This window comes from Parasteatoda tepidariorum, chromosome 10, assembly GCF_982258835.1.
Source record: "Parasteatoda tepidariorum strain Cologne lab strain chromosome 10, Ptep-v5.0, whole genome shotgun sequence".
Lineage (NCBI taxonomy): Eukaryota > Metazoa > Arthropoda > Arachnida > Araneae > Theridiidae > Parasteatoda > Parasteatoda tepidariorum.
This window is the reverse complement of record NC_141764.1, coordinates 84,492,254-84,609,124: the sequence shown is the minus strand read 5'-3', so window position 1 is coordinate 84,609,124 and position 116,871 is coordinate 84,492,254. Positions and strand designations below refer to the sequence as shown.

The 116,871-nt window shown below is 27.8% G+C and overlaps 3 protein-coding genes across 4 annotated transcripts; 1 reads left to right on the top strand and 2 right to left on the bottom strand.

Annotated features, from left to right (window-relative positions):
• Positions 1-9,233: 9,233 nt before the first annotated feature.
• Positions 9,234-27,026, bottom strand: LOC107456243 (sodium-coupled monocarboxylate transporter 1). Its single transcript, XM_087153245.1, has 11 exons — positions 26,645-27,026; positions 24,344-24,409; positions 24,143-24,262; positions 21,750-21,901; positions 20,105-20,245; positions 19,844-19,982; positions 17,465-17,672; positions 16,377-16,531; positions 14,752-14,963; positions 12,053-12,150; positions 9,234-9,571 (listed from the first exon to the last, which is right to left on the bottom strand). The coding sequence occupies exons 1-11, from the start codon at positions 26,984-26,986 to the stop codon at positions 9,387-9,389; spliced, it is 1,818 nt and encodes a 605-aa protein (XP_087009371.1). The 5' UTR covers positions 26,987-27,026; the 3' UTR covers positions 9,234-9,386.
• A 1,883-nt stretch (positions 27,027-28,909) lies between these two features.
• Positions 28,910-62,529, top strand: LOC107437136 (membrane metallo-endopeptidase-like 1). The gene is made up of 22 exons (XM_087153244.1): positions 28,910-28,995; positions 30,998-31,108; positions 31,860-31,901; positions 34,733-34,786; positions 35,605-35,757; positions 37,615-37,695; positions 40,456-40,649; positions 43,035-43,196; positions 43,485-43,556; positions 45,154-45,290; positions 46,845-47,076; positions 48,360-48,458; positions 50,283-50,360; positions 52,382-52,494; positions 53,617-53,657; positions 54,233-54,284; positions 56,113-56,183; positions 57,839-57,942; positions 58,765-58,830; positions 61,470-61,556; positions 61,679-61,755; positions 62,393-62,529. Exons 2-22 carry the CDS (start codon positions 31,021-31,023, stop codon positions 62,493-62,495), a joined length of 2,106 nt encoding a protein of 701 aa, XP_087009370.1. The 5' UTR covers positions 28,910-28,995; positions 30,998-31,020; the 3' UTR covers positions 62,496-62,529.
• A 4,715-nt stretch (positions 62,530-67,244) lies between these two features.
• Positions 67,245-115,874, bottom strand: LOC107456242 (uncharacterized). Of its 2 annotated transcripts, none has more exons than XM_021146370.4 (3): positions 115,715-115,874; positions 72,240-72,636; positions 67,245-69,062 (listed from the first exon to the last, which is right to left on the bottom strand). In XM_021146370.4, the coding sequence occupies exons 2-3, from the start codon at positions 72,609-72,611 to the stop codon at positions 68,865-68,867; spliced, it is 570 nt and encodes a 189-aa protein (XP_021002029.2). In that variant the 5' UTR covers positions 72,612-72,636; positions 115,715-115,874; the 3' UTR covers positions 67,245-68,864. The 2 variants fall into 2 exon arrangements, with proteins under 2 accessions (XP_021002029.2, XP_042909102.1); XM_043053168.3 differs by lacking the exon at positions 115,715-115,874 and adding an exon at positions 93,337-93,495.
• Between the last annotated feature and the right edge of the window lie 997 nt (positions 115,875-116,871).

Below are 116,871 nucleotides of genomic sequence, written 5' to 3'. Positions count from 1 at the left end.
TAGCGCTATTTGAAAAAACGAAAGAGTTAATTGCATGAGCCTAATCATTTAGTAGGTGCAATGAACTCCTTTTATGGGTTAAACAGAGCCATAAGCTTACAAATATCATTGATGTTATCATTTAATTATTTTCCATTAGATATTACAGATCAATTCAATGAACAACAATAACGTGGAGCGCGTAGACCACGTCACAAAATTAGTATTTCTGAAGTTATTGGATACCTCGTGTTAATTTTGTTTATAGTATTTTTTTAAAACGTGTTTCTATGTAATTAAATACTTTAAAATCAAAGGTAATGAAAACGAAAAAAAACTAGTTGTGTGTTCAAAGGCAAAACTAATTGACAAGTGGTACTAATTTGTTGTTGTTGTTGTTGTTTCTAATGCTACTTGCCACACGGGCAAGCCTACTTGGTGAAACCGAGCAAATTTAAGGCAGAGTGTGCGTTTCTTGTTTTTCAGTGGCACCATCCTATGGTCAAGAATTCTTCTTCAGCCATACAAACGTCTCAGCCCGTTTTTATACGGCGGACTCATTCACACATCCATTCATTCATCCACAGATTGTAATTTTGATCTGAATCAGAGAACGATCGATCTCCAGTGCAGTACCCCCAGAGGTATTAATTTGTTATGGGAACATGAAGGACTTTGAGACTCGACAGATTTAACGTGCATCAGTCACCATTTACTACACAGAGAGTCTTCGACCGGCGGGGTTTGAACCCACAAGCTCTCGGACATGGGCCCAGCGCCCTACCGACCAGGCTATCCCGGCAGATATTAATTTGCTTAGAAGAAGTGCAAAAACTCGTCATACTATTATTGATGTCCATGATGCTTAATTAATTTAAGTAATATATGCATATTGAAATGAACAAAATATGTAGGGATCGCACCGGTAGGGCGATATGTCATTCAAATTTTATTCAAATGCCGCTAAAACTATAGGCATGGCTGACAAAAATGTCACTTTGAAATGCATTCGGAAGTTAACGAAAAGTAGATTTTTTGCATCGAATTTCACGCATTTAAAAAAATTGTTCAACTAATAACATTTCCCTATGCATGGGTTAGGTTTCAGTTTTGAAATTTTTCAAATGGAATAATTGAAAGTGTTTGGTACAATTATTTTTACATTTAAATGATATTCCGAATTTACATGTTGTACTGTGCTTCGTATTCATGTACTGACAGTATAAATGTTCATCAATAGAACATTGTTTTTCTAGTTCAAAATTGATACAAAGAGGGAGAGAGAGAGATTGTATATTGTAGCTTGAAGTAATTTTTCACAGAAAAAATTGTGAAAGAACTCTGCTTTAATATATTTCATATTTCTATTTGTTATTAAATTAATTTAAGTTATATTTTCTTACAGTTACAAGTTAAAACTCAGGTGAGAAACGCAAAATAATAAACATAAAACATAACGCAAACATAACATAAAAACACCTATATCTCATTTATTTTTACTTATTTCATTATCTTTAATTTTGTCTTTTTTTTAGTTTCATTACAATTTCAAAAATAAAAGATTTAAAGCTTTAATTTTCTTTAAGCTAAAAAAATTCAAGAAGATTTGATATTTTCACTTTTTATACAAAATCTTTATGATTTTTCTGGACAATAATGGTTACATAAAAATGGTAGAACTTATAGACATAATATTTAGTATTGTAACTTATACACAGAGAAAAAGAAATCTGGTAAAATGACCGTACTGAATGGCAATGAAGTTTCTGGGAAATAAAAAATTAAAATTATCTTGGTCAATAAAACCAAATCAAAATTATTGTTCTTATTACCTCACATTTAACTAAAAATACAAATCAGAAAAGAAACTTTAACCAAATAAATGGTTTTTAAGCCATACTGTACGGTATCATACCGGATTTACCAAATTTCATCACATATTATACGATCATATTTAATTTTCAATTTTACAAAAATGATTTCCAAAATGTTTCGGTAAAAATTACTGATCTTTTTGAAGTTCGCATAAAGCCAAAAACATTGTTTTGCTTTAAATCATCATCACAATTGAATTCAACATGTTTTAGCTATTGATTTTTGTTTCGCATAATACAAAATTTGTTCTAAAAATCTTTTGCATCACTGAATTCAGTTCATTGGCTTAAAAGATTTTTAAAACAAAAAATATCGTCTCTTTTTTTCAAAAATATACATAATTTTATAATTCAAATTTTTCTATAATAATATATCACATTCAAAAATAAAAAGTTTCAAATTTAGACGAAGGATATTCTAATGAATATCATTTACCAACATTTACTTAACAGCAGTGTAATAGAAAAACCTCTTTAGGAAGAAAAATTTACTCACCTAGAATTCAAATAAATTTGAATGTACTATTCAAATAATTGAGTAATTTGAATGTACTACTCAATTAATGAGTATTTTGAGTGTACTATTCGAATAATTTGAATGTATTATTCAAGTAAATGATAAATTAGAGTGTACTATTGAAGTAATTAAGGAATATGAGTGCACTATTCAAGGAATTGAGTACTTTTGTACTTTTCAATTAATTGAGTAATTTGAGTGTACTCCCCAGCAATGATATGCCTTTTAGCTACATGTTTTCCGACAAACTGTCCTGTAATTTCCTGTTGAAACTAAAAGTAATTAACGAACTGCAACGTAATCAGTAATTCCCAGGTATTGTTTTTTATGGACTGTTTCAGCATGTAACCATGAACAATATTCAATTTTTCTACTCTGTACTTAATATATAAAGAAATGATAAGCTGACCATTTTTTAAGATTGAGTTAGTAATTTTATATTTATTGTAAAACAGTCACTTTATGAATGAAAATAAATCTCAATATGAAGGACAAAAGCGAATATTGTATAATTCCAATTCGTGAGAAAATACGACGAATTAATAAGCCTTTTTCTTTTCTTAGATGTTTTATTGGGTTGTTTTTTCCTTCTTTTGGTTGTTTTTATTTTTGATTAATACAAACGGAGAAAGTGAACGTATTGACAATTTGCATTTTGTAGGTGATGCCAACGTTTGGGCTTAATTCTCTGACCAACAAAATGAATTTACAATAAATCTATGATGCAATTTTTATTTTCACATTTATATTGTTTTCACATTTATTTTGTATTTATTTTCTTAAGGATGATTGAATTAAAAGGCAAAAACATAACATTAATTAAATTTCAATAACCAAAATTAATATTTTGTGAAAAACGTTAAAAAAAAAATCTTTAACATCATTTAATACAGAACAGTACATTTAATAATGAAGAAAAGCTGAAAAAAAAATACAAAAATTTTAGAGAATTTGTATACATGAAAATTAAATTTAAATAAGGAAAGGAAAAGGAAAAAATTGCAGATCTTGAAACTTCCTGATGGTCATTCATACTATTTATCAAGCGGTTATGTTTATTATTATTATAAATGTTATTACTTTATTAATGTTATTATTATTGTTATTATTATTGTTATTTTTAATGTTATTACATTATTGTTTGTAAATTGCAGAATTGTTCATATTATCCAGAATTTCTGACATATTTAAAATTGAAATAAATATTTTTCCATTGAAAGAGTAAATAATATTATTCGATTCGTCTATCAAATAAATTCAAAATTATAAAAGAATCTATTTCTGAAAAAAAAACGTATTTCTAACGTACAATACTTATTACGTATTATAATATAAATATACGTATAATTGTATTCTAATAAAACTTTATAACTTCTTACTTTCTAACTCTATTACTGTTTATTATCCTCTTTCCTATATGTAATAATGTATGTCTAATTGAACGAATTTCTTCTCACGTTTTTTTTCTTTACTTTAAGCAATATTTATTGATCCATTGTTGTAGGAAACCTTATTTATCTCTATTGAGATCTACATTCTATAAATTAATGCTTGGACCTAACAAAAATAGAGAGAGAGAAAGAGTAAATATTGACAGATTTAAATCTCGATATTTCTATTGGAATTTTAAAAGTATGAATAACATTAATTTATATCGTTAAAAAGTAAAATTACTTCTTATTGCTTGATACATTATGTACTTCTATGCTTAATTTCTTTGATTACTTGTGTGATTAACTTTTAGTACAAATCATTATTTTTCAAATGCAGGAAATCATTCATTTTATTACGATTCTTAAAAATAAAAAAATGCATTACATAAAATTATAAAATTTAGATACAATTTACTATCAAAATTACCTTTTTTATGAAAAATATCAACTTTTACGATAAAAAGAACAAACAGACATAGACATAAATTATTTGATATAAAGAAAGTAATATTAACAAATAAAAATAATATAAAATTTTGTAACAACACCACATACTTCTCAACAGTTTCAACTATAACACTACACATCTTTGAACGGAAATGCGTTGGGTTTCGTTATAGCAACGTGAAATGCAGCATAAAGTGTAAGCTGTGTTGTAATTGGTTATATCCTCTCTTATCAACTAAAACTAGAGAACGCAAAAAATATTTAAAATTTAACACCAAAAAGTTGAATCAGAAGTCATTGGAAAATTTAATTCTATATACCTGGTCCAGGTTTCAACATCAGCAGCCATCCTTCCAAATTATTAGATTAAAGATGGTGCTTCATAAATAAATATAAATGCCCGGTACGGTTTAGTTATTGTGGACATAGTGTCAATCTCAAAAGATAAATACAAATCTAAAATTTATATCATATCAAGAAGTGATTGATGAAATTAATAGGAAAATTATTGCAAATAAGTTTAGCTTTAAAATTTTCATCTTCCACGTAAAGTTGGCTTCTTCGTTACAAATTCTTTATATCTGATAATTTGAGAAGTAATAATGCCTCTGAGCACTTTGACACTAATGCAAATGAAGTAAATTCGTAGACTTAGTACCTCAAGTATGAAGTCATTGCTTTTATCATAGCCCAACGTTATTACATGTAAATCTAAAAAGCTAACTGCAATATCATGAGCATTAGTTTTAACAATTTGGATAAATTGAATGATGTAATAATTTAAATTCATGAATGATGATGCAAAAATTCTCATACATATTTACAACATAAAAAATTGTGATTAATCTCGTTATGTAATTGTTTTTCGTAGTAGATAAAAAAATAGTTTTACTTAAATTGGCTCACCTGAAAATACCATTAATTTGCATCAGTAAAAAGTAGCCATTATTAATGTAGTTGTTAAAAAACATTTTTAAGGTGATAGAGAAATTTAATTTGTGTAGAAGCAAATTGAACTAAATTTGAAAATGATGGGAATAAATGTTCGAGAGGTAAGGTTGTAAAAAGATTCACAAAATCGAAATTGCAGTTGATAGCTCTTTTATAGTTGATAGTGCTGGATTCCACCAGTAACAACATGGCCAACAGTTTTGCTGTTCGCCACGCTGCGATAACGAAACTCAAAGCATCTTTGTTCAAAAGTATGTGGTGCTGTTGGCTGCTAATGAGTTGTAACATTTTTATTTATTTGTATTATTTACACTCTATACAGGGTGTCCCAAAACGACCGCATAAACTCTGCACAGCTAGATTCCTCGTAGGGAGTACATAAAAACAGCCCAAAGAAGCGTTCCTGAACGATCCATAGCTTACGAGAAAAATACGAAAAACAAAGTATGACGTCACTGTCGGTGCAAGAGAAAACACTTTATTGAACATATCAACAGCAGTGTACTATGCACAATTTAAAGCAGAATATGCACGGCGAACGTTTTAAACATTATCGTCTTGAAAGATTTGCAAATACTGTTGTTGATATGTCCAATAAGGCGTTTTTTTCTTGCATCGGCAGTAACGTCATACTTTGTTTTTCGTTTTTTTCTCGTAAGCTATGGATCGTACAGGAACGCTTCTTTGGGCAGTTTTTACGTACTCCCTACGAGGAATCTAGCTGTGCAGAGTTTATGCGGTCATTTTGGGACACCCTGTATATCACATAATATATTTGCTCTAAATTTCATCGGCAACTTTTAGTTTTTATGCTACGTTTCTAAATTATCAATTATAATTACCAAATTTTATTAGTTTTTCCAAATTTTATCACATTTACCAAATTTTTTGAGCATTTTAAATTCCCCTCTTATTGCTAATTTTACCAAATTCCTTACTAAAGTGCTTTTGTGAAAAGCTTTTTGATGTTTCCATAGAGCCAGAAACACAGTAAATTTTATCATGTTCTGCTAGCTTTTAATAAATCCTTTTTATCAGTGAAATGTGCTACCATAATCAAGTGGAAAAAATTCTTCTGTCATAAACATTCAGTTTGCATTGCAAAACCATGGTTATGAGTAGACACATATGCTTGTAGTACAATAAGGTTAAGGTTTAATGTGACGCGACCCAGACCACTGAGTCCCTTACGCCACAAATTTATCTTCTGAAGATCCGCAATGACGTCAGCAAATTTACAGCAGACACAAAAGATCAAATAACTCGGACACTCAGGTACAAGGCCTCGAGTCACGCACATGAGAGCAACGCAACACAGCGTTGATAGAATGGGGAGGAAGAACAATATAATATATGTAGTGCAATATAATATAATCACTGAATAAAAAGCAGATCTTTATTTTTATTATTTAGTATTATTCGGAATGTAAAATAACTGATTACTAATAAATCGCAATCAAAATGGTTTAGAAGGTAAGCCTAAAAAAGGTTGATCTAAAAAAAACAATGCAAAAAAAAAAAAAGAATCGTATAGAAAAAAGCAAGTCGAAAGACGTAAAAACTAAAGCTTAAATTGCACTTTCCTTGCACAAAGAAAATTATGCAAACATTAGCCACAGTTCTGTTACAAGCCTGTTATCTTATTAAGATTGCATGGAAGAATGAACTTAAATATGCCATTAATTAGTTTAAAAAATCGGAAGGCTAGGCTACGATTTAACTTCTTAAACTGAAATTTCAAAAATTGCAAAAAGTATTGTAATTGTAAAAGTATTGTAAGCTTAAAAATTGTACAATGTTTTTTTCCTCGAGAACTTGTAAGGGGTAAAAGATCAGACACTGAGATTTATGAGCACTTTAATTTATTCGGAGTAGTTAAAAATTATGAAGAAAAAAACAATAAAGCTAAATATAGTATTGAATAGGTTATATGTGATAAAAATATAAAATTCTTAATCTTATTCTTAAGTAATTCCAACTAAATGCTGTGTTTTATTCTAAACCAAGCAAAAAAAATATAAGCAAATATTTTTATTTAACAAAAGCAATTTTTAGTCATTTATATCACAAGAATTTAGTCTGCAAATGCACTGTTTGATGTAAAAACAAAAATTGTACCTTTCGCAGACTTTACAATACGTTTTATACTTTCGATATTAGATTACGAAAATGTCCAAATTATGAAATTTTATACAAAATCATGGGATAATTATCAAGCTCTGGATACATTATTGAAAATTCAACCTACTGTATTTTATTCAATAATAAAACACTTTAAAATAATCTATTTTGTTTTATTACAATATAAAAACACTGACACCAAAAAATCACTTTTTATTTTGATAGAAATAAATAATACGAAGCAACATCATACAAGACATTCAAAAAACATATTCATGAAAATATTACTTGACAAATCCCTCAAAACTTTCTATACATTATATTCAACTAGCAAAAAAATATTTACAATTTAATTAATATAAAAGGATGTATACTAAATTTTGCATATAATTATATAATATATGCTGCATGTTAAGTTATGTATTTTATTTTTTGTCAGGAAATATATCAGTATCTTCAACTGTAATGTTTTGACATTACTCAGAATAATTAGATGAAAGTTGATCCACAATAACACGCAAATTTGTTGTAACCGTATTAAAGTATTAAATTGAAGGATATTTCAAAGAAGTTGAACCTTAGCAATGTGTAGCCATATTTAAGAAGTACAGTTACATACACTATGCAAAATTTGAAATAAATTGCCGCAAAATGCAACCGACATTAAGATGTAAGGTAAGTTTTATGGATTAAGGAATATAATGACCTCATTTAAACGGTTCGTTAATTTTTATTTAGAAATTAATTATTTTAATAGTTTTTAATCGATATTTCTTCTTGCTTTTTTAATAACTCAAATGTTTCCTCTTTTGTACTATGAATACTTTTATAACATTATTTTTTCTGTCTCTAAAATATTTAAATAATAATTTCATTCTTAGCTCTAAAACACTTTACCTATTAAACTTTGAATGGTCTCCCATTATACTTTAAATTCTCCTCGATTTCAGTGACATAAAATTTTTCTCAAAACTAATTATTTTGTTTCATTTTAAATAATCTTCTATTAATTTCTTTCTCTTTACTTTTTTTGTTTCATAAATACTCTTCCATTTTATTTTTTTCTACATCTAAAATACTTTTTTCTATTGTACTCTAAATGCTTTTTTTCAACACTTAGTATGCTTCTATAACAAACCTAATAAAATTGCTTAAACAAACAAAATCACTCACACAAATAAACAAACATCCAGGTTTCAGAAAATAATTGTAAAATACCGAAAAAAATATCTGATTTCATGCCTCTCTCCATCACGCAGTTTAGAAAAAGAAAACAACTATTTTCTTCAACAGTGTATCTAAACTACTATTTTCTTCAACAGTGTGAAAGGCTAAATACACCGAAGAGCTATTACATTATGACCACCCTCCATCTGTAACAATGGGCTCGCCCAGGTTTTCATGGTTTCTCGCCCAGGAACAATGTTTTCAAGGGGCACATTGGGACCCATATAGAACAATCCCTGACGTCTGTAAGCTACTTGAACATAGTTGCAGACCAGGTTCACCCATTCATGACAACTGTTTTTCCTGCGGGGGATGGTGTTTACCAACAGGATAATGCACCATGTCATAAGAGTCGAATCGTCATGGATTGGTTCGAGGAACATTCCAGTGACTTTCAAGTCATATCTTGGCCCCCAAATTCACCTGACCTTAATCCAATAGAGCATTTGTGGTCCTACTTGGAAAACCGAATTCGTGCTGTCACGCTGCCTCATCCCAATGTGAGGGAATTGCAGGACCAGTTGGTGAGCGCTTGGTACCAGATACCTCAGACTACCTATCAGCACCTTGTGGAATCAATGCCACGGGTTTGAGGGCTAAAAGTAGTCCTACATGTTATTAGCAGGGAGGTCATAATGTAATGGCTCTTCGGTGTATATTGGTAGTCTAATAATAAATAAGTTATTTATAGCCAAACGCACAAGTAAAGTTTATTTTGTGTAATATTGCAAATCGTTTTCATGAAACACAATAAGTGTTACTTTCTTTCATAACACTGTTTAATACGTCACGTTTAGTAAGTTACCACAAAGAGCCTCTTTCAAAACAGAAAAGTCATCAATTGAATAAATTTGCGTTGAATTGATCAAACCCTGAGTGCATCGATAACGATATAGCACTATCGTTTAAGTCATATTTGTATTTGAAATAGCCTGACTCTGGCACTTTTGGAGGTTTTATCCAAAATCGCGCAACTGGACTTAGGCACTTGGAATCAACTGGAATAATATTTCTTTGCCATCCTACAAAAATATAAAAAAAATTTTAAGACAACTGTAAAGATATTTAAAGAATGCAAAAGTGTTAAACGGAGCAAAAATGATTTTAAAAAAATCCTTAAAAGAAATTCAGAAGAATATAAAAGAATAGATGGATAATATTTTTTTTTATTTTCAATGAGCTGCGCAATCGGTCTTGCCGATCAGCAGACCTAGTGCGTTCTCTAAAGGTGGTATCCACTCTTTCAGAACCACCACAATGGGTGAGATACCGTTGGTTATGTTAATTTGAACGTCTAGTTTCTGCCACACTAGATGACAGCACCGAGACTCTATTTGGATGCTAAAGTGCACTAGGAATTTAATTTTAATGCCAAGAGCCAATAAGGCACTCCAGGGATCTTTTGCATGCCGCAGAATCATACGACATGGCCGCTGAGGATTTTCTGCATCCCGTAAATCCGGTGCCTGGGCCGGGGATCGAACCAGCAGACTTGCGCTCAGAAGGCCGACGACAAACCAACTACGCCACCCAGCCACCAGATGGATAATATAAAAGAAAATATAAAAGAATAGATAGAAATTCTTAAAAGTTATTAAATTATATAAAGAATATAAAAGTGCTATTTTAGTTTGATGGATATGAAAATTTAAATTTGTAGTAATGCATATTATATTTAGGATAATATAACAACAACATCATAAATCTTTAAAATAAAATAGTTTCTTCTTTGAAAAGCAATTTTTCTCTTTTTTTATGAATAATTAAAGTAAATTAATTCTATTAAAAAAATATTACTGTGCTAATGGAACTATTGATTATCTTCTAACAAAGTTGATGCAAGTTTTAAAAATTATAAGCTTACCGCAAGTACACAAAGAAAAAAATTGACATAATTTGATGATAAATGACATTTCTAGTAAAAAAATGAATATAATTTTGGTTAATAAAACTTAAATATATGGTATTTAAACTATTCATTTGGTAATTTTTCCGTTGAAAAGTGGTAACGGCTTACTGAAAATTCCGGATTTTAACATTTTAATTCTTATTACCACATATTTAGTAAACAATTGAAAATTGAAAAGTAAATTTAACTGAATAAACGAATTTTATGTCATGCTCTGAGGTATCAAAATAAAATAACCAAATTTTACTACATTTACTAAATTTTTGCACTTATTGTAAAATAATATTTTATTAGTTTTACAAAAATATTTCAAGTATTTTCCAAAGAAGATAAACATAAAGAATGTTAGATAATAGACATATAGCAGGTTAGATGGTAGACAGATAAAATTTGGCATACTGAAAGGACTATGCTTATAAATGTAATCTAGAGTACTTTTTTTTTAAAAAAATTTAAATTTAATAAATAAAAAAAAATATTGCAAATTTAGGTCCTTTTTTGCAATTTTTTCTAAATTATTTTTGCTTAACGTTACATTTTGCTTTGCTGCGCAAAATTTGCAAAGCTAAAAACTTGAAATTACAAAAGTGTGCAAGAAAAATGAACAAAGAGTTCGATGTCATAAAAAAATACGATTTGATTATTATTTCGTTACTTATTAATTGGTTAACTTGTAGTAAAAAAAGCCATTTTGGCTGATCTACTCCCCGCTGAAATACAACTACAGAGTTGACATTTGACGTGATGATAACCATTTTAAATTACGACTTGAGCTAGAATTTTTTTTCTGAAATTCAAAAGCTATTGCAATTGTAAGTGCTTTTTTTTTATTCCTTTCTTTAAATAATAATTATTTATCCATTGTTATCGAGGAATTTATCTCACTCGCAATTTTCATTTTATAAGCACGCGCGTCACTTGATGTCAAAATTAACAAAAAAGTGAATAAATAAGAAAGTTGTTAGATGTTGCCGGTACAACAAATACGTCAAAGTAAGTTGCTTAGTTGTTGAGATCTTACGGGTTTCATATCTCGAAGGGAACCTTCTTCCTTATCATTTAAGATCTTCAATTACAAACCAATGGAAACTAGGGTTAAAGGTAGGCCTAAGATCAGATGGCTGGACTGTGTGGAAGAGAATTTCAAAATCCTCAGAATTAGTAACCTTGGAAAATCGTAAAGAAAAGAGCAGAATGGAGGAAAGTTCTAGAGGAGGCTCTGACCCACAGAGAGCTGTCATACCAATAGAAGAAGTTAGATACTGTCAGATATATTTTAAAGCATTAATATCCACATTTTTAAAAATGTAAAAACTGAAGAGAGAGGCAAATTGTTAGGTGATATGACATAAGATTATCGCTATATATAAGTAAAGTTACTTCTCATTATTTAAAGTTTATTGTGTCGCACATTCTGAATTCCTAAGTTTAATTTTCTCAAATACAATTAAACGTTTCCTTTTTTGTTTCATTAACCAGAATTATGGCCTTTTTTTTCGCTTCATAAATGTCATTATAGCACCAATAAAAAATTAAAACAAGTAATACATATTATTTACTAACCTATTAATCTATTGTTAATCTATTTACTTACCTGTAAATAGAACAGCAATTAAAGTAAATATCAAAGTCAGTAATAATCCAATTACATTGTGCCATAAAAAAGAGATTTTGTATAAATAAAATGTCTCACTGAAAGAGAAAAATATCTTTTTTAAATATTACATTTATATCACCGTAATTTAAATCAGCAATAATTAAAACAAAAACTACGAAAACAAACGACAATTGAAAACATCACGTTAACCATCGTAAAAGGAGGAAAAATAAGACCACACTTACATGCAAATATAGTTCCGGTTCTATAACCTACTGAATAAACTTCTTCAATGCCACAAAATGAAAGAACCTCAGATACGCAAAAGAAAATTAGAAACAAGGTAGATCAGGGATTAGCCTAAACGCACGTTTCTTATCTATCCTCTTTTGTCTTATAGCCTTTCTTAAAGTTTCTCCTAACTGTTAGTCAATCCTATTTCTTTTCCTTGATTACAACAAGCGAATTGCAAATTGATTGCAATTTTATAGTGAATCTCTAAGATCCTGTATTTCGTTTTGTAACTTGACAATTAATAACGTTTTTCTCGTAAAACGAACGTATCTGTATATGCGAAGTTATTTGTGCTATTTTACATTGTTTAACTTAATTCATATGCAGGGTCATTCCTTATCATACTTTTATGTACTTTTATAATCCTTATCAAAAATTAAACCAAATAAGTATACACAAAGGGTTGATTTACATAAACGATTTCAAAATGGAACAATCTTTGATGTAGATAGAGCCGGAGAAATAAATAACAAGACAATTTGATTACAGAAAGAAACAGACATGGTTTGAAAGACAATTATTAGAAAGCTCTATAGTAGTTTCATCCTCAAATTAAAACTTTTTTGAGGTTTTATGCATCTGCTCTCTGCTACATTTTACCTTTGTCGTATTACGATGACGTCTTAATATTAATTTGAAATCCTTAATGCCTGGACTTTTTATTTTTGATAAGGATAATAAAATTACTTATTAAAGGTAGTCATTGCGTAACATAGCGTAAACATTTCTTCGCTTTGATTCAATTGAAAGAAAAATGTAAATATAAGCCAATTATTTTTTCAAACTCCACCACAACCCTTAGATAAAATAAAATAACGTACTGTTAAATGCTACCATTTAAAGTTTTTTCTTATGATCTTTTCACATTTTTGCATCAAACTCACATTTTTGTTTCCTAACTTTTAGCTACAAATATATTACATCACCTGCAAAAGATGTTATGTTTTTTACTAAGGAAAGCTATTCTGAAGATTTTCAATGCGTACCTCATCGTTATAATGCCCTGAGACCAGAATAAGCTTAAATTTCTTTTTCTTTTTCGTCATTGGCTCGTCATCGGTCATCGTCAGAATAAGCTACATTTCTTTTTCGTCATATTTTTTCTTTGAGACATTTTTTCAAAAAATTACTGTGTAAAACCCTACTATTTTTGCAAATAAACCTCCTCATATTTATTTAATCATGACTAAAAATATTTTTTTTGCAAATATTAAGAGAAAAAATTTAAATGTTAAAAAACTATAAAAAAAATTAAAATTAGAAAGTTTTTGTTTAAAATAAATGTTAAACAAAATGTTTTTACTAACATATACGCAGTTGATTAATTTTGCAACGCTTGTAAAGTATCCAATTACATAAATTCCAGGTTTTATACAAGTGTAGTTAACGGCCATTTAAATCAGATCGAAAACATTTTTTTCTGAGATTGAAATATTATCTAATATTTTAAGAAAGTGATTTAATTTTTAAACCATGGTAATTTAAATATTCCAGTGAGTTTTTTCTTATACTAACAATGGAAAAGAAACTTTCACTGCAACATAACTTAAAAGATATAAGCAACTTTTAGTTTTGACTATTATCATACAACACAAAATTAAATCACTAGTTTAGAATCCATAACAGTATGGCAAAGTTTAAAAATTCTGTATTAAGGTTGTTTTTCAAAAACTTCGTCTTCTCATGAAATAATGCTTTTTTTGCAAATAATATGCTATTTTCATAATTGCTGTGAGTCAGCAACAATTAGTTACTCGTAACTGTTAGAACAAGTTTAACATATATAAAGCTAGCGCTATCTATGCTTATTATGAAAATGGCACGAAACTTCAATATGGAGAAGAGCTACAGTTTTGTGAAATGTATGGCTTTTTTTGGTCTAACATTGTAATGTTTTAAAACTTACTCCTATGCTGCATTACCTAACCTTATAAAAATTTGCAAAAACAGTGATTTTGATAATTCTCTTCTGATTAGTTAAATGTTGCCAAATAGGGGATAGGGAACAGCTCTTGCATCAGAAAGGCTATGGGTTCGAATCCCTGGCAAGGCATGGATGTTCTTTCCTTCTCTGTATTATCTGTCCTTACTGTGGGAGCAACGTTGGCCCACCTAATATGGTGCCCCTGAAGGAGTGGCCAACAAATCTGCCCTTCAGATGCCTGTATGACATAAGTCATTCTCCAGGTGGGCATTGGAGAAAAAAAATTACGAGAACAAATTGTTCTAATCAAACGTTTTGATTATAATCTTTCAAAATATGCCATTAGTTTTAAGATCTAAAAAAACAGCTTCAGCGTGAAGAAATTTATTGCTTCTTTAAATTAATACACCAGCGTTAACGTTATTTTTCTCCATTCCCTGTAAATTAAAAAATAGAACATAATATAATTAATACTTACGCGTGTGGTAACTCAGTAGATAAAGATGAGAAAGATGTTTCTTCTAGGTTAAAAGTAGATGATATATTCAGATAATCATAATTTGTTGCATTTGGATTATTGCACATGTTGATACTCAAAGGCAGAGGAGGTTCTTTATAATGAGAAAACAAAGATCCAAATGCTATCCAAGAAGTTATTACATTTCCCGCAATGAAAGCAAATGAAACACACTAAGTATAAACAAAATCAACATTTTATTACAAATTAAACTTTTAAAAACGAAAAATACGGATTTTAGGTAAATAGATTAAGGCAACTTTTGAAATAAATTACTTAAATAACAATTTAGCTAAGTTTCGGTCTCTTGATAGTATTATATTATTCTAATGATCATGGAGTTTAAATATTTAAATTAGTGATAGTTAAAAACAATTTCAATAATAAAATATTTCTATTGAAGCTCTCTACATTATTAGAAGTATTGAACTGTGTAAAACTTTGGTATCTGCAATCTTAATAACTGCGTAAACCAAGTTTTCTGCAATCTTAATAAGGCTTCAGGGTCCAATTTAACAATTCATTAAGATCTCAGGAATTAGAGTTCAAAGTTGAATCAATTTTTGAGAATAGGTTTTGAATACACTTTAATTTATATCAGTCAATATTTATGCTAGTCAATTTGATATTGGTAATTGGTACTAATTGGTACTGGTATTATTTGATACTAAGCAAAATCAAAATAAATTATTTCGGTGTTTGAACCACTTTCACTCAAAAAGAATTTGAAATTTTTATAAAAAATCAATTCATAACTTTTGCAAATTTATTTTTTATTACTTTATAATGAGTTCTTATTACTTTATTATTATCATTTTTTTACGCATCTAATTTTTATTTTTATCAAAATTAGTCTCCGAAACCGAGACTATTTTTCGATTTTCAGTAATAATTGTTAGAGATATTTAATTCATCTACCCAAATAGTTTTCTTGTATAAATAAAACTATATACGATTCTATCATTTTTGTATAGCTCTGCAAAAATACAATTTAACTTACAGATTATTTACTTCGACGCGGTAGAGGGTGTAATTATAAAAATAAATCTTTATTTATGCGAAGCTCTTTCTCCCTCCAACCAGAAACTCTTATCTATAGTTTGTCTAAAGTAAGAACTTCCCTAGCCATTCTTCTAGACTCGTGGCGGTGACTATGGTAACGAGGTAAAACTATTTCAAGTAGGGGTGTGGGGTCATTATTTAGGACAGATTTTGGCTCGTGTTGGTGAGAGAAAGAAAATATTTTTCTTAGGTCTATTGTATTAGCCCTAAAGTGAAGAGAAGCTACCCCCCTGAAATGCACTATTCTTGTTTCCATAGAAGCAGACGGCCTCAGACTTCGTGATAGGAGTAGTTATCATAGACAAACTATATGTATCCTCTATTTTAATTAATGAACTAGTACCATATTTTGGGCTTCAATAGTTTCTTTGCAATGGAAAAACTAAACTACCTTGTGCAAGTCGACGCACGATCGACAATTGATATAATTATGGTAAAATAACTTTAATAATCAGAAATTATTAAGTTCTACTATTTTTAAAGATATAAAATTTGATATTTAAAAAAAATATTTTTTTACGTACCTTATCAGAAGCTTTCCTGCTCAAAACTCCTACCAAAAACACTGCCAGGATCGGTCCTTGAGTCACTCTAATCAAGGCAGTGGCAAGTTGTAGAGGTATTTTCAAACACGAGAAGCTAAAACTCAAACAAATGCAAACTGCTCCATAGAATATAGCTTTAAAAAAAGTTGTATAATAAGAATGATATAATGAATTCATAATTGGCTTAAAAATAACTTTTGACTGTTTTCTTTTATACTGTGTTAAGTTTGATTACTTAATAAAAGCAAATAAACTGAATAAAAGTAAATACATAATTAGTGATAGTACATTGAGTAAGACTTTAATTATAAAGTTTAATTGAGCTTTAAAATGCAGAAATATCTTCTAGTTAGCTGTACTTATTCTGTCAAATCTACTCTTAAGTTATGAGTTAAGAAGGGGTTAGAATTTAATATGGGTGAAAGAAAAGAAAATCGTAGGATTTTTATTATTGCCCTAAATGTGGCTTGGACAATTAAACGTTTTATAAAATTCTGTTTTATTAATATAAAAGACTATTTCTACAAATTGTTTTTTATGACTAAAAATAAATAAAAATCAACTTCAAACTTAACTTCAAACATTAAAAAAAATATTATTCAGTTTCCAGTATCCTTTGTTATATTCCATCCGACAATGTTCTTTGACTTAAACTGTACATGAAAATTATGGTTACACTAATGAAAGCGAAATTACAGAAAGTACGAAATGATTTTGATTTCAATTCAAGGCGGGAAATCGTACTGCGAAAATAGTATAGAATGTGGGACTTGTTGTGCCATCTCTTAACAATATTCAGAAATACAAAAATAATCACGGGATTTAAAGAGACGTGAAATTAACGATGAATTCCATTTCAATAATGTAATTTTTCTCTTCATCGCATGCGACACTGACCATGTGAGCACAAAAAAGGCAAACTTATGAGAGGTGACGCCAATAAAGAAGTGGTTAATTGAAATAATTGTTCTTCAAAATATATATTAAATAGGATGACTGCGCACACATGTATAATTTGGAACTGCAATAACCTTAACATTAAAAGTAAACTAGATGATAAGTCTTACACATTACTTTGGCCAACCAGTACATTTTGATATCTGACAAGTCTCCATTTTTGTAGAGCGGCTTGATAAAGTCATATACAGTTATAGTAGAAGCAGAGTTTAGTGCTGATGACATTGTGCCTAATGAAGCGCTGAAAATCCCAGCTATGTAGAGCCCTGTCATTCCAGAGATGCAGCTATATTTGCTCAATATAAATGCTGGAACCAACTAGGAACGAAAAAGATTTCTAAATCATTAGGTAAAAACGTAAAATTATTTTAATTTGCAATGGTTTCAGCAAAAATTGTTGAGAGTAATTTTAATTGGCTGTGCAATTCGCAAAAAAATTAACGAAACACCCTGAATACCATTGATTTTTTACTGATCGGATTTTCACGAACTAGGAATCAATATTTGTGGTTCAAGGGAATTACCTCGAGTATGCTATTTAGTTAGTGCAGGTTTTAAGTTACAAAATCAGACACGAAACCCTAGGCTCTCTGCATAAACATGCATTTTTTTCGACGGATTATGATATCTGTCTCCCAAAGTATAGGGGGTAGCCACAACCTGAGAAATATGGTCCCAATAGTTTAATTAAGAGAACGATCCAAAGTTTGAATGAAATAATTTGCTATTCGAATTCAATAATTTGTTTTTGAAATTTTCGCCAGATCTCGAAAACTTTTTAAAAAAATTGAAAATTTTATTTGCATTCATCAATAAAATTCATTATTCAAAAATAATTACTTGAAAAAATAATTTTAATAATTATTTATTATTTTAGCTAATAATGATCGAAAAAATTTTGAAGTGTAAGGCATACAAACATTTACATCACGTTAAAAATTGTAATTTTATGTGGAAAGACATTAAACTAGAACGAAATCGGTTGTATAGTTTTTGTGAATTATGAAACATCTAACTTTTTAAGAATTCTATTTCTCACTAACATATTGCAAATACGCAAAAAGTAAAATTAACAGTAAGTAAAATTAACTTTCAACAGCATTCTTGACAAATCTAAAGGGACAATATTACCCAGATTTCGGCTACCCCTTATATTTTGGAGATCAGGAATCTTAATCCATCGAAAAAGAGGTATGTTTTTTTTTCTAATGGCAGGCACTGAATTTGAATCTTTTGCCTATACTATGCCAGAATTGTTGCTCATTTCGCGTTACCCAGTGGGCACCTGTGAACCAAAGTCACGGAGGCGAGCAACATTGCCCACGCCACACTGCCACAAACCCGTTTATAGGGTGGGCCACATTCACACATCATACACACACAACAGAGGACAGCACAAAGAGAGAGAGAGAAACATCCATGCCCAGAGCGGGATTCGAACCCGCAGCCTATGGCTTCGCAGTCAGGCACGCTAACCGCTCGGCCGCCAGGCAGGCAAAGAGGTATGTTTATTGAGAGTTAAAAATTGCTTGCATTAATTAATTAATATATTTGAGGTCACTCCCGCTTTAACAAGTAAGACTGAGTCTTAGGACGGGAAAATCTTGATCATTCGATCGAAAGTTATGGAGGATGTTTCGCTTTTTTATTCATTCATTCATTTATTTATTAATTTATTTATTTATTGCACACTATGCATTAAGATATAAACGTGATTCACTTGATCATAAATAAACTCTTTCTCAATTTTTTAATTTTTAATAATAGCATAAAGATAAAAGAATTGTTTAAAAAAAAATTTATACGTCACGTAAAATTCCTTATCTTATAACAATGCACTTTTAGTACTACTGTCAATTTTGTCGGTTTTAATTGTTAATCATCTGCATGAAAACATTCCTATTTATTACATTAACATGACCTGCTACAAATATTACAATGTTTTCTTGTAAAAAAATATATTCATTTTATGCGTCATTTGTCTCAAATCGAAGGAATGAAGTATTTTAAGTTTTTGATGCTTCGAAAACATCAATATATGAAAGAAATTACTATGAATTATTATAAAAACAAATACGTTTTGCTTTCCTTTTAGTATTACATATGAACTTTCACTTTATATATTATAAATTATTAGTAAGAAATGGCAAAACCTTAAAAAACCTATATCATGAAAGAAAATCTATATCATAAAAAAAATCTATAACATATTATAAAAAATCATAAAAAAATCTGTAACATATCATGAAAAATCATAAAAAAATCTATAACATATTATAAAAAATCATAAAAAAATCTGTAACATATCATGAAAAATCATAAAAAAATCTATAACATATCATAAATAATGATAATCTATAACATAACATAAAAAATAATAAAAAAATCTATAACATATAAAAAAGCATAAAAATCTTCAACATATCATAAAAAATTATAAACAATCTATAATATATCATAAAAAAATCTATAGCATAAGTTAGAATTACTTGATTATATCTGGTAATTCCAGTTTGCTCTTCATTTAAAATTGGATCACAATCGTAGTAAATAGAATATAAAATAATTCCAATCATAGCACATCCAACATACGTCAATGATACTGGTAAAATAGACCACTGAAGTGAACTGTGGACAAATCAAATTTTTATACTTCAAAACACTTTAATTTCAAATTAGTATTTTAATTACAATATTTCCTTTTATTTTAAAATGTAAAGTCTATTTAAGAAATACTTAAAAGCTCTTACGATTTTGCTTTGTTTGCATTACTCAAGCTGAGAACTTTCTGTACTTGAATTTGGTTTGTTCCATGAAAACATAATCCGTAAACTAAGCCTGAGATTATGCATGCCAAGAAACTATATCTTCTACTGAGATCCATTTCAAAACTAAAAATTTTTTAAAGATATTATTTTCATGAAGAAATAAAAAATAAATCTCGACGCACTGAGAGAGCTATAAAAAAAAATTATAAATGTTAGTTTCAATGATTAGATCTCAAAGAAATTTTTTGGGGTAAATTTTTAATGTTTTCATTTAATATTATCATCATAAGATATTTATAAAAATGTAGTTACATTTTAAATTAATTTACGGAGATATATGTGTAAATAATTTCATTTTATGCATTTTTTATTAACATGTAGCCCTTAGAATACAGTTTATTGTATTTCTTTCCTCTCTTAATTATTGCACCGAGAAAAAAAATGTGGCAAAAACTACCAGAATATGGTAAAAGTACCGTGTTTCTGGCTCTAGGAGAACACCAATAAGCTCGGTAATTTTTACCGAAGTGCTTTGGCAATGATTTTGGTAAAATTAACAATAAAATATGATTTCGTAATGAGTGATAAAATGTGGTAATTGTGCTAAAATTTGGTAATTTTATCATGGAACTTTAGAGAATGGTATAAAAAGGATTATTTTCAGTTACATTAAATTTTCAGTGATGTGTTTTTTACCAAACGTGTGGTAATAAGAGCTGTAATTTTGAAAACCAGAATTTCCGGAAAAACTTTACAATATGAATGGAAAAATTACAAAATAAATGGTGTAAATACCGTATATTTTTACCATCCAATACGGTAATTTTACCAGAATTTTTTTCTCCGTGTGAAATAACTCTACTCTTGTTCATTCTTTCAAATTCTTCTTATTTAGAATTCCAGTTATAAGCTGGCGTGTACTAAATTTTAAAAAAAGATAGAAATAACTTGTATACAAGGGAATGTGAGTCCAGTTTTATACTTTAATTAGTGGAGCTGAGCCTGTATATTCAAATAAAGTCTTCATATTCATTGTCATTCACCTATATTTTGTGTTTCTCAATATTTATTATTAAAATACAGTTTTAAGTATGATACACAAAATTAACATAATCAGCGAGAAGTTAAACATAAGCCCAAATAAAGATATGAAGGAACATGAATTAACATACTCAACCCGGTAGTAACATAAGCCACTAAGTAATTCCTATAAATTGCAACATTGACGCTATAACATGTAAATAGCTTAACCAATCTGACATAAGCCTTAAGAATAATTATTATGAAATGCAACATAGACATCATAGCATTGTAATAGTAAGCTGACAAAAATTACAAAACAATTATTTTAAATTACTGGAAAAATGTCACATCATATAAATAACTTTGTAAATTAACATATGTCGAAAGAAAAATAATTTTATATTGTTTTATAAATGACATCATATAAATTGCATCACACATGAATGTTTTCTTAATAACATGTATAGTAACTTGCAAAATAAGCATAAATTAGCATGAATCCGTAATCAATTTAAAATAAATCGTTCTAATAAAATCCAAGTTTAAAAAACTAATTCCGAATTTAAAACTTTGAAAAAATTAATATCTAAGAAAAATACTTTACTTAATATTCAACCTTTGCCCCAAGTTTGCTTTTTCAAATATTTCATAAAAGCTACCTTCATCTCCAACACAAGCTGCATACATTGATAAGATGCATACTATCATTAACATAGTCTGAAAAGTTTCAGTCCAAATTACAGCTTTCAATCCACCCTACACCAAATTAAAAACAAATTAAGTTACAAGAAAAATTAAATTAATGACAAAAAGAATTCGTGACTTGGTTCTTAAAAATACAGAGGTTCTCAAAATTAAAAAAAATCTACTAATCTGTTTCTCGGAGAGCACCACAAATCTCGGTAATTTTCATTAAAACGCAAAAAGGTAATGAATTTGCTAAAATTAACAATAAAATATTATTTTATAATCATGTTATAAAAATTGGTAACTGTGGTAAAGTTTGGTAGTTTTATCATGGTACCTTTGAGCATGACCATTTAATCGGTTTAATTTACATTACAATTTTACATTTTCAGTAAGTGTGTAGCAATAAGAAAAATATTTTAATGTAATTTATAAAACCAAAATTTCCGGTAAACAGTTACCATATGAATCGAAAAATTATTAAATTTAAAGTTTAAATACCGTGTATTCTGGCTTTATTAACAAGAATTGTGTTGGTGTTTTTTACCAGAAATGTCATTACTATACAGTACGGTAATTTTACGAGAATTTCTTTCCGTGCTTGAAGATCTAATTTCAATTTTCCCGATTATACTTTGCCATATTTTATGTTCAATTGAGACATAAAAAGTACGTTAAGTAAATAAAGTTATCTTTTTTTAGGCTGATATGAATATTTGTTTATTATGCATTTTATAAATAATATTATATAATATTGTGATGCCCACTATAGGCAAAACATATTTTCTAGCTTTTGAAATTCGTTTAATTTCTTAAACTTATTTTTTAATCATTTTTAACCGAATTTTAATTGAATTAAACCACTTACTTATTTTTTATTACATTTTATAAAAAGTTAATATTAAATATTTTATTATTTTCTTAACAATCAATGTAACGGCTAACTTTTTATTCCAATAATAATGTGAGATCCATTAATTCACTGTCGTGACTAAATCGAAAACAAAAATCTATTTGTAACTCTTTATTTATTTTCACAAAAATATTTCTGTTACATGGTTATACTAAATCTCGCAGTCTTTTTAGCTATTCAATTTCGCCAAATTATTTTTCAAATTTAATATTGATTATGGGAGGTTGGCTTTATTTTTGGCTACGTTTGAATAATTTGTCAACCTTGGATCTGTTCCCATGTTCCGATGGGAATAACTCAATCTCTGTTTAATTTGGCTTTTGATAAGACTGGTCAAGGGGGATTTATCTCCCATGGCCTGTCCTTATTAATATTATCATGAAAAATTTATTTAACTTGGAAAATCTTATAATAGATAAAATATAATTTTCTATCTCGAGCTTTGAAATTACTAACTAAGAGTTTTTTAATAATTATGATCCAGTTTTAATCTTCAACTGTCATTTTCATTATCCAGTTTTAATCTTCAACTGCCATTTTCATTATCCAGTTTTAATCTTCAACTGTCATTTTCATTATCCAGTTTTAATCTTCAACTGTCATTTTCATTATCCAGTTTTAATCTTCAACTGTCATTTTCATTATCCAGTTTTAATCTTCAACTGTCATTATCATTATCCAGTTTTAATCTTCAACTGTCATTTTCATTATCCAGTTTTCATCACAATCTTTAATTAGTCAATTATATCAAGCAACTCCAACCGCATCTAATTTAGCCATTATAAATATTATATAAATAATAAATTTATATATAATATAAATAATAGAGATAGTTTAATCAGAAAAAAACGACCTTAATTTTCTACCCTTTAATTTCGTTTCATCTTTTTTAATAAAATAAACGGATTTTTGAGCACAACTGCAAAACTTATTTATCTGAAAATAATTTAATGAAAACTAAATTTTTAAGCTTTTTCTTTGTTATTTAAATTAAAAATCAAACAATTTTAAATATATATGTAACATTTTATCTCATTTTAAATTAATAAATTTCAAACAAAATAAAATACGATATTTTTTTCATATTTGAAATTGGTTTAATAGTAACTGACTAAAAAAAATTTTTAAATTTAAGAAGTGTTTAATAAGTTTCCATTTTTCAAGGATGTTTCTATTCTATTCTTTCATATTTTATTCAAATTTTCAAATTTAGCTTTTAAAATCACACGTTTAAAAGGATGAAAAAAATTTGCGTGCCTTACATATCAAACTTCTTACAAACATAGATAAATTAAAAACAAAAAATTATATTGTTTTGTCATTATTCATTTTGTGTTTATTCGCTTTGTACTTATTCATTTTGTGAAGAACAATTCAACAAAGTATGCAATACTCACCACGGAACAATATAAAACACAAATTACTCCCAAAGATACGAAGAACATTTCAATAGACAAATCCGTTATCGAATTAAAAGATAAAACAGCTTCTGATAGAGCCATCGACATATAAAACACCTAAAAATGGAATCATATCATGTTATAATAGACCTAAATAAACGATAAAATATTAAAATAAATTCAATTTTTAATCTTTACCATTTGTAATAGAAGAACAATAGAAATTATGCACCTTATTGTTTTTCCAAATCGATACTCTAAAAACTGAAAATAAAGAAATTTTATAAGAATTTGAAATGCAATTTTACGAAATGGAAATTAACTACACTGGGAAACAAAGTCATTTTTGTTTTATATTATATGAGATTTATTAATAAATCATGGTAATTTTCACGTATTGATTTCAAATCTGAAATCAATTTCTCTCTCAAAGCTGCAGTTTTTTTTTTTAAATAAAATATTTTATTTTGTCGAAATGTACTAGTTGAAAAACACGTTATACATTACAGGGGGTCACATAAATATTGCAATAAATTTCTAGGGCAGTTAGGGCTCATCATCAGGATTAAAATTGAATAATAATCAGTTTCCGGAAAACTAGTCATACGCTACTAGTGGTGCTTCTCTATTGTGAACTCTTCTTCCTGTGCTTCCGAACTAGTCATAATATGGAAGCCCCTCTACCTGCTTACAACGACATTTCCAGGCATGGGTTCCTAATGATGCATGATGTACCCTCACACCCCTTAAAATTTGTCGCAATATTTACGTGACCCCTGTCATACATAGCGTCTTTAAACACGTACATTTCGAACAAAATAACAAAATAAGCTAAAAATGTCATTTAAAAAAACTGCAGCTTGGTTTTTATGGTTTCTTATGCCATGCTTTAAGGTATCATGACAAAATTGCCAACTTTTACCACATTTACCAACTTTTTTTCACATATTATAAAACCATTTAGTTAACTTTTCCAAAATCATTTCCAAAGACCTTCGGTAAAAATTAATGGGCATATTCTTATAGTTATGACCATATTTTTTTTCTCAGAAGGAAAGTAACTGCGAAATCAGTTCAATGAATTGGTGAGTGCAGTGAAAAGATGTTACGACTAATTTATCGATATTACTGTAACAAATTATTTAACGTTTGAAAAGGAATATGATTTGAGTCTGAATTGAATTCTACAAATCGAAATTGAAATTTGACTGTATTTAATGATACAAGATTAGACCTTTTGTAATTGAAATTGAAGAATAATTTTCAAACTCAAATAATTGTTCACTAAAAAAAATGAAGTTTCACTCATAAATTTTGTTTAATAAACTCAACAAGCAATATTTCCTTACTTTTTTTTATTTTAAAATTCAAAAAAAAACTATATATTTCACAACAGATGCTCCTTTTTGAATTCATATAGAATAAAAGAGTGATAGCTATTAGATCTGAAATTTTTTAATTTAAAGATAATTAAGAGGAGAATATTTTGGCTATTAAAAAAATCTTTTTAATACCATTTCAGAACACACCGTAAAAACATCGGTAAATTTGGGGAAACAAATTGTCAGCTACTGTGGTAGTATAAAATTATTTATTTAATAGAATAATTTATTTCATAGAATAAAAAATTAGTTGCTTATAAAAGGACACCTGTTTTTTTAACCTGATAAGTACTGTTATTTAAACGAGAGAAAAATTTAACAAACAAATTCTGTTACTTTAACAAAAAAAACACTATAAAATAACAATATCAGCATCATGGTCGATGAGAGCCGAAAGCAGACTTCACACGACCAATCAACGTTGGGATTCGAACTTGTGTCACCAATTTCGAAGAATAGTCCTGTGTTACCGATGCTCTAATTTTCCCCATGAAAAAAAAATCTTTAATTGTGTTTATCTTAAAAGTCCTATTGAAATCATAATTAATTGTAAAAACATTTGAAATTATTGTGATCCACACTTTTGAAATTGTCTGGCAACTTAACCTAACAGAATATTTAAAGAAACTTAATAATCATGTAGAGTATCCCTTTTCACAATTAAGTAGATTCGCAATTTTATTTATTCGATTTTAAAAATAAGAAAAAGCTGACAAAAATGAAGAGAAAATAGGGAAAATAATAATGAAATGATTTAAAAAAAGATAAAGTTATCATACGGTAAGCAAAACTGCGGGGCAAAAACTAGAATTTGAACTATGTGTTGCAATCCGTTTATGAAATATGGAAAAAGCCATTTCGTCATTAAAGCAGATTTAACCAATCAAATATACAGAGAAAATTCATAAAAAAAAGGAAATATTTTACATCTTGCTGGTAATGGTTGAAAACAGAAAAAATCTGTATTTTCCTTTAAATAGTTTTTTTTTTCTATGGAATTCACAGTAATTTTAAACCCTCCACAGGTATGACAGATATTAGCATTTCAACAACACAAAGTGATTTTATTATTTTAATTACTAAAATAATTTAAAATATTAAAAAAAAATTTATTTACCTCATTAACCGTATAAACGTTAGTTTGAAAGTACACAGGAACAAATATCCATGATGCTAAAAATATTCCTACAGAAAGTGTTATAATATAGGTCAATAATGTAATGCCATATTTATAAATTTCCACTGGCGTCGATAGAAAAGTTGATGGCGATATAACAGTGACTACAAGGGATAAAATGGCTGGTACTTTTGACATTTTCTTACCGGCTACTATAAATAATTTAATTGTATTTTGATTCTCGCCAAAATACCTAGAGGCTATACCGATACCTGCTGAAATCAAAAGGGAGGCTCCAATTATTACGTAATCCGTTATACCTAAATAATATTTCAAAGTCATTTTTAAAAGGCTAATATTTATCTTTCGTTAAATCGAATTTGTCTCAAACATTCCAAAGCTGAAATAAGAGTCAGATGTCCTAACAAAATAAGCTGTCGGATAAAATTTGTTCATAGAGAAGCATCAGTCCAATAATTACCAATAAATCTTTATCGTTAATCAGGATGTTTTTTGTACGTCACAAAGTTTATCAAAGAGAAAAATATCTAAGCAACTTTCTTATCCAATGAGTAAAATTAACTGAAAGTCTTCTTAAGAGCTGGAAATATTCCCATTCTATTTTCAAATGGTCAGGGAAACACTTTCACTATTTTTTTTCATTGAATTCTAAATTCAAAGTTACATAAAACTGTAGTTTCTAATTTTTGATACAACTAAAAATAAAATTATTTGTAGATTTTAAGTTTATTATATTTTTTAAAAAGAAAAATCGTCACACGTTATTTTTTTCAGCATTCTTAGTTTAAAAATATTTAAAAACTTTATATTTTAAAATAGCATACTGTCACTTTATGGAAAATATATTTAATTAAAATATCTAAAAAGTTTATGCTCCAAATTTCATGAGACTATTCTTTTTTCTTTCAAAGAAATTGAAAAAATTGACTTTTTTCAAAGAAATTGAAAAAATTGACTCATGTGAAAAACGCATTTACGACTTTTGCATCACTTAAAATTCTAAGAGGCAAAAATCTCGCTTTCTGATCCCAACTAAGCATAATCAATTCCCCATTTAAAAATAATAACAACATTATTTTGTAAATTAATAGAACAAATTCATAAATTTTCTATATATTTGTTTCAAAAACGTTGCAAGCGCATTTTTATATCTAACATTTCCTTTATTTTCCTTATTTTTAAATACTGTAATAATTTAAAATATAATAAAAGAGAATCATATCAGTTCAAGGAAAAAATTTGCTAAAAAATAAATAAATAAATAAAATAAGATGAAGTTGGTTGATATCTTGCAAATAAAAATGTTTTTACTAATTTTAGTCCTCCACATGATCTGTACATTTTATGTTTGAAGAAAATTGCTCAAGCCGATGGTTAAAAAACCTTGGAAGCAAGTTCCAATGAATTTCTAAAAATTATAGAATTAAAATAAAGCAAATAACTACACAATTACAGTGAACTTCATAAATTCAATTAAAGAAAATAAAGGAAAACCATAAACGCGTGTAACTAAGTAGTAGTTAAGCTTTCTACCGTAGCGTGGCGCTGAAATCTTGTGATGGAGTGTGTTGCCATTTTACTGTGCTTCGAAAATAAAACGCGTCTCTTAAGCATTAAAATGAGAAGTCTTTATATACATATTTTGCATTTACAACAATGACTTATACTAAACGGATGATAAAAATCATTTGTAATCGTTCTTCCCAAAAGATATAATTGAAATTTTTGAATGAATTTTAGGATAAGTTACTAAAGGAACTATACCCTTGCAGTCTGCCCAAAATTTCCAAGAGTTAGCACAAATGCCTCTAGAGTTGAGCTTTCTCTCTGAAATTTAATGAAGAGTTCTGAAATTTTATGAAATGAAGAGTTTTTGAGTATGACTCTCTACAAAAAAGACTCAGACACACAAACAACTCCCTTGTTTTATTACAGATGAAAAACACTGTTTTCAGAATTTTATCAATTTACCTCACAATTATTGCAAAACTGATTTATATGATGTTGTATTGCATTGTTTCAAAAACAAAACTTTCAAAACTGAGATTTTCACCATTTTTAGGATATGTTCTTTCCTTGTATCTTTGTACCATTATAACAATTTGGTGTATGTATCAGGAAAAAGTCACTGACTTTAAACTGTCACTTATTTCTACAGCTGTAAAATTTCACTTTTAGTTCTCATATTGCTTTATCTGCCATACGCCATCCCATATTCTATTTCTTTAATGGGAAAAAAGATCATTTGTTGTGATTATTTTTTATTGACATTGAACAGAGTCTCTGGTCGCTCTATGGACTAGAGAAAACTATTAAGCGAAAAACTACAGGTAAAAAAATCTGATTAACAACTTCAATTTATTTATTCGTTTATTTATTTTTGATGACTATGGTTTAAAATCGAAATAGCTCAGACTCAAAATTTGCTAACTTTAAAGTCAACGTAATGAGATTTTTCTTCCATAATGGTTTTCAAATTTTTATTATTTTTTTATATAAAAGAAATATTATGCTTCGGAAATTCAGGGTTTAAGAGCCTGTCATAGACAAATATAAATGAACATTAATTTATTCTAATTCATTTTTAAATTAGAATATTTTTAAAGCTTAAAGATATTGTGTATACAGCTTCATGACGTTATTACTAATTCTAATGCAGATTTTTGTTCGTTATTTATTACAAGAATACATTTAGATTTTAATTTTATGATTATTGTGTTAATTTGTCATATAGTGGTCATGGAGGTTAAGGTATCTCGTATGGTATGATATCATGGCATATGGTATGATAGTAGAAGCTTGTTTAGCATTACGCACCGACCTCCTTTACTTCCCAAACAAGCTGGTGGCAGTTGTTCTGAAGCAAAGTTGCTGCTGGAAAAGAAATACCAAAACTTTATAATGACAGATCTGTGCCTTAACCACTCTGTGTTATTGTTATATTGTAATACGTCAATTATTATGCTTGAATGTCATATTATATATATATATATATATACGTCAGTCAATTTATGAGTTCGTTTTAGCATAGTTGCTAACATTTTAAAGATATTTTTTTTAATTACTAAAATATATATTTAAATGTTTTACCATTGAACTCTTAACTTGTTACTTTAGGGACTTAATACACTGCTAAAATTTTCATTCTAAAATTACTGTAAAATAACTGGCACCAGTCTGTCTATCAATTTAACGGCGAAATTTACGGTTAGGATCATTTTTGACCATTATGGTTTTAAAACGGTTAGCAACTGGTATAGTTAAAAAAACATTAATACAAAACTATACGGTTATGCAACCACTTACTATTAGCATTGTTACAAAACTCTAAAAATGAAATTTAACAGGAGATTAGAGTTAGCTTATGGTAATGGACACTAGAATCAAGATGAGATGTGTTTTGTCAAATGAATTGTAGAACATTACTTAATTAGTCTACCCTGTGTTGCCATCTATCGTGAAAGATAGGAAACAGCTATGTGTTTTGAGTTAAGCAACTCTGACATCACAAAACAATGGGATGCGAACCACCGTTTAGCTGGTTATGAGATTGACAAATATACCATTTCGGCTATAGTATATACCAGCTACAAGGAACTAATTGGCTTTATAAATTGGGTCTGTTTGCATGGATAAAATTTTAGTTGTCTAGCCGCATTAGGTAAAAACATTAAATAGACTATTTTTTTCGCAGTTAACAGTTTGAAACCGTATTTTTATAGTTATTTGACTTTTTAGCTTAAATATGGGCGAATAACTATAAATTGTTATTTAACCATTTTCCCCAGAAATTTCTATACATATAATATTTAAGTTGGGATAGTGAAAGCTTACAGTTGAACAATACATCTTACTTGGGATGATTTAGAGACAATCAGTGAGTCCCATAATTTAGGTTTTAAATCGAATCATTTAAAATGCAGTTAACAGTTTGAAACCGTATTTTTATAGTTATTTGGCTTTTTAGTTTAAATATGGGAAAATAACTATAAATCGTTATTTAACCATTTTCCCCAGAAATTTCTAAGCATCTAATATTTAACTTGGGATAGTGAAAGCTTACAGTTGAATAATACATCTTACTTGGTATGATTTAGAGACAATCAGTGAGTCCCATAATTTAGATTTTAAATCGAATCATTTAAAATAAGTTTTATGTAACCTAATTATTATATACTATCGCTGCAAATTAGATAATAAATTTAAATTTCTTGTTAAAAATAATATAATCAAATAAAGTCAAAACAGCGTTAAAAAATTTTTCCGACTCTTTCTAAATATTGTGAAAAAAAATGTTTGCTGATCATAAAAAGCTTGCATTTGCTTTTTCAGAGAATGAAAAGTAATCCTAAACTATGATAAGTCGATTCTTTTGGAAGTGTGGAGTTTATTGGACGGTTTCTGTCAGTGTAGCAATTTTATACTTAGCCTTCATTCACAAAAGTAAGTATTTATTGAATTTAATAAAAAAAAATTTCAACCTTCTTAAATAGAAATTTAAGTAATCTAAAAAATAACAGTTTTTATACTTATTAATAAATTATTACTTAACTTTCTTATTCCCCGTAAAAACAGTTAAGAAGAATTTTTAAAATGCTCCTAACTTTATTTTAAATTTTAATTTTCCTTCTCTTTTTTTCAAATTATTTCAAATTACTGGATGAAATATTATTTGAGACATGTGATTGATTTTATGCACACAAAAATACAAAAGTTAAGTTAAATTATATTGCAGACATTATACTATGATTTAAAGTCGATATTAAATGAATAATTGTTTTGTTTTCTTAAATTTTCTTGAACAACTTCGCAAATAACATAAACTTGCTTCAAAAAAAAGAAAAAAAAACATTAGAAAGGATATGTTTTTACAGTTTATTAATATTAAAAAACAAACTAGAAACATATATTACTATGTTACAGGTAGTTATATATTATAATTTGAAATATGAATAATATCTAAAATAAATCTGCATCACGAATCTAAATTTCCAATTTTAAATTCGCAGGGTTGAATAATAACGTGTTTTGTCAAAAGCGTATTAACTATTTATAAATATAAAATAAACTATATCTGAAAAATTAAATATAGAATAAAAATAAATCCTTTTTTTGGATAATGTCCAAAAATATTTTCTAAAACCAAACAAGTGATGAGCTTAATAAAACATAATTTTGATTATTTTCTTCACAGAAAATATCAACTTGTTGAAAGAAAATGATGTGTCAAAATCAGGTAAGTCAACACTTAATAATTAAATACATTTTCACTGAATATATAACAATGATCAACGAATAACAACGTATAAAACATACAACTTCCATGGTTAATAATTAAGAGTATTCTTTTAAAGAATAGTTTGTAAAGCATTTTAATTTTGGGATTTCGGATCATCTTTAAAAACTCATTAGAGATATAAAATGAAGCAAGATATCTAATATTATTTCGTTTGTACTTTCTGTCTTTTGGGAAATTATTTTGCTTATTTACACGCGATTTTATGTTATGTTTCTTGTAATAAGTCATTAAGTAACTCCTAAACAGCTGACATTGAATGTTTCAGAGTGTTTCATGTTCTTCTTAGCAGAATTGAAACTTCTTATAGTACTATACCATGAACATGCATCTTAATTCCAGATAACAATTTTTTTACTTATATAACTGCCATTAAATCCAATTTTTAGTTTACAACCCATCACTGCTCAACTCATAATGTTGAACCCAACCCAAAAGACAAGCGAACTTCTACATTAAGCAGTGGAGCAAACTTGAGAAACTAGCTTTAGTGGAGAAAACTTATTTATAAAATTAAACCGCATTATCCAGAAGACAAGGAAACTTTTGTATTCAGAGGGACAAACTAGTTTCCTTGGTGGACATTTCCATGGAAATTACTCTCATTTGCACTAAATGGTGAGGAAAATGACAGGAATATCTCACTGTTAGCCTGACGGTAAGAAGACTCTAACCCATGATCCGGCTACAGCTAGTGATATTTTACGTCAGCACTGTGATCGTTGCGAGATGGGTGCAGAATTCATATCGACCAGCATCCGGGGAGATTCAAACATAGATCATCTCATAGAGAAATAAGTTCTCTATCCCCTGAGCCACCACGATACCCCCCATAACAATTTTAAAAAATTAAGGCATGCAGAAATATACATATTAAACAATATTTTAACAATAACAGCTATAAGAAATTAAACAGCAAAATTATTTTACTTCTATTACAAGTAACGTTTAACGTCTTTCACACGTTTAATGCACATTTGGGTTTTTCTTCATGTTAGCATATTATCTTGTTTTTAATGTGTTGCTAATATCTTACTACATCATTTTACCTAAAATTGAAGAAGTTTTTTTTTACGAAAAAGTAAACAAATACCTTAAGTTCTAAATCTTTTTAAAATAAAATCCATTTTTTTTTCGAAAAAAGACGAAGTTTTTAATCAAATAATTATTTATTTACATAATTTTATAGACAATTTTAAATTTATAGTAAATACTTAGCAACATTTTATATTTAAAACTGTTAGCTGGCAACTTTCTTAATTCAAACTAGTTAGTAAAGAGAAAATTTTTTCATTCATATTGTTAATTGGTAACTTTTTGCAATGTATTCATCATTGTTATGAAGATATTTATGCATCCATTCTGAGGATTTAAAATTCTCTCGAATGTTTGATATATTATTTGTATCTGTTTTTAAATAAATTATCCTAATGAACTTTTCTACCCTTATGTGGAAAAATTCCTACTTTAAAACATGATAATAAGTTTTTTTTTTCATGTTATAACCGTGGAATTAAAAAATGAAAGGGATATCGTTAAACTTCTAATCGTTTGATTTGTCAAATCAATATCCTGAAAAATATGGTTACGAATCAATTTCATTCTATCTTACAACGCTTCTAAAGATAGTTGAACTTACACTGAGAAAAGAAATATGGTGAAAGCTTCCAGAATATGGTAAAATTTGCCATGTTTCTGGTACCATGGGAAAATTAAAAAGCACGGTATATTTAACCAAAACGCTTTCGTAATGACTTTGGTATAATTAAAAATAAAATATTGTTTAAAAATATGGTTTAATATTTGGTAAAAGTGGTAAAAGTTCAGTAATTTTATCCTTATATCATGAAAAGCATGATAGAAAAACTTCCTATTCGGTTAAACTTACATTTTTTGAATTTCATATTTTTACTAAATGTGCAGTAAGAAGAACAACTAATTTTGAAAACCAGAATTTCTGGGAAACCATTAATATATGAATGGTTTGAATAGCGTATATTTTTGTTTTATTACCAGAATTATATTTTTTTTTATCATAAATCTCTTAATAATACAATACAATAACCATACAGTACATTTTTTTTTGTGTAAGTGATAAAGCTACTTGAATTTCTGGGTCAATATCTCTTAAAAATATGATATTTTTACTATCAAAAATTAATTTTCTTTATTACAATATTTAGAAAGATAAAAAGCAGTTGTTTACATGAAACATTACCACTCGATTTTGCAAAATCATTACCATAAGAATAAATACTAAGTTCTCTTATTATGGTTGTGATACCGCCCTGTCTGAATACCAATAAGTCTTAGGAGTCCTAGACTCCTACAAAAATGGATGTCTTGTCTTCTCCAAGGCTAATTACGTACTTCGTGCGGTAGTAAACAATCCACATGTATACTTGTACACTACGTCACCATGACGTTGGTGGCATGATAATGGTCTTCTAGTTTTATTAACTATTATATGATTTTCAGATTGGTATTAGACTTGAAAATTTAACGTTTTAACAGAAAAACAAAATCTTAATAGGAATTTTTTTTTTGTTTTGTTTTCCTAAAATTCCCTGATACTTAGACTCCTGTTGGAATACAAATCCTTTTACTGTTGCCTAATGTCACTTAGTGTATTGCATTTCCTAAAAATTTAATTAAAGTAACAGCAATTTAGTGATAATATAAATTAGTGATAGTGTAATTTAATGTAATTTTCAAGTGTAGCAGAAATATGATATTCAAAGAATTTGTACTATTTATTTTTTATTTTACAGAAAAACTTATGTCTTGCAAGGATGTATGCTTAACAAAAGAATGTATTCAAGCAGGTAAAGTTTTTGCTAAAAACTATCTGTAACTCCTTTAACAAAATAGAACGGAAAAATAGCAGCAACAAAAATTAAAGCCACTTATTGCCTCTTATTCTCCAGCAGATTAATTTCAATCCTCATTACTTATATTTCAAAACTAATAACGTTATGTTGAGTTGTTATGGACGCATAGTACGCAAAATAAAAAATGGAAACCCTTCATAACTTTTGATCCAATTATCGGATTTCATTTTACCAAAATGTACCCTTTACTGATTTAAGGAACTAACCGTAAATATGCAAATTTATTTGATCTGATGATGATTCAAGTTACAAAATTAGGTGCGAAAATGTTTTTTCTCTGGCAAAAATACCTTTCATTCCATGGAACTTTTACTTTAAAATTATAGGAGAGAGCCACAAATCTGGAAAGCTTAGTCACTATAAGTTCTTGAAATATAGATATACAAAAAAAAATTCTGCATAATTCTGTAACTATTGATATAATGACGAATCCAGTTTCATGAGTAATCGGAATTTTGGATATATGTCATAGACAGAGGGGTTCTACGATCATGAGACAAACTTATAGGCGAGGGGTGTGACCGTACTGAAAAAGGTATCTATACACAGGTAACTTTTTCAAACTTTGATTAACTCCGTTGTTTCAATTCGGCCAAAATGTACTTTTGTTTCGCCGCTGGAGTAGCCTAACCAACTGCATTGCACTTCGTAAATTAAAAAAATTAATAAATATGATAATGTTCAATTTTATAAAATTCTTTACATAATGTTTGCTTTTTTTCTAAATGTTTCATAATACTGTTTCTTCGAAGCAAGTAGCTTGTTAGAAAGCATTGATGAAAATAAAAGTCCGTGTGAGGACTTTTATTCCTTTGCCTGTGGAAAATGGATGGCGAAGTTTACGGAAAATGAAAACCATACAATGATTGAAGCGATGAAAGAAAACCTCAAAGCTGCTGTGAAAGGTAAACTCAAAATTTATAAATTAAAGATAAGGTTTAAAAACTCGGTTTATGTTTAAATAAAGGTAATGTTAAGAAAATCGGTTTCTTTTGCCTTCTCTAATCGTTAGTCATCAAATTTATATAATTGAGAATCCTTCCCCCCACCGACCACACTCAACCGTCAAAAAGACATGTTGTTGTTGTTTTAAATGCCACCTGCCAATACCAGAAAGCCTGCTTTGGGAAACCAAGCCAATTTAAGGCAGGAAGTGATTTTTTTGTTTTTCAGTGGTGCCATCTATTGGCAAGAATAAATAAGATTTCAGCCACACACACGTCACAACCCGTTTTACAGGCCCATTTATTCATCCACAGATCGTACTTTTGACCATAACGAAAGAGCAATCAATCTGCAATTCAGTACCCCCAGAGGTATTGATTTGTCAAGCGAACTTGGAGGACTTTGTTACCCCAACAGATGTAGAGTGCGCCAGTCATCATTTATACACGTGGTTTCTTCGGCCGGCTTCGGATTCAAATTCAGGTTTTCACGAACGTCCGAACGTCCTACCAGCCAGGCTATCCCGCCAGCCAAAAAAAGTAAAAAAAATATGACATAGACCTGTGTTCGCCAAACCAGCGATCGCTCCGGTTAACTGACCTTGATTCCTCCACAGAGCTTATAATAGATGTTTCGGTCATTGGCCTACAGTATGATCTCAAAACGGTACGGAAGTTTAAAAGCTTCGTAATTTTGACGACCACTGGCATAGACTGATAGGAATTTTCGAAATGTGCTTTTAATCTTCAAATTTATAAATATCGGTTATTTACTCAAATTGACAATTTCTTTAGAAACATGCAAAGTACAAGGCCGTCAACCACTTAGAATGGAAGAAATACAGCTGTAGAATATGGAACTTTAACAAATCTTTATTCAATACAATTATGAATATAGAATTCAGAATTTATTCAATACAATTCTGAATATTCAATAAATTTAATGCATTAATGAAAACAGCATAATTTGAATGGTAGTTTAGATTATACAGCTATCCCATTATTCATTTATAAGTAGTATAATACATATATTTTAAATACTATATATTTGTCTGTTTCTAGTTTCTTGAAGATATCTTTATTTTGCGTGTTCTACGATAATCGAATTTTTTTAAATTATCAAAAGTAGTTTTAATAAGTTTTAATTATCATAAAAGCAATTTTTCTTTAAAAATCTAAAAAGAAAGCAGATATCTAATATTAGGAAATTTTAAAAATTATTTGACCAAAATTACTAATTCTCCTGCTTTTATTGATTTAAATTGTAGGAAAAAATTTAAAAGCTTCTAATAGTTTTCAGGCTAAATTTATCCAACGACAACGAGATTTATCCAACGAATATAATAAAGGAACGTCAGAATTTTTCTCTTTTTTAAATGTGTAGAGCCTTCGAAGAATATATTCTGTCATCAAAGGTTCATTGAAATAAGCAGAGAAAACGAATACAGTCTACTTTTTTACAATGATAAAAAAGTTTAATTTAAATTAATTAGAGAAAAAATCAGCATATTCAGTAATTACTTCTAATCATTCTGGCAGATATAAAGAACACGAATATTTATGTTTATGTTTATGCTTGTATCCTTGATAAAGTCACGAAGAAATTTATTTTGTATACGTATAAATATTAGTAAATATAAATTAGTAAATACGTACAATAAAGTACGAAATACATATCTTCATGCTCTTATTTGTAATTTTTCACATTCATAATGAAAAAATACAAGAAAATAAGCATTAGAAGTAGAAGTCATATTTTAATATTAATGGCAAATAAAGGAAAAGAGAATTATATGTAAATATTTTTTAATCTTTCAGAAGTTATTAATGAAATTGAAGATTCCTCAGAAAGTTCAGCTGGAAAACTAAAAACCTTGTACGAAACCTGTGTCAATTATAGTAAGTTTTTGAGTAGTAAGTTTGATAGTAAGACTCTCTCTCTCTCTCTCGTTACACTCATTCATTAACCAGAGTTTATTTCTAGATTATTGCTAAAGATAATTAATCCTCAGTCACAACAGTTTATCACTATTAGACTAGCTATACTGCTCAAACGTTAACAGGAGCTCTGCGCTGGATGACAATACGAGTTTCAATTGTTTCCTAGGCACTAAAAACAGAATTTATGGTTGCATTATTGATAACAAAATTTATCGAATAAAATTACCTCTTTCTGATTAGCAGGAGTGCTCATAAATTTTCTGCAACTCCCTGCTTGCTAACAATGCAGGTTTCATTGTTGCAGGGGCAAGCAAAATTTATATCAGTAGTTAAAAAAAATAGAATATATCGACTGTCCATATTTTGACGAATCTCCGACAATCTAGATTGCTCAAACATCAATTAGAGCTCTATGACTAATATAAGTACAATTAAAAATTCATTTTTAAATTTTATCTCAAAACTTGTCACGATTTTTCATACATTTCGAGCACTTTTCAATCTAAACAAACACAAATCTGAAAAGAAAAACAATATTAAAATAGAAGTTTCATAAAATGCTTTTCCAAGTAGACAAAAAAAAGAGGAAAATTTTTTTATTTCTGTTGACCTAAAACAAAAAACGTATGTCACAATCATTTCGTGATAAATTTTTTTCACCCCCGAAAGTAATTCCATTCATGTCCTTCGGAAGTTAGGCGCTCTACAACTCTCGATGATCAAAATAAAACAATTTTCTTCCTTTTAGTACACCTAAGAAAAGGTAGTTTATAATTTTTCATTTTATTGTATTATTTCATTATTCTTTCAAAGAAACAACAGATGCATTTTAACGCATAAGTAGAAATTAAGATGTAATTTTATCTTTTTTTCTCAAATGCGGAAGATTTTATTTGATTTGTGCTTTGCGGAAGTTCTTCAATAAGAGTGTTTATAGCTGACACTGATTGACAAAGGACTTCCGCACTTCTAACTAATTAAAGTTCTTTTATTGATCATGATGGTAGTTATCTAGAAAATATTTGAATAAATGTATCTTAAACATTACAAACAATACAAAATTACAAAGTTTTGTAGAATTTCTATTAAGTTTATTTACAGAGTTTTGAAAGGAAATATGTCAAATGATAGTAAAGAAGAAAAACCTACCTTAAAAATCAAAAATGTAAGGTATTTAATTTCTTCCGGCCTGGTGGCCGAGTGGTTAACGTGCCTGACTGCGGAGCCACTGGTCGCGGGTTCGAATCCTGCTCAGGGCATGGATGTTTCTTTCTCTCTGTGTTCTATGTCCTTTCTCCTTTGTGTGTGATTGTGACCAGCTTTATAAACGGGTTTGTGGTTGTGTGACGTGGAGGACGCTGCTCCACCGCCGTAGCTTCACCACAGGTGGCCACTGGGTAACGAGAAGAGAGTAGCAGTTCTGGCATTTCTGTGGCCAACGGGACAACCCCAAAGTACCCGCCATTAAAATATATAAATATATATATATATATATATATATATATATATATATATATATATATATATATATATATATATATATATATATATATATATATATATATATATATATATATATATATATATATATATATATATATATATATATATATATATATATATATATATATATATATATATATATATATATATATATATATATATATATATTTCATTTTGAATTCAGCCTTTTTTAATATCAGCACAAAGTTTTTATTCCTCTTAGTGAAGTGTGCTACTTTTTTTTTAAAAAAAGTAATGTAATGAGCTGTAATAATACAAAAAAAATGTAGTTTGTGACGACCTGGGAACTACTTTTAACGTTAATTAAGGGAAGAAATAACGTTAAGACGTAACTAATTTTTGTTTGTAAAATCGTAATATGATTGATAAAAATCTTCACGGACGCAATAAGAATTCCCCTGTGGCCAAGCGCTAATAAGAATTGCGTATTGCTTACATTTAAATTAGCTATTATAAATACTAGCCAATTTATCTGTTTGGTCACACCTTCAAAAGCAAATATACATTATGACATTAATGTTAAAGCAAATAAAAAAGATTTAAGCATATTTACAAAATTGAATGTATTTAATAATCTCTTGGCATTTCCTAAATAACCCTTTAGTGAAAGGCATAAAAAATTTAATGTTAGCCAATTCTCAAAAAAATCTCTAAGAATGGCAAAATGGCTCATAAAAACATGAATAAATATTTCGTAACAATTCCTTTTGTTCAAATATGTCAATTTTTTTATTTAAAACCGTTTGAACATGTTCAAAAGGAACAGTTTGTTTAGAAACGGTTTGTTCGAAACCCAGCTAACTTCATTTCTTGCTGCACTTAAGAAAAAAGCCGTTGTAGCTAACTACAAAAATAATGTAGTTTTTCCGACCACAGACTTTCCTCAATAGCGATTCGTCAGATTTTCATAACATTTTTGCTTTTTCCTTATTTTGATATTAATGCACAGCCTTAATAGATATGGAAATCTGACTTCATTTTTTACAAGGATTTTTAAAATATATAGTTATAATAATGATTAATGAACAACTTGCATATTTATTGCTTTCAAGATATTTTTTTCCTACTATTCCAGAATTATACCCTATCCTATTTTTACTATGGAGGCAAAAATGAGCTCTTATCAGCGATAAAAAATCATTGGAAGTCTGAGATTTAAAATTTCTTTTTTTGCTTTTTATTTCTAATTTTTAGGTTCTTCTGAACAGAATGCAATACCATCAGCTTTATTATTTCTTGAACGTCTTGGTTTTGAAGGATGGCCAAACTTAGCACTTGATTTTGAATTCACAAATTCTACACTTGAAGAAGTTCTGGCCATGTTAATTAGCCACAATGAATTTGCTTTCATGTATTTCCATAACTCACAAGACTTAATGAAATTTTCCGTAAGTTTCAGATTATAATAAATTAAAACAAATTTTAAAAAATGGCCCACAATGTTTATAAAAAAAACATACTTCGCATCAATGAATTACAAAGTTGTTATTTAATAACCTGTTTTTCACAGAAACTAAACTTTAACATCCAAATACTATTTAATTACTTGAAATACTAGGGGAAAATATACTAGAGGGTGCCCCTTGGCGAAATTGGCGACTTATGTATGGCGCTATTCCTGTTTGCGCGGAACACCGAGGTAACAGGAATGGTGGCCAAAACATAATGATATTTCAATTAAACATTGGAAAATTTAAATAAAATATCCGCCAAAACTTGCAATAAACCCAATATAAGCAAAATTAATAAACCCAGTAAAAGGATTTTGAATCGAAGCAAAACTCAATGGAGTAGGCGCAGAAGGAAAAGGAAAAAAAACGACTCACTTCTTCATTAAGCTTGGATATTCTCAGATTTAGGTGCACAGAATTATCAAATAGCAGTTAGATACTGTCTAAATTTATCATGAATAGAATCTGTGTACATCCATCGCCACATAAATTTGACGAAATACGGATCGAAAATGGCATCTGTAATACCGGACTAGCGGTGACATTTTTTTCTTAAATCCCTTTTTATGACTGTCCATATACCTTCGATCTTATTGCCCAGATACAAAAGTAACCTTACCAGCCGGTATCCAACGTAGAACTAACGGACTTCTGAAATTACATATACCGTTGAACATTTAAAAATAACGCTAAAATCTAAACCAATCAGAATCACGATTGGGCTTCAACATCGCCCAGCTTGGCTATCAACCACGATCACAACTTGGCGAGAATCAAGGGGCACCCTCAAATATAGTCTACCCAAATACTAACTATACTTGTTAAATAAATAATCCCAAGAATCTGAAGAAGTAATACAGACATGATTAAAAACTTAGTTTTCTTCAAAAAGTTTCTAGGTGATAATAAGGTCGACGTGTTTTACGCTCTAAAAAGTAGGCACCCATTTTCAAGACTTCACAGGTGTGAATGAGGAAAAAAAAGAATGATTTAAAAAAATATAAAACGTAAAGTTGCCAACGGAAAGGGGAAAAATACAGGCGAAAAACAAAACTAGAAAAACTGTGGTAGTCGAAAATAAACACAAAAATGTAATAAAGATAAAAGGCCAAAAATAAAACAAAAAACTGTGACCGAGACAGGCAATCAGAGAGAGCCTTGATATGACTCTCTTTTATATATTTATTTCTTCATTTTAATCCTGGGCTACCGCAATTTTTCTAGTTTCGATTTTCACCTTCATTTTCCTTTTTTTTTAATTGACACCTTAACGTTCTTTCTTTCAAATCACTTTTTTCCCCTCTCATTCACGTCTGGCAAATCTCGAAACTTGGCGCCTATTTTTGAGAGCTTGATACACATCAACATCTATTGCCCTCTTCATATTTTTTACGCCAACGAAGTTTTTATTCAAGTTTACTAATTGCTCTTAATTACACTATTTTATTGTTTGATTACTCTATTTTATTATTCCTATCACAGTATGAGGTGTTATATACACGGTGAAAAAATGTTGGTTTAATTTCCTTACTTCTTGGTAAAGACAATTCTGAAAAAAATAAGCCGTCATTTTGGCTGATAAAACCAAAATATACGGTATTTAAACCATTCATTTGGTAATTTTTTCGTTCAGATTGTAACGATTAACAGGAAATTCTGACTTTATATATTGTAATTGTTATTACCACGCATTAAATTATAAATACAAAAGTGAAATATAAACTCAACCCAATAAATGGTTTTTATGCATTGCTCTGAAGTATCATGATAAAATTACCGAACTTTGTAAAACAAAACCAAAAATCATTACCATTACCAAAGCGCTTCGGAAAGATTGCCGTGGTTTTAAGAACGTTGTGTATATATATATATATATATATATATATATATATATATATATATATATATATATATATATATATATATATATATATATATATATATATATATATATATATATATATATATATAAATAAATTTTATTGGACAACTTTTGTCGGAAGCAGTCACAAAACAAGTATGATTTTTCTCAACAAAACACGACAATTTTGCTTTACTTTGCTTTGCTTAACATATCCTATTATCTTCCTCTTTGTATTAATTTTTTAGGGTATTTAGAATAAAATATTTATGATTTCTTAGTTTTAGTAGCTTATAAATTACAAAAAATATCTTTCTCTTTTGCTATTATATTGCTACAAGAATTTGAAAATATGTTTTAAATCGACTTTTCGAGAGATTTATTTTGTGACAAAAATAGTTATATACTTTCAGTCAACAATCTATTTTCTTTGAGGATTTTTCTTTTATTTATTTTTTTAGATAATAGCTGATCGATCTCTTCTTAACCATTTATCTCAGTTGAGCTTTTATAAATCTCGAGTTCGACAGACGTTGAGTTACTTTGGAATCCCTAATGAAGCTTTTGATACTATATGGGCTGAATTTCGAAATATTGATCAACAAATAAAAGATCTTATACAGGTAAGATTATCTAACGTGAAAAATATTTATAATAATATAATTATAATATTATAATTATAATAATATAATTATAATATTATAATTTTAATAATATAACTATAATATTATAGTTACAATAATATGGTTATAATAATATAATTATAGTAATATAATTATAAATATTTATAAAAATATAATTAAATTTGTTTGTTTTTTTCGATTATCGATTAAATAATTAAGCCAATGACAAATATAATTGTTTACTAATAAGCATCAATTACTAAATATAAATTTATATTTTATTTTCAGGATAAATACAATAGATGTGAAGAAGATTGTATCCTTCCACTGGACTGTACAAGGAAAAATAACGAATCATTGGTAATTTTCTTATTAATTGACACATTTTTGACATATGTGGTTCAGAAGTATTTGCCTTTAAATATAAATCAGAAGTTATAAAATCAATCAATCCAAAAGTATTTTACTGTCAATCTATTTATTTGACTGAAATCAAAATTAACGCATATTATTAATAATTATTTTATATTATTAATAATTTTTAAATATTATTAATAATTTTTAAATATTATTAATAATGTTTAAATATTATTAATAATTGTAATTGCAAATTTTAATAATAATTATTAATTATCAAAAAACAACCAGAGATGTTATTAATAATTTTTGGTTATTATTAAGAATTATAACTTTTTGAATTAAGAATTATAATGACCAGTTAATATAATAAACTTGCATAAGTTATCCCAATAATCCAAAAACTAAGTTAAATGCTGTAATTGCTCTTTACTTTTAATAAGTGCCATGTATTATTAACAATTATAGTTTATTATTAATAATTACCGTTTATTATTTACTATTGCCGCTAAATATTACTAATTACCAAAACTTATAGATTAAATATTATGATATCAGTTAATGTACTGACACAGAAGTACACTATTTATCACATTTATCAAAGAGCAAGTTTATTATTAATATTTACCTGTTTATTTCGTTATTTTATAAGCTCGTGTTCGAGTAGATGTCATTCAAAAGTAACAAAAAAGGGAGAGAGATTACAAGAATTGCAAGATATAAATCATAGCATTTATGATTAAATTTTTAAAAATAAAAACAATTATGAAGAGTGATAAGAGCCATTCCCATTCGAATTGTTACAACACTCTTCAACTAGTAAATTTATTTATATTATATTTCTTCTTATTTAATCACATAATCAGAATTTATCAGGTTTAAAAAAAAATTTCAAGTGCGTTTGATTATTTTTAAAGTCCAGGTAATCATCCGTTTCGCTTTGATTAACATACCAGTAAAGTTTTCGTACATGAAGATGCAATAATAATACATTTTGAAAGCAAAATATTCTGTGATTTTGTGAAAAATATTGACGTTTAAAGGGGGAAAAAACAATCATAAATGAGAAGCAATTATGGAGGTTGGCAAGAGAAGCCTCCCAGCAATTTTAAGAAATCATAACTGTCTTATGTACCATTTTAGAGGTTTTTTGCATTAAGGTAGGAAGGTACTTTGTTTACGTCTCACTGGAGCTGCACAGGGACGATCCCTGAGGACGATCCGAAAACATGCCATTGTAATTTTGATCTTCAGCAAAGGGAACGGCTCCTCTGCTTTGGAAGGTTGATGACCTGCGCCCAAAGTCGAGCATTTTACGATAGAATAGTTTAACGAGGATCGAAACCATACACCCTCGGTCCCTACGCAGGCTGGTCAAAGTGGTCACCCACCCGCTCACTGATCGCAGCCAGTGATGATTGACTTCGGTGTTCTACTGGGAACCGTGTCCTTACAATCAGTCCACCGGGGGACATTTTTGTATTAAGAGAAATGTATTATTTTGAGTGTGTTGTCTAAATAGCAGTTTAATTAAAAAAGAAAACCTTTTGAATATAGTTTTTATTACCTTACCATCAACTAATTTCCAATTTCCTTTCAGAACTTTATCTGCCAATTACTAAAGAATGTCGTAGTGTATAACTCTTTTGAGAAAAATTATACGATAAATCATGCCTATCTTATTGATCAGTTTTCAGTGATGGGACTGGTGACAATGTTCTCCCAGGTTACGGACAGGTATTCGAAACTTTTCATTGTTATCATTGCTAGTTAAACGCAGTGTTTTACAATTTGACAAGTCAATCGAGAAAAATCGGTACTCCTCGAGAGTTATTACACGGTAAAGATCGGCCGTGCTAGGAAAAACGGTTCAGTGTGTCTTGAAATTTGTTTTTTTTTCCTCTAAAAATCAGATTTTATGGACATAAACAGTTTTTCCTCTTGATCTCAATATATTTTTTGAAATTTTGAACAAAATGAAATTGAAGTACATATTTGAAATTAGAAATTGATATTTAGAAAAATAAATCTTTCAAACTTCGACAAATCCCTATTGAAGGTGAGCTGAGCAAATGAGGAAATAAACTCTTCCAAAAACTAGTTTGTTTGAGCATAAAACCGGAAATTGATTCGTTACAAAAATAAAAGGTGCCACAAAGTTCACACAAGACTTATTTATTGCTATTTACGTAATAAAATGTCTTGGAGTAAATAAATGAGACAACGATAGAGCTTACTGTTCTAAGTGATAAAAATGGCGTACTACGCGTAAGAACAAAGTGTTTTACTTGTTGAGCAATATTTTGAGCAATGCCATGGTCATGTAATTTATGTTTTTTTTATAATATCTGAATTAGTCATCCAGATCATAGTATTCAAAAACCGCAGGTTTTATTTTTTCTATAAATATTCATGCTAGCAAATCACAATCACCTTCGCCTTAAAGAATAAAATTTCACGATTTAATAAAATTAAACCTCGTTTATACAAAATTGTCATTGAGTATTTCAACAAAAAGTGTAAATAAGCCATTTACCTAACATGCAATTGTTTATTTCAGCATTTAAAGCAAATTAATAAAACCGTTATAGAAAATAAAAAAAAATCGATTAAAACCCCATTTGTATGAGTTGCATGTCTAGATCTGAAATGGAAGTTTTTTTTAATCTAATAAAACGAATTTTTAATTCAATTTATCGTTATAAATGATTCAATATTTTTATCTGATGACCGAAAAGTGATCAATGATTTGAAAAAATAATACTAAAAATACTGAAAAAGATAGAAATGAACGGCCTACTGCGTTCTTTTTAGTAAACCGAAGAATTTATTAACAACAAGTTTCAAAATTAATTTCAAATTTTATCAATATATAGCGCTACTGAATGAAAATTCTATACGACAATGTTTTCTACTGCGACAGCCTCAAATGACAATGTCAGACTGCTGCATTGTCAGGCTAACTAAAAATATTTGTCAATGTTAAATTTTTCTTCAGACAGGCAACGCCATCTATTGACGAACTTTGTATCTAGTTTTGAAAATTGGTTAGCATGAATGACTGGTTTCCTTAGAATTTTAACTACTCATTTCTGTCAACTCTCGTTTTCCTTTCAGTGGTTTTTTCAAATCGTTTGAAACTCGGTTTATAAAATCATTAAAATTGCAATAGAAATTTAAAATCTAGTTTCCAGATATCTTTTTTTCTTGATTTTCAAATGTATCCGCTAGCTGGAGTCATTAGGTATTTTCTTAAAATCATTCCATTTCGAAATGTGTCTTTATTTTCAGGTCTTTAGCAAACTATTTGGCTTTAAGATTTTTCCTAAACCATCTTGATGACTTGAATCTTTATTTTCGACTTATATCCTTAAGAAGTGGGAGTACTCGGCCTACTTTATTTGGGTATGAAACAGAACAACTTCGATGGAAGCAATGCGCTGGTTGGTTAATGAGCAATTTATTCTTTCCTCTGGGACAAGTATATGCTTTAAAAAGGATTTCACCAAAGCAAATGAGGGGCGTAAGTACACAAATAATTTCCTTTCAATTACCTATTAAGTTTGCTATTAAAATTTATCTGCATATTATATATTTAAAAACTTTATAGAAATGCGATTTTATACATTTGTAGAACAATCAAGACAAATGTTTAAGTAATATGCACTTATTACGCCTCCTATATATAACTCCATATTTCACACCTTAACCATGCTTGGAAAAAAAATGGAGCACGTGTCTAGATCAGTTTAAAAATTTTATTGTGTTGTTTCTAATGCCACTTGTCAATAGCAGCTAGTCTGCTGGAGGAAACCAAGCGACTTGACCTGAACCTCGTAATTTTGACCTAAACCAAATAATGATCAATCTCCAATCCAGTACCCCCAGAGGTGTGGGTTGTTATGGGTGCATGGGGGACTTTGTGACCAGACAGATTTAACGTGCACCAGTCACCATTTACTACACGGGGAGTCTTCGCCCGGCTGGGATTAAACTCTGGACATGTGCCCAACTCCCTACCAAGCAGGCTATCCCGGCATCAGTTTAAAAATTCATATCGTATCACATACGTCTATCATCTGATCCCGTTTCTTTCCTTCTTTTTTTTGTTTACTTTCTTCTTCCAAGTTTTCAAAACTGTATTTTTTTTTTCTTTATGCAAGACGTACGTCTGACTAAGCCAGGATCAAAAATATTTCATATGTCCCCCCCCCCCTCACACCGAAAAAAAAGTGCTGGGAAATTGCTTATAAGAAAAAATTGTGACAAAAAATCTACATACTTCCATAAGGAATATAATTTTAAACAAATATTATATATTTAAAGTTAAGCGGCGAAATTTATTTGGATTGTATGTTATCAAAAATAAAACTTCTAAAAAAAGTGCTTTTGATAAGTTTTATAAACGGAATCCGAATATTAAGATACTGCATGTAAACATTTGATTTATCATATGGCACCTTATTAAGGTATAAAATCACCTTTTGAGCGAAATAAAAATATCTTGCGATTATCCTAGACAGATCAATCCTAGACAGAATATCCTAGCGATCTTGCGATTATCCTAGACTGATCTGTGTAGGATAATCGCAAGATATTTTTATTTCGCTATTATTATATTTTTATTCTAATTATCCGAGACATATCCGAACAACTTACAGGGTGAGCAATGTACTTAGTAGACTTAGTAGAACGTCATTTGAACTAAAATCCAATACATGCACATATAAAACAAAGTGACAGGTGGTTACACGTGAATAAATATTTTTTTTATAGATTCTAGATAAATTCTATTTTTTTTTCTAGATACGTTATATCTTCAGAACTCTTATTTTAACATCAGCTAAATCAGCAATGAAACAAAACTGGATGCCAGAAAGAACACGGATACAGTTAAACTCTTCTGTATGATAACAAAGTATAATTTCTTATTTATATGGTTGTGACAATTTATGAAATATAATAATAAATCATATTAATTAAGATGTAATTTATTTATTAATCTAATTCTTCTCTTCTATATGATAACAAAATACGAATTCTGATTTACGTCATTGAGAAATTTTATGAAATAAAATAATAAATCATAATTAATAAGTAATTCATTTATTAAACAAATTATTCTCTTATGTATGATAACAAAGTAAAAATTATGATTTATATAATTGGGAAATTATATGAAATTTAATAATAAATCAGACTAAATCATAATAATTCATTTATTAAATTAACTCTTCTCTTCTGTATGATAACAAAGTACAAATTAAGATTTATTAAATGAGAAATTTTATGAAATATAATATTAAATCATAATAATTAATTTATAATTCATTTACTAAACTAACTTTTCTCTTTTGTATAAGAATAAATTACAAATTTTGATTTACATAATTGTGAAATTTTATGAAATATAATAATAAATCATAGCAATTAATAAGTAATTCATTTATTAAACTAATTCTTCTCTTCCGTATGATAACAAAGTACAAATTCTGATTTATATAATTGGGAAATTTTATGAAATAAAAAAAATTAATCGCGATGATTAATATGCAATATTTTCTTAAATCTTCTAAAATTAAAATAACTCTATTCATCGATAAATTTTGAAATTTTATGATACATAATAATTTCTCTCTTCTGCAGGATACAGCACAAAATCTGATTTATATAAATGCGAAGTTTTATGAAATATAAAAATTAATTTGTAATTTATTTATCAGTTTTAATACAAATTGTTATTATATATTTTTTTTATCTTGTTTATTATAGTTGTATGAATTGTTTTAGGAGTTTTCAAGCAGCGATTTGCCTTTAAAAAAACACAAGCGATTTTGTGTATCAAATTGTATTCAAATTTTAAGTTTAATTTTTTAAGAACTTGAATTAAGTTTTACATTTTTTAACCATGTGATTGCATAACAATATTATCTGACAAAACATTGATATATAATATCCACGATTTGTCATTAATGTGATTGATCGTAATAAAATATTACATGACATCGTGAAAAATCATGTTGAATCATCCTAATTAATATGACTTGAATTATACAGCAAATTTTAATTAATTCAATAATATTATTTTTTTCTTAGTTTCAAAATCTCTTAAAAACTACTTTGAAAACCGGTAAAACAGATTCGATTTTTATTCAGTTTACAAGTAGAACCATTAAAAATGTAACGATTTAAACTGATGTGCGTTCTTAAAGTCATATCAAACTCGGGCGTTGAAAATATATAAAAGCTCTCTTCCATGAAATCAATTTTACAAATGGATCCTTCAAAATCTAAACAAATCTCTTAAAATCGAGTTCGCAATATAAATACATGTTCGCCCTTTGAGTCTGATTTAACTCAGATGTTGAATACATTGCACGCATCCATGAAATCAATTTTACAAACGGATTCCTCAGAGCATAAACATATTCATTTAAATCACTTTATTAGTTTAAGTTCATATGCGCTCTTGAAGTCTCATTAAACTTTGATATTGAAAGATTCCATCAAATCAATTTCACAAACGGATCCTTCAGAATATATATCTTAAATATATCCTTAAAAGATATTTATCTTAATACAAAATGACTAATCACTTCAAAACATTATTTAAATAGGAGAGGAGATTCAAAAATTTTGAGCACAATGTAGAGCATCATTGAGTAAAATAAACTATTTTTAAATGTTATTGAAACTGATTTTTACTTCAAAATTCTGATAACTTCACAGTTGAGGAAAATAAAGAATCTGATAGAGCAGTACATGTCAGAACTTACTGATACAAGATTCGACTTCATCATGAAAAAAGTGAGTATTTATTTTTTCGAAAAATGTCTGATTGAAAAATACTTCGAGCTGTTCATAATGCCATTCAAAAGTAAATTTTAAATACGAGATAAAAAGGAATCATATAAGATTGGTAATAGTATTAAGCAAATCAAAGCATAATTTTACCAACTCTTGCAATTTGCAAAACACCACACAAAGCGGTAACGATATGCATTTAACAACAGGAGAAAAGAGTGACAGCAACATCAAAAAGTAAAAAAATATATATATAAAAGAAGTAATAAAAGTTATTAATCATTAAAAAGTTAATATTAAGAAATTTGATGCGAAAAGTCGTGGGAAAATTAAAAGCAAAAGCAAATAAAGCAAAATAATAGTGGAAAATTAAAATTATACCTTTAATCTAAAGAAAGGAATTTTAACTTCCATCTCTCATTTATTCCCACTCGTTAAAAACTAGCAGAATCCCGATAATCAGACACCCCATCAAACGACATTTCGGTTAACCAACTCCCTCTACAACGAACGCTTCATCATGATTACAACTGGTGTTACCAAATTACTCCTATAACGACGGATCCAAACTATGGCTGTTTAAAAGAGAACAATTAAACAGAAAACAAAAATGTATCAAGAATTTTTTTTCAAGATATTTTATTTTTAATTATGAGAGAGAAATAAAACACAAATACTTTATTTAACATCCCTTTATAACAACTCTTTTTTTTTTTTTTTTGAGTAATTTTGCTCACAGTTACCTGTTTGTACGTTAAGAGGACGCCATAGCAAGAGAGAAACGTTTCGTCATAAATTCTCTTTCACTACAATGACTAATTTAAAATTTAAGACTGGGTATTAAAAGTTACCACAGGCACGTCTAGAGTAAGCTATGAAGTTTCAATTATTTAAAAAAAAACTTCTCCACAAATTATCTTCAAATAATTTATTTTTATTTTGATATTTAAAAATTTCTTTGCAGTACTTGAAACTTCGTGGCTTATTCTAGGTTTGTCTGAATTCACTTTTTCTATACTTTAAAATTTAAATTGGTTATAGAGGTGAAAGCAAATTTGCGGCGAAAAGTTTCTCCCGTGATATGGCGCCCTTTTAAGACATCGACTTGACTATCCATGACTAATTGATACACGTTATCCCTAGTAAAATCAAACTATAAATACTTAATATCCCCATTCCTACAACAAAAGCTTAACAAAAGCTTCTTAAAATAAAAAATTGGTTGAAAAGAATGAAATGTATCATTATAAATCCCACCCTTACCAGTGCAATTTTTAACGGATTCTTCCACCCCTTTACCTGAGATAGTTATTTGAAAATTTCATGAAAGGAGGAGCTCTAAAATGTTGCTCTTATAAAAGTAGCATTTTTCGGAGTTTCAATGATAAATCCATAAAATAGTTTTGATTAAGACTGCAATCTATTTTTTATTTCTCTTGCACATCGACATCGAAAATTCTCTTTTTTTTTTTTCGCGTTGGCAGTAAAGAATTGAAATATCAACCAAGTGAGCTGTCATAAGTATGAAAGTGTAAACGTATATGTCAACAAATTTCAGAATAAAAATTCTTTTCTCGCGTGCACTTTAAAAAATTTCGAATTTATTTACAGTATGAAGTAAAGGCACTTTCGGTGCATTATCCGTAACATCCATTATACCGTAATATCCAATTTTACCATTATATACATTTTTACCGTGAAATATTATACCTTAATTTTTATAGTAATATTTATTTAACTAGATTGTAATTCAGTGATTTTACTTTAATTAGAACTATAAAAATTACGGTATATCAGGCTTTTGGCTCCAAAGGTTGCGAAGTAAGGTTTTGAATGCAACCTAAACCATATAAGATTGCTAAGTAATCTATGGGGGTTGGGGAGTGGCATCGAAAAGGGTCAGATTAAATATATAATTTTCATAATAATAAATATTTTTATCATTTTCTTTCGTCTTTCAAATTCTGCTTAGTTTCAAGCTTCTCATCTTTCCAAATATTTAACGGGGTGAATTTTTTTTTCAGTTCGAGCCAGTAAGAGACAGTTTTTTCCTAAATGTAATGAAACACCAAAGAAATGTTTTTTACATCCACTTATTAGAATCAAACGCAATAGCAGATATAGAATACCCTATCGAGTATGTATTAGTTATTCTTATATATCTTGTAAACAATCAATCAAACTATAAGCGCATTTTCCTTTAGGTGCATGTGTTTAAAATACTTGCATGATTAAATTTTTATCAAATTTTAAACTTCTTTTATTGTAATGTAAATAAAACTACAAAAAAAGAAAAAAAAATCATACATGAATATATATTTATAAATAAAAAATAGTTACTTGTATAAAAGGTGATATTAATTAAGTTTTATCCATATACAAATAAAATATAACCAAATAATTACTTACAGGGAGACAGACTTTTTTAAAATTCGAAATTGAAGTCGAAAAAATAGCGACGCCACAAGTTGTATTTAAGCCAAAAACATTCTTAAATTTGCAGACCTATTGGAAAAATTCTATGCTGCATCCTACCTTCAAATAAGTACCATCATACCAGTTCTCAAAATGTAATGTGCTTCGACAATTTTTAAAAAATGAATTATTTTTCCCATAAGTCAGCTTTTTCAGGAAGGTTGTTGTTGTAGTTCATTTACGTCGCACTAGAGCAGAACAATGGGCTATTGGCGACGGTCAGAGAAATTCTCTGACGATGATCCGAAGACATACCATCACAATTTTGATCCTAAGTTACTTTCTCTTATACTTTTATTTTTTGAGGGGCCGTAATAAGAAACAGCACACCCTTCCTCGTGTGATACAAATTAATACTGAGGCAGGCTTTTTACATCGTCTTCATCTTTCTTTCACATGATCACCATCAAATCCCTGAAAGTATCTTTATTTTTCAATATTTTACCACTGAATAATAAAAAGAAAAAGGGTTGCTCAGTGCAAGAAAATGACTCCCTGTTTGAAAAGTGGTTGAATTTTAACTTCCATTCATGCAAGCCTTTGATAAAATAAAATAAATAAATAAATAAATAAAAAACTTGCCTATTTTTTATTATTATTATTCATATAGGAAAATTTATGAAATCAGTCAATGAATTTTTAAATATATAAACTTACTCAAACGCTTGCCAATTATACAAATGACATATAAGTACTTTGTTTTAACGAAAAGGTATCTTCATACATATCGTATAAAATTTCATAAATATTTCGTAAAACTAACTAATCTATATTTAATTTTCAGTGTCTTCGATACTAATGCCAAGCATGTATCTGGCTCTATTGGTGAGTTCACTACATTTTAGATTGTTAAAATAACTGACAAAGTTTAGAGGAGTAAAAGCTGATTACTCTTCATATCGGGTGTCCCTTAATTGACCGATAATTTGAAAAATCAATAAAAGAAAAAAAGGAGAAGAAGAAAGAAATGACAGTTTTGTGTTTCGGAAAACAAAGATTTATTCTGAACAAATTTCGTGATACGTTACGAAGAGTGTCAACGAACGCAACTTCTAACTTCAAAATATAAAATTCTAACGAAAAACTATTAAATTAAAAATTTCAAATAACCATCATTTACAACTACGCGATGCTGTCTGAGAACATAATTTACAGATGCCTAAATAAATTTCTCTGTTGATATGACATGCAGCAGTGTCATCTGTTGACAAAATGTGTTACTAATTTTCAAATTTCGCGAGAATAAATGATCTGGTATGTGAAATAGAATGCAGCAAAATGTACATTTTTATTTGTTTTTGTTGTTCGTATTGCTTTTTTAAATTGACAATTATTTAGGGACATCCGGTAAGTAATGTTTAGAGATTTAAGTAATAAGCTAATCAAAATAACTCTTTTAGGTCTTAAGTTTGGTCTTTTATTGCCTCCAGTTTATCAGCTAGGCAGATCAAGGTACTATATTTCAAATTTTATTTGACTTTTTTTCGAAGACAAATAGTCTTTCGGTTAGTTAGTTTTACGGTTCGGGATTAAATGATGAAAAATGAATAATGCTTCTTTTAGCTAAAATGGCACATTTTCGAACAAAAAAGAAATCTTTAAAAATTATTTTTAATTTATTCTAAATTTTACATTTATGAATAATAGTGCTTAGTGACCTCATCTTAAAAATATGCTAAATGTAATATGTATCACAATTTTAAGCATATAGCTTAGTTTAGCTTAAAATATATTTTTTTTTAAATATTAAAAAATGGGTTTTAAAACAGGATAAAAGTTTTTTTTAAAAACCTTTAAACATAATAATGAAAAAAAAAAACCACTTAATCTTGAAAATGAAAAATCAAATAATATAATCAACAGGATAATTAAAAATAATATTGATATCAAGTCAGTCATGACTGACATGAAATGACTAAATTTATGGGGAAAAAGCTTAGATATCATTTTAAGTAAAAAAATAAATAAAAAAACATTTCTAAATTATTTTTTAAACGACGAAATAGCAAGCAGTTCTAAAACTAAGTAATAAAAACTAAGGAAACTAAGTTTTTTAAATAAAAAAAAACAGTTGTAAAATGGTTAATAAAACCAATACTTATATAATGTAGGCCGGTATAGCCTGGCCGATAGGGTGCTGGGCCCATGTCCGAGAGTTCGTGGGTTCGAACTCCGCCGGCCGAAGACTCCTCGTGTAGTAAATGGTGACTGATGCACGTTAAGTCCCCCATGTTCCCATAACAAATCAATAACTCTGGGGGTACTTGATTGGAGATCGATAATTCTCTGATTCAGATCAAAAATTACGATCGGTGGATGAATGAATGGATGTATGAATGGGTCCGCACTATAAACGGGTGTGACGTGTGTCGAATGAAGTCGAATTCTCGGCCATAGATGGAGTCACTGAAGAACAAGAAACGCACACTCTGCCTTAAATTTGCTCGGTTTCACCAAGCAAGCTTGCTAGTGTGGCAAGTGGCATTAGAAACAACAACAACTTATATAATAGTAGTTCTCTCGAGAATAGTATTTCTCTTCTTGTTGCTGTTGGTTCGTTTAAATTCGTCAATCTTTCAGGGAAAATGTGCTTATGGATATCTTGAACTTAAAATTTTAAGTAAGAACTAATTTCAACGTCTCCCTCGAGCATTTTATTACCATAATTAGCTACGAAATGCTCTAGTCCTTCGTTGCTGCAATTTTTTTTTTAATGTGAATGTTTTTTTACTTGCAAATCATTATAAAAGTTCGGAAAAGTTGCACTCGAATGATCTTTTAATCTTCATATATTTGATTGTATATATTTGTAGAAAGCAAATTGTTGCTAATGTTAGTTGTTATTTAAATGAAGAATGAACATTTGTTAAATTTTTTAAGCTAATTGAAAGCTCAGGGATATTTCCGTATCGTGATCTGTTGCGTCAACTACAACCGCCAAGGCACCAAATGGGTTTTAAATTAACTTGCAAATATTTTTTTAAAGCAAAAATATGGCTGTTCACCCAGGGGTGGCTACGAGTTATACCCTTCTAGTTAGTCCTTTTCTATCATTTTTTTTTCTTGAGATAGCTAAAATGAGTTTTCTACGGGCCATTGCCCGGAAGTTGCGAAGACTTGGCGATTATTTTATCGCAGATCATAGTACGGAAATCTTCCTCAAAGCACATAATCATCAAAGTTACGAATTTGAAAAATTTTACAGACATCATGCCTTCAAATTTTTATAGATATTTACGTCTTGAATGAACTAATATTTCTCCCTTCTATTTTTCAATAGTTTGTTGAATCTTGTCACGCTAGGTCACACAATAGGTCACGAAATTGGTCATGAAATCGAAGCATTTTTTCGTAAGTAGTATAACACACTCTTTACAACCATTTTCATTGTTGCATATTTCTTAGAAAGACATGTTTTTAGAAGTTCAACTCATCTATACAAAGATAAACTATATTCAGTGTCATTCAGTTTAATGCTATTGACTGAGGTCAACTCCTGATTGTCAAAAATCAGTATAACCAAAAACTTTTCACCTGTACTTTCAGTGGGCCATAAAAATCTATTTTCCCTGAGCCAACAGTAGGTATCTTAGTACTAATATTAGTATATTAAGCTTCAAATAGCAATTAACACAATTAATTATTAAGAGCTGTGGTGGCTCAGGGGGTAAAACGTTTGCCAATGAGGTGAACCGGGTTCGAATCCCAGCAACGGCTGGTTGACATGAATTCCGCATCCAACTCGTACCAACCACAGTGCTGACGTAAAACATCTTCAGTGGTAGACAGATCATGGGTTAGGTAGTGGTAGGCAGATCATGGGAGCCATCAGGCTAACGGTGGGATGTTTTTGTGGTTTTCCTCTTAACGCAAATGCGGTTTAGTTCCATCAAAAAAGTCCTCCATGAAGGCAAATTCCTATCAAAACTGGATACAGGAGTTCCCTCATCCACTGGATTGGGTTCAAAATTGCAAGGCTACGGAGTTGAACATCAATTGTCGCAAGCCCAAAATTGGGTCGACTGTTCAACGACGATTATAAAATATAAAATACATTAGTCCCTGTGTCACTCATAATTTCGTAAATAACGGTCCAATCACTTTGAAACTCAAAGTTTCCAGAACTATCATTTTGTTGCTAAAATGGTCGTTAAGCATTGCCTAATCGCTAAAACTGACGACAAACCCAAGCCTTCCATTAGGAAATACTTTATTTTCTCTCAAAATTAAGTTAGAATTATTCGATTTTTCTAGCAATTTTTCTTACAAAAATGCGTCTGTGAATATTCACAAAATTATACAAATATTTGCACATTTTTAACAACGTGTTTAATTTTTTCCAAAAAAAAAATTAAAAAGAAAGAAATAACGAAAAAAAAGTTTTAAAAAATATTAAAAATACATACACTAAACTTAAAATAAATTGCGTGGTTCATTTCTTCAGTAGAATAATTAATAAATAAATCGATCGATACAGTGAAGGTTAAATATTAAGAAATATTTAAAAGTTGAGATTAAAGTAAATTTAATAGTAACTTAAGAGTTACAAATCAGAATGGCCTGTATTGAAACAATGCTGTGTATGCGTAATCAATGCAAACAGCCCTATAAATGATCTAATTACCATTCATAAATTCAAAAGTAGAGTTGTTTCTAATTAGCGAATTTATGAATCATTGTTCTTTCGTTTGTTTAGAAAAAAACAAGAAATTTCTTTCGAAAAAATTTTAAAAAATGGTCAAAATTTATGTGTTATTTAACTTAAGAATCTCGAATATGGTAACAAGCATCACAGTTAAATATTTTTGCTAAATTATCTTTGTTATGTTACTAACTATACACTAGTAGTTCAAGTAAAAGTTGAGTGTTCTGACGATTAAAATCATCAAACAAAAACTGTTTAATTTTTACGTTGGAACTGGTATTTTAAATATATAACTGTATTCATAAATTTAGCAATGAGCGAAGAGAATATTCCGTGGTAATTCGTTATGTTTACATTTCAGACGGAGAAGACTTGGATAATGAAACAATTCAAACTTTTATCTCAAGGAAAAAATGTCTACAAGAACAGTACTCGGATTTTAAATTAGAAAAAATAGAGATGAAAGTAAGCTTTTTAAATAGAAATTTCCTTTTCTATGACAATTATAAAAATTTCTTATTTAAATTTGAAAAATATAAGATGAAATTTATTGAAGTTATTAAATAATATAGATTATCTGAGCCCATACTGTGCAAAGCACCGGAATTACGAGTCGGTTAAAAAAGTAGTGTTACAAAAGTTTGGTGTTAAGAAGTGTTAAAAAAATTGCTTTTCTGATATGTTTGAAATATTTCTAAAATGTTTATGGTATGTCACGAATAAAGTTTTAGAAATATTTAAAATACAGCACTTCGAAAAAAAAGTTTCGTGTAAACAGAAATAAAGTCAAAAAGCCTAAACATTAAACCACAAATGTTATCAAAGTCTAACGAACCATTTATGAGGAAAGCGGGACTGAAAACTTTTTAAACCCGTTGATTGCCGGAGGAAGGAATTGGCAGTTGATTATTAAAGTTAATTAATTAAAATAATCGAATCAGATTTAATGATTTTTTTTCGCCATTATCACTAGTGATGCAACCTAGGATTTTAAGAAAAAGTTCCTATTTCTTTTTTCCTCGTTTCTTTTTTTTTTTTTTTTTCGTTCATGGGCAAGCAATAATGTGTATTTTTTTTCATTAAATTTTTTTTGTCAAGGATTCTAAAAATATTCATTAAGGGAGAGCTTTAAGGAACACCCTGCACATTTCATTGTCAATCACCAACAAATTAATTAAAATTAATTTTTTTTAAAATAACAAATATTTAATTATTATTTAATGTTTTTATTTTTAACCAATTCTTCATATTTCTCATTTTTAATTGTTTTTTATTCAATACTTACAGGTAAATGGATACAGAACTTTCTCAGAAAATTTCGCAGATTTAATAGCCACACAACTCGTAGAAAGGGTGAGTATATTGAAAAAAAAAAAACAATAATGATAGATAATTTAAAATGCAGAACTATCTTATAACGTGTCCTATGATTGTGTAGTAAGCGTTAAATTGAAAAATTCATAAAATATTAAATATAAGAAATTTCATTTATTTAGTGGAGAGAAAGGTCTTTTTTTCCGCAAATTAAAAAATGGAAATTTTGATGTGATCCCAGACAGAAATAATGGTTTTTAAAAGAATTTTTTTTTTCTTTTCAGTTTATTGCATCCTTAAAAATTTCCGTCAATTTTATTACTCTAGTTCAGGGATGGCGAACCAATGGCACGCGTGCCATTTATGGCACCTGACGCAATACTTTGGGCACGCTACCGATCACATTTGTTATTACAGTATGAATTGTTATTACACAAATGCTGTTACACTATGAAGCATGTGTAACAATTAAATTAAAACACACAAAATAATAAACAATTATTAATAAAAAATGTACAATTAATGCTAAAAAAAACAATTAATAACCATAAAAAACAAGCTAACAATAAATAACTAGCAAAAAAAACCAACAGTTCTGCTTAAACTAACATCTTACAACCTAATATAAGTTATTGGTCATCTAATCTGCAACAACAGAAGTCACACTGATGCTACTTTAAGTTGAATTACGCGTATAACTGAGACATTGCAAAATGTTTTTTTTTTTTCAATGTAAATAAGGAGTTTTGAGTTGATAGTATTTAGTATTATTATTTCCCCAATAATTACGAAGTCAAAATTATTTGACGGCACGTCTATGACCTCATAAAAAAAAATTTCAGAAAAAATGGCACGTTGGTGTATAAAGGTTCGCCTCCCCTGCTCTAGTTTATTAAAATTGAAGAAGATCATTTATTAAGGAATGCTAGTATTATCACGTATATGCATAAACGTGATGTTTTGTCATTAACGTAACTTATCCCAAAAAACATATTTAAGCAGTTTAAATTTTTGTTTTTTTTACTATATTTATTTTGTTTAAAACTATTTATTTTATTATGTTGGATAGCTCATTTTATTAATTTAAACAAATAGTAATGGGAAAAAGCTTCTTTTTTTTTTTTTTTTTTTTTTTTGTCGCAATTTAAACAACATCGAACTTTAAGAGAACTCAAAAAGATAATTTCGAAAAAATTGGATCAACCTGGTTTTAAAACCAAAAATTTCTCATGGTTGCTCTATTTGTTTCGAACTTTTTTTTTCATATATTTAAGGGTAAATGAACTTTTTGAATCAGTTTTTCTTTCTACTATAACTCAGAAGATGGCAGCACCATAATTTTTAAGGATGGGTTGTGTTTAAAATTATTTTTTCTTAAGTATGACAATACATTAAAAAAAAAAAAAGTTTTTACTGTACAGTTGTGCAATTTTAAACTTCTTAAGTTTACTTTCATTAAAGGCTACTAATTTACGAAATTTGAATGGCTTTTGTATAATTACAGCCAGCGCTCATCCAAATCTAAAAATCCATTTTATACTAAAGTATTATTTTAGGAATATAGATGGCAGCAGCACACACAATTTTTATAATTTTTTTATATTGCTAATAAGATTAAAAAAATTATTTTCTCATCGAGTTATGAATTTTATTATCTCATCGAATTTTTTAAACAATGTAAATTCACTCAGCTTTCATGGATGTTAGGAAAACATCTTCTCAAACCCTCAATAATTAGAAATCGGTAAATGTTCCCCTCAATCTTCTAGACAAATAGAGAGAACTCTCATAAATCAGCATTTATTTAAATTAAGAAAGTAACAAAACGAAAAACAAAAAGTTCATCTTTTTGTAAATATTTAACAGATTAAATTTTTTTTCTAAGTATAGATAATGATTTTAACTCAATAATTTAATTTCGTTCCCTCCCTACGAAATAAGTGAGCTTGATCCCGTGGCCTTGTTCCCTTGTGTTTATTTATTTTATTCTAAAAGAATTTATTATATTTCCCAAACACTAACATTTTTGCATAATTTAAATAACTATTTCCTGTCAAAAAGTGAAAGATTTCAATTGCTTTTGACTGATTAAAAATTCGTGCTTTTTAAAAAAAAATTTAAGTATAGTAAAATTCTGAAAAATTTATTGAATAAAACTCTTAAAAATATACAGGTGAAGAATGAAACTAAATATTAAAAATTTGAGACGTAATTTGTTTAAAATTTCTCAATTTTTTTTTATATTATTTTTAAATTGCAATGGTGAATACTATTTTTCTTGGTATTATTAAATAGTATATCCGGTATATTGATGAGAAATATTACAGAAAAATAATTAAAAAATTACTGAATTAATACCGAATAGTCCAAAAATTACGGATTTAATGCAGAATAATGAAAAAATTTCTGAATTAATACAGAATAGTACCAAAATTACTGTATTAATACAGAAGAGAACAAAAATTATTGCATTTATAAGGAATAGTTCAAAAATTACTGTGTTTAATTAAAATAGAACAAAAATTACTGAACTATTACAGAATAGTGTAAAAATTACCATACAGAAACTTAAGTTTGGAAGTAAATATATTTCAAAACTGACAATTACAGCCATGATATTTTAGGCAATTGCAAAATATTTATTTTTCTGTAACGCAAATTCTCTAATATTTTAATAGGTAATTGATGAAATTCAAAATTTCGATTTTGAACTACCCGCTTTGAACTTCACGGCTAAGCAGTTGACGTATATCTTAATAACCCAAGTAAGAACATTTTGATAATAACTCTCTTAAATAAAAATAAAAACTTTTTAACTTTATTTCAGAATGTTAAAGCTTTTTAATATTATTTTATTCCAAATTATCTCTATAAACATTTTCCCAAGATGTGGTGTTCAGCTAGCAGTAAGGAAATGGAGCAATTCGAATATGATAACGATGCCCATGCTGCCGCATATGTAAGGTAAGATATAAGTTGGTTAAAAAAATATTTTAGAAAATATGAACACCTAATTTTTTAAGAAATATTCGACATTATCAAACTAGCTTTTGCCTTAAACGAATGCGTTAAACATTTTTTTTTAATATATTCATAAACAGAGTTGAATAACTTCTTTGAGAAAAATAAAAATGGTAACGAAGATCTACAAGTAAGAACAAACAATTTTACTTCTTCTTCTGCTGCTGCCTCACAGACTGTTGCAGGTTTAGGATGTCTCCAAAAGTTTCTCCACAGTTCTCCAACTATTAACCAATTAGAGTTACAGTTTAAATTTACAACATATTTACATATTTTATATTATTTTCATGATTTAATGCGACGCCGCTTTGGAAATGTAAGAAGCATACTATGAGTTTAATATTCATTTATATGTAATGGTAATAATTTAATAATATAAATGTAATGGTTAAATGCAAAACTTATGCATTAATGTAAAAATATCATTAGCGTTCTTATTTTTTCTGGTAGTGTTTTTAAAGTATTTTTGATAAGTAGCCCAAAAGTTACAATTTAAGTTAATTTGCTGTTATTAAATCGGCTAATTAGTTTAGTGATGGAATTTGATGAATTAAAAAGGAACCCTTACTTTTTATTTCAGGATCAATGGAATCATGAAAAATGCGAAAGGTTTTTCTGAAGCTTTCAACTGCTCGAATGGAAGTCTTATGAATCCAAGGAAAAAATGTTTCTTTTTTGATTAATTCCAAAAAATGTAAATAAAAAATATACATATTTTATGAAAGTTTTGTTTGTCTTTCTTATGGAAAAATGCAAGAATTTTAATCACTTTCCTCTAAATTGTGTAATTAATTATTTGTTTATTTATTTTTTTGACCCAATTATAAAATTCATTTATCAAGGATAATTCCATGCAAAAATTCTTTTTAATAAATGTTTATTAGTTTTTATTAATTTATTTAATAATGGTCGAAATAATGTTGAATTGTACGATATACAAACTTTTGTAAAATTTTAAAGCATTTAATTTTACATGGCAAAATGCAAAATTTGAGCACATTCGGTCGAATGGTTCCTGAGAAATCGAAGCTTAAATATCTGGTCAGAAATCCGAATCCGTCAAAACGTATGTTTATTTAGAGAAAGTACGTTTTTGTATCTGATTTCGTAATCTAAAATATCGTCTGCCCTATTAATTGGCATATTTGTGGTCATCTCCTTGAGCGAGTCCTACAACGCGAAGATCCGATGATTAGATCAAAAGTTATAAAGAAATGTCGTTTTTTTTTCTTTTTTAAAATTCTATTTCAAAGTACAGTGCTAAAAAAAAGAATTACATAATTGCATCCTTCAGTACTTTTGCCAAAAGAGGAATGCATGCCTGCATGTTAATCAAAAGTATCTTTAGTATATTTTACCTTCTGGAACAGGTGGAAATGAAATCTTAAATTTTTCAGTCAAACTATTGACCAATAAATTAAAACCAAATTAGTACATAAATTTCAAGTCACATAAGTAGATATTTTCTGCTTAATTTTTAAAAAATTTTAATTTTCAAGTTTGAAATCTGTGTGGTTAGTCCATCCATCAAATTTAGATTGTCTTGCACTCCAAATTGGATCAGCTGTCCAACACCGGTTGTAAAACGAAACTTATTATTCATAAATGCAAATTAGTCCAACTTTATGAATACACCGTATTTTAAATTTGACACATCTTGTTTTATATCTATAAGCACTGATATCTGAAAATTCAAATTTCACTTATTAAAAGTATGCAATGTTCTAATAAATATAATTCCAATTCAAGCATTACTTAATATAAATATTTCAAGCTGCAATTTAGCAATTCCTCTAACATTTCCAGTATAATTCATTTTCTTCCAATATAAATCCAGTATTTTAGACAACCTAATAACGCTTATTTTATCATCCGATCTACCTATCTAAATGTCACAAATTTCATTTTTTGGCACTTTGCCTGAAACCTACTGACATGTTTACATATATTCTTCAGTGAATATATCACAGCCACGCCCAGGGCTTTGATTTAATTCTTAATCACGTGAAGTCTAAGTTTTGGAAACACCTACACAAATGTGAAAACTACAGTTATGGCACTTGTTCGCTTTCATCCAAAATAAATCTGAGTTTCTGTAGTCCCGTTTTCAAAACATTGCATATTTATTTTTAAGGGGACTGGCATGAACATTTGCGAAAATAAACTTTGAGATAAGGCGCATGAATAGAGGACAGTGTTAATTATCTGGTAAGCGGTTTGAAGATAAACACTTTTTACAACAATTTACCCCAAAGTTCTAAAAATAATAGCGGAGTTTGAACGGTACATTTGATGTTTTCGCTAATAAAGCTGGTTTGAACTTTTATTAAGGTTTGAAAGCCTTCAGTTGATAGCGAGTGTAAAAAGTTAGCTAAATTTAACTCGATGGACACAAATATATAATATATATATATATATATATATATATATATATATATATATATATATATATATATATATATATATATATATATATATATATATATATATATATATATATAAAATCAAAAAAGTTTAGTGTCCAAAAACTAATTTAATAGCGTCGATTCCGATATTTAATAGCGTCGAAAATTATTGAGAAATTGTTCTTCAAATGTTGGGCACGTTCTTTTTCAAAATGATTTACCTATGTTCTGGTTCGTTTCTCCAAGTTCTTCTGCTTTTTCGTTTGGGAAATTCGATCGCGAATCACAATTTTCTTTGATAAAATGTAGTTTTGTCTTCATTGACAAACGATGTCCTTAACGAATTAACATCTAGCATTTTAGAACTCAACCAAAAAAATGACCAAACGATTATGAAGAACTTTATATACTCAACTAAGAATAATAAAAGAAACGACAATTGCGTAGATTCACCAATTTAACTGACAGTTAAGCATTTTGCCATAGCAACACAGTTTTGAAGCCATTTGGGCCAGACAGATGCCATTTTGGCACGCATCAGAAAAATAAAATGCATCGTCCTTATATATACTCTAGCATTAGAGTATAATCTTTTTATATATTTCTCTGTGAGTACATTCTGAGCAATAACAGATTCGTATTTCAAATAAATGTTTTAAATCAATTTATTGGGAATGAGTATCTGATTTTAAAAATTACTTGTCGTTTGCGCAAAAGCTAAGTTAGAAACTTATGCGTTCAAAACAATTAAAAAATCAGACGATTTTTTTTATTATTATCTTTTAATTTTAAATTAGCAAACTATTTCAGAAAATTTTTTTTACTAAAATGAGGTAAAGAAAGTTCTTGGTGGCTTAATAAAGCAAGTTCTTACACATAAATAAAAGTTGAGGAATAAAATATAAGATGTTTTAAAATAAGTAAGTCTTTAAATATTTTTGTAATTATTATTATAAAACACTGCATGCATTTGCTTTATTTAATTTCTTTTAACTGATCTTTCAGAAGGATGAGAAGTTAATCATAATTATCCTTCACAAAATTCCTTGCCTCTATACATACAGTAGATTTATTCTGAAGTTGTAATATAAATCCTTCTATAAAGAGGCAAAACAATATACTATATCTACTAGTTCTTTTGTTTGATTTAAAAGTATATCTTTTAGAAATGTTTTTTGTTTTAGAGCATATAGGAAATTTAATTTTCAGTAGAAGAAAATGTCATATAAATTTATTATGGTATGAGTGTATCAAAAAAAATCTAAGCTAATTTATATACAAACGTCACCATTTAATAAATTTCTATTACAATTAAAATTTAGTATAAAATTGATTCAAGATAATTTTTTGTAAAATTTTTAAATAAATTTCAAAAAAAAATATTTGTACCACTTTAAAAGAAACTTAATTAACTAAATCTGATTAATATGATCTGGTTCAGTAATTAAGATAGTCATCAGATATAATGAGTATTCTTTTTAATATTTTGACATAAAATCGGTTACACATTTTAACTAAATATTGGAGAGAAAAAAATTATTTTCATAATAAATATTTTAATACAAAAAATTTGAATTATATTTGAGAAATTATACATTGTTTATCTATCACTTGAACGAAATAATCTAAATATTTAAGAGGTGTGAAAAACTTTTTAAAAATGTAAATATAAATAAAGCAAGAGCATAAAATATTTTTAATTGTCTATAATGTCTAACTCATTTGCTAAAATTATTAAACAGTAATTATGAAATAAGTTTTATTTGCCTAAAACTGTTTGTAACATTTTTAGGGCAATTAAATTCATTTTACAGTATAAATTAGGAAGAAATTACCATGAAAAGTAATATTAGCAAATTACCAAGTAAAAATAGGGAATATATATAGTATATAGATATAGATTATTTTTGTAGTTAATTATTTTCCGTAGTGAATAATTATTCATATATAAGTCAATGGCAAAAAAGTTTCAAAAATACTGAAGAAGCTAATAATTTCGCAAAAATCTATTTTTGTTTAAAAAAATAAACGAAAATATAATGAAAATTCATTTTTCCAACCAACTTACCTACATACGGCCATGCAATTGAAAAACCAACACAAGATTTTTCATGATAGATTTCGAGTAAAGTCGCTTGAAAACTATTTTTTTTTCCATTGCTAATCCTATGGACGTTTCAACTGAATTTTATGAAAAAAAGACAAAATTTATTTCTGGAAAAAAAAATATTTGCAATAATTTGTTTACCTTACAAAAATGTGAATTTTTTGTTGCTTATACTGTTTTTTTTTCTTCCATTACACGGCGGAATTGGCCTGTAATGTAAGATCTGTTTTATTTCATTCTTAGCCAAAGATAACTTGTTTTTATCTATTTCTGATAACTTAAATCCTCATTTTTAAAATTCAACAATTTTTAACATTTCTTCAAGGAAAATTTACAAAATTTAACTGTTCCAATTTACTTTTTATACCAAATTAGAAAATCTATAAAGTTTTTTGCGTTTTAGTGTACTATTCCAATAAAAAATGTGTATAAAATAAAATATGAAGTTATTTAATTTTATATTGTTGAGAAGCACGTTTTTTTTTATTTGCTTGATCTTATGTTAAAATTTAAGTTAAAAATTCATAATGAAATCAATTTCCTTATTCAGAATGAAAATTAAACTTAAATTTTATAACTTAAATGGATACAAAAGCAGAGCAAACAAATTAATTTATCTCCAACTTTGTGCTTTATGTGCTGCCACGTAACTTTCACGTTTTTCAGATTACTGCAGATTTCTTATTTATTATTGCTCCTCAAGTTTTTTTTTGTTTTTTTTTTGTTTTTTTAATTTATTGTATTATGTTAGCTTCTTCCTGAATGAATATAACTCTATACTTTTTCGTACACGTGACGTACATACAATAGCCCTATCATATTCCTTTTTAGTGTCGACATTGCTGAATAATTCTTTATTAGATATTCTATGAGAATCTGAAAAACAAATTTGAAAAATAAATAAATAAAAAACAGAATACTATGATTTACATAGAAATTTATTTCCTCGTTCGTCAAATATATTTCTTCAAATTTACAATCATCAATTAAGTATATGATACATCAAAATTCGCCCTGTTGCAGGCTTGTCTTATAAACTAGCATTAAGCTCAGCGCAACATTTAATACCCACGAATTGCCACAATAATAATAATAATAGGAAGCAAACGGAGCTTCTCGGAGGAATGTTGGCAAAACAGAAGACCTAAATTACATCTACAACAATGATATATAATTCTATACAACGGATGAATATCGTAGAATATGAAAATTTTATCTCAGTGAAAAAAAAAAGAAGACCGGTTCATTATTCGTCACATTCCATTTAATTTTGCCACCCAAGCACGATAAAAAAATTCTTTTCAATTTGGCATATACATAGTAACTTTATTTTAAAGGCTGTAAGTTTTCTTTCAGGTAAACCAAAAGGAAGTTCTTAACCACCTAATTGGCAAAATTATGTGCAACACGAAAAAATAATGACCCGGTACTAAAAATAAATTATCAAATGACAAGAGATCAGGACTGTGGGAAAATAGAATTTACAAAAAACATTTTAAAATGAATTTAATTTCTGGGTTTAAATAATTAAGTTTAAATTACGTAAGTCACACCCGTATAATGGAACCCGAAGAAATGCTTCAGTGTAATTGTACACTCTGCGACAAATTTTAATAATGTATAAAAATCAAAAATAAAAGCTAATTTACTTCCTTAAATACTACAATTCAAATAAAAATGGGTACACATTTCAGAAATTTGAGTAATAACTGTAAGAATATTAAAAAAATAAAAGAATTTTATAGGCATAAAAAAATATCTATATTGTCTAATATAAAAATCATTGAAAAGAAGCAAAATAACGCAAAATAGTAGATTTCTTACTATTCATAATTTAACAGCAAAAATACAAAATTCTATTCAAAGTTTAAAAATTTATCCACCTTCTTCCATGACTAATTGCTTAAGTGGAATCGAAACACTATGCTTTTTACTTGAGATTGTAGGTAACTAACAGCAAAATTAATCATATACTTATTGCAAAAAACTTATGATTAATTGATCATGATTGTAAAAAATTATTGCAAAAACTTATGATTAATTAACATTTTGATCAAAATAAAAAGAAACTGAATCTAATGCTTTTACGTCTAATTACTTCTTGAATTTTGAAATAAAGATTTCACATTAACTTAAACTACGGTCTGTTATAAATATTTATTACTAATTGCTTAAGTGAAATCGAAACAGTTTTCTTTCTACTTGAGATTGTAGGTAGCTAACAACAAAATTAATTATATACTATTGCAAAAAAATTTTGATTAAAAGATTATGATTGTAAAAAAACTATTGTAAAAACTTATTAATTAACATTTTGATCGAAATAAAAAGAAACTGAATCTAATGCTTTTACGTCTAATTACTTCTTGAATTTTAAAACAAAGATTTCACATTAACTGAAACTAGGTTCTGTTATAAATATTCCACAGTCCTGTTAAATAGCAACACACAGACAACAACAACAACAATAAATCTACACTGATCGTTTTAGTCCACTACAAGAAAGACAGTAAAGAAGAGCTCAAGTCGGTTTAAGCCATTTAACACTTGTCTATGGGTATCGTGCGCTCTTTGAAAGAATCGATAGCTGGAACAGGAGCTTCAATGGTTAAGATGCCGTCTTTGGACAACGCAGACTTAATGAGTTCTGGGTTGGTACCCACAGGTAACATAAATTCACGATTGTATTCCCTGTAGACGGTTTTATTGGGTGTCTTCTCTTCGTGTTTCGCAGAGACCTAAATAATAAAGAAAATATAAAACAAATAAATAAACATTAGTTAAATGCTCATAATATATCAAAAACTACTCAAAGGAGTTTCAAAAAATATATAGCTCGTAGCTATACTGATTAGAAATATTCTTAAGTTGAGTAATTTCATTGATTGATTGATAAGAATATCTCTGGTTTTTCTTCTCAATGAAAGAGTATTTCATATTCCGACCATTATATACTCAACAACATTGCGAAGAAGTGGTTGGGAAATTTTTAAGATTGGAGACGCTGTTTTTTAATTTCGGACAGCTTTTCGGAATATTAGAAATATTCCTAAGTTGACTAATTTCATTGATTGATTGATAAGAATATCTCCAGTTTTTCTTCTTATAATGAAAGAGTATTCCATATTCCGATCATTATATACTCAACAACATTGCGAAGAGGTGTTTGGGAAATTTTTAAGATTGGAGACGCTGTTTTTGAATTTCGGACAGCTCTTCGGAAAGCTACTTTCTAAACTGGGTACTTTTCAAAATATAAATTCAAAATGGACCATTAAACGGCATTTAAAAGAACACTTAAACAGCACCATTGTGAGTAAATCACAACTCCATATACTTCACGATTTAATACTTTTGGGAAACTCGCCTGAAGAGCTGTCATTCAATTTAATTGTTCTGTTTTAATGTCTAAATAGTACTTTATAAAAAAAATATTTGAGAAAAAAATTATTACTTAAGTTTTAAATGATTAAAGTTTTCGAAAAAAAATACAGTAATATTATCCATTTTAATTATTAATTCCACTTTTATTAGCAAGCATTATCTTTAAATACAAAACAGAATGGCATATAGTGAGTAAAATATATTTACAAAAACGAAAATATTAGTTTCCAAAGATATGCATTCCATAATTCCTATAGTTAAATAACATTATACAGAGATCTCCCTAAAAATGAAAAAGGGCAGGGTGCTTTTTCAAAACAAGAACCTCTTCAGTTTTGAAGGGCATTAATTTTGCTTAATATTTTAATTATATATAGCTCGATTAGATGAAATTAAATAGACTCAAATAAGTATGAGAAATAATATTTTATGTAAGCACAGCCTAAAAATAATTTACATAGTTTCAGTAATCTTAAGTTTTTGGTTTCTGCTACAGTAATTTCTTCTCTTTTTTTCTTAAAAAAAATAGAGCATTTTTTTTCTAAACAAAAGGAGGATACTATTTTTACAAAAAAGGACAGGGTGGGTTTATTTACCACAGTGAAAAGGCAGGCAGGGTGGGCCACCCTTCTAAAAACACTTACGGACAACACTGCATTATATATATCAGGCTAGAAAAAATCTTCTGCTAATTTAAACTGTATAAATTAATCAAGAATAAAATGCCTAGTTTTAAAACTTTATAGTAAAATAAGCACCTTTACATCGAAAAGAAAAGTAAAACACATCTCGTTATCATTTTCTAAATAAAACAAAAAAAGAAAACAACGAGAATAAGCAATTATTTTCGGTAACATTTTAAATACTACTCTTAGAAACTCAAATATTTGAATTCATCTTTGCATCATAAATAAAAACAATGTGTCAATTTTTTTCTTTAAATATTTTTAAGCCCTACTACTGCGCATTATTCAGCACTACATTCTAACAAATGGAATCTTTACGTCTAATCCAAAATTACTATCGAAGTTACTCGAAAGGGAATTTCAAGGTTTTAAATAAACAGCCTGGACGTCAGGGACTAATTGTAAAAAGTCTTTTTTTAAACAACTAATGCTCTCTTGTCATGCTAAATAGTACCTTTAACAGACTAAAATGTGTATCCTGATGAATGCTATGATGAAGTCAGGTCTATTCTTAGCTTGACAAAACCGTTGCGGAAGTACTTCCAAAAATTTTTAAAAGTTAACAGGTGCCTGAGCTAAAATATACGTCTGGATTATTTTTGGCACTCTTAGAGTTAGAAGCGTTTTAATGAGACTTTTCTGGACATTATCAGGAGGATAAGTAGTTCAGTGGGATAGTTGTGCGGTTAGTCATGAAATTCAAATGCTGAGTTTTACTTTGTAGATTTTCTTAACTAGTAATGCTCAGAAAAAAAATATATTACGAAGATTTAATTTACTTGTTTAGTTATTTAGGCACAATTTATTTAAAGCTTTTTTCAATAACAAAAATATTCAAATATTTGCTACAACATTTTATTTATTTAACACATCTGTCGATGCTGTTAAGCATTGATATTCTTTTTCTTAAATGCAGTTCATAGTTATTACCAACGAGAATAAGATTTGTAATATTCGGAATTATTCAACCGATTTTTTTCAAACATTCTCGATATGTTACATTAGAGCTTCCCTCTGTACCCATAGAATTAGCATAGGGTCGGTATAAAATTCCCTTCATTGTATTGCTAATTGCACACTGAGAAAAAATATATGATCCCAATTAGAATATAGTTAAACCAACTATGTTTCTGGCTCTATGGGAACAGAGAAAAATTCGGTAATTGTTACCGATGCGTTTTGGTAAGACTAACACCAAAATATGGTTTTATAATTATGCCATAGGAATTGGTAAATGTGGTAAAATTTGGTAATTTTATCTACATACCTCAGAACATTTCATAAAAACTATTTATTCAGTTAAATTTTCTTTTCAATTTTGAATTTTTAACCAAATGTGTAGTAAGAAGAAACATAATTTAGAAAATTGGAATTTCAAGTAAACCGCTACTATATGAACAGAAAAATTATTAAATGAATGGTTAAAATACCGTATATTTTAGTTTTGTTAGCCAGATTTATGACTTTTATACTCAAAATTTCATTACCATATATTGTTGTAAGTTTATTCTCCGTGTAGTAATAATATTGGCCACTGCTCACGCATGTTATACTTCACCACTGAAGGTTAGCCTACTTTGGATAAAAAAGGATAGCAGGTTCCCAAAGTAATCCAGTGATCTCAACTCTTTTGTTTTACCTTTATATACACAGTTTTCCTTTCAATTTAGTTCATAACACCGTTTGTTTAGTTTATCTAGTATGCCTAGTATCATTGAAGTTTGACAAAATGTAGTCGATGCTGAACTTGTACTTATAGATTTTACGTTAATGCAGTTAAAATGCCATACTTATTGCCATACTAAGTAATATTAAGAAAAATAATAAAGAAGTTGATAAGCCTACCTTCAGTTTGTTGTCGATAGTTTTGACAAGAATTTCTTCTGGGGCATAATCGCTGACATCGAACCTCAGTTTGAGATTCTTGCCGTCATTGCCATTTTGCACAAGAGGAGAAGAATTCAGGTCATCCATCCAGGAACCACTGTGATTTTCGGATTTGGTACTGGAGCTGGACTCTTCAGATGTGGACATGTGAATGGATGCACTTGATTTAAAAGAACCTCGATCGTGATCCGCCAGTTTTGCTTTTAGTCTCGCCATTTCTTCTTCCATCTTTTTCATTTCGGATTCGAAACGACCACGAATGGAATGAAACTCATCATCCAAAACATGGAAATCGGATTTTTGAATAGGTACCTTGCGCTCGGGCGCCATTTATAAATCAGATGGTGTTCCAAATCTGTAAAAGAAATGCCATTAATGAAAGATATAAATAAATGTATCATAAATATTTAAATCCAGTATTTAAAAAAATTATTTTATGAAAACTTTTCTCATTATTTTTTCAAGGGTATTTGTTAAAATTTTCATTATATCAGATGAATTGTCCTCAGCATTATTGAGGCATTATCTCATTATGTGAGTTTGATTCATAAAAATTCTGAAATACCCTAAAAAAATATGAAACATTCAAGTATAAGACATTTTTAGTAAGAGTTTGAGTAAGTGTATTTCATTTAATATCAAGAGAGAAATCCTTAAGTTAACTGTTTTGTAATATATATATATATATATATGTTTAATTGGAATTTGTTCTATTATGCAACTTTTTCGATACCATATTATTTTAATTAACTAGATTCAAAACCAACTTTCTTCTAAAATCATTTATTCATTTTATTTTTTGCATTTGTGAACTAAATTTACTAAAAGAAAGTGAGATGAACTAAGACGGTATTAGCGATAATTTGAAAAATATCCTTCTTTTCTTTTCAAATCATTTAAACGTAGTTGTCAGCCTAGCAAGTTAGAAAGCTTAACTTCGAAAACATTTAAAGCAATGTCAATTTTTTATAATCTTCAATTAGTATACAATTAAAATTAAATATTGCAATTTAGCAGAAATTTTATTCTTTTAATAATTTATTTGTTTTCAGTTTTTATTCTATGCAACACAGAAACTAGAATGAACAGATTATAAAATAAAATTTGAATGAAACGGTTTCAATTTGAGAATGAACCAAGAATAAAGCTAAAAAAACAACAATGGAACTCTCAGATAATTAAAGTTTTAAAATTTCGAACTAGACTTGTAATAAATCCTAAGACTCCTACCCCTATAGTTTATAGAAATTAAATGTAGAATAAATTTTCTAAAACGACTAAGAAAGTCAAAGTTTCAACTACTAAAAAGTAGTTTGAAATTTATTAAATCTCCAGCAACACAATTTTGAGAAATTGATGCATTTTTATACAAATGAGACAAAAAGGTTTGCTTTTATGACATCTGAGGCTGGTACCCCCTGAAGATGTCAGCTTTGGTTGTCATATTTATCCAATTTTTTTTCATTTTTTCTTTGTCTCGTTTATTTAATTCCTTTTGGACTCACTGCTGCTAAGCGCGTTTTTCTATAAGATGTATTATTATTATTTTTAATTGCTTTAATATTTTGAATTCTTTACTTAATATGATGTATTTTTAAGTCATTCTAACTGAAAAAAATATTAATTTGGGAGCCTTTTACCTTTGATAGAGAGTAATTTTATGATCAATTTTAGCCTAAATTCCACCGTTTTTTTATTTTCTTTTTGAAGTATATGTTGAAAAACAAGTTAATAAACTAACTTGTTAAAACAAAAATTACAAATAAAAAAATTTTAAAAAAAATTAGATGTTATTTTGTGAGCCTTCATGATTGTCTATCTTATTAGCATTGCTTTGAATTATCGAAAAATGCTGCTTTTCATTTCATTAAGAGGCCTCTACCATCGCCATCTTGTATTTTAACGCGATTTGTGGTTTTAAGTAAACAATTTAATACACAACACGTTTCTCAGTTTTTAGATTTTTTAAAAAAATCGAGTTTTATTACAGCTTTAACTGATGAAAACCGATTTGGAGTACGCTAAAAAAAATTTAATGTTAATTGCATAAAAATAAAAATATTTATCAACTATAAAAAAAACTAATAACTACTTTAGTATTTAAATAACTTTCGAAAACTGTTTCTTCCAGAATTTCATTGGCATGATTTTGAGAGAAAAAATTCATTAGAGAATCTAAAATATCACACGGGTTTTTATCTCAAATTATGGTTTAGTTGGTTGCCTTGTATTTTAGATGCTTAGAAAGGTACTGTCAAAATGGAATAAATATCCATCATCGATGTATTTGTGAAAATTAAGTAAAAAGGATTAAAAGCATATTTAGAATTTTCCCTCCCCGTCTCCATTCGACAGCTGAGTTCGGTTGAGAGAGTTCGGGAGCACGTAGAATCAATTTCCTCAAAATTTTTAAGTTTCACAATGTAAATAATAATAAGAAAGTTTGCAGCTATTATTTTAATGCCTTCTATCTATAAACTAAATAAATAAATCTACGTGATGTCTGGAAATGTGAGGCGATCACCGTGAGAAGTCAAAGATATGCAACAAAACAGCTGCCCTTTTTTTCTGTAATATTTACACAATAAAAAATAAAAACAATCTGATGCCACATCTCATCGACAACAATGCTCAGATAGTTGTGTAACCGGGAAGAGGAAACTTGTTTTTTTAACACGTGATTGTCCAGTCCCTCATCATCGCTTTAACTAAAATGCATCCACAGAGAAATTCAGGGACGTTCCATTCCATTGCAAGGTCAGTCGCTGAATTCGTACGAACCGGCAGACGATTATTGTTTGTGTTTTTTTAACAAATATGTGGAGCAAAAAAATTCAATTGTTATATTTAATGAAGAAGTACGTTTTGAAAAAAAAAAAAAAATCCCGATGCGTTGCAAATGTTGCGAAGATGTACAAAAAAAAAAAGAAAGAAACTGGTTTGATCTTTAGATATTCTAAATTCTGTTCTCACGCATCATTTCCGTAGTTAGATGGATGACTCATTATTTCTACATCGCATATTTTTATGTTATACTGATATTACATGCCAACAAGTCCTGAAAACTCTCTAAAAAAAACTTCAAATTAACTTTAAACTTAATTCCTTATTCTCAGCCGAAATTTGGACAAGAGGTATCATCTACTTCATGATATCCCAAGAAAAAAGTTATCACACATAAATCATTACACCCGCCTTTTCATAAGTAATTTTTGCTCATGGTAAAGAAAACCAGATATAAAAGTAGCAACACTACCGAAAAACCCATTTTTACTGTAAAATTTTCCGGGACAAGAAAATCTGATGTATCATAATCTTTACAGCAATTTTTACTAAATCACTGTAATTAAATAAATACTACTGAAATAATTAGGGTACAAAATTTTACTGCAAAAATTAATTTTGCGATGCTGTACTCAAGCTGCGAGTATTTTTTATCGTAATTTTATCCAGAATTATTTTAAGTGTGTATGAACGTGATTATTTTCTGCTGTTCTTAAAATAATTTTTTATTCTATTTTCATCGTTTTTGGAATTTTTAATTATTAATTTATACTTTCTAATTTCTATCAGAATATCCTAATCAGTCCGAATAGTCCTAAACAGTACTTAAGCCGCGGAACGCCTTTAACTCCTCGGCACCCTAGGGACCGCGAAACTCCATTTGGGAACAGCTGGATTATAAAGCATATTTTTGTACATATAATAAATACGAAATTTTTTTGTAAAAGAAAATCAGTATGTATAGGTGTGAATACCAAGCTATTTTTAATTAAACATATAGAATTTTTCACTAGAGCATCTATAAAAATTCACGAATTTAAATTAACTAATTGAATTAACTTACTAAAATATTAAACGATAATTACTTCAAAATTATATTGAAACGTCATCATTTGTCTTCAGACCAAAAACACGATTAATTTCAGTAACAAAAGCACAAACAATTTGAAATCCCGAAATAGAATCTGATATCATATACTGATCATTAATTATGAAGGGAAAAAAATAAAGTAGAATTGCTATCTAGTAGAATACAGTCTCTTTATCTCTCTATTTTTTCTCCTTTTTTTGTAACCGGAAGCAAAATTCTGTTCAACAAAACTGTCTATTGGAAAACAGATATAATTATATTAGTTCCTAATTGAAAAGAGCGCACGCTTTCCCGATGATATGCATGCATGAATGGATCTTCCGTGACCTATCGGACAAAAGTGAATGCTGAATATAACTAACTTACAACTCACTACGCCCAGCAAACTTTTATGTGAGAATGATCTTTATTTAATGTAATCTCTGACAAAAGTGAGGGCGGTTTCCGAAACGTTAAGTTAAATATTGCTCCTATTGTTCGGGATAAACGGTATTAAAATTCCTTGGCTAAGAGATGGTGCATTAAAAGGTTAACTATGAAGTGGATTTTAAATTATCAACGCTTACAGTTTTTTTTTATTCAGCATTACATTGAAAAAGAAAGACGATTATTTTAATACAAAATAATGTATTGCGTAAATTACTTTTCATAAAAATAAATAAATTTTATTAAAATAATTGCAATGAATTTAAGGAGTTACATTAAACTGTAGATATACCGTTCAAAATTTCGAAGCGTGGTGAATTACAACGCTGGTCAAATATGGTGTAATCTTAATATGGTGCAATTTGGAACCATTTCATTATACTTCTTAAGCTTAATTACATGATACTATGGAACAGAACAAAAATATGGTTCTATTTTACACCTAGGTTACAGCAAATTGTCTTGATATTACGGTTCAAGTTCTAATATTACATTTGTTGTGAACCAATCTTTCTGAGAGGGAATCTTTGGAAAAAATCTCAAAATCTAGTTATATTTCTACTATTTCTGCTGTTTTATGCAAGGAAAAACGTTAATGTTAGATAAATGTTTGTTGTTCAAATTACCCTCAACATTTTCTAATAAACTTAAACCAACTGCTAATTAAAAATCCGATTTAAAAAAAATTTATCTAGAAGATTAAGTGAATCGATGAGTCCGAATATCAGTCATCTCCATTTTATTTTTTTCAAAATTGGGATTTATGCTTTTTAAGTTTAGCTGACGTAGATACATAATTAAGATATAAAAAATTCATGTCCACCTACTTGCTATAGTATATTTTGTGCAAGCTCTACATATATCAAGCTGATACTTAACTATTCAGTTTGTCGTGTCTCCTGTAAAATTAGTTTCGTTGGAGATGACCGGTTTTCAAACTCATTTATTCAATTGAAAGCAAAAATATAACTCACAAAGACAATAATTTCCAAGTATAAAATTCCTTATAGTTCCACGATATAGCTTGTATCAATAAAAAATTTCATACTTTTTCCATGAAGCAAAATTATTACTTTAAAAGTATCATATCCTAAATCGATGTCAATGACATATTCTAGAATGATATTTTAAGCTGTCAGGGCACGCAATATTAAGTTGGGTAGTTCAAAGAATATGTTTCAGGTTTGGAATTATACTACTTTTTTGAATAGTTTAATAACCTCGAAAAAGAAAAACAATGAAACTACCTTGACTTCGACTGAAAGAACATTTTGGATGGAACAAAAAGTATTTTCATTCCTGTTTTCTTCTCCCGAAATGGATTTATTATGATAAACGAATTTTACTGGACTAAGTTCGTTATATTGCAGTCACGCTATCGATGAGGCTGGATCCAGTAAATAGGTTATTTATAAGCTTATATTTATTCATTTATCTAAAAACTGTAACTTTCATGCTACAAAATAAGAATAAATAACGTTATCTTTTTCAGGAAGTTCGTGAAAACTTTACTTAGCGGTCATGTCAAAGGCCACATTATATACCACATTGATCACCTACTAAAAAAACCAAAATAAAATCAAAAATTCCATGAAACTTTTAATGAAACAGATTTCTTTTTTTTACATTTAAAGTACTTTTTTTATCTAATTAAATATCGAAAAATTATTAATTTCATTTTTTTTACTTAAACGTTAACCGGTTAAAATTATATTTAAAAAACCGGCTTGATAAAAAACCGGCACTAATAATTAATTGAACCTGCTTCACAATTTTATTATCTACAAATAATTAATAAATGCAATTTTTCGAATTTTGTAATAGTTAAAATATTCAATCTAAATTAGCTGGATAGATATAACAGTTATTTAAAAGTACGTTTTAAACCTTATTTCTGTTTTTATTGTGTTTGAAGAAAAATGAAATCTTTAAATCAAATCAAATTAAATCTTTAAAAAATTAAATCTTAACAAGCAAGGTCCTCGCAGTCGATTTTAACAAGTCAAAAGTATCCTATGCTTTTAAATGCCTGAAACGAAGCAAAATGGTTACAAATTAAGTATGCAATTTATGTCCTTATATTTGGAATTAGTAGAAAATGCACAGTATATAAGAAAGGATGCTCCGTTATGGCAATCCCTCGCATATATTTTTAGGTTTTTCATTAAAAAGGGTGACAAAAACTAGGCATATTTATTTATAAGTTTATGTAAAAAGTTAATATCATACTTCATTCTAATTAATATATTTCACTCTCATTGATTCACTAGCTCACATTGACACACTTCACTGCTTCTGTTAACATTGTGTGGATTCTCTAAAGATAGTAGCTTATTAAGTTGATGCCTTTTATAATTGGAGAGAACTTCTCCGGTTTACCATTCATAAATGATAACGCAAAGTAAGTTTTTCTTCAAGTTAAGAGATGAAAACATCTAGCAAGAAAAAGAATTCCTAAAATATATCAACCTAATAATAAGAATCAACCCAATAATAAAAATAGCTGTCTAATATTAAAAATACCAAAACGGAGAAAAAATATATTTAAGTAAAACTGCCGTACTGAATGGTAATGACATTTCTAATAAAGAAACATATAGTTCTGGAAATAAAAATCTAAATATACAGTATTCAATCCATACGCTTGGTAAATTTTCCATTCATATACATAGTAACGGCTTAACCGAAATTTGGATTTTCAAAATTATAGTTCTTTTAGCCACATATTTAGTAAAAAAATACAAGACTCAAAATAAATTTCCCCGACTAAATAATTTCTATACTATGTTCTAAGGTGTGATAATAAAATTACCAAATTTTACCATATTTATCAAATTTTATCACGCATTATAAAACTACATTTTGTTGTTAATTTTACGAAAATTATGATCAAAGTGCTTCGATAAAAATTATCATGCTTTTTGGTGTTCTAATAAACCCAGAAACTCGGTACATTTTATCACATTCTGGAAGTTTTTACCATTTTTTTTTCTCAGTGAGCAAATTGTCTTAAATTCTTGGGTATATAGTAAAAAATCGTAACTTTTATGGATAATTAGACTAGTAAAAGAAAAAAGAAAGGAAAATATGATATAGATTGTTGCATACATGCTCTTTCAAATAGATTCTAAAATAATAATCAGCAAGTACCATGAATTATCTAAAATAAAACAAGAAAATGTGAGCAAAGCAAAATAACCTTAAGTAACTCAACTTGCTTTCTTTATATAATGTCAAAGTATTACACAAGGTTACAATAATATTTAATTCCCATAATAAGAAAAGAAGGATAAATACAATTATTATTAAATTTTAACAGGCAGTGAACAATGAATAGTCACACGTACTTCAGGAATAATATTTATAACAGAATTGTTCTTTAAGAACTATGCGTTCTTGAATATGCGTACATCTTATGGTTCGTATCAAATATAAACCCAAATTTTTATACAATCATTATATATTTGAAGCTAATTATAAGTAATAATATTATAATAAACATTTTAACCACGACTGTAAGTTAATATTTAGATTAGCATTTAAAACAAATGTTTTTCTAAACAACATTTACTAAGAAAATGAAAACTTTAAGTTATGTTTTCATGGATTCAATTGTTAATGTTAAAGACTGCAAAACAATTATTTATTTTATGTATAAAAATTATACTCCTATGTCAAAAGGATAAGTATAATTATTTGAAACAAGTTGAAAAAGGTAAGGTAACGGCGCCTACGCAACACAATGTACGACTTCGTGATAAGTTATATGAGTTTCTTTAATTGATAGATTGAGCAATTTATCTGGCGAGGCTCAATTTGCAGGCGTATCTCTTTGATGGACAAGCGTTCATGGAGTAACTCATAATAATAGCTCACCAAATAATAACAAGAGCTCATCTATCATAAGCGGGTTAGGTAATAAGTGCCTGTTGCTATGACAACGGGATGGCGATTCTAGTTTGTCACGCCTTTCCCTTTATTGTGTCCCCTAAGATGATGAGGTCATTTGCTAAATTCGGCTAATCTTTTGTGTTAATAGAATCACAGATGATAGATTGTTGATTCTTTACGGATTCTTAAAATAAAGTCTGCAGATTAAAATCTACACAGTGGTGTTGCCCTTATATCTGAGAATAATGCCAGAACAACCAAATTCAAAAAATTCGAATGATTTCAAAGATTATTAAATTCTTGAAAAAACTATTGAAATGGGTTCTGAACTACTAATGAGACATTTGTTCGGTGAAAACGATGCCTGCACTGTAAAAAATTCTAGATCAAATTACAGTACAAGGTACCGGCACTTTGGATGAACCAACCAATAAATCTATTTTGACCGTAAAATATTATACCGTAATTTTTAAAGTAATATTTGTTTAATCAGAGTGAATCAGTGATTTTACGTTAATTATTACAGTAAAAATTACGATCAGATTTTTTTGTTCCGTAACATGTTCCGATAAAAATAGATTTTACAATAAAAAGTACCGGCACTATGATTGCCAGTACTTTTTTTACCGTAAGTAGATCCGGAATTTTTTACAGTATGTTTATTTCTTTAATGTTTGTCCTTGCTAATTCTTGCCTTTTAAAGCGTGGCTGTGCACTTATACTAACAAATATATTAAGGTTTAACGTTTGATATAAAAATTTATAGTTATTTGCGACCCGTTATATCGCATTGATTTTAATAGAAATTCCAAGAAAAATGTAAATTAGAAATATACGTGAAAAATGAATTAGAAATATTAAAAACATGTTTAGTAATATTATATTCTAAAATATGCAAATTAATGAAATAATTTAAGTATAGTATATACAGCTTTGAATGAATGAAGAAAAAAAATATTTATTAAAAACTTATCATTATTATAATTTAAGAACAAAAAGAAATAGTTCCTTGATTTAGATTGTTTTTATGCAGTATAAAGGAAAGTGGGAATTCAAAATTACAAAATAAAAGATAATAATGGACATAAATAGTCACCTAGTTTAAGAGCACACATAACTATACCTATACATATAGTTCAAAATCTAAAAGCTACTTTTATGATCTAAATGTGAGCAAAAAGTAGCTATTCAAAAATCATCTTTTCACAACAGGCTTTTTACATCTACTTATTGTTTTTTAAATTAGATAGACTCAGTATAAAATGTTTATAAATCATATAATAGCAGTCATTTTATAAATATATAATTGATACCAGTTGTCTTATAAGCATATAATTAATTTAAGTCATTTTATAATCATATAATGTATGGTATTAGCATAATAAGCGTATTTTCAAGTTAATAATGGTTTGGCTTTGAATCATGACATGCAGGAAAAAAATAAGAGCGTCAAATTTTAGATTAATGTGAAATTGCGAGTTTGTTTACTGGTATAATTGCGCCAGATATTAATCACTTAAATCAAAATAGAAAACTGAAAAGATCAATGAAACTAACTGATTGTGGTATAAATACACTTTCAGAAACAACATTCATAGAATTTGCAGGCTTACTGTAAACCACTAATGATAAAATCGGTATTTAGAATTTGAAATATTTTATAAGTAGAGCGAAAAATTAAATGCGAAACATAAAAATATGAATTTATATTAATTATAATAATTTATGAATAATTTATGGATCTTATCTCATATCTCTTTTCGTGTCAACTTAAACAAGCGAGATAAAATTATTTTTCAACTAAAAGTCAATTAGTTCAAATTCGTCCGTAAATTATTGGAAAAACAATTTCATTGTTTATTGTCTGCTCACAACTTTTTTACTCTGTTGAATTGACTACATAAATGAGTTACTAATCGCATTACCGCAAAAAGAAATTCAAAGGGAAACTACCATCAGTTGCTAACGAAAAAGCAATTATGAGTTCTTAATTAACATTCGGAAGCATTAAAATTCGCTTTAACCTAACCCAAAAATGAGCCCACTTTTTCTTTATTCCACAATAGATGTATACAAATCGGCGTGACAGGTTAAAACATAAGTTACCTGGCAACAACTTTCTAACAGTTTGCTGTTGTAATGAAGACCCTTTATTAAAAAGGATGTTACCAGACTGTTTTGTGCAATGGCGTGTTTTCCATTGAAGAATTTGTAGGTCACATGTACATTGAAAGGGAAACGTTACATCCTAAAGTAAAAAGTTATGCCTCCACCAGGAACGTAACCTAAAAAAGCATTCGTAACCTTCCCGACATAAATTTTGAATAAAATATGTTCATAAAGTTGCAAAACTTTTGTTCTCTTGCATCTTACGAATAATTTTTAAAAAAAACATGAATGTTTTAAATTAAAAGTATTGGCAAAGGGAAAAATAAATTTAATACGGATTCTTAATATAATAAATGAAATTTGAAAGATAGTTGATATTTAAATTCCATTTGAATTAAAGTTTTGTCATTATAACGAAAAATACAATGCATTTCTAAGGCGCTACTCTAAAAATTACTACTTCTAATTCTGATTAAATGGCGATGACGAAAAAATACAAAATAATAAGCAAATGTTCTACGCAAGTAGCTTAAAATTTTACAAATATTGCTCTTCACTGATTGCGCAGTAGACTAAAAAAAAAAGCTGCGTTTACATTGAAGAGAAAAATGAAACAGTTCTAATTCATAATTATTTTTTCTTACCTTTGTTTTGTCATAATTATTTCTCAATTATTAAGAAATTATGAATTTCCAAACAAATTTCTTATCTCTAAATTTCATATCGGCAAAGCAGAATAATAATTAATCATTTTTATTCGCTTTGAAATTTTTCCATTATTATAAATAATTATTTATACTGAAGGAATTACTACTTCTAAAATGCAATTCTTCGAATATAATGCGCACATCGAATGAATGGAGAATAACAACTGCTAACTCACAGAGTAGCTCGAAATGTTACAAATATAGCTTTTTACAAATTGCGTAACAGATTAAAAAGGATATGTTTACATTGGTGAGAAAAATAAGGCAGTTTTATTCATAAGATATTGCTTAGTCTCATGAGAGTAGCGTCAGGGGGTGCACGTGTCTCCCCCCCCCCCACAGTTGATTACACACTCCCCCCCCCACAGATTTTTCCACAGTTGATTACACAGTAAAAAAAAACTTTTTTTATTAAATGAACAAAAATTAAGATTATTCCATCCACTATAGTATTTTTTTTATGTATATTTTCCCCCGCTTATTATTATTTTTCTTTTTTACTTAGTTTTGCTTATTCTAATGCGTTTATCAAAGACAAAAGGTCACTTTTAAAAAGAGAAAGAGATTTTATATTATCGTCTGCTTTAAGAAGCTAGTTGGGTATTTTCGTTCCATGTATTAACTCGTGGGTGGTGGTAAAAGCAGCTGTTTGAAAAAGCAGGTGAAGTGAATATCGGTCTATTTTTTTAAAAGGGGATGTTGATTAATAATTATAATTAAGTGTTCTGTAATACACCCATTTTCTGGAATGTACTCGTCCATAAGTTTGGTCTTTCAAAACAAAATCGTTTGTTTGTTTCATTTAAAATTAGAATTTAAATGAAATATTCGTAAGAAAAAGTACTTTTAATAATATGTTCCTTTTTTCCATTTCAAAAAAAATTGCATTTCTTTTAAAGTAATCGAAATATTTTTATTTTAAGATTGCTGAAATTATTATTTATTTAAATTGTATTAATAACATTAGAGTCGTGTAATAAAATATAATTTTATTTCACAAATGTATAGTTACTTTCTTAACCAATCATTTATACCGGTATACTTACTAATCTTATCTGGATTAAACTATAGTTAGAAGCTGTTTTGAATTGAGATGTTAAATCGAAACAAAGCAGGGCATTAACAATAATAATAATTGCAGAAGGAATAACCCTGCAGATGGTAGGAAAGAAATAAAATCCTGTCTTTTCAATATAACAAATATCGCCTCAAAAAAATAATTTATTTTTATTAAACTGTTCTAAGTTTAAAGCATCCATGAGAAAAACTCGGTACCGTACAATCATTTATACTTAAGGGAGAAATAAAAGTGTATATTTAACTATGAATATTCATAATTCAATCTAAGCCGTCGCTAATCTAGCCAAATGTTTGAATTAAAATAAAAAATGGAGCGAAAAAAGTCTTGGTGTTCCTCGTAACTTCAATTCCGGTTGTTTTTTTATTGATTATAGTTTTGTTTATTCAAGATTTTTTTTTTTTTCTCCTTAGTTGTTTATTTTCAGTCTTTTAAAGTTTATATTTATTTATGAAAGCGTAAATTTAAAATTATTTGGGAAATACTGTTTTCAGCTTAGCTCCAAATTTAAATTGCCCGACGTACCCGTGATATGCATTTTTTACCCTTAAATGCCCGGCCAGGAACGTAAATCTTTAGTGATAAGGTAAAATACTAATTAATATCTCCTCAAATGTTGAAGAAATCCTTAGAAGTGGCGAATCAAGGGTATCAAAGGGAACGAAAATATATAAAATCGATTATATTTAATAAGATTACTGAAATTAATTATCTATGTATAAGAATTTATTAAAAAAGATTTACAATTTTTTTCTACTCTAGTAATGCTTAATTTTATTTAAATAAAGGTATATAGTTACATAATTTAAACGCACACATTTAGTGCCTTGTGTTTAAGTATTTGGCATATTTTTTGAAAAATTGGATTCTTATATGCATAAATGTCAGCTGTCATAATTGTCTAAAAATCAAAGTATAAAATTTTCTTCTTTTTTACATTTATTTTAAAATGAATACTTTAGTTTTTAAATGTCATTTTTAATTTAAAATATTTTTTAATTGTAGGACTTAATATCACTTATTTTCATTCATTCAATCCCTAAATGTCAACGAAAATTATATAAAAATCACTGCCTTCTTTTAAAACTAAGTATTCTTATATCTTTTTTTATATTAGTAAAATGATAATAATACATCAAAAATAAAGTTTTCTTCTTTTCCAAACGATAAAAGTTCATAATTTCATATAATATGCGACACCTAGCTCAAATGACTGAGAGCAAGAAGTAACGAAACAATTAATGGAACCTGTAGGACTCAAAATGTTGACCAATCATTTTTTCAAATCATCAAGATGAATGAGTTTAGTCTAGGTTGTTTCCTGTACCAAGGCATTTAATAAAGGCTGAAATATATGTTTAGTGTTTAATATAAGAGAAATTAGCTTTATAACTCCTTTAAAATCTCACCATTTTTTCCGAATATAAACTGAAATAACTCCGTTTAATTTTTTTTTGCTTACTTTATTCAAACGGTTCATATTTTTACATGCTTGGGAATTTTATGCATTTTGGTTGCAGCATAAATAATTGTGTTCACAAATTGACTGCAATTTTAATTATTACTTTCGTTTAAGTTATGAAACATTTTTAGTAGTTACTTTTAACCAATTTTGCAGTAATAAATAGTTTTATTCTGATAGTATTCAACAGATGTATATTTATTTTTCCTTTTTCATTTGATTTTGTAAATATGTTTTGAAATGCTGTAATTTCCTTCGAGTAGGCATTATTTAATTATATAATGGGTATATTACCTATATTAAACGAAAAAAATTAGGATACAATGAATATTTGCCAAATTATTATATTTTCTGATTCACTATTTAATTCGTAATAAAATTTCAATTCAAAGTTTTCAAATTTTATTTTGTTTTTAAATTTTTTTTCATAAATTTATCATTGTAAAATAAAAGTGTCACTGAAGCGAGGAAGTGACTTATTAATATGATAGCAGATTCTAAACGTAAATTCTTGTGCCCCCCCCCCCGCTTTTTTTTTGTTTCTTTATGCTACGCCTATGCTTTATACATATACTCTCTATACATATACTCTTTATTTATACTCTTCACCTCTTTATATATATATACTCTTATTCAAATTTTAATTAACGTAATGTTTAAATTTTTCAAAGTAAACTACTTAAAGCGAATAGTAAATGCTAAATTACTATTTTTTTTATTTACTAATTTACAATGTTTCTTTCAAGTAACAGAGTTTTGATTTTTCATTCAGTATACTCATTTTTAAAACACAACATTAAATTGTTTATCAAAATAAATGACAAATTACGAATGAACCATACAGAATTTCTTATCAGATAAATCTTCAAGCGTATTTCTCTATGTAATTACACCCCACCCCAAAACATTCTAAGAATTGTTTGCATTGCTTCATTAATTTTCAGATCTTAATTTTTCCATGAAATTTTGTGTATTGATATTTAATATACCGTGGTATCAATAGGAAAATGCTTTAACAAAACCAGCCAGAATACTCATTTCAAAAGTTTAAAAAAAAATATTAAAGTTTTAAGACATTACACAAAATATCAAAATTTGAAACAATGTGATATTCAATGAATATAAATATTGTCACAATTATATTTTAAAAAAATAATTGTTGAAATTAATTAATTAATTAATACTACACCATCATCTGAATAGTTGATACTAGCTGCCAATTGAAAAAATGCATTCTGAATGCCAATTGAAAAATGCATGCCAAAGAAAAAAGAATCATTCTTGTAAGTTTTTTTTAAAAAAAAAACTATAGGATATAAGATTTTAACATATTAAAAAATCACAATACTGAATTTTTTCTTAAATCTTTTTTCATAAGAATGTTCTTTTCATTAATTTTGTATTCCAGCACGTCAAGAAAATAATTGCAGAATAGTTTTATAGCTTTTTTAATAACCTAAAATGAAATAAATTAACTTAAGAGTCGATAAATGGTCAGAAAATAAATAACTGTTAACCATGAATAATCTTTTTATTTTCTTCCCAAATATTCCATATGTAGTTTGTAAGTGGTTCAAAATATAGAAGATAATTCGGATATTTCTTTTTAAAAAAAATTTATGAAAACAATCTGAATGAAAAATGTACTTAACCTGAAAAAGATTCTTAAAGCCGAAAGAGCTTTTCGTTTGAATGAAAAATTAATAGTTGATGTCATACTTAGGATATAAATTGTAGTTTCAAACAATTGACAACTACTTAACTTTTTCAAAATATCTATAACTTTTTCACATTTCTCTTTTTGATAATAAATTGAATGAGTGCAAAAATAAATTGATTTGACTTAATGATTTGAAATGAAAACAATTTCACGAAAAGGAAATTCAAATTTGACATTTATTTTTTCAGAACCTTAAATCTTTTTGCGGATATAATCGTGTGGGTTGATGAAAAGATTATATCTTTTTTTTCCGGTTTTATTAAATAAAATTTCATCCCTTATTTATTTATGTATTTTTTTTAAACTGTCGTTTGTTATTCTTTACTTATTATTTCCCCTCCCCCCTTTTTTTCATATGTCTATAATTCTTTCTGTTTTATCTTCATTTTGAACTTATATATATATATATGTATATATATATATATACCTCTCTGACGAGAACATATTGAAATTTGCGAAGATAAGGCACCATCATTGTCTCAACTATGTTGGACGATGTATCGAGAAATATCAATACTTACATGAAATTGCGATCCTGATATTTTAAAAAGTATTCTCTTAATGCATCGTGAATACCATATCTTACTCTAAATATCGAATATACGCTAACTATCAAATAATATAATATCTTGATCATTATCAATAACAATAAATATCGAAACGATAACGATAATTATCAAGTACGATACTTTAGTAAAAATTTATAATTTTGATATCAGTAATTGAAATAAAAATAGTGCAAATCAAGTTTGAAAAATATCCTAATATATAGTAAATGATACATTTTTATAAATATATATTCTAATGTTGCATTTCCCTATTAAAATTCCTTTATTTAGTGTTGGTACCCACTACATATGTACGGTTAATCTAACTAAATCTACTTCCTCTAATTATTGCGCAGCAGAATTTAAAAAAAATATCCATGTTTACAACAGCCAGGTATAAATAAGGATGAATTTATTCATAAAGCATTGCAAGGTCTGAGGTAAGCTCTAGAAAGAAAAAAAAACAACTATGCAACACAAATAAACGGGAGCTTAGCCAACTAGGTATAAAACTGTCAGACACCTAAATATGCACGCCCCCACCCTCTTCTGTCCCTCAGATATTCGCAGTGATTCAGAATATCCCATTTTTGGGTTGTGTGACGTCATCTTTTAGGTAATGGGTGACGGTTGCATTTATGACGCTACTGTTTTTGTTGGCCGTCGTCCGACCACTGCTATTGATCCTAGTTCTTTCTCAGACTTTCGATTTTCCAAGAGAACAAGAAAATTCCATTTCAAAAGAATAGAAGATCAATTACGGTGATTGTTTGGAATAGGAATTTATAGGAAAGAATAACATTGTGTGAAAAGAAAGTTTGAGTTTCTTGCCGCTTCTAAAACATACCCTCAGAGGGAATGAACTGAGAAAAACTCTTTTGTTTTTTTACTATTTCGTGAAGAGAGAGTAAATTCTGACGATTTGACGGGAATTCTAATAATTATTGATTTAAAAGTTTCGACTGTTCAGCTGCTTAGGAGCTGGTGATCAAATATCGCCTATAATAGTATAACGTTGCTAAAATAAGTATTTTTGTAGTACAAATTCTGAAATATTTATAATTACTTCTAATTTAATTAATTTTTCAAGGCAAAGTGATTAAATTTAAGAAAAAAATCTACTTTTTATAAACCGAAAACTTCATTCATTCAGAGAAAGCAAAGGTTGAAGATTCCAATTACTCGTATGAAGGGTTTTACTTTCTTTCTCTATACATTACATTAAACTTGTATTCAAAAATTTTTTTTTTGGAAAAATATGTCAAATTTATTACGTTGTACTAGATAATTCTTTATTTTTAATATATTATTGTAAGTAATATTTTATATTTAAGCATATAAGTTTGTGAAAATAAAAAATATATGTGTAACAAATGCAAAACGTCATATTCCGAATTAAATTGCAATATTAGTTTTTTTTTTTTAAATCACTTTTATGTAAAAATTATTTTTTTAAAAATTTATATATTATAAGTATACTTTATAAAGATATAAACTTTTATCGATATGGATAATTAAAAAAAATTCATTTCGTTCATTCCTCAAAATGAATATTTCTTTTATTATTTAAAATATTTACATCTTTAAAAAGATACGTTAACTATACTTAGTTAACTATCTCCAATTAGATCTATATTAATCAATTTCAATCAAATGCTCTTAAACTATAAAACTCAAAATTCCTTCAACAAATTAAACTGCAATATACAAAATATCTAAGGTAAGTAAGCCTCCTTAAGTAAATTCCGTAATCATATCTTTGTGCCAATAGAACAAACCTGTTATCATGCATACAAAAATATTTAAAACATGGAACAACATGTTATAAAAATAACAAATATGAAGCATTTCACTAGATTCTTCGTTTTTGAAATATAATGTAATTTTCATGTAATTAGAACAATGATATTTTTCGATGATAGCAAAACTAGATCAATTAAACCATCAAGTTCTTATGCTAAACAATTATTTCAAAAAAGTTTTTTTGCTCAACTTTTAGTAAAAAAAATTATTTTATTAAAAAATCTTAAAATTATTTTTATTCAAAAACTGTTTGCCGTTATCTAAAATAAGTGCATTTGACATGGAATTCCCTTTGTTTTCTATAAGTGGGGCTTATATCCTCAGTGGTAGACGGATCATGGGTTAGAGTCCTCTTTCCGTCCGGATAACTATGGGAGGATTTCGTGGTTTTCCTCGCCATGTATTGCAAATGCGGGTTAGTTCCATCAAAAAGTACTCCATGAAGGCTTATTTCTCCCAGTACTTGATCCAGAAGTTCCCTTGACTTCTGGATTGAGTTCAAAATTACAAGGCAACGGAGTTGAACATTAGTAATAGTAAATCAAAAAATTAGGGACCGTAATAATAATAATAATAATAATAATAATATATATATATATATATATATATATATATATATATATATATATATATATATATATATATATATATATATATATATATATATATATATATATATATATATATTACCGTCGCTATATGTGATGGCTAAGGGAAAAGAGCGCTCACCTATTAATAGGATCACCAGATTAATACGAATTCTACGCCCTGTTCGCAACGACCACAGCAGTGTTGACGTAATTTATACTCAGTGGTGACGGATCTTGGGCTAGAGTCCCTTTGCCATCAGACTAACCGTGAGAGGTTTTCTTCTCCGTGCAACGCAAATGCACCGTGTACGGTTGCAAAACACGTGACACTATTACCTACACTATTATACACTATTACCTTACCTACTATTACCTAAAAAACTATTACTATTACCTTATTAGAAATAGTAATAGTTTACTATTAATAATAATAGTTACACTATTACCTACAAAATAAAAATATAAGTGGAGCTTTAACTAGGTACTGAGACTTTTAATTTGTTTCCTATATTTATATTTAAAAAATTGTAAATTAAAACATTCCCGTTAATAGTAGAAAATTTTATTCGATGAAGTTTCTCTATAAATCATTTTAACTAAAAATGCATAAAATCTAATTCTTATTAAAATTAAGTTTGAAGGCTTTTTTTAACGTTAAGTCAATATAAAAATAAAGCACGTCTCTATAAATTGCATTTCTAATTAATCATGAGCTTATTAATCATAATTAATCACAAGTTATTATGGGCATCAAAATTAACTTGTCTAAAATTGGAATTAAAAAATTCCTTCTTTATTTAATTTTAATTATTTTTCTTCTTTTTTATGTATTTTAATTAATTAGTTCATGAGTCATCCTACGAAGCACAGTGCTCTCAAATTTGAGAAGAAAAACGACACGAGCATTACCTACTGCAGGTGATGTAATTCACGCCACTTGACACCCTTTTTCCTGTCCTGCAATAATTTTCCTTCTCTGCTTGACTAATATTAGCTCCTCTCATCGAAAGTGCTTTGGTATTAAAAAAATAAGTTTGAGAGCATATGCACTTTACAAAATCGATGTTAGTTTAATCTTTCGTGGGGACTGAATGTTAACAAAGTAAATTAAAACAGTCAACGAGTTTATTTGGTTTTTTTCATTATGAGTTTTTTAGGTTGTTTGAACCACTTCATGAATCTCAACTGTACCTAAATTACTTTTGAGTTTTTTTTTGTTTGCTTTCATCTTTCGCAGGAAACACTTTATGAATTAGCCGTAAAAAAATTACTTTAGATTATGAAAACCGCCATCATGAACATTTAAAATTGGCTAATTTGATTTGAGTCTATGTTAAAAATTTACACTATTTCAATGTCATCACAATTTTTTCAAAGTTTTTGTTCATATAATAAACAAATGCTCAATTTTTCAATGAATGCATTCGTAAATTGTAATTTTTTGCATATACATATACTTTTATCATTTCGGCAGTAATTCTGCATAATATTTGTTTCCTTCAATAATTGGACGTACTCATTTCTTAAATAGTGAATACATTTAAATATTAATAAACTTGATGATAACAGTAAGTTACAAATCTACTTATTTTAGGGATGTATTCTACGTATTTCATACTTAAATTTCAAAATGACCATACAATAATGTTTTAAATAAATTTAAAATTGATTGATTATTACTGGATAATTAGCTGTAGCTTAAAATCGATATTTATGACCTTAAAATATAGAAATTCCTCACAATATGATATTTTTTTATCATTTTCTCCAATTTTTCTTTTTGACTGTAAAAATAGCTGAACAATGTATAATGTAGTGAGTATTGTGCATGGCTAAGTAGTTCGTAAAACATCGGGAATAAAATATATTTGGTCTTAATTTGATAGAATAATAATTCTTTTCTCAAACATGACCTTCTCACCTGGACCATTCACTAAAATCCGAATTTTTAATGAAAAAAGAGTTTGGCAGAATGGTTGTTTTTATGGGGTAGGTGGAGAAGTTTAAGCTTTACATACACCATAAATTCTTTTTTGAAAAAATTAATTAGAGGGAACAAATTTAAATAAGAAAGTCGATTTTTATAAGACTATAAATGCTTATATCATGTAGAAAATTATGCTTATTCAATAGAGGTTAATAAATTTTCAAACTAGCCTTCATGATGAAAGACAGAGAAGAATATAAAATATATATATTTTTTAAAATTTATTTATTAAAAATTCAAAAAAAGAAAAAAATTAAATTTTGAAGTTAATTTAAATGGAATGAAGTTAGAAGTTTCGCTTTTATTAATCAAAAAATTTCATTTGCTTAATAATGAAATTCGGATAGAATTATAATCTTTATGTACAACATATATAATGTTATTAGCGTTTGACAAATTTAAAAAAAATTAAATACTTATTGCTAATAAATAAACTTATTATATACAAATACTTATTGTTAAAAAATAAATACTTAAATGCAGCAAAATTTTCAGACAAAAAAGATGTTATGTATTAGACATTAATAATATTTTAATAATAAAATAATCCATATAAAAAGAAAGGTCGTGTTCGTATTTTTAGGGCTAGTGCATTTTATCCGAAGTTTTTTTTCGGTGGTCAGATCCACTTCGGTTACCTTAGTCTACGATAAAGATTATAATAGCTATTCTTACTAAAAAAAATTAATTAAAAAAATTGTATATCAAATTTATTTATTAATCTTTTTTTTTCTTGTTTCAACTGTGATTAAATAAAAAAAAATGGGAAAATGCAGAAAAAATAATATTCTCAACAAAATCGTAAGTTTCTGCAAAAGATACATTTTTATTATTTATTGCTAAGCACCGAAGCTACTTACTGCAGTACATAAAAATGCAGGTGAGGAGGGGAATCTAAAGCCCACAAAAGCATCGCTTATCAAAAGAAATGGTCTTTCAGAAGGTCTAGTCGCTTTGATTCGCAATCTATCGTGAATCCCCACTTTCAAAGGCTTCACTGCCACTAAAAGCTTCGATCGTTTTCAAGAGGTCCTCCGAGAAGCATGTTCTTTTATTGTTCTTTGTAACTATCATCGAAGAAAAGTGTTGCCATAGCAAATTGAGCTCGTCAGCAGAAATTTTTTTCTTTAAGACAATATAATAGACAATCAATATAAGCGAAGTGTGTGTCACATTATGTAAATGGAACAGTTAATTAATCTCCCATAATATTTTAAATCAAGAAGAAAGAAATTTAATATTTAGTTAACATAAGATGTTGAAAATAAATAATAATATGGTGATGATGATGTTTATATAAATAATATTTTATATTGCCATAGCAAATTGAGCTCGGCAGTAGAAAAAAAATGTTTTCCTTAAGACAATATAATAGACAATTAATGTAAGCAAATTGTCTGTCACGTAACATTAAGTAAATGGAACAATTAGTTCTTCAAATAATATTTTAAATCGGAACAAAAAAAACATTTTAATGTTTTGTTAACATAAATATTGAAAATGAATGATAAAATGGTGATAATAGCGTTTATATAATATTTTTTTAAAAAAATAATGTTCTTTAACTTATTTTTAACGTTTAAAATAATATTCTTAAACTTAAAATTCTCCTAAAAATGTAGTATTAGAGTCTGGAACTGAGAGTCATATTATGTAAATCGAACAATTATTTAATTTCCCTTAATATTCTAAAACAGGACAAAACATTGTATTATTTAATGGACATAAAGTGTTGGAAAGAAATAATAAAATTGCAACGATAGATTTTAAATGATTTAAGACATTTTTTAACTTAAAATTCTCAAAAAATGCTGTATTAAGATTTTTAAGTAACAAAAAATAAGTAAATAGCTAATTTTCTCACTTTAATGCTGAAACTAAAATTTTATATTTTATATGCTTCTCATTGTTTATTAAATCGAACAAAAAAATCAACTCTCGAATTTGTTTGATAAACTCTGGCTATTTTCTTAAGTTTTAGTTCCATAAAGTTTTGAGAATTGAATTATATACAAATGCAAATTCGAGAGTAATCTTAAGAATAATTTAAAAACTTTTTTTCTTAACTAAAACTCCCAAAATAAATATTCTAAAGTATTTTTTCAAAATATTATGCTAGATAATTATAAAATATTTCTCGAAACTGAGATTGAGCTATGATAGAAGTAATTATTTATTTAAAATATTTGTTATCAAAATTATAAAGGATTTTATATAATAATAACAAACATAATTTAATTCTAAATTCCTTAAAAAAAATCAATATGATTCCTACAAAAGATACGATCGGAACTTTAAATTTCATCATCAGAACAAACACATGAAAAACAGCAAAGGATAAACATCAAACATAAAACAAGAAGAAAATGATGAAATACACCGAGAAAATATCAATTATTTTTTTTAGAATTTTTAATGAATTTTTGAAGCAAAACTTAATATTATTTAAAGATCAAAAATATCTAATTTATTAGCATTATTTTTGGATTCAGAAAAAATCAATTAAAGCATAAAAAATTATCTCTAAAACGTTTAATTACTTTGTAAATGTTATGTTTCAAAATTTATAGAAAGCCTTATATTTAATATTTTTTAAATCAAAGTTTAATATTTTCTTTATTATGAAGCTAACAAGTTTGAAAAGATCATTCGTTATTAAAATGTCTACCATTTTCAAGAAATAATTGAAAATAAATTTAAACGTAAAAATTTAAACGGGCTAAGTGACTAAAAATTTTAAAGCTAAATAAAAATTAATATTTTTATTAGAATTTTTTTTTCAAATTTTTAAATAATAAAAGTAAACTTTAATATTTAATCTTAAGCAAATCGAGTAAAGTAATGCTTCGTTATTATGAAAATTAATTTCAATTGCAGTAAAAAACTTTTCAAATAAGAAATCATGTTAAAATTTATTTTTAAAAAAATAATCAAGGTTTAATATTACAGCTGTACAAGAATATATTTGCCATTTTTTTTTACTTGCATGTTTTATCTATCGCTAATAAACTTAAATTAAGTCGAATGAAGTAATTGATTTAGTCCATAACAATTTTTCATACGTTATATTTTCCCGATTTATAAATTGCAATATATAACACATAATATATAAATTATAGAAAGCAATATCTTACATTGTATAATTTATTGCATAAATAATAAAGTTGAAAATTAATTTAGCTTTGAAAAGTTCACGAATTAACTATAAAACATTATTCTATATCTTTTAAAACTAAGATAATAATTTATGACTGCTGAAATAAGGACAATCTTAACCATTTTCGAATTTCTATTTCAATTTCAAAACACTTATGTTCTACTCCTCAACATTTTGAATAAATTAATCATTTTCAAATCGTGTAGAAAAGAAATGTATATTTTTAATCACGCGTCCGCAAATCATATTACACGATTATGCGAAAAAGAAGACTGTCTAGATGTATTACATAGATAATGTTGGATTATTTCCAATTCATCCAGCTGTCTTTTGACAGCCGTGCGCAGACACCTTTTATTCTACTTTTGGAATACAACACTACAATTGTAAGTTAAAACTACGTGACAATTCGACTAAATATCATCCACTACCTTATTTTTCTTTTTACAACTTCGATTGTATTATATTTATTTAAATTAGAAACTAATCATTCAAATTAAGCTTAGTTTATTGTTATTCTTAGAAACAAAGGTGTGATTAAAATTTTGACTAAAAGAAAATTGTTGCATTTATAGATACAATGATTAACATAATAAAAAAGGTACACTCTTAGAAAAATTGGTTATGTATCATGTATCATTGAAAAAATTGTATTACTTAAATCTAAAGATCTATGTACTATGGTTCAGCCTAGCACCATATTGTGATTGTAGCAAATTCGAACATTATTATGGTTAAACATGCACCTAAGTTTCTAACTATGTATAATACTATTTTAACTCCCTTTAATAATTGAAAAAAATTAATTTGACGTTTATGTTTGTTTATCATTTTATGAATTTTAGACTGACACTAACGTGCACGGAAAAAAGATAATTCTGGTAAAATTACGGCACTGTATAATAATAACACTTTTAGTTAAATAAATAAATTTTTAAAAAAAACATAATTCTGGTTAATAAAACCAAAATGTTCGGTATATGAACCATTCATTTAGTTATATTTGGTTCACAAACTAACAATTTGGTTAAAATTCTGGTTTTCAAAATTTAAAGGTTATAGTTCTTATTACCACACATTTAGAAATAAATACAACACTGAAAAATAAATTTGACCGAATAAATGGGTTTTATGCCATGCTCGAAGGTATCATGATAAAATTATCCAATTTTAGTATATTTATCAAATTTTATCTCATATTAAAAAAACATATTTTATTGTTAATTTTATCAAAATCATAATTAAAGTGTTTCAGTAAAATTTGCACATGTTTTTGATGTTCCCATAGAGTTAGGAATACGGTAAAGATTACCATATTCTGTTACCAGATTCGGCCAGATTTTTTTCCTCAGTGTACAAAACCTCATCAAAAATTTATTTTATCTTATTTGTTTATTTATTACACATATAGTAGTGTTTTTACTTCTCTATATAAGCAAGCAGTATAACCAATTTCGACACAACGTTCTTTATTATTAATCTTAAGCACTAGTCCGTAATGTAACTTTAATAACAACGTTAGGATGAATTTACAAATTATGTCGTTGTAGAAATTTATATTTTTTTTATTCAAAAAACAGTAATATCTGATCAATTTTTGCTTTAAAAAAAGTTTAGATGTTTTTTTAAAAAATACTTCCTAGTAACATTCGGAGTTTTCCTTTTAAGTCATTAAAAAGATTCTTATCAGAATTAGGAATGTTGCCAATAATATCCAGACAGTAGAGCTAAAATTTGTGAAGCGAGATTTTATAAAAGCATTTTGTTAGAGAGAGCTTAGATCAATTTAAATATAAACCACATTTTCAAAATTTTTGAGGAGGTCTTCTTGGCTAAAAATACCATCTCGGTTATTCAATGCAAGCAATAAGATGTATTGCTCTATTTTCGAGGCAAATACCGGAAATACATAAGGTATCTATCTAAAAATAATACAAAGAAGTAGTTTTATATAAAAATGTCATCTTTGGCCTGAGTCTTGCTTATCAAGTTTTACATTAAAAAATTTCTTTACACTGTAAAAAATTCTGGATCATTACGGTATAAGATAGTGTCACTTTGGGTGCCTCATCCGTTAAATCCATTTTACCGTAAAATATTATATCATGATTTTTAGAGTAATATTTATTTCATTAGAGTGAGTCAGAGATTTTGTGGTAAATATTACAGAAAAAATTACGGCGAATTTTTTTTCCCGTTATATCTTCCAGTAAAAATGGATTTTACGGTACCAGCTCCCTGAGAGCGGATACAGTGTGTTAGCTTTTACAGCGATTTCATTCTTTTATTTCCACTGACATACAAAAACGATAAAAAAAAAAACATTAATAACAAGGAAAAGTCGTTTGGTTGCCTAGCAACCAGCTAGAGTTGCAGTTATTATATTTACAAGAGTTGGCAGACGATTTAAAACAATTATTTAAACTAATTCTCCATTAATGTCGGAACATAGTGTACGATACAGTACAGAAAATATTTCTTATCCTCCTATTGCACCTATTTGTATTAAGTGACTACTTCTTGAAGCCAAGTGATGCAACTTCTGCTAATGAATTACGAAATAAAGTTTAACTTTCCAGTTTTTAAGGTAGGAGTGGCTCTTAAACTGAATCTAAGTTTACATTTCATGTATCCTAAGATCACGACTCAAGAGTTAATCAACAGTTATAGATTAAACAAAAGTAAATCATGCAGTCTAACACTTTTATTCAACACCTGCTCTGTTTCAGACATGATGTGAACAAACAAAAAACGAATCGACTGTAAAAGTAAACGTCTCATTATTATTTGTATGAATGATAGGAATACTCATGAGGTTTAACAATGAGGTTAATTGACTGTGATGTTTTGTATTCAGTAGTAAAATATTTTCTCGTGTTGAGAGATAACAATTAGGTGCACATCTTTTCGCCTTTGTTATTCATCAATAAAAATTCTTGAAGTAATTGCGTAATATTAAATATTTCTGCCTTTTCAAATCTTTTTAAAATAAAAATTTAAGTCATAGTAAAAGGTATAAATAAATTAAAACATGGTTTTTTTTTTAACTTCTGGGAAAAATTATAGATCTCTTGAAGATCACCAATGAATGTTCTTCGATGATGAACCGAATAATCAATCTTGCCCCCGGCATGAAACAAAAAATACACAAAAGGATATATTTCTTCATTTTAAAATAAGTGAATTTCGAAATTTGGTTCTAATAAATCTTTTAAAATTCGGAAAAATGATCATTCTCTAAATTTTGAATTCTTTTCTGCTTCATATTCAGTTAACACATTGTTTTTAAACGAACAATATTTGGATTATAGTTTATATCTAATCATATTATTAAGTGCGACAGGAAATTTTAGTTTTGTTTTATTTGATGAGATATTGCTTTTATATTTAAAAGGTAAAATTTAAAAAAATTTATTTAACTATTTTACGAAATTACTTGTTTTTATTAAGAACGAAACAATAATATGTTTACAACTATTTTTCAACTTTTCATTCATGCATATTAAATATTATGGCTGTAAATTGGTGTGTTACGCAGGAAAAAGCCTATACAGTAAAATTACAGCAAAAAGTACAAGATCTAAAGACAGAAAAAAATACTGACACCCTGCGAGCAGCTAGCGTAAAATCCATTTCACCTAGAATCCCTTTTCACCGTAAAATTTTATGATTTTTTTACCAGTAATATTTACTTGATTACAGTGATCCAGAAAACATTACTATAAAAAGTACGGTATATCAGTTTTTTTGTCCCGTAAAATTTTACTTTAAAAATGTATATTACCGTAAAAAATACTGACACTCTGAATGTCGGTACTTTTTACCGTAATTTGAACTGGAATTTTTTTACAGTTGAATGACATGCTATTCAATATCAATTGCTCTTCAGATTCAAGAAACAATGAATAAATTTTAATTTAAAATAAAAATTCATTTCTATTATTATAAAAACATAATATATTTGCTTCAGTTGTTAAAAACTATTCTGGTGAGGAGAATTTTTTTTAAAAAAATAAATAAATAACTGTTTAATTATTCTAAATTTCAATAATTTAAATTTTATATTTTTTATACATCCAAAATGAAAGACTTGCCCATCATTCCTAAAAACATTATTTGAATTCTTTAACTTTTTAACATAAATGGAATAATTTACGTTACTCAACTGACAATTTAACGTACATAAAAAAAAAATTAATGCTTTCACAGAAATGTAACAAAGAAACTTTATTAATCACATCATTTCAACCAAAGTGCGGCAAAACAAAGTTATCGCTAGTCGTTAGACCGGGGGGAATCCGTATTTTTTGCTTATAATGTTATCTGAATTATTGCTTCCATTTGATTTGCATTTCAACTGAAATAACGTAGCTGATATGCTCTATTCTTTAGTAAAAAGATAATGTCGATAAAATGCACAACCGGATTAGAATTTGAAGTATTCAGAGTAAATGAAATCAAATGGCCTTCACATAAAGTAAGGAATGTTAACTCTTTAAGGACTTATAGAGGCTTTATAAATTATTATGCCAATGTTGATAAAACCTTTTCAATCCTTTTAAAAGTTAATATATTGTCTGGTTCAAATTAATACAATTGATTGATATTTATTACTTGTATCTATCTAAGTACGTTATATATTATATTAAATTGTACTAATTATTTCACAATTAGATTTATACGACAATTTTTGACGTATGCAGGATTTTCTGCAATGACCACCCCTCATCTATCGTTATAGAATATTGGCTGAAAAAGAAACCAAAATATTACGTCCATTAGGGGTAGCAAATTAATGTTTAACCAGAATAGAGCACAAAGGTAGAAGTTGAAAGGCGATTACTATAAATTAATACTAAAAATAAACTATACAGACTTGGAGATAAGACTTATATATTTCTCCCTCAGGCAATCAAACTAGTTTTGATGTTACTCATTCTGCCTGCCTCACTAGCGATTTTATTTATTTCCCGCCAAATTACTTATTTGCGAGCATACTTGTTGGAAAAGAATTTTAAAAATTTAGGAAAAGGGTGGTCATAACAGAACACCATAACTAATTTGTATTCATAACCCATAAAATAATGATTTTCGTTGACTCAAAAGTTTTCAAAGAGCAGATTTAACCTTCAGACCAGACCTTTTTTTTTTAAATTCTGGAACATTCTAGGGAGTCAAATTATTTTTTTAATGAACTTCAAAAATCACCCCTGCTTATGGCCTTCTAATTGTCGCGAAAATGCCATGCATTTACATTTCAAATTCGCCAAAACTCCATTTTCGAGATTTAAAACTCTAAAATTGACTTTCCTATGATTACATCTAAAATAAAATATAACTTCCGAAATTCGAAATAGAAAAACCCCCTTCCAGATCCAGAACTGTCAAAAAGACCATTTCTACCTCACGTCGTCTTTTGTGTTGTATATCCCCCAAGTCACCACTCATCAGTCAATTTCAACCCCACCGTTGCCAGTTCTTTTCATACAAATAAATTCAATTTTTCTTTTAAATGTTAGGAGGACGACAAGCGATTTTTATGCCACACCCCTTCTTTTCCGATTCTAAATATATCCCTATTTTCGACAGTCCGGTACTAAATCATTGTAATTTCACATTCTAAAATTACATGAAATTAGCATAATTAGATGGAATTATCTTCCGCGGCATTTATGTAACTCATTTCCGAATTTCACACTCAATTTAACGTCGGAAACTGGTGTTATTTCAAAGCAGTATTTGTTATCTTATATCTTCACAGGGGGACGTTAATGTATCAAACACTATCATTCAGCAAAGCTGTAATTCGTTCATTTATTTTAATGTGTGTTTTGTTTCAAATAAGAAACTAGATAAGAGATATCAGGTAATAGTGTTATTGATTTTCAGGAAATGACTAGAGATAATAACAATTTGCTAAATTTATTTATGAAACATCCATTTATGATTTCTAAATGAAAAAAAGACCTAACATTTCACACTTAGAAAAAAAATGTGATTGAAACTAACAGAATATGATAAAATTACAAAATTTTACCATATTTACCAAATTTTATCACATAATATAAAATTACTTTTCAGTTACTTTTTCAGTTTTCAAAATCATTAATTAATCGCTTTGGTAAAATTGCCGGTAAAATTAATTTTTATAATTTTGATGATACTAGGGGGTTATAATTATCGACCATTTCAACTTTCCTACATCTAAGGGTACCTATTGAAAAAATAAAGTTAACGTGTCTTATATAGCTAGTCTTATATGCCATCGATTTTGGCAAATTCGTATCACGTCCAGGGGTCACCAATATGGAGATATAATTATCGACCATGTAAACTTAATTCTATCTAGAGGTACCTTTTGATAGATGAAGGTTGACATGGTCCATATTTCATAGTGGTAGTTACGCCACATTACCATATAGCCGGGCACATGGTTAATTTTACCATATTCTGGTAATTTTGACCATACATTTTTTCTCAGTACATGAATGTGAAGTATGGTGATATCCGTTCGCTACTTATTCGTTTCGGTGGGTAGTAAAACCCTATTACAACAGAATCTTATTTATGCACCTACATGGGTATAATAGGTTCTCATTCTCATTACATCACTTATATCGGCAAAACCAGTAATATTTAACAGCACTTTTAATTAAGCATCACTGGCGTAAAAGCGTTCTGTGAATTTTGACGGCCTTCGAAGTAAGCACTTATATTAGTATGACAAAATTTATTATAAAAATATTAAGTGTTGATGGGAATTATTTTCGAGAATTGCAAATAATTATTTTTAACAATGGGCACACACTTAAACAAAAAGTTTTGTTAGAAAAAAAGCTGAATTCATAGAGAAAAGGAACTGAAAACCATAAGAAATCGCCATATTATTATCGTGCCAATGAAGGCTAATTAATTTTGGCAATAAGTACTGCTAAATTTGTGTTAATTAGTGTTTTTAATAATTAATTTTATTTCATTTCAGAGCCGTCGTTAAACTGCCGACTCAAGTATTAGAGAACATTTACGACTAATAATGTTCAACTCCGAAGCCTTGTAATTTTGAACCCAATCCAGAAGACAAGGGAACTCCTGGATCAAGTATTGGAAGAAATTTGTCTTTGTTGAGTGCTTTTAGTTGGAACTGACCCCCATTTGAGTTACATGGTGGGGAAAATAACGAAACCCTACCACGAATTGTATCAATTGGTGTTTGGAGCTCAATACACGAACATTGTAGATACCTACTATTGGCTCAGGGAAAACAGATTTTTATGCCCACTGAAAAGGATAAGTACAGGAAAAGTTTTGGTTATACTGATTTTTGACTATCAGGAGTTGACCTCGATTAATAGCATTTAAACTGAATGAAACCGAATGCAGTTTATCTTCATTTCGATGGGTTGAACTTCTAAAAACATGTTTTTCTAATCTAATAAAGTAAAGTTATCCTGAAAGAAGGGCAACAAATAATAATAAACAAATAAATGATTTGAGTTGATTTAGTTTAATTAATTATGTTTAGTATGTGTCTTTCACAGTCTTATGCATGATTTCGATGCGTTGACCTATATCAATTTATTGTTTATTTACTTTTTTTAATGACCGCTTAAAAGAACGAGTATTCAGCTGGAAAGAAATAAAATAAAATGATTATAATACGAACGAGAGTCATGTTCAGAGAAAATAAAGTGCAACACAATATTACGACGACAAAAAGAAGATTGCACAAATTTCTGTAAAGAAAATACTAAAAAGCACTTAAAATTACAAATACTAATAAACTTAATAATTAATTAATAGTTTTTTCAACACGCCAGTTCTTTTTCGTGCAGATTTCGTACCACAAACTTTTGTTCTAATACGAAGTCATGAATAATAATAAAGATTACACTATGAAATTTTAACTGAGTTAAACAGTTTAAAATTCTCTTTAAAATAAAAAATTATCATACCGAATAAAGAAAATCTTTTTACAGTATAATATCTACAAATGAATTTAAAAAACTACTACTTGAATCACTACACTGCAAAAAAAGACTAGATCAAATTGCGGTATTATTTAATCTTACCGTAATTTGATCTGGTAGTACGATCTCTGGATCAAATTACGGTAAAAAGCACCGGCACTTTGAATGCCAGTACTTTCTGCCATAAAATCCAGTTTTACCGTAAAGTTTTAAGAACAAAAAATCTGATATATCGGAATTTTACAGTATTATTTACTGTGAAATCATTAAATCACTGTAACTAAATAAATAATGCCGTAAAGATTACGGTATAACATTTTACAATAAAATTGGATTTTACGGATGTTGAGCTTAGGATGTCAGTCATAATTTAATCCGGAATTTTTTACAGTATACGTAGCGGAGGTGGAATGCTTCTTTTTCTTAAGAATCACAAAAATAATTTTTAAATAATGTAAAAAAATATAATAAAAATTAATATTAAAACTTTTCAAAAATATTTAATATCTTTTTCATATTTTACATGTGCGTAAACTGAAAATTGTTCTGCAGATAATGCATAAAAACATATTTTAACACAAAATAAAATATTCTTAATGAAGCTAGATGTCTATTTCACATAAATATTCCGTAATCGTCTGCAGAAAAAAAAGGCAATTTAAGCTTTTAAATCGTTTGTATCTTCCCCAATTTCAATTCAATCTAACCCTCTTACGTAAGCACACTTTTTTCTACATTACTTAAGCAAATGCATTCAAAATAACAATCATTTCACGGCCCACCAAGAAAAATAGATCTCACTTCCGGCTAACTTTGATGATAGTACAACTATGTTTCTTCCCTCACCGTGGAATGTGCCTGCCTATAGAGCGTATTTCTATTTTTATGAGGGGAAAGTGAAAAAAAAATCATTTGCAGTGTGGTTTAAATGAGATTTTGATTGCTTAGCATGAATTCACATTAATTTCAGAAGTAGACAGATTTCAGCAGTATAATAATAAAGTAGACGGGAGCGTTCACCCCGAAAGTAAAGAAAACAAGCACAACTGCGGCACTTTAGTAACTATATCATCTCGAAGAGACGTTAAATTAATAGCTGTTTATTTGCCCTTTTATTTCACCAAGATTTCTTTATTCATTAAAACAGGATTACGAAATAATTATAATTTAAGTTTAGTCGTTGTTCTTTTAATCTAGAATAAAACAAAATAAGAAATGTTTTCATATATTTCATTTATTTTGTATTTATTTTAATTAAATGATTCAGAAAACACATTTAAGACTTCTACGTGTTGTAGAAAGAAATAAACAACTGAAATATTTAGTTTAAAACGAAAAAAATAGATGTTTGAACGAAAAGAAACAAAAACACACTAACAATAATTAAGAAGAAAACAAATCTCCACCTTTTACACTGTGAATTCCGGATGAAATTCCGGTATAAAATACCGTCACTTGGAGTGGCATCATCCGTAAAATCCATTTGATCGTAAAATTAATTTTTACCGTAAAACACATTATACCGTAATTTTTACAATAATAATTATCTAATTAGAGTGATTCAGTGATTTTACGGTACTTATTACTGTAAGAAATACGGTATATCAGATGGTTTACATTTATATCAGACAAGCATGTTCCAATAAAACTGGATTACTTAGTGCCGGGACTATTTACCGTACTTTGATTCTGAATATTTTACAGTGTAATATCAAGCTGCTGTTATATATTTATGGAGATACAGTGTAAGTGAATCAACTGTAATTTCCTAAAGTGCTAGTCTAGATCTTTTTCATGTCGATCTACCCTCATATAATGCCATTTAGGTTTTTTAAAGTAGCAGCTGAAATTCTGAAGTTCTCTTTATTTTAAGTATGTTCTTTGGCCGTTGGACCTACATTTACTTCTAATTGTTCCGTAAATGTTAATAACCCTTTGTAACCTTTATTAAAAATTATTATACCTAAATAAGATACAATTTCGATTATGCAGATAAAAAATACCATTAATTTTTTTCTTACTTAAACCAAATTATTTCAATAAAATAGTTTAAAAGATAGTATGTTACTAAAACATTTTGATAGGAGTGAGCAAATCCATTAATCAACTGAGCACGGAAATTCACTCGTTTATACATGTCGCAGCGTGTCCCGCGTCGCGGCAGACATATTATGCTTTAACTTTTACATTTTCACGGAAATCAATTCAATAACAATAATCTTAAAAGGATATAAAGTATCAAAAAATGAAATGTTCTTTTCATTTTTGAAAATTTTACTGTGTTGTTCCACCTTAATAAGAGAAGATGTTAAATGTTCTCCTCTAAGGTTAATTATATTATGGAAAATTCAGATTATCAATAGAATTTAAATACAATAAAGTAGATACGTCAGATAAATACAAAAAAGCAAAATGCTTTCTAACATTAACTTCCACTTATTAGATTTTTTCCAGTCAATGAACTTGAACATATTTATTGACTTATCTGACACAAAACTACCAATTTTCTGAAAAATATGTTCTGAAGTTGTTTTAATTGCAATTATATTTTTTGTCTTAATATTTAATTTTAACCTTTAATTACACAATAAAAAATTCCGAATTACGGTAAAAAGTATTGGCTCTTAGGATTTCCATACTTTTTATTGTAAAATCCCTTTTTACTATTCATGGATTATTAACATTTAATTTTTATAGTAATAATTACCATAAAATCACTGAATCTAATTAAATAAATATCATTATAAAAATTACTATATAATTTTACGATAAAAATGAATTTTTTCGGATGATGCACCCAAAGTCCCGGAGCTTTATACCTTATTTTGATCTCGAATTTTTCACATAGTGCTCTTTTGAAATGTTATAAATAATAATTTTTGTAGGACAACCTTTGCTGTTTAAAAACAAATAATGCGTTCTTTTTTAATGAAGTTTATCGTTCAAAACTTTTTGGAAGAAAATTCAAGTTAAATTCTACACTTTTTAATATGTGATCTAGAAACTGAAATAAAAAAATAAAATTAAGAAAACTTTTGAAGACTAAGATAGATGAACAATAAAAGAAATTCAGTGAAGTATTCAAATGAAAAGAAAAGAAACAGAATATTCTTACTAAATTTTGTAAATTATGATCTTTAAAAATCATTAATCAACAAACTTGTCGAAAGATAATTTCATTAGTTACCAAAGGGATAATACTTTTTTTTTCTTTGATAAAGATACCGTTTCAGCCTTGCACGGTATTTACAGTCACGAACACTAAATAAATGATGAAGTAATCAGGTATGACCTTCTCGAAAGGCTAAGTAATGACGCAGTAGCTAATTATTATTCGAAGTTAAAGGATCGATCACAAAAGGACTCATATATACAAGTAAAACAATCACTCAGACAAAATATATCATTTTTTTAATGTTTTTATTTTGTATTGCTAGGGTTTTGTTTGAGAAAGGTTTTCCTGATACGAAATTTTGTCTACGCAATTTTGGGATACGGAAATACTCAAAATATTGATACTCATATTTAAAAGGTAGAACGTCAGGCAATTTTTATAGCTTAATTTGTCATTCCTTAAGATACTGATTATCCTACTTTAATGTAGTATGTAAGTTTATGGATGGGAAAAAATTCCGGTAAAATTACCACACAGTACGGTAATGACATTTCTGGTAAAAGAAACCTCATAATTCTAGTAATAAAATCAAAACAAACGGTATTTAAGCCATTTATTTATTAATTTTCCGTTCATATTATAACGGTCTATCAGAAATTACGGTTTTAAAATTAAATGTCGCATTGTCTCACATTTAGTAAATAATACAAAAGAAAAAAGTACATTTAACGGAAAAATGTTTTTTATGCCATGCTCTAAGTTGACATAATAAAATTACGACATTTCATCAAATTTAACAAAATTTATCCCATGTTATAAAATTATATTTAAGTGTTAATTTTACCGAAAGCGCTTCGGTAAAGAATAAGGAGCATTTTGCTGCTCCCACAGAGCCAGAAGCTCGGTAATATTTTATCATACTCAGGAAGTTTTAACTATATTGTTTTTCTCAGTGTATTATGATGTTTAGTTGAAAATTGTTCAAAAACAAAATGCATTGAATGGTTGTTCTAGATCTTTTATGAGGAGATTACCTAAAAAAAAAACGTAACTTTTTCATATTTTTCTTTTTTTTACCACTTAATAAATTTGAAACAAAATATCGTTACAGCTGATAAAGTTACGTTTCTCGAAAACGGTAGCCCCTACAAAACATCAATTTTATCTTTTTTTTCATTATTTCTTTACTAAACTTTACCAGCTTAGATAATTTATGCATTACAGCTTAAATAACTTTAGTATATATGTAGTTTCCGTTGCATACAGAATTTTTTTAAAACCAAAATTACGACACATTGGACAAATAAAAATGCTATGCTATGATAAATTCTAAGCTATGATAAATTACTATGTGAAATATTTAATTCAATCAGATAGAATTTGCAGGAATTATAGTATCAGCAAGTATGAAAAAAGCAGTATTAAGAAAACGCTACTTAAAATTGTTCCTTCATCCATACTTGCCTCAAGCAGTTAGAGCTTTGTTTTCCGTATTAAAGTAGTTTCAACTTTAATCTTTAAAACTAAGTTCTCATGCGCAATCTAATAAAATTTTACAATGTTTCTTTGTTTGAACCATAAATAATTGTAAATATATTAATAATCGTAATTTTATACTTTAATTAGTTAAATAAAATAATTAAATAGAAAATAAAATTAATTTCATAGTAAAAATGCATTTCTTTCTTATCTTGTTTAAAAATTAAATAAAAATCTGTTTTAAAGAAAATATATCTTAAAATCAGAACATAAATGAAACAAAATAATTGAACGAGATAACTTAACATTTTTTTTAATTTCCATCTTAGTATTTATTAATATTTAGTTGAAGTAATTTAAACATTAACATTATAGTGTTTCACTTTTTTGCTGTAAAAATTGTCTGTTTTTGTATTTGCAATTAAAAAAAAATTTAAATTGCAATTAATAATTTGCAATTTAAAATAGTAAGTGATACGAAATTCTTCATATGATTCCAAACAAAACAATTCAATATTTCCGTTACAAACAAAATTAAATAAATATCAAATAATAATAAAAAATGATAAAATAATATTTTTGAGAACTATATTATGTAATGAAATGAAATTATTGAATTTAAAAGAATGCGTGCTATTTGAAAATAGTATTGTTTACAGAATAATACAATACAGCAATAAAAAATGAAAGTTTTAGAATATTTCCTGATGATGATAATAATAATAGGAGGAAAAAAATATGTCACCTCTTCAAATGTTAGCGATTTTTGTTATTTTTACACATACCTGCACAGGTGTTACAGTAAATGATGTGTCATCTGGTAAAATAGAATTCAGTGAGAAATAAAATTTCTACTTTACAATATGAAAATATTTCGTATATGATTCATGTGATGATAAATAAATGGCATCTAAAGGACATAAATAGTAATTATCATTTATATCATTCTCTACAACTTGTATTTTTGGAAGTATTTTTTCTCTGATAAATTTATTTGAATATAAAGAATAAAACATAATTTATTTTTCAAAAATGTTTTTTTATCGTGGAAAAACAACATGCTAGTATCATTGGAGCAACATATTAACATATTTACCGTTCACCATTTTATTAAAGCCTAATATCCTTTGCATTCATATATTCTTAAAACAATATTGTAAAGTTTGCTTTCAAATTTAACACACAAATTTAACAACGATACAATACAATGATTTTGTTTTAAAAATTCTCAATTTGTCTTATTTGGTTCACGAATAAAACTTTTCAAAAGTAGAAACATTTGTAACAAAAAAGCTAATCCTTCCTTCACTGTAAGCAATTCCGAAATAAATTACGGTAAAAACTACCGGCATTCTGGTTGCTTCATCCAAAAAATTTCATTTCACCGTAAAATTAATTTTTACTTCCTAATATTGTACCAAAATATGATACCGTAATTTTTACAGTAATATTTATTTAATTAGAGTGATTCAGTGATTTTACGGTAAAAAGTACCGGCACCTTAAATGCTGGTACTTTTTAGGGTAATTTAATGTGGAATTTTTTACTGTGCACAAACGTTTTCATAATTGGGGTCTTTTTTTAGTTTAAAGCATTATATTTAAATGAAATAATAAATATCCAACGCCTTTTGGAGTTATTATTATTGCTTTATAACAACTGTTAATAAGCCTACACCAAATTCGAAGTTTATTTCATGCGAAGGCCTCCTGGAATTTAAAAACGCCATGGATCACCAAAACAAAAAACAATGAAAAAAAATTTTCATGAGTTTAGATTTATAAAATTTTAAAATTTATGTTATAATCAAATAATTTAACTGAATGATTTTGATAAGTTTTGCTTTGCTTATACACTTAGAGCTTAAAATAACGACTTTCCTGTAGTAAAAGATAAAGCTTACAAATCGATACATTTAATATTTCAAACATTTAATAATCGATACATTTAATATATAATCGATTCATTTGTAGGTAAATTATCAAAAATTATTTTTCTACACAATTTTGAATATTTTAGATGGACCGTTTTGAATATTTTAAAGGAGGGTCTCCGAGTTGTAAGTTCACAACTTTTGTTTATTATAAATAGGAATGCTGATAGCTTATCACTAGACGACAGCTGATTTAAGGACAACGTAAATGGCACTCTCTACAATCGACAATAAAAGATCAGGTAAATTGTTTCCTTCGTTGTAAGACAATGAACTTGACCTTACAAACTTAAAAGTCAAGAATAAGGAAAATACTTTCTTTCCTTTCATTGTAGAACTTCAAATTAAAAGAACATAAATTATTTCCCTTTTTCATATAATTACGAAAGAAGTCATATTATTAACGTTAATTGATTTTTTTTATAGGGTAAACCAACCAGTGAAGGAACACTACCCAGTGAAGGAACATTTCATATATATTCATTAAAAATAAGAATTTGAAAGTTTTTCTTTAGATTGATTGGTAACAATAGCTTACTGCCAAACAATAGGAAGTCATCTAGCAATATTTTGGATTACCTGGTCAAATAGATTTCTCTGAAAAATTTTTTGAATTTGTTATTATCTCTGCAACACCTTGTTTCGTTGAAAAAATTATAAGGTGAGTGCTTGTACTTATATGTTTGAAGTGGAATTAATTGCATGTAGTAGTCTTATTTTTCTCACTGTGAAAAAGAGAATTCAAAATATAGTTATTGAAGTTACGTTTTATTTTTTTTAAAGCACCATAGCATAATCAAGTACTGAGATAAGGGGGTGTTTATTCACTGGATCACCAAACGATGAAAAACCAGTGAAGGAACAAGTGTTCCTTTACTGGGTTTTTCTCCCAGTTAATGAAAATAAAGGAAATTTTTTAATTTTCTTGTACTTTTAGTCATATTATACATCAAAATTCTGTTTAAAAGACAAAAAACAACTTCCAACCAGTGAAGGAACAGGCATGTTCCTTCACTGGATCACCAAACGATGAAAAACCAGTGAAGGAACAAATGTTTCTTTACTGGGTTCATTTCTCAGTTAATGAAAATAAAAGAAATTTCGTAATTTTCTTGTACTTTTAGTCATATTATACATCAAAATTCTGTTTAAAAGACAAAAACCAGCTTCTAACCAGTGAAGAAACAGGCATATTCCTACACTGGGAATACTTCCAGTGAATGAACAGTAATGTGTGATATATGATTTTACATGACTCTAGGATAAGTAATTCTGCTATATAGAGGACAACCGAAATTTTGTTAAAAATTGTATGAATAATTCCTGAAATAATTTCAGTTCAAAATGTTAATTAAATAGCTCAATTTATGAAAAAATTATAATTTATATTTATTAACGGGGTGTGTAGTTACATCAAATGTTAGGCAACTTAATAAACTATGTTTACAAATTGAAAACTAATTAAATATAATCATAAAAATAGAACATTTTTTCGCTGGCTTTTGCACCAAGAACTCCTAATAAGCTATCATTATAGGATAGCAACGTGATTATATAATTTATAGAAACTACTTTACAATGTTAGAATTTAGAAGTAAGTTCCTCAACAAAAAACAAAGTTAAACAGAAACGATACTCAATTTCTTCAGAAGCTTGAGAGGGAAATCCCTCAAGATATGTTGTAAATTTTTAACACAGCATTGACGGAAGAGTCTAATATCGAAAATGTCCAAGAGCCTGTACTTTTTCCAATATGGAAGAAGCACGTATTAAAAGAAGACCACTTGCTAAAGTCAAACTTAGGAACTGAAGCTAGTATTGATAATGAATGCATATTAGATATCGAATTTCAAATGAGTCCTCATGCTGATTCTCTTAGTTGAAAAAAGAAATGATTCTGTAAGTAAAATCAGTACTTCTAAAGATCCTCTAGATATAAGTCAACAAGAGATGGATTTGCCTCAAACTTCAAGACACCTTTCCCCCGTCTATTTTCGAGAAAGGCATTCTAGAAATGTTGCTGAAAAATCAGAAGAAGTTTGGAAGAGCCATTTACATTGGCCAAATATTGATGATAAAAAGAAAGGTCAAATAAGAAGAAAAGCGAATAAATTACCTTTTGCACTAACTTCAGAGAAATGGCAAAAATTTCAAGAGGCTGAAAGATCTAAAAAACATTAAAACAAGAGAACATGGAAAAGAAAAAGAAAGAAAAAATACTTAAAAAAGAAAAAAAGCTTCAAGAAATAAGAGGAAAAAGAGTAAACAAAAAGGTGATAAAATAATAATGATAATAAACAGCATCGGATGACACAATGATTTAGATTTGACTGTCAAATTATAAGAAAGAACGATTTTTTTAAATTTATTTTGTATTTAACATCACTTTAATTTCTAGTTCATGATTACAGAAAAAAGTTAGCATTTTACAAGTACTTGTATCTCATAATTTCACAAATAGTCTTGTTTTTAGTCGGACCTCTATTTAACAAAATCACTTAATACCAATAATAAGCTCGTTATATGGAAAATTCGTTAAATAGAAAATCACCTCTTAAAATACTTAAACAACACAAAACAGGTTTTAAATTCTTAAACACTAGATATAATTAAAATAGCAATTGATACACTTTTATCTTGTAAACTAGTATCTACTATTTATCATATAAATCTCAACCATAAAAGAAATCTGCATGGAAAGCAAGAATAGAGCAAAACATTATCCAGTGTTACACTATCATGCTATATACATTTTCAACTAAAAAAAGTCTAAATTTATGTATAAAAATATAGTTGCATTTATTATAAAAGTAATTTTAAACATACATTACCACTTGCGTTAAGTTAAATTGCTACGGATGAAATCCGTTAATTTGAAGTGAGTTTTTCGTTTGAAGTGCAAACAAAAAGGGAAAGGGAATTTACTGCTTTCTCTAAGATAATTTTTAGACAAAACAGTAATACATTTCATAAAGCAGTGGCTTCGAAAATTAATTTAATGTCATTTCCCCCATAAATTGCTTTAACAAGTTTAAAATGTTAAGAAATATTTTGGAAAATAGGGAAATTGGATCTCAATGAAAAGTTCGTTAAATAGAAAATTCACTTCGCTATATGAAAGTTATTTTACAAAAAAATTTCCAAAATGCTCTTGGTTCCTCGAAAAAATTCGTAAAATAGGGAAATTCTTAGAATGGAAGTTTGTTAAATAGATGTCCGACTGTATTTGTATGGCTAAAAAATTCATAAAGAGCATTAAAAAATAACCAAAATTAAGTGTTCCTTCACTGGGCAATTTTGTGTTCCTTCACTGGTAAGAGCTGTTCCTTCACTGGGTCTTCTTACTACTTGTTATTTGAACCTCCAAAACTTTAAAACAATATTATGTAAGTTCTCTGCAATTTTTTTGCATAATTTGCAATTAGTAACAAATATGTTGACACTGTCATTTAACTGAAATTACGAATTTTGAAATTAATATGATTTTTTAAAAGGCAAGCGAAGCTTAAGTGTTCCTTCACTGGTTAGTTTACCCTACATAACTCTTGTCATAAAATTAGAATCTTCTGGAATGATAGAAAATATTTTATTACTTTAGGTTTTTAGTTTTTTGTAAAGAAAAATATGTTTATGTATTGCGTGTGGTTAGTCAGCTTTTAGTAAGATTAATAGTTAATTGCATGTAATAATTAAAATGGTTGATAGTTGTGAAAAATTATTCTGAATTACATCACTTCCCGTTTTTATTTTGACGTTTGAAGAGGTGACATCTTTTTTTCCTCCTATCATTATTATCATCAGAAAATATTCTGAAACTTTCATTTTTTATTGCTGTATTGTATTATTCTGTAAACAATACTATTTTCAAATAGCACGCATTCTTTTAAATTAAATAATTTCATTTCATTACATAATATAGTTCTCAAAAATATTATTTTATCATTTTTTTATTATTATTTGATATTTATTTAATTTTGTTTGTAACGGAAATATTGAATTGTTTTGTTTGGAATCATATGAAGAATTTTGCATCACTTACAATTTTAAATTGCAAATATAAAAACAGACAATTCTTACGGCAAAAATGTGAAACACTATAATGTTAATGTTTAAATTACTTCAATTAAACATTAATAAATACTAAGACGGAAATTTAAAAAAAAATGTTAAGTTATCTCGTTCAATTTTGTTTCATTTAGGATCTGATTTTAAGATATATTTCTTTTAAAACGGATTTTTATTTTATTTTTAATAAATCTATTTTCAATACTTAACAAAATATATTCACGATTTTACAAATTACATACTATATAATAATTTGATACTTTTCAAAATTAATTATTAGTTTAAATAACAATTACTAGTTGGAATGAAAAGAACTACAACAAAAAAAAACAAGTAAATTTGTTTACATTTACCAGATTTTTTGTACTTAACATGCATTATAATATTATTAAAAAATGTTCAATTTTATGAAATTGCAAAGAACTTACTATACCGGTTAAAATTTTTGATGCATATAATGACTGGTAGTTATTTATAGTAATATTAATGTGCCACAGTAACTGAAACGAACTGAAAACAAGATTTAAAATATATAGTAATTATAATTAATGTTTAAAATTGTTGTTTTCTACCTAGAACTTAACTTCATATTTAAATCACACTAGCTTAAATAAGGCATTACAATTAAAAGTATTATTTCAAAATTAATTCTAATGTATTTCATAAACAAGCTTTGAAAAAAATAGTTTTTAAAGGAAAAAGTCACTAATCATCGTTATCAAACCTTAAACTGAGGTTTATTCCCCAGAAAATTATTATTTTCCAATGCGCGAATTATCCGTTTTAATTATCTCACAAAGGCAATTTTTACAAAATTTTATCTACAGAATTTTATGATTTTTAATGTGTCCAATAGTTAAACATCGTCATACTGTTTTAACAAAACTGTTTTTATGTTTTGCTTATATAATATACAAGCACATTAAATAGAACAAAAAATTACAATGAGATCTTTAAAAGTAACATTCATAAAATTTATTTTTAATGAAAAAATCATGTCTTAACTTCTTAAGTCAATTTAACTTGTCTGAGACAATGTTTAAATAATCACGCACAAACGTTTTTGAAGAATTTAAAATTGCATGTGGAAAATTTCAATTATTTTGTGTATCATTTATTTAAGGTGCAAATTTCTCAAGCAAAATTTTAAAACGGAACAATACTTTAAAAATTTATTAATTAATTTTGGTATCATTCTTTATTATTTTCTTTATAAATGCACTATCTTCTTATGAGAAAAATATTTAACGGATTTCTTTATTCTTTTCCAAACCAAAATATGACAAATATCATGCTAATACATCAATAGAAAGTGACATTTGAACAAAAATATCACGCTTAAAAGAATACCCAAAATAATATCAGATAAATTTAATCGTCTGCCAAAAAAGGGAAAATTGTGTTAAGTTGTCATGGAAACCACGTTGCGTCACTCATAAAGTTTGACAGGAACAAACTTATTGTTTATCTTCCGCATGTCTCGCTCTTATTGAACTCTAAGAGAATGATTACATTCACTTACCTGTAAAATCTTAGTTGTTAATACCGCTTTGGAGAAGCACGTTCGTGTTGCGATATTTCTTTTGCACTGACAGTGATGCTATAGCTTCGAAAAACTGACCCCAAATAATATCTAGTTGGCGATGGCGTAGCAAACATAACCGGCATATCCAGGGTTACAATCATTAAACATTTGGCAACCATGACGCCTGAGGATTTTCGCCAAAGTATCAAGATTTCTCCTGTGATAATGACATCATGAATTATTTACTTGAAACTATGTATAAAAATGCTCACATATTTTCCTGGAATAAATTTTATATTGAAATATTTTACTTTGTGCTAACTCGAAAAGTTGACATGTATTACGGAAGATAAATCGTGCTTTTTTTAACGAATACCCTCAGTTTTAATTATATTAGACCCCATTTTAAAACACAAAGTATTAAAAATACATTTTGGTTATAAAAAAAAAAATTTCGGCCTTTGTATGTTTGTTGATGGTTTTTTGTTTTGTTTAAGCATAATTATTTTTCCACTAATTTTTTACAATAAATTTCTTTCTTAAATTGGTATGTTATTGTAAGACGAACACCAAAAATTAATATTTTTTCTTTTTAAAAAAAACAAACAATATACAAATATATAATATGTTCCAGCATCAGTGGAAAATTGTATTTTAGTTCCGCCTCTCCCAAACTTCCTTTTCAGTAAGAGATGAATTACTTTAATAAGACAGAAAAACTAACTTCGATCATAACTGACTCGTCTTCTCAGTTACATCCTTCCAAAAAGGTTTTCCTGAAACTTCATGAACACATACATTAAAAAGTGTATCCCAGTTAAACTGTATTTTATATCGTAATTTATGTTTTTCAATTTAAAGATCTCAAAATTTATTTTCAAGAAAATTCTTTTTGATTATTAATCAATGTGTTCTGTTTATTGCCTTACAAGTACAATTATAAATTATTTATTTTATATATTTCCGATACTCTTTTTTAAAATGTATAACATCTAAATAATTATTCGATATTAATGAAATCTGTAAATTTTTTAATTGTCAAATTTTCTAAGATTTTCTGAACCTATACTCATTTTTTTTTCAATTTTGGTAACTTAAAATGTTTCAGTTTGACTTATAAATGAAATTGATTAAATAATATACATTTTTTAAAT

What these genes read in the sequence shown, in the direction of transcription:
- LOC107456243 (XM_087153245.1), bottom strand. Translation starts at nt 26,986, where the DNA reads ATGACTTTGAAATATTATTTAGGTATAACGGATTACGTAATAATTGGA. An exon ending in GTGTTTTATATTGTTCCGTG is followed by an intron (nt 21,902 to 24,142) that starts GTGAGTATTGCA and finishes AATTTGGTGTAG; the next exon opens with GGTGGATTGAAAGCTGTAAT. An exon ending in CTGGTTGGCCAAAGTAATGT is followed by an intron (nt 16,532 to 17,464) that starts GTAAGACTTATC and finishes CTTTTTTTAAAG; the next exon opens with CTATATTCTATGGAGCAGTT.
- LOC107437136 (XM_087153244.1), top strand. Translation starts at nt 31,021, where the DNA reads ATGATAAGTCGATTCTTTTGGAAGTGTGGAGTTTATTGGACGGTTTCT. An exon ending in CCTCAAAGCTGCTGTGAAAG is followed by an intron (nt 35,758 to 37,614) that starts GTAAACTCAAAA and finishes TTAATCTTTCAG; the next exon opens with AAGTTATTAATGAAATTGAA. An exon ending in TCGACTTCATCATGAAAAAA is followed by an intron (nt 50,361 to 52,381) that starts GTGAGTATTTAT and finishes TTTTTTTTTCAG; the next exon opens with TTCGAGCCAGTAAGAGACAG.
- LOC107456242 (XM_021146370.4), bottom strand. Translation starts at nt 72,611, where the DNA reads ATGGCGCCCGAGCGCAAGGTACCTATTCAAAAATCCGATTTCCATGTT. An exon ending in CTATCGACAACAAACTGAAG is followed by an intron (nt 69,063 to 72,239) that starts GTAGGCTTATCA and finishes TTTATTATTTAG; the next exon opens with GTCTCTGCGAAACACGAAGA.